General features: G+C 44.9%; 1 protein-coding gene across 1 annotated transcript; it reads right to left on the reverse strand.

The window, feature by feature from the left end:
* Nucleotides 1–14418: 14418 nt before the first annotated feature.
* On the reverse strand, nt 14419–120362 carry LOC148474628 (putative deoxyribonuclease tatdn3-A). Its single transcript, XM_088458317.1, has 10 exons — nt 120281–120362; nt 118352–118384; nt 118182–118255; nt 104329–104410; nt 102859–102921; nt 102105–102214; nt 95971–96026; nt 91505–91617; nt 16344–16424; nt 14419–14989 (listed from the first exon to the last, which is right to left on the reverse strand). The coding sequence occupies exons 1-10, from the start codon at nt 120338–120340 to the stop codon at nt 14846–14848; spliced, it is 816 nt and encodes a 271-aa protein (XP_088314443.1). The 5' UTR covers nt 120341–120362; the 3' UTR covers nt 14419–14845.
* Between the last annotated feature and the right edge of the window lie 6783 nt (nt 120363–127145).

Raw genomic sequence — 127145 nt, forward strand, 5'->3', positions numbered from 1 at the left:
ATCACATAATGCCACACAGTGCTCCCATAACATATAATGCCACACAGTGCTCCCATAACACATTACAATGCCACACAGTGCTCCCATAACACATTACAATGCCACACAGTGCTCCCATAACACATAACAATGCCACACAGTGCTCCCATAACACATAATGTCACACAGTGCTCCCATAACACATTACAATGCCACACAGTGCTCCCATAACACATAATAATGCCACACAGTGCTCCCATAACACATAATAATACCACACAGTGCTCCCATAACACATAATGCCACACAGTGCTCCCATAACACATAATGCCACACAGTGCTCCCATAACACATTATAATGCCACACAGTGCTCCCATATCACATAACAATGCCACACAGTGCTCCCATAACACATAATGCCACACAGTGCACCCATAACACATAATGCCACACAGTGCCCCCATATCACATAATAATGCCACACAGTGCTCCCATACCACATAATAATGCCACACAGTGCTCCCATACCACATAATAATGCCACACAGTGCTCCCATAACAAAAAACAATGCCACACAGTGTTCCACAACACATAACAATGCCACACAGTGCTCCACAACACATAACAATGCCACACAGTGCTCCCACAACACATAACAATGCCACACAGTGCTCCCATAACACATAACAATGCCACACAGTGCTCCCATAACACATAATGCCACACAGTGCTCCCATATCACATAACAATGCCACACAGTGCTCCCATAACACATAACAATGCCACACAGTGCTCACATAACACATAACAATGCCACACAGTGCCCTCATATCACATAACAATGCCACACAGTGCTCCCATATCACATAATAATGCAACACAGTGCTCCCATATCACATAATAATGCCACACAGTGCCCCCATATCACATAATAATGCCACACAGTGCTCCCATATCACATAATGCCACACAGTGCTCCCATAACACATAATGCCACACAGTGCTCCCATATCACATAATAATGCCACACAGTGCTCCCATATCACATAATAATGCCACACAGTGCTCCCATATCACATAATGCCACACAGTGCTCCCATAACACAATGCCACACAGTGCTCCCATAACACATAATGCCACACAGTGCCCCCATATCACATAATAATGCCACACAGTGCTCCCATATCACATAATAATGCCACACAGTGCTCCCATATCACATAATAATGCCACACAGTGCTCCCATATCACATAATGCCACACAGTGCCCCCATATCACATAATAATGCCACACAGTGCTCCCATATCACATAATAATGCCACACAGTGCTCCCATATCACATAATAATGCCACACAGTGCCCCCATATCACATAATAATGCCACACAGTGCTCCCATATCACATAATGCCACACAGTGCTCCCATAACATATAATGCCACACAGTGCTCCCATAACACATAATGCCACACAGTGCTCCATAACACATAATGCCACACAGTGCTCCCATAACACATTACAATGCCACACAGTGCTCCCATAACACATAACAATGCCACACAGTGCTCCCATAACACATAATGCCACACAGTGCTCCCATATCACATAATGCCACACAGTGCCCCCATATCACATAATAATGCCACACAGTGCTCCCATATCACATAATAATGCCACACAGTGCTCCCATATCACACAATAATGCCACACAGTGCCCCCATATCACATAATAATGCTACACAGTGCTCCCATATCACATAATGCCACACAGTGCTCCCATAACATATAATGCCACACAGTGCTCCCATAACACATAATGCCACACAGTGCTCCCATAACACATTACAATGCCACACAGTGCTCCCATAACACATAACAATGCCACACAGTGCCCTCATATCACATAACAATGCCACACAGTGCCCCCATATCACATAATAATGCCACACAGTGCCCCCATATCACATAATAATGCCACACAGTGCTCCCATATCACATAATGCCACACAGTGCTCCCATAACACATAATGCCACACAGTGCCCCCATATCACATAATAATGCCACACAGTGCTCCCATATCACATAATAATGCCACACAGTGCTCCCATATCACATAATAATGCCACACAGTGCCCCCATATCACATAATAATGCCACACAGTGCTCCCATATCACATAATGCCACAGTGCTCCCATAACACATAATGCCACACAGTGCTCCCATAACACATAATGCCACACAGTGCTCCATAACACATAATGCCACACAGTGCTCCCATAACACATTACAATGCCACACAGTGCTCCCATAACACATAACAATGCCACACAGTGCTCCCATAACACATAATGTCACACAGTGCTCCCATAACACATTACAATGCCACACAGTGCTCCCATAACACATAATAATGCCACACAGTGCTCCCATAACACATAATAATGCCACACAGTGCTCCCATAACACATAATGCCACACAGTGCTCCCATAACACATAATGCCACACAGTGCTCCCATAACACATTATAATGCCACACAGTGCTCCCATATCACATAACAATGCCACACAGTGCTCCCATAACACATAATGCCACACAGTGCCCCCATAACAAAAAACAATGCCACACAGTGCTCCACAACACATAACAATGCCACACAGTGCTCCCACAACACATAACAATGACACACAGTGCTCCCATAACACATAACAATGCCACACAGTGCTCCCATAACACATAATGCCACACAGTGCTCCCATATCACATAACAATGCCACACAGTGCTCCCATAACACATAACAATGCCACACAGTGCTCACATAACACATAACAATGCCACACAGTGCCCTCATATCACATAACAATGCCACACAGTGCTCCCATATCACATAATAATGCCACACAGTGCTCCCATATCACATAATAATGCCACACAGTGCCCACATATCACATAATAATGCCACACAGTGCTCCCATATCACATAATGCCACACAGTGCTCCCATAACACATAATGCCACACAGTGCTCCCATATCACATAATAATGCCACACAGTGCTCCCATATCACATAATGCCACACAGTGCTCCCATAACACATAATGCCACACAGTGCTCCCATAACACATAATGCCACACAGTGCCCCCATATCACATAATAATGCCACACAGTGCTCCCATATCACATAATAATGCCACACAGTGCTCCCATATCACATAATAATGCCACACAGTGCTCCCATATCACATAATAATGCCACACAGTGCTCCCATAACACATAATGCCACACAGTGCTCCCATAACACATAATGCCACACAGTGCTCCCATAACACATAATGCCACACAGTGCTCCCATATCACATAATAATGCCATATAGTGACCCCATATCACATAATAATGCCATACAGTGACCCCATATCACATAAAAATGCCACACAGTGCCCCCATATATAACATAATAATGCCACACTGTGACCCCATATATCAAATAATAATACCACACTGTGACCCCATATCACATAATAATACCACACTGTGACCCCATATCACATAATAATACCACACTGTGACCCATATATCACATAATAATACCACACTGTGACCCATATATCACATAATAATACCACACTGTGACCCCAAATCACATAATACCACATTGTGACCCCATATATCACATAATAATACCACATTGTGACCCCATATATCACATAATAATACCACACTGTGACCCATATATCACATAATAATACCACATTGTGACCCCATATATCACATAATAATACCACACTGTGACCCATATATCACATAATACCACATTGTGACCCCATATATCACATAACAATGCCACACAGTGCTCCCATAACACATAATGCCACACAGTCCTCCCATATCACATAACAATGCCACACAGTGCTCCCATAACACATAACAATGCCACACAGTGCTCACATAACACATAACAATGCCACACAGTGCCCTCATATCACATAACAATGCCACACAGTGCTCGCATATCACATAATAATGCCACACAGTGCTCCCATATCACATAATAATGCCACACAGTGCTCCCATACCACATAATAATGCCACACAGTGCTCCCATAACAAAAAACAATGCCACACAGTGCTCCACAACACATAACAATGCCACACAGTGCTCCACAACACATAACAATGCCACACAGTGCTCCCACAACACATAACAATGCCACACAGTGCTCCCATAACACATAACAATGCCACACGGTGCTCCCATAACACATAATGCCACACAGTGCTCCCATATCACATAACAATGCCACACAGTGCTCCCATAACACATAACAATGCCACACAGTGCTCACATAACACATAACAATGCCACACAGTGCCCTCATATCACATAACAATGCCACACAGTGCTCCCATATCACATAATAATGCCACACAGTGCTCCCATATCACATAATAATGCCACACAGTGCCCCCATATCACATAATAATGCCACAGAGTGCTCCCATATCACATAATGCCACACAGTGCTCCCATAACACATAATGCCACACAGTGCTCCCATATCACATAATAATGCCACACAGTGCTCCCATATCACATAATAATGCCACACAGTGCTCCCATATCACATAATGCCACACAGTGCTCCCATAACACATAATGCCACACAGTGCTCCCATAACACATAATGCCACACAGTGCCCCCATATCACATAATAATGCCACACAGTGCTCCCATATCACATAATAATGCCACACAGTGCTCCCATATCACATAATAATGCCACACAGTGCTCCCATATCACATAATAATGCCACACAGTGCTCCCATAACACATAATGCCACACAGTGCTCCCATAACACATAATGCCACACAGTGCTCCCATATCACATAATAATGCCATATAGTGACCCCATATCACATAATAATGCCATACAGTGACCCCATATCACATAAAAATGCCACACAGTGCCCCCATATATAACATAATAATGCCACACTGTGACCCCATATATCAAATAATAATACCACACTGTGACCCCATATCACATAATAATACCACACTGTGACCCCATATCACATAATAATACCACACTGTGACCCATATATCACATAATGATACCACACTGTGACCCATATATCACATAATAATACCACACTGTGACCCCAAATCACATAATAATACCACATTGTGACCCCATATATCACATAATAATACCACATTGTGACCCCATATATCACATAATAATACCACACTGTTACCCATATATCACATAATTATACCACATTGTGACCCCATATATCACATAATAATACCACACTGTGACCCATATATCACATAATACCACATTGTGACCCCATATATCACATAATAATACCACACTGTGACCCATATATCACATAATAATACCACACTGTGACCCCAAATCACATAATAATACCACATTGTGACCCCATATATCACATAATAATACCACATTGTGACCCCATATATCACATAATAATACCACACTGTGCTCCCATAACACATTATAATGCCACACAGTGCTCCCATATCACATAACAATGCCACACAGTGCTCCCATATCACATAACAATGCCACACAGTGCTCCCATAACACATAATGCCACACAGTGCTCCCATAACACATAATGCCACACAGTGCCCCCATATCACATAATAATGCCACACAGTGCTCCCATATCACATAATAATGCCACACAGTGCTCCCATACCACATAATAATGCCACACAGTGCTCCCATAACAAAAAACAATGCCACACAGTGCTCCCATAACACATAACAATGCCACACAGTGCTCACATAACACATAACAATGCCACACAGTGCCCTCATATCACATAACAATGCCACACAGTGCTCCCATATCACATAATAATGCCACACAGTGCTCCCATATCACATAATAATGCCACACAGTGCCCCCATATCACATAATAATGCCACAGAGTGCTCCCATATCACATAATGCCACACAGTGCTCCCATAACACATAATGCCACACAGTGCTCCCATATCACATAATAATGCCACACAGTGCTCCCATATCACATAATAATGCCACACAGTGCTCCCATATCACATAATGCCACACAGTGCTCCCATAACACATAATGCCACACAGTGCTCCCATAACACATAATGCCACACAGTGCCCCCATATCACATAATAATGCCACACAGTGCTCCCATATCACATAATAATGCCACACAGTGCTCCCATATCACATAATAATGCCACACAGTGCTCCCATATCACATAATAATGCCACACAGTGCTCCCATAACACATAATGCCACACAGTGCTCCCATAACACATAATGCCACACAGTGCTCCCATATCACATAATAATGCCATATAGTGACCCCATATCACATAATAATGCCATACAGTGACCCCATATCACATAAAAATGCCACACAGTGCCCCCATATATAACATAATAATGCCACACTGTGACCCCATATATCAAATAATAATACCACACTGTGACCCCATATCACATAATAATACCACACTGTGACCCCATATCACATAATAATACCACACTGTGACCCATATATCACATAATGATACCACACTGTGACCCATATATCACATAATAATACCACACTGTGACCCCAAATCACATAATAATACCACATTGTGACCCCATATATCACATAATAATACCACATTGTGACCCCATATATCACATAATAATACCACACTGTGACCCATATATCACATAATTATACCACATTGTGACCCCATATATCACATAATAATACCACACTGTGACCCATATATCACATAATACCACATTGTGACCCCATATATCACATAATAATACCACACTGTGACCCATATATCACATAATAATACCACACTGTGACCCCAAATCACATAATAATACCACATTGTGACCCCATATATCACATAATAATACCACATTGTGACCCCATATATCACATAATAATACCACACTGTGCTCCCATAACACATTATAATGCCACACAGTGCTCCCATATCACATAACAATGCCACACAGTGCTCCCATATCACATAACAATGCCACACAGTGCTCCCATAACACATAATGCCACACAGTGCTCCCATAACACATAATGCCACACAGTGCCCCCATATCACATAATAATGCCACACAGTGCTCCCATATCACATAATAATGCCACACAGTGCTCCCATACCACATAATAATGCCACACAGTGCTCCCATAACAAAAAACAATGCCACACAGTGCTCCACAACACATAACAATGCCACACAGTGCTCCACAACACATAACAATGCCACACAGTGCTCCCACAACACATAACAATGCCACACAGTGCTCCCATAACACATAACAATGCCACACAGTGCTCCCATAACACATAATGCCACACAGTGCTCCAATATCACATAACAATGCCACACAGTGCTCCCATAACACATAACAATGCCACACAGTGCTCACATAACACATAACAATGCCACACAGTGCCCTCATATCACATAACAATGCCACACAGTGCTCCCATATCACATAATAATGCCACACAGTGCTCCCATATCACATAATAATGCCACACAGTGCCCCCATATCACATAATAATGCCACACAGTGCTCCCATATCACATAATGCCACACAGTGCTCCCATAACACATAATGCCACACAGTGCCCCCATATCACATAATAATGCCACACAGTGCTCCCATATCACATAATAATGCCACACAGTGCTCCCATATCACATAATGCCACACAGTGCTCCCATAACACATAATGCCACACAGTGCTCCCATAACACATAATGCCACACAGTGCCCCCATATCACATAATAATGCCACACAGTGCTCCCATATCACATAATAATGCCACACAGTGCTCCCATATCACATAATAATGCCACACAGTGCTCCCATATCACATAATAATGCCACACAGTGCTCCCATAACACATAATGCCACACAGTGCTCCCATAACACATAATGCCACACAGTGCTCCCATATCACATAATAATGCCATATAGTGACCCCATATCACATAATAATGCCATACAGTGACCCCATATCACATAAAAATGCCACACAGTGCCCCCATATATAACATAATAATGCCACACTGTGACCCCATATATCAAATAATAATACCACACTGTGACCCCATATCACATAATAATACCACACTGTGACCCCATATCACATAATAATACCACACTGTGACCCATATATCACATAATAATACCACACTGTGACCCATATATCACATAATAATACCACACTGTGACCCATATATAACATAATACCACATTGTGACCCCATATATCACATAATAATACCACACTGTGACCCATATATCACATAATAATACCACACTGTGACCCCATATCACATAATAATACCACATTGTGACCCCATGTATCACATAATAATACCACATTGTGACCCCATATATCACATAATAATACCACACTGTGACCCATATATCACATAATAATACCACATTGTGACCCCATATATCACATAATAATACCACACTGTGACCCCATATATCACATAATAATACCACATTGTGACCCCATATATCACATAATAATACCACACTGTGACCCCATATATCAAATAATAATACCACACTGTGACCCCATATATCACATAATAATACCACATTGTGACCCCATATATCACATAATTATACCACATTGTGACCCCATATATCACATAATAATACCACACTGTGACCCATATATCACATAATAATACCACACTGTGACCCCATATCACATAATAATACCACATTGTGACCCCATATATCACATAATAATACCACATTATGACCCCATATATCACATAATAATACCACACTGTGACCCCATATATCACATAATAATACCACACTGTGACCCCATATATCACATAATAATACCACATTGTGACCCCATATATCACATAATAATACCACACTGTGACCCCATATATCACATAATACCACATTGTGACCCCATATATCACATAATAATACCACACTGTGACCCCATATATCAAATAATAATACCACACTGTGACCCCATATATCACATAATAATACCACACTGTGACCCCATATATCAAATAATAATACCACACTGTGACCCCATATATCACATAATAATACCACACTGTGACCCATATATCACATAATGCCACACTGTGACCCATATATCACATAATAATACCACACTGTGGGCCTGATTCAGAGCCGCTCGCTCGCTCCGAGCGATGTTCGCACATCTGCGCATGCGTATGGGTCGTAATGCGCATGCACCAACCAGTCAGTGTGGTCGGAAATCGTGTGCTCGCAAAATAGCGAGGGGCTTGTAATTTGAGTGACAGGATGAGGCGTTTGTGGGTGGTAACAGGGGAAGGTGCTTGAAAACGGGGAGTGGAGATCCGAACGCAGGCGCGCCAAACGGTCAAAACGGGAATTTTAAGGGTGTGCATAATTAACAAAGCAGCGTCATCGACCACGTCACTTGGTTGTCTTTTAGCCTGAACTGCTCGCATGATTGCGGTCGGAAAATGCTACCACAATAATAGCAAGCAGTTCATACGCCTTTCGATGTACTCGATTAATCTATTAAATAGCGGACATGACGTATGATGCGAGCGGCCAGGAGGCGTATTTACAAAATAGTGAACGCATGTTTCGGACGCTCACTCAGACATAGAGGCGTGAACAATTTAAATAGCCAGCCCCTTTTTCTGAACGAGCGAGCACAAATAGCGTCCGGCTCTGAATGAGGTCCTGTGACCCATATATCACATAATACCGAACTAATGTTCACACTATTTTCCAGAATGACTGCAAACCTGCACACTAATACTAAAGGTGCCCACACACTAGGCGATATTTCACACGATCAGCTACAGATCGTGTAAAATATGTCCTAATCGTGAGTGTCCACTCACAATTACGATGCCAATGGCGTGACCCCGCTGGTCGCACATCGCATCGTCAGATTTTGCCTGCTGCAGGCAAGATCTGAAAATCTCAGTTACGATGTACTGGAATTGTGTAGGATGCACGATAGATCGTGGGCCAATATGAATAGTGTTTAACACCAAAACGTGCCCACAACTGCTGGGGGAGAAATCGGACACGATATAGGATCGTGACCAGATCGCCTAGTGTGTGGGCACCTTAAGGCCGTGTGGTGGTCCTCAGTCCTGAAAACAGCTTAATGGACATTTTGATGTAATTTCCCAAAATAAAAGCAGCGGTAGCCCATATCTTTTGCAGTCTGTAAATTACCTTTATAGTTCTACCGGGATGTCGTTTAAATCCCGGCTGTCAGGATGCTGGCACTGGGATGCCGGCGGTAAGTAGTGTGGGTTAGGGGGGAGGGGTATGAGTTAGGGTCAGGCACTAGGGAGTGGGGGTTAGGTTTAGGCTGCGGGGGGGGGAGGTTAGGTTTAGGTGTTGGTATCCTAACCCTGATTGATTTGGGAGGGAGGAGGGGGGTTCCCTACAAAAATTTATATAAATATTTACATGTCATATTTATTTTTTCGCAGGCAGTGGCCATTTGGTGTAACCAGTAAGAAGTAACTATACAAGATACCAACTATGCGAGAAAGGACTATAGCAAATCATGGTCCTTATATAGTGTTATAGCAATCTCACGCAGAATAAATACCTTCATACAATTCTTTTTTACATTTGTTTTTCTTTATCCACTGACTAGTCTAACTCAGGGATGAGGCTCTGTGGACCAGATTCAAGGGCACATGTGCAGTCCGCACGCCATGGCAATATTCACGGAGTACATTATTAGCACCTGTGTATGTGTATAAATCTCTGAAAACTTCTACGGCACATGCGATGCCCTGAGTGTACACATGGGGGCGCTGACGGCACATGCGATGCCCTGAGTGTACACATGGGGGCGCTGATGGCACATGCGATGCCCTGAGTGTACACACGGGGGCGCTGATGGCACATGCGATGCCCTGAGTGTACACACGGGGGCGCTGACGGCACATGCGATGCCCTGAGTGTACACACGGGGGCGCTGACGGCACATGCGATGCCCTGAGTGTACACACAGAGGCGCTGACGGCACATGCGATGCCCTGAGTGTACAGGCACATGCGATGCCCTGAGTGTACACACGAGGGCGCTGACGGCACATGCGATGCCCTGAGTGTACACACGGAGGCGCTGATGGCACATGCGATGCCCTGAGTGTACACACGGGGGCGCTGATGGCACATGCGACGCCCTGAGTGTATACACGGGGGCGCTGATGGCACATGCGATGCCCTGAGTGTACACACGGGGGCGCTGATGGCACATGCGAAGCCCTGAGTGTACACACGGGGACGCCGACGGGACATGCGACGCCCTGAGTGTACACACGGGGGCGCCGATGGCACATGCGATGCCCTGATCGTACACACGGGGGCGCTGACGGCACATGCGATGCCCTGAGTGTACACACGGGGCGCTGACGGCACATGCGATGCCCTGAGTGTACACACGGGGGCGCTGACGGCACATGCGATGCCCTGAGTGTACACACGGGGGCGTTGACGGCACATGCGATGCCCTGAGTGTACACACGGGGGCGCTGACGGCACATGCGATGCCCTGAGTGTACACACGGAGGCGCTGACGGCACATGCGACGCCCTGAGTGTACACACGGGGACGCTGACGGCACATGCGACGCCCTGAGTGTACACACGGGGACGCTGACGGCACATGCGACGCCCTGAGTGTACACACGGGGGCGCTGATGGCACATGCGATGCCCTGAGTGTACACACGGGGGCGCTGATGGCACATGCGAAGCCCTGAGTGTACACACGGGGACGCCGACGGGACATGCGACGCCCTGAGTGTACACACGGGGGCGCCGATGGCACATGCGATGCCCTGATCGTACACACGGGGGCGCTGACGGCACATGCGATGCCCTGAGTGTACACACGGGGCGCTGACGGCACATGCGATGCCCTGAGTGTACACACGGGGGCGCTGACGGCACATGCGATGCCCTGAGTGTACACACGGGGACGCTGACGGCACATGCGACGCCCTGAGTGTACACCCGGGGGCGCTGATGGCACATGCGATGCCCTGAGTGTACACACAGGGGCGTTGACGGCACATGCGATGCCCTGAGTGTACACACGGAGGCGCTGACGGCACATGCGATGCCCTGAGTGTACACACGGGGGCGCTGACGGCACATGCGATGCCCTGAGTGTACACACGGGGCGCTGACGGCACATGCGATGCCCTGAGTGTACACACGGGGGCGCTGACGGCACATGCGATGCCCTGAGTGTACACACGGGGACGCTGACGGCACATGCGACGCCCTGAGTGTACACACGGGGGCGCTGATGGCACATACGATGCCCTGAGTGTACACACGGGGGCGCTGATGGCACATGCGAAGCCCTGAGTGTACACACGGGGACACTGACGGCACATGCGACGCCCTGAGTGTACACACGGGGGCGCCGATGGCACATGCGATGCCCTGATCGTACACACGGGGGCGCTGACGGCACATGCGATGCCCTGAGTGTACACTAGGAGGCGCTGACGGCACATGTGATGCCCTGAGCGTACACTAGGAGGCGCTGACGGCACATGCGAAGCCCTGAGCGTACACTAGGAGGCGCTGACGGCACATGCGATGCCCTGAGCGTACACTAGGAGGCGCTGACGGCACATGCGATGCCCTGAGCGTACGTGCAGATCTGCAAACAACGGAGACGCGCTTCCGTACATCTCTGAATTACAGTCGGCTCAAAGTCAAGTAATGTATCTGCATGGCCGCAACTTCATATAATACTGCAGCAGCGCTAATCATGTACGTCCAATCACCTGACGGGGTCAGTACGCATACAGCCAATCACAATATGTAGATACACGGGCAGATCTGCTCATGTGCCCATGTCTAATTGTGCTGTGATTTCCTGCCCCTCACTGCACCCAGTTATAGAATAGATTCAGAGCCAGTTTGCCCATCACGCAGCCGAGGCTCTCTCCTAGGGCACAACGGGCAGGGCCATAGAGAGCAATGACGGGCCCAGGTGATGGGGAGGCGTGGCCAAAACCTGGGGGCGTGTTTACACCTGCACGAAAAATAAATGAGAACTACTATGCATGCACAGAGGTGGGAAGCGTTCTTTCCCCTGCAAGGCGGGCTGCCCCTTTTAAACAATTAGTACCCACTCCCCTCTAAACACCCCTGACATCGGGCACTGAGGCGCGTGGATTACTGTAATACAAGCAAGATGGCGTAAGATTATTTCTGAGTTAGTAGAATCCTGGGGGGGAAGATTGAACATATTTCTGCCAGAGGAGATATCAGTATACACTGACTGCGAGGATGGCCGGCCACAATTACACTCACACTGCCTGGGCGGAACTAAGGGCCTGATGCAGACCCCGGTCGCTAGGATGCGATCGCACGCAGCCATCAGCAGCCAAAGTATGCACATCCCGCGATCACTAGCAAGAAATTAACACGCCCACTATTTCTTGCCGTGTGATCGCGGTGTGTATATAGACGCCCGCCAACCTGACACAAGACACCCACTTTCCCTTAGTAACACTCGTCATCTCCAGGAAGTGTATGAAACAATCGGTAACATCGGACCCATACGCAGCACTTGTGGCTGACCAGACCCTACCGCACGCACTGCGAGTGCTGCTGTGTGTAATTCAGCCATGTGACGTGTACGCTGTTGATGCGTCTTAATTATGCACGCCCCTGAAATGGCGTTCCAATGCACAGACACGCCTGCGTGCACACCACAGTTACCATCGGCCACCCCGTCACCACCCACAAACGGCACGATCTGTCACTCATGCTTGCGGAGCGTCTGTGTACAGGCTGCGAACGCTTCCCGATCGCATGGACTAGTTCACGCACACGCACTGCGTATTGTACGCATGCGCAGATTGCAAACATCGGCAGACTACGTGCGAATGCAGCCTTGCAAACAGGTCTGAATCAGGCCCTAAATGCGGATATTTGCCCATCCGCAGAGTCATCTTTCTGGCCGCATTGCGCCTTTCCAATCATTTGTTCAAGTAGCCGATGTCCTCGGCGGGCACTTGCGCCAATCCTATTCCCGGTGCAAGACATCTGTCTGATATCACAGGGACCTCCGTGTACATACAACTGAGCACAGCCCGCAATTCTATCTCTACACGCCCCCCGGAAATGCCATCACTAAACTCTACGCCTCCGTACAATCACCCCTTTGCCGCCCAGTTATGCCCATTCAACCGCCAACAGAGTTTAGCGCTGGCACACAAATCTGTGAGGCACATAGATACGTACACTCGGCTACAGATCAAGCGCAGTGGGAAGGACCGCAAGATTGGTCTAGAAAACGGTCTTCTGTTCAACTGTGCGTCACCGTTTTATCTGTTAAATGAATTGTGCAGAAATGACAGGTTCAAGTTTACACCCTGCAGACAGATTTTCATTTAAAAATTCATCAGAACAAGCAACATGGGTGTCCCAAACGTTTCCATGCGCAGGTATGGCGCGGGTATGGCGATTGGTTACAAGTTCCGCAATATTGTGTAATACCCTCAGTAAGAGAGGCGTGGTCAGTGGATGCAACGGCATTTAGGGTATTGATGGTTGGGTCCTTCTTGCTCCAGCACAGCAGCCCCGGTCCCACATTATAAAACGCCAACACTTCCGGCAGCCATTTTCTCAGAGCTGGAGAATTAGACAGAAAGAGAAATCTCATTATTCCTACGTTGGGGTCTGTGCTGTGGAAAACGTCAGATAATCCCCATTAAGGTCCTGGGAGGATTCTGATGAATATTTATTGGTTCAGCTTGTGACAAATTTTCCCAAATAGCCGGAGGGCGTTGTGTGTTGTCGCCTCGCAGACGGTCTCCGGTGACAGACCCTTTACATGGGCAATGTACTCACAGGGGATGTGAATGTTTGATGGTAGATTTCGTTCCTGGAATAAAAAAAAAAAAAAAGAAATGATGTGGAATTGCCATTTTCTTCAGTGATTAAACCAATGTCATTATAGTCTTGATACATTGTGCAGGTCACTGCTGGACAATAGAGACGTTTCAATGGAGGAACATTTAAAACCTGATTATTTAGATACCAACTGGGTAATTTACAAATATAGTTTAGGTTTGTACAGTGCAGTAACCCATAGCAACCGTTTGCATACTTTTGTTTTTTATCTACTGTGTACTAGACCAGCACTGAGTAACCGGTCATACCCCAAGGGCCGCCCTAAATCTGTCACAAGAACTGCACAATACACCTCATTTCACCATCACTTGCTTCAGTTGCCCCACATGCCACTCATATCCCCCACTTGTCACAAAATGCCCCCACAAGCACACAGACCACCACTTGCAATACAGTGCCCCCCACATGCTGCTCACATCCCGCACTTTCCATAATGTGCCCCCCAAGCACACAGACCACCACTTTCCATAATGTGCCCCCCAAGCACACAGACCACCACTTTCCATAATGTGCCCCCCAAGCACACAGACCACCACTTTCCATAATGTGGCCCCCAAGCACACAGACCACCACTTTCCATAATGTGCCCCCCAAGCACACAGACCACCACTTTCCATAATGTGCCCCCCAAGCACACAGACCACCACTTTCCATAATGTGCCCCCCAAGCACACAGACCACCACTTTCCATAATGTGCCCCCCAAGCACACAGACCACCACTTTCCATAATGTGCCCCCCAAGCACACAGACCACCACTTTCCATAATGTGCCCCCCAAGCACACAGACCACCACTTTCCATAATGTGCCCCCCCCCACATTGCCACCCATTACTCCCTACTGTACGTCTCAATGTTGCCCACTGCTCCATGACATGTGATATCTAGCTGTTGCTCTGGGTTACTGTGCTGGGCTCACTACAACTGGTGCTAGGTAATAACCTCCTGGGGGGAGATGTACTAAGCTCTGAAAAGTGATAAAGTGCAGAGTGATAAACCAGCAGCCACTCAGCTCCCAACTGCCATGTCACAGGCTGTGTTTGAAAAATGACAGTTGGGAGCTGAGTGGCTGCTGGTTTATCACTCTGCACTTTATCACTTTTCAGAGCTTAGTACATCTGGCCCCTGACCCTTTCTCTCGCTGCTGATGAACAGTGAGGGGGCAATAAGTACTTTGCTCCTTGTGCGCAGGGAATGGATACATTTAGTCTCCGGGTAATATACTCGTATTTGCCAGTTCGGCTGACATCTGTTTGCAATTATTTTGCCATGTTCTTCAGCACAAGCTGCCACCTTTATGCCTGTTACACATTACAATCACTATACCTGCGGGTTTGGTCCGAGCGCTGGGGAATCCGTCTCCAGACAGATGTTCTCCATTGGGATTTGTCTTATTAACTTTTCTCTCTGGAGTTCAGCAAAAACAATTAAGAATAAAATGAATTTAGCGTTTCAGGATCTTGTGTGATAAACTCTAAGGACCAGATTCAGCGGTGCACGGAGACGGGGGCCGCGCTTATACGCCAATGACACCACCGCCCACATGCAGCGCTGTACGCCTGTGAAAACCATCAAAACTTCAACCGCCCCTATGGTAGGTGCAAATTCCCCGACTGAACATGACGCCCTGTGTGAGCGGTTGTGTGTCTTTAGATGCAGCTGCTGTCAGCGTCACGCTCGCAACATGTTCGCGTCTGCCTAGCCCCCTCTTGTTACCTTCTAGGAACACCCGCTAAAAAACACGCTGCCCGCATCCAGTTTTGTTCTGCGTCTCGGTGCAGTAACAATCGGGATGCATGCGCAGTACCTAAAACATCGGCCATCTGCAGTCATATCGGCATAACGTGCGACTTTAAATCAGGTCCATTAACCCATCAGCTGCGCGCAATTCCGATGTTCCAGTAGCTGAGTGATCTTTTACTACTGCGCGTGTGCGACAAACCCTAAAAACTCCTAGGACGCATGCGCAGCACGGAATTTACGCACAAAGGCGCTGTTGTGATTGATACTCAGAATATAATGTCTCGGAAATGTACCGGGCGGTGACTGGGAGGGGACTAAGCAGACGAACGGAGATGGGAGTCTTATGGAACGCTGCGGGTGTGCTCATAAAAAACAGAGCTGAGTCTTTGTTTCTCCTGTGGTGTATTACATCACCAAACATCGAGAAATACACAATCGAGTTCCAAAACCATCACCGATGGAGTGAAAAAAAAAAAATCAAACAATCGTTTGCTGATGATCATCCCTACAAAATACAGAGACTGGCTATGGGACCTGAGAGGTAAGGAGACAATGCCAAAAGAGAAAAAGAGTGTCAGCTCTTGTGGCCATCTGTGTAAGACGTTGTCTGTAGGGCACATGTGCTGTAATCAGAAGATGGACTGTCAGAGAGACGGGTTTAGCATTTATCTCTGCTGCCGTTTTAAAACGATCAATCAAAGCCATCGATGATCGTCAGCTTTGACTCAATATATCCCTAGCTGTGATCGGTGAGTCGGTAAAGACTAAGGGCCTGATTCATTACTGATCGCAACTGCGATTACGCACGTAATTGTTGCATTCTTCGCATGCATCGCAGTGCGTGTGGGCGAACCGGCCACTGCAATCAAGACCGAATCGCAGATACCACGCAGACCCATCGCAGAGTGATAGGAAGTGCAGTTGTTTGGTGGTGACGGGGGGGGGGGGGGAGTGGGGTTGGTTGTCAAAACGCAGACGTGCCAGGGCATTAGAACGCTGATGCAGGGGCGTGCATAAATTGTCCACTGCGATGCCGTATGCAGCCTGAGGCCTCATAGCGTGTGATGAGGTTAGTAATTTCTATGTAAGTGTGTGTGAGGATGTGATGGTACTCCATGTTACTGATGGTGTCTCAGTCCTGTGTAATCACTGTGTGATGAGGTTAGTAATTCCTGAGTAAGGTCAGAGCCAGTGTAAGTGTGTGAGGATGTGATGGTACTCCATGTTACTGATGGTATCTCAGTCTTGTGTACTTACTGCGTGTGATGAGGTTAATAATTCCTGAGTAAGGTCAGAGCCTGTGTAAGTGTGTGTGAGGATGTGATGGTACTACATGTTACTGATGGTTTCTCAGTCTTGTGTAATCACTGCGTGTGATGAGGTTATTGATTCCTGAGTAAGGTCAGAGTCTGTGTAAGTGTGTGTGAGGCTGTGATGGTACTCCATGTTACCGATGGTGTCTCAGTCTTGTGTAATCACTGTGTGTGATGAGGTTAGTAATCCTGAGTAAGGTCAGAGCCTGTGTAAGTGTGTGTGAGGCTGTGATGGTACTCCATGTTACCGATGGTGTCTCAGTCTTGTGTAGTCACTGTGTGTGATGAGGTTAGTAATTCCTGAGTAAGGTCACAGCCTGTGTAAGTGTGTGTGAGGCTGTGATGGTACTCCATGTTACCGATGGTTTCTCAGTCTTGTGTAATCACTGTGTGTGATGAGGTTAGTACTTCCTGAGTAAGGTCAGAGCCTGTGTAAGTGTGTGTGAGGCTGTGATGGAACTCCATGTTACCGATGGTTTCTCCGTCTTGTGTAATCACTGTGTGTGATGAGGTTAGTAATTCCTGAGTAAGGTCAGAGCCTGTGTAAGTGTGTGTGAGGCTGTGATGGTACTCCATTTTACTGATGGTATCTCAGTCTTGTGTAATCACTGTGTGTGATGAGGTTAGTAATTCCTGAGTAAGGTCAGAGCCTGTGTAATTGTGTGTGAGGCTGTGATGGTACTCCATGTTACCGATGGTATCTCAGTCTTGTGTAATCACTGTGTGTGATGAGGTTAGTAATTCCTGAGTAAGGTCAGAGCTGTGTAAGTGTGTGTGAGGATGTGATGGTACTCCATGTTACCGATGGTATCTCAGTCTTGTGTAATCACTGTGTGTGATGAGGTTAGTAATTCCTGAGTAAGGTCAGAGCCTGTGTAAGTGTGTGTGAGGATGTGATGGTACTCCATGTTACTGATGGTATCTCAGTCTTGTGTAATCACTGTGTGTGATGAGGTTAGTAATTCCTGAGTAAGGTCAGAACCTGTGTAAGTGTGTGTGAGGCTGTGATGGTACTCCATGTTACCGATGGTTTCTCAGTCTTGTGTAATCACTGTGTGTGATGAGGTTAGTAATTCCTGAGTAAGGTCAGAGCCTGTGTAAGTGTGTGTGAGGCTGTGATGGTACTCCATGTTACCGATGGTATCTCAGTCTTGTGTAATCACTGTGTGTGATGAGGTTAGTAATTCCTGAGTAAGGTCAGAGCTGTGTAAGTGTGTGTGAGGATGTGATGGTACTCCTTGTTACTGATGGTATCTCAGTCTTGTGTAATCACTGTGTGTGATGAGGTTAGTAATTCCTGAGTAAGGTCAGAGCTGTGTAAGTGTGTGTGAGGATGTGATGGTACTCCATGTTACTGACGGTATCTCAGTCTTGTGTAATCACTGTGTGTGATGAGGTTAGTAATTCCTGAGTAAGGTCAGAGCCTGTGTAAGTCTGTGTGAGGCTGTGATGGTACTCCATGTTACCGATGGTATCTCAGTCTTGTGTAATCACTGTGTGTGATGAGGTTAGTAATTCCTGAGTAAGGTCAGAGCTGTGTAAGTGTGTGTGAGGATGTGATGGTACTCCATGTTACTGATGGAATCTCAGTCTTGTGTAATCACTGTGTGTGATGAGGTTAGTAATTCCTGAGTAAGGTCAGAACCTGTGTAAGTGTGTGTGAGGATGTGATGGTACTCCATGTTACTGATGGTATCTCAGTCTTGTGTAATCACTGTGTGTGATGAGGTTAGTAATTCCTGAGTAAGGTCAGAGCCTGTGTAAGTGGGTGTGAGGCTGTGATGGTACTCCATGTTACTGATGGTATCTCAGTCTTGTGTAATCACTGTGTGTGATTAGGTTAGTAATTCCTGAGTAAGGTCAGAGCCTGTGTAAGTGTGTGTGAGGATGTGATGGTACTCCATGTTACTGATGGTATCTCAGTCTTGTGTAATCACTGTGTGTGATGAGGTTAGTAATTCCTAAGTAAGGTCAGAGCATGTGTAAGTGTGCGTGAGGCTGTGATGGTACTCCATGTTACTGATGGTGTCTCAGTTTTGTATAATCACTGCGTGTGATGAGGTTAGTAATTCCTGAGTAAGGTCAGAGCCTGTGTAAGTGTGTGTGAGGCTGTGATGGTACTCCATGTTACTGATGGTGTCTCAGTCTTGTGTAATCACTGTGTGTGATGAGGTTAGTAATTCCTGAGTAAGGTCAGAGCCTGTGTAAGTGTGTGTGAGGCTGTGATGGTACTCCATGTTACTGATGGTATCTCAGTCTTGTGTAATCACTGTGTGTGATTAGGTTAGTAATTCCTGAGTAAGGTCAGAGCCTGTGTAAGTGTGTGTGAGGATGTGATGGTACTCCATGTTACTGATGGTATCTCAGTCTTGTGTAATCACTGTGTGTGATGAGGTTAGTAATTCCTGAGTAAGGTCAGAGCATGTGTAAGTGTGCGTGAGGCTGTGATGGTACTCCATGTTACTGATGGTGTCTCAGTCTTGTGTAGTCACTGTGTGTGATGAGGTTAGTAATTCCTGAGTAAGGTCAGAGCCTGTGTAAGTGTGTGTGAGGCTGTGATGGTACTCCATGTTACTGATGGTGTCTCAGTCTTGTGTAATCACTGCGTGTGATGAGGTTAGTAATTCCTGAGTAAGGTCAGAGCCTGTGTAAGTGTGTGTGAGGATGTGATGGTACTCCATGTTACTGATGGTATCTCAGTCTTGTGTAATCACTGTGTGTGATGAGGTTAGTAATTCCTGAGTAAGGTCAGAGCCTGTGTAAGTGTGTGTGAGGATGTGATGGTACTCCATGTTACTGATGGTATCTCAGTCTTGTGTAATCACTGCGTGTGATGAGGTTAGTAATTCCTGATTAAGGTCAGAGCCTGTGTAAGTGTGTGTGAGGCTGTGATGGTACTCCATGTTACTGATGGTGTCTCAGTCTTGTGTAGTCACTGTGTGTGATGAGGTTAGTAATTCCTGAGTAAGGTCAGAGCCTGTGTAAGTGTGTGTGAGGCTGTGATGGTACTCCATATTACTGATGGTGTCTCAGTCTTGTGTAATCACTGCGTGTGATGAGGTTAGTAATTCCTGAGTAAGGTCAGAGCCTGTGTAAGTGTGTGAGGATGTGATGGTACTCCATGTTACTGATGGTATCTCAGTCTTGTGTAATCACTGCGTGTGATGAGGTTAGTAAATCCTGAGTAAGGTCAGAGCCTGTGTAAGTGTGTGTGAGGCTGCGATGGTACTCCATGTTTCTGATGGTGTCTCAGTCTTGTGTAATCACTGTGTGTGATGAGGTCAGTAATTCCTGAGTAAGGTCAGAGCCTGTGTAAGTGTGTGTGAGGCTGTGATGGTACTCCATGTTACCGATGGTCTCTCAGTCTTGTGTAATCACTGCATGCGATGAGGTTAGTAAATCCTGAGTAAGGTCAGAGCCTGTGTAAGTGTGTGTGAGGCTGTGATGGTACTCCATGTTACTGATGGTATCTCAGTCCTGAGTAATCACTGTGTGTGATGAGGTTAGTAATTCCTGAGTAAGGTCAGAGCCTGTGTAAGTGTGTGTGAGGATGTGATGGTACTCCATGTTACTGATGATCTCTCAGTCTTGTGTAGTCACTGTGTGTGATGAGGTTAGTAATTCCTGAGTAAGGTCAGAGCATGTGTAAGTGTGCATGAGGCTGTGATGGTACTCCATGTTACTGATGGTGTCTCAGTCTTGTGTAGTCACTGTGTGTGATGAGGTTAGTAATTCCTGAGTAAGGTCAGAGCCTGTGTAAGTGTGTGTGAGGCTGTGATGGTACTCCATGTTACTGATGGTGTCTCAGTCTTGTGTAATCACTGCGTGTGATGAGGTTAGTAATTCCTGAGTAAGGTCAGAGCCTGTGTAAGTGTGTGTGAGGATGTGATGGTACTCCATGTTACTGATGGTATCTCAGTCTTGTGTAATCACTGTGTGTGATGAGGTTAGTAATTCCTGAGTAAGGTCAGAGCCTGTGTAAGTGTGTGTGAGGATGTGATGGTACTCCATGTTACTGATGGTATCTCAGTCTTGTGTAATCACTGCGTGTGATGAGGTTAGTAATTCCTGATTAAGGTCAGAGCCTGTGTAAGTGTGTGTGAGGCTGTGATGGTACTCCATGTTACTGATGGTGTCTCAGTCTTGTGTAGTCACTGTGTGTGATGAGGTTAGTAATTCCTGAGTAAGGTCAGAGCCTGTGTAAGTGTGTGTGAGGCTGTGATGGTACTCCATATTACTGATGGTGTCTCAGTCTTGTGTAATCACTGTGTGTGATGATGTTAGTAATTCCTGAGTAAGGTCAGAGCCTGTGTAAGTGTGTGAGGATGTGATGGTACTCCATGTTACTGATGGTATCTCAGTCTTGTGTAATCACTGCGTGTGATGAGGTTAGTAAATCCTGAGTAAGGTCAGAGCCTGTGTAAGTGTGTGTGAGGCTGCGATGGTACTCCATGTTTCTGATGGTATCTCAGTCTTGTGTAATCACTGTGTGTGATGAGGTCAGTAATTCCTGAGTAAGGTCAGAGCCTGTGTAAGTGTGTGTGAGGCTGTGATGGTACTCCATGTTACCGATGGTCTCTCAGTCTTGTGTAATCACTGCATGCGATGAGGTTAGTAAATCCTGAGTAAGGTCAGAGCCTGTGTAAGTGTGTGTGAGGCTGTGATGGTACTCCATGTTACCGATGGTGTCTCAGTCTTGTGTAGTCACTGTGTGTGATGAGGTTAGTAATTCCTGAGTAAGGTCACAGCCTGTGTAAGTGTGTGTGTGGCAGCGATGGTACTCCATGTTACTGATGGTATCTCAGTCTTGTGTAATCACTGTGTGTGATGAGGTTAGTAATTCCTGAGTAAGGTCAGAGCCTGTGTAAGTGTGTGTGAGGCTGTGATGGTACTCCATGTTACTGATGGTATCTCAGTCTTGTGTAATCACTGTGTGTGATGAGGTTAGTAATTCCTGAGTAAGGTCAGAGCCTGTGTAAGTGTGTGTGAGGATGTGATGGTACTCCATGTTACTGATGATCTCTCAGTCTTGTGTAGTCACTGTGTGTGATGAGGTTAGTAATTCCTGAGTAAGGTCAGAGCCTGTGTAAGTGTGTGAGGATGTGATGGTACTCCATGTTACTGATGGTTTCTCAGTCTTGTGTAATCACTGCGTGTGATGAGGTTATTGATTCCTGAGTAAGGTCAGAGCCTGTGTAAGTGTGTGTGAGGATGTGATGGTACTCCATGTTACTGATGGTGTCTCCGTCTTGTGCAGTCACTGTGTGTGATGAGGCTAGTAATTGCTGAGTAAGGTCAGAGCCTGTGTAAGTGTGTGTGAGGCTGTGATGGTACTCCATGTTACTGATGGTCTCTCAGTCTTGTGTAATCACTGTGTGTGATGAGGTTAGTAATTCCTGAGTACGGTCAGAGCCTGTGTAAGTGTGTGTGAGGCTGTGATGGTACTCCATGTTACTGATGGTTTCTCAGTCTTGTGTAATCACTGTGTGTGATGAGGTTAGTAATTCCTGAGTAAGGTCAGAGCCTGTGTAGGTGTGTGTGAGGCTGTGATGGTACTCCATGTTACCGATGGTATCTCAGTCTTGTGTAATCACTGTGTGTGATGGGTAGTAATTCCTGAGTAAGGTCAGAGCCGGTGTAAGTGTGTGAGGATGTGATGGTACTCCATGTTACTGATGGTTTCTCAGTCTTGTGTAATCACTGCGTGTGATGAGGTTATTGATTCCTGAGTAAGGTCAGAGCCTGTGTAAGTGTGTGTGAGGATATGATGGTACTCCATGTTACTGATGGTATCTCAGTCTTGTGTAATCACTGCGTGTGATGAGGTTAGTAATTGCTGAGTAAGGTCAGAGCCTGTGTAAGTGTGTGTGAGGATGTGATGGTACTCCATGTTACTGATGGTTTCTCAGTCTTGTGTAATCACTGTGTGTGATGAGGTTAATAATTCCTGAGTAAGGTCAGAGCCTGAGCAAGTGTGTGTGAGGCTGTGATGGTACTCCATGTTACCGATGGTGTCTCAGTCTTGTGTAGTCACTGTGTGTGATTAGGTTAGTAATTTCTGAGTAAGGTCACAGCCTGTGTAAGTGTGTGTGAGGCTGTGATGGTACTCCATGTTACCGATGGTATCTCAGTCTTGTGTAATCACTGTGTGTGATGAGGTTAGTAATTCCTGAGTAAGGTCAGAGCCTGTGTAATTGTGTGTGAGGCTGTGATGGTACTCCATGTTACCGATGGTATCTCAGTCTTGTGTAATCACTGTGTGTGATGAGGTTAGTAATTCCTGAGTAAGGTCAGAGCCTGTGTAAGTGTGTGTGAGGATGTGATGGTACTCCATGTTACTGATGGTATCTCAGTCTTGTGTAATCACTGTGTGTGATGAGGTTAGTAATTCCTGAGTAAGGTCAGAGCCTGTGTAATTGTGTGTGAGGCTGTGATGGTACTCCATGTTACCGATGGTTTCTCAGTCTTGTGTAATCACTGTGTGTGATGAGGTTAGTAATTCCTGAGTAAGGTCAGAACCTGTGAAAGTGTGTGTGAGGCTGTGATGGTACTCCATGTTACTGATGGTATATCAGTCTTGTGTAATCACTGTGTGTGATGAGGTTAGTAATTCCTGAGTAAGGTCAGAGCCTGTGCAATTGTGCGTGAGGCTGTGATGGTACTCCATGTTACCGATGGTATCTCAGTCTTGTGTAATCACTGTGTGTGATCAGGTTAGTAATTCCTGAGTAAGGTCAGAGCCTGTGTAAGTGTGCGTGAGGATGTGATGGTACTCCATGTTACCGATGGTATCTCAGTCTTGTGTAATCACTCTGTGTGATGAGGTTAGTAATTCCTGAGTAAGGTCAGAGCCTGTGTAATTGTGTGTGAGGCTGTGATGGTACTCCATGTTACCGATGGTTTCTCAGTCTTGTGTAATCACTGTGTGTGATGAGGTTAGTAATTCCTGAGTAAGGTCAGAGCCTGTGTAAGTGTGTGTGAGGCTGTGATGGTACTCCATGTTACTGATGGTATCTCAGTCTTGTGTACTCACTGTGTGTGATGAGGTTAGTAATTCCTGAGTAAGGTCAGAGCCTGTGTAAGTGTGTGTGAGGCTGTGATGGTACTCCACGTTACTGATGGTGTCTCAGTCTTGTGTAATCACTGCGTTTGATGAGGTTAGTAATTCCTGAGTAAGGTCAGAGCCTGTGTAAGTGTGTGTGAGGATGTGATGGTACTCCATGTTACTGATGGTATCTCAGTCTTGTGTAATCACTGTGTGTGATTAGGTTAGTAATTCCTGAGTAAGGTCAGAGCCTGTGTAAGTGTGTGTGAGGATGTGATGGTACTCCATGTTACTGATGGTGTCTCAGTCTTGTGTAATCACTGCGTGTGATGAGGTTAGTAATTCCTGAGTAAGGTCAGAGCCTGTGTAAGTGTGTGTGAGGCTGTGATGGTACTCCATGTTACTGATGGTGTCTCAGTCTTGTGTAGTCACTGTGTGTGATGAGGTTAGTAATTCCTGAGTAAGGTCAGAGCCTGTGTAAGTGTGTGTGAGGCTGTGATGGTACTCCATGTTACTGATGGTATCTCAGTCTTGTGTAATCACTGTGTGTGATGAGGTTAGTAATTCCTGAGTAAGGTCAGAACCTGTGTAAGTGTGTGTGAGGCTGTGATGGTACTCCATGTTACTGATGGTATCTCAGTCTTGTGTAATCACTGTGTGTGATGAGGTTAGTAATTCCTGAGTAAGGTCAGAGCTGTGTAAGTGTGTGTGAGGATGTGATGGTACTCCATGTTACTGATGGTATCTCAGTCTTGTGTAATCACTGTGTGTGATGAGGTTAGTAATTCCTGAGTAAGGTCAGAACCTGTGTAAGTGTGTGTGAGGATGTGATGGTACTCCATGTTACTGATGGTATCTCAGTCTTGTGTAATCACTGTGTGTGATGGTTAGTAATTCCTGAGTAAGGTCAGAGCCTGTGTAAGTGTGTGTGAGGCTGTGATGGTACTCCATGTTACTGATGGTGTCTCAGTCTTGTGTAGTCACTGTGTGTGATGAGGTTAGTAATTCCAGAGTAAGGTCAGAGCCTGTGTAAGTGTGTGTGAGGCTGTGATGGTACTCCATGTTACTGATGGTCTCTCAGTCTTGTGTAATCACTGCGTGTGATGAGGTTAGTACTTCCAGAGTAAGGTCAGAGCCTGTGTAAGTGTGTGTGAGGCTGTGATGGTACTCCATGTTACCGATGGTTTCTCAGTCTTGTGTAATCACTGCGTGTGATGAGGTTAGTAATTCCTAAGTAAGGTCAGAGCCTGTGTAAGTGTGTGTGAGGCTGTGATGGCACTCCATGTTACTGATGGTCTCTCAGTCTTGTGTAATCACTGTGTTTGATGAGATTAGTAATTCCTGAGTAAGGTCAGAGCCTGTGTAAGTGTGTGTGAGGATGTGATGGTACTCCATGTTACTGATGGTGTCTCAGTCTTGTGTAATCACTGTGTGTGATGAGGTTAGTAATTCCTGAGTAAGGTCAGAGCCTGTGTAAGTGTGTGTGAGGCTGTGATGGTACTCCATGTTACTGATGGTTTCTCAGTCTTGTGTAATCACTGCGTGTGATGAGGTTAGTAATTCCTGAGTAAGGTCAGAGCCTGTGTAAGTGTGTGTGAGGCTGTGATGGTACTCCATGTTACTGATGGTGTCTCAGTCTTGTGTAGTCACTGCGTGTGATGAGGTTAGAAATTCCTGAGTAAGGTCAGAGCCTGTGTAATTGTGTGTGAGGATGTGATGGTACTCCATGTTACTGATGGTCTCTCAGTCTTGTGTAATCACTGTGTGTGATGAGGTTAGTATTCCTGAGTAAGGTCAGAGCCTGTGTAAGTGTGTGAGGATTTGATGGTACTCCATGTTACTGATGGTGTCTCAGTCTTGTGTAATCACTGTGTGTGATGAGGTCAGTAATTCCTGAGTAAGGTCAGAGCCGGTGTAAGTGTGTGTGAGGAAGTGATGGTACTCCTTGTTACTGATGGTATCTCAGTCTTGTGTAATCACTGTGTGTGATGAGGTTAGTAATTCCTGAGTAAGGTCAGAGCCTGTGTAAGTGTGTGTGAGGATGTGATGGTACTCCATGTTACTGATGGTATCTCAGTCTTGTGTAGTCACTGTGTGTGATGAGGTTAGTAATTCCTGAGTAAGGTCAGAGCCTGTGTAAGTGTGTGTGAGGCTGTGATGGTACTCCATGTTACTGATGGTATCTCAGTCTTGTGTAGTCACTGTGTGTGATGAGGTTAGTAATTCCTGAGTAAGGTCAGAGCCTGTGTAAGTGTGTGTGAGGCTGTGATGGTAATCCATGTTACCGATGGTATCTCAGTCTTGTGTAATCACTGTGTGTGATGAGGTTAGTAATTCCTGAGTAAGGTCAGAGCCTGTGTAGGTGTGTGTGAGGCTGTGATGGTACTCCATCTTACCGATGGTATCTCAGTCTTGTGTAATCACTGTGTGTGACGGTTAGTAATTCCTGAGTAAGGTCAGAGCCTCTGTAAGTGTGTTTGAAGCTGTGATGGTACTCCATGTTACTGATGGTGTCTCAGTCTTGTGTAGTCACTGTGTGTGATGAGGTTAGTAATTTTTGAGTAAGGTCAGAGCCTGTGTAAGTGTGTGTGAGGCTGTGATGGTACTCCATGTTACTGATGGTCTCTCAGTCTTGTGTAATCACTGTGTGTGATGAGGTTAGTAATTCCTGAGTACGGTCAGAGCCTGTGTAAGTGTGTGTGAGGCTGTGATAGTACTCCATGTTACTGATGGTTTCTCAGTCTTGTGTAATCACTGTGTGTGATGAGGTTAGTAATTCCTGAGTAAGGTCAGAGCCTGTGTAGGTGTGTGTGAGGCTGTGATGGTACTCCATGTTACCGATGGTATCTCAGTCTTGTGTAATCACTGTGTGTGATGGTTAGTAATTCCTGAGTAAGGTCAGAGCCAGTGTAAGTGTGTGAGGCTGTGATGGTACTCCATGTTACTGATGGTGTCTCAGTCTTGTGTAGTCACTGTGTGTGATGAGGTTAGTAATTCCTGAGTAAGGTCAGAGCCTGTGTAAGTGTGTGTGAGGCTGTGATGGTACTCCATGTTACTGATGGTCTCTCAGTCTTGTGTAATCACTGCGTGTGATGAGGTTAGTAATTCCTGAGTAAGGTCAGAGCCTGTGTAAGTGTGTGTGAGGCTGTGATGGTACTCCATGTTACTGATGGTGTCTCAGTCTTGTGTAATCACTGTGTGTGATGAGGTTAGTAATTCCTGAGTAAAGTCAGAGCCTGTGTAAGTGTGTGTGAGGATGTGATGGTACTCCATGTTACTGATGGTGTCTCAGTCTTGTGTAATCACTGTGTGTGATGAGGTTAGTAATTCCTGAGTAAGGTCAGAGCCTGTGTAAGTGTGTGTGAGGCTGTGATGGTACTCCATGTTACTGATGGTATCTCAGTCTTGTGTAATCACTGTGTGTGATGAGGTTAGTAATTCCTGAGTAAGGTCAGAACCTGTGTAAGTGTGTGTGAGGATGTGATGGTACTCCATGTTACTGATGGTATCTCAGTCTTGTGTAATCACTGTGTGTGATGGTTAGTAATTCCTGAGTAAGGTCAGAGCCTGTGTAAGTGTGTGTGAGGCTGTGATGGTACTCCATGTTACTGATGGTGTCTCAGTCTTGTGTAGTCACTGTGTGTGATGAGGTTAGTAATTCCAGAGTAAGGTCAGAGCCTGTGTAAGTGTGTGTGAGGCTGTGATGGTACTCCATGTTACTGATGGTCTCTCAGTCTTGTGTAATCACTGCGTGTGATGAGGTTAGTACTTCCAGAGTAAGGTCAGAGCCTGTGTAAGTGTGTGTGAGGCTGTGATTGTACTCCATGTTACTGATGGTATCTCAGTCTTGTGTAATCACTGTGTGTGATGGTTATTAATTCCTGAGTAAGGTCAGAGCCTGTGTAAGTGTGTGTGTGAGGCTGTGATGGTACTCCATGTTACTGATGGTGTCTCAGTCTTGTGTAATCACTGTGTGTGATGAGGTTAGTAATTCCTGAGTAAGGTCAGAGCCTGTGTAAGTGTGTGTGAGGCTGTGATGGTACTCCATGTTACTGATGGTGTCTCAGTCTTGTGTAGTCACTGTGTGTGATGAGGTTAGTAATTCCTGAGTAAGGTCAGAGCCTGTGTAAGTGTGTGTGAGGCTGTGATGGTACTCCATGTTACTGATGGTATCTCAGTCTTGTGTAATCACTGTGTGTGATGAGGTTAGTAATTCCTGAGTAAGGTCAGAACCTGTGTAAGTGTGTGTGAGGCTGTGATGGTACTCCATGTTACTGATGGTATCTCAGTCTTGTGTAATCACTGTGTGTGATGAGGTTAGTAATTCCTGAGTAAGGTCAGAGCTGTGTAAGTGTGTGTGAGGATGTGATGGTACTCCATGTTACTGATGGTATCTCAGTCTTGTGTAATCACTGTGTGTGATGAGGTTAGTAATTCCTGAGTAAGGTCAGAACCTGTGTAAGTGTGTGTGAGGATGTGATGGTACTCCATGTTACTGATGGTATCTCAGTCTTGTGTAATCACTGTGTGTGATGGTTAGTAATTCCTGAGTAAGGTCAGAGCCTGTGTAAGTGTGTGTGAGGCTGTGATGGTACTCCATGTTACTGATGGTGTCTCAGTCTTGTGTAGTCACTGTGTGTGATGAGGTTAGTAATTCCAGAGTAAGGTCAGAGCCTGTGTAAGTGTGTGTGAGGCTGTGATGGTAGTCCATGTTACTGATGGTCTCTCAGTCTTGTGTAATCACTGCGTGTGATGAGGTTAGTACTTCCAGAGTAAGGTCAGAGCCTGTGTAAGTGTGTGTGAGGCTGTGATGGTACTCCATGTTACTGATGGTTTCTCAGTCTTGCGTAATCACTGTGTGTGATGAGGTTAGTAATTCCTGAGTAAGGTCAGAGCCTGTGTAAGTGTGTGTGAGGCTGTGATGGTACTGCATGTTACTGATGGTATCTCAGTCTTGTGTAATCACTGTGTGTGATGAGGTTAGTAATTCCTGATTAAGGTCAGAGCCTGTGTAATTGTGTGTGAGGATGTGATGGTACTCCATGTTACTGATGGTTTCTCAGTCTTGTGTAGTCACTGTGTGTGATGAGGTTAGTAATTACTGAGTAAGGTCAGAGCTTGTGTAAGTGTGTGTGAGGCTGTGATTGTACTCCATGTTACTGATGGTATCTCAGTCTTGTGTAATCACTGTGGGTGATGGTTAGTAATTCCTGAGTAAGGTCAGAGCCTGTGTAAGTGTGTGTGTGAGGCTGTGATGGTACTCCATGTTACTGATGGTGTCTCAGTCTTGTGTAGTCACTGTGTGTGATGAGGTTAGTAATTCCTGAGTAAGGTCAGAGACTGTGTAAGTGTGTGTGAGGCTGTGATGGTACTCCATGTTACCGATGGTTTCTCAGTCTTGTGTAATCACTGCGTGTGATGAGGTTAGTAATTCCTAAGTAAGGTCAGAGCCTGTGTAAGTGTGTGTGAGGCTGTGATGGCACTCCATGTTACTGATGGTCTCTCAGTCTTGTGTAATCACTGTGTTTGATGAGATTAGTAATTCCTGAGTAAGGTCAGAGCCTGTGTAAGTGTGTGTGAGGATGTGATGGTACTCCATGTTACTGATGGTGTCTCAGTCTTGTGTAATCACTGTGTGTGATGAGGTTAGTAATTCCTGAGTAAGGTCAGAGCCTGTGTAAGTGTGTGTGAGGCTGTGATGGTACTCCATGTTACTGATGGTGTCTCAGTCTTGTATAATCACTGTGTGTGATGAGGTTAGTAATTCCTGAGTAAGGTCAGAGAATGTGTAAGTGTGTGTGAGGATGTGATGGTACTCCATGTTACTGATGGTTTCTCAGTCTTGTGTAATCACTGCGTGTGATGAGGTTAGTAATTCCTGAGTAAGGTCAGAGCCTGTGTAAGTGTGTGTGAGGCTGTGATGGTACTCCATGTTACTGATGGTGTCTCAGTCTTGTGTAGTCACTGCGTGTGATGAGGTTAGAAATTCCTGAGTAAGGTCAGAGCCTGTGTAATTGTGTGTGAGGATGTGATGGTACTCCATGTTACTGATGGTCTCTCAGTCTTGTGTAATCACTGTGTGTGATGAGGTTAGTATTCCTGAGTAAGGTCAGAGCCTGTGTAAGTGTGTGAGGATTTGATGGTACTCCATGTTACTGATGGTGTCTCAGTCTTGTGTAATCACTGTGTGTGATGAGGTCAGTAATTCCTGAGTAAGGTCAGAGCCGGTGTAAGTGTGTGTGAGGAAGTGATGGTACTCCATGTTACTGATGGTATCTCAGTCTTGTGTAGTCACTGTGTGTGATGAGGTTAGTAATTCCTGAGTAAGGTCAGAGCCTGTGTAAGTGTGTGTGAGGCTGTGATGGTAATCCATGTTACCGATGGTATCTCAGTCTTGTGTAATCACTGTGTGTGATGAGGTTAGTAATTCCTGAGTAAGGTCAGAGAATGTGTAGGTGTGTGTGAGGCTGTGATGGTACTCCATCTTACCGATGGTATCTCAGTCTTGTGTAATCACTGTGTGTGACGGTTAGTAATTCCTGAGTAAGGTCAGAGCCTCTGTAAGTGTGTTTGAAGCTGTGATGGTACTCCATGTTACTGATGGTGTCTCAGTCTTGTGTAGTCACTGTGTGTGATGAGGTTAGTAATTCTTGAGTAAGGTCAGAGCCTGTGTAAGTGTGTGTGAGGCTGTGATGGTACTCCATGTTACTGATGGTCTCTCAGTCTTGTGTAATCACTGTGTGTGATGAGGTTAGTAATTCCTGAGTACGGTCAGAGCCTGTGTAAGTGTGTGTGAGGCTGTGATAGTACTCCATGTTACTGATGGTTTCTCAGTCTTGTGTAATCACTGTGTGTGATGAGGTTAGTAATTCCTGAGTAAGGTCAGAGCCTGTGTAGGTGTGTGTGAGGCTGTGATGGTACTCCATGTTACCGATGGTATCTCAGTCTTGTGTAATCACTGTGTGTGATGGTTAGTAATTCCTGAGTAAGGTCAGAGCCAGTGTAAGTGTGTGTGAGGCTGTGATGGTACTCCATGTTACTGATGGTCTCTCAGTCTTGTGTAGTCACTGTGTGTGATGAGGTTAGTAATTCCTGAGTAAGGTCAGAGCCTGTGTAAGTGTGTGTGAGGCTGTGATGGTACTCCATGTTACTGATGGTCTCTCAGTCTTGTGTAATCACTGCGTGTGATGAGGTTAGTAATTCCTGAGTAAGGTCAGAGCCTGTGTAAGTGTGTGTGGGCTGTGAAGGTACTCCATGTTACTGATGGTGTCTCAGTCTTGTGTAATCACTGTGTGTGATGAGGTTAGTAATTCCTGAGTAAAGTCAGAGCCTGTGTAAGTGTGTGTGAGGATGTGATTGTACTCCATGTTACTGATGGTATCTCAGTCTTGTGTAGTCACTGTGTGTGATGAGGTTAGTAATTCCTGAGTAAGGTCAGAGCCTGTGTAAGTGTGTGTGAGGCTGTGATGGTACTCCATGTTACTGATGGTGTCTCAGTCTTGTGTAGTCACTGCGTGTGATGAGGTTAGTAATTCCTGAGTAAGGTCAGAGCCTGTGTAATTTTGTGTGAGGATGTGATGGTACTCCATGTTACTGATGGTCTCTCAGTCTTGTGTAATCACTGCGTGTGATGAGGTTAGTACTTCCAGAGTAAGGTCAGAGCCTGTGTAAGTGTGTGTGAGGCTGTGATGGTACTCCATGTTACTGATGGTTTCTCAGTCTTGCGTAATCACTGTGTGTGATGAGGTTAGTAATTCCTGAGTAAGGTCAGAGCCTGTGTAAGTGTGTGTGAGGCTGTGATGGTACTGCATGTTACTGATGGTATCTCAGTCTTGTGTAATCACTGTGTGTGATGAGGTTAGTAATTCCTGAGTAAGGTCAGAGCCTGTGTAATTGTGTGTGAGGATGTGATGGTACTCCATGTTACTGATGGTTTCTCAGTCTTGTGTAGTCACTGTGTGTGATGAGGTTAGTAATTACTGAGTAAGGTCAGAGCCTTTGTAAGTGTGTGTGAGGCTGTGATTGTACTCCATGTTACTGATGGTATCTCAGTCTTGTGTAATCACTGTGTGTGATGGTTATTAATTCCTGAGTAAGGTCAGAGCCTGTGTAAGTGTGTGTGTGAGGCTGTGATGGTACTCCATGTTACTGATGGTGTCTCAGTCTTGTGTAATCACTGTGTGTGATGAGGTTAGTAATTCCTGAGTAAGGTCAGAGCCTGTGTAAGTGTGTGTGAGGCTGTGATGGTAATCCATGTTACCGATGGTATCTCAGTCTTGTGTAATCACTGTGTGTGATGAGGTTAGTAATTCCTGAGTAAGGTCAGAGCCTGTGTAGGTGTGTGTGAGGCTGTGATGGTACTCCATCTTACCGATGGTATCTCAGTCTTGTGTAATCACTGTGTGTGATGGTTAGTAATTCCTGAGTAAGGTCAGAGCCTCTGTAAGTGTGTTTGAAGCTGTGATGGTACTCCATGTTACTGATGGTGTCTCAGTCTTGTGTAGTCACTGTGTGTGATGAGGTTAGTAATTCTTGAGTAAGGTCAGAGCCTGTGTAAGTGTGTGTGAGGCTGTGATGGTACTCCATGTTACTGATGGTCTCTCAGTCTTGTGTAATCACTGTGTGTGATGAGGTTAGTAATTCCTGAGTACGGTCAGAGCCTGTGTAAGTGTGTGTGAGGCTGTGATGGTACTCCATGTTACTGATGGTTTCTCAGTCTTGTGTAATCACTGTGTGTGATGAGGTTAGTAATTCCTGAGTAAGGTCAGAGCCTGTGTAGGTGTGTGTGAGGCTGTGATGGTACTCCATGTTACCGATGGTATCTCAGTCTTGTGTAATCACTGTGTGTGATGGTTAGTAATTCCTGAGTAAGGTCAGAGCCAGTGTAAGTGTGTGTGAGGCTGTGATGGTACTCCATGTTACTGATGGTGTCTCAGTCTTGTGTAGTCACTGTGTGTGATGAGGTTAGTAATTCCTGAGTAAGGTCAGAGCCTGTGTAAGTGTGTGTGAGGCTGTGATGGTACTCCATGTTACTGATGGTCTCTCAGTCTTGTGTAATCACTGCGTGTGATGAGGTTAGTAATTCCTGAGTAAGGTCAGAGCCTGTGTAAGTGTGTGTGAGGCTGTGATGGTACTCCATGTTACTGATGGTGTCTCAGTCTTGTGTAATCACTGTGTGTGATGAGGTTAGTAATTCCTGAGTAAGGTCAGAGCCTCTGTAAGTGTGTTTGAAGCTGTGATGGTACTCCATGTTACTGATGGTGTCTCAGTCTTGTGTAGTCACTGTGTGTGATGAGGTTAGTAATTCTTGAGTAAGGTCAGAGCCTGTGTAAGTGTGTGTGAGGCTCTGATGGTACTCCATGTTACTGATGGTCTCTCAGTCTTGTGTAATCACTGTGTGTGATGAGGTTAGTAATTCCTGAGTACGGTCAGAGCCTGTGTAAGTGTGTGTGAGGCTGTGATGGTACTCCATGTTACTGATGGTTTCTCAGTTTTGTGTAATCACTGTGTGTGATGAGGTTAGTAATTCCTGAGTAAGGTCAGAGCCTGTGTAGGTGTGTGTGAGGCTGTGATGGTACTCCATGTTACCGATGGTATCTCAGTCTTGTGTAATCACTGTGTGTGATGGTTAGTAATTCCTGAGTAAGGTCAGAGCCAGTGTAAGTGTGTGTGAGGCTGTGATGGTACTCCATGTTACTGATGGTGTCTCAGTCTTGTGTAGTCACTGTGTGTGATGAGGTTAGTAATTCCTGAGTAAGGTCAGAGCCTGTGTAAGTGTGTGTGAGGCTGTGATGGTACTCCATGTTACTGATGGTCTCTCAGTCTTGTGTAATCACTGCGTGTGATGAGGTTAGTAATTCCTGAGTAAGGTCAGAGCCTGTGTAAGTGTGTGTGAGGCTGTGATGGTACTCCATGTTACTGATGGTGTCTCAGTCTTGTGTAATCACTGTGTGTGATGAGGTTAGTAATTCCTGAGTAAGGTCAGAGCCTGTGTTAGTGTGTGTGAGGATGTGATGGTACTCCATGTTACTGATGGTGTCTCAGTCTTGTGTAATCACTGTGTGTGATGAGGTTAGTAATTCCTGAGTAAGGTCAGAGCCTGTGTAAGTGTGTGTGAGGCTGTGATGGTACTCCATGTTACTGATGGTTTCTCAGTCTTGTGTAATCACTGCGTGTGATGAGGTTAGTAATTCCTGAGTAAGGTCAGAGCCTGTGTAAGTGTGTGTGAGGCTGTGATGGTACTCCATGTTACTGATGGTTTCTCAGTCTTGTGTAATCACTGCGTGTGATGAGGTTAGTAATTCCTGAGTAAGGTCAGAGCCTGTGTAAGTGTGTGTGAGGCTGTGATGGTACTCCATGTTACTGATGGTGTCTCAGTCTTGTGTAGTCACTGCGTGTGATGAGGTTAGTAATTCCTGAGTAAGGTCAGAGCCTGTGTAATTTTGTGTGAGGATGTGATGGTACTCCATGTTACTGATGGTCTCTCAGTCTTGTGTAATCACTGTGTGTGATGAGGTTAGTATTCCTGAGTAAGGTCAGAGCCTGTGTAAGTGTGTGAGGATTTGATGGTACTCCATGTTACTGATGGTGTCTCAGTCTTGTGTAATCACTGTGTGTGATGAGGTTAGTAATTCCTGAGTAAGGTCAGAGCCGGTGTAAGTGTGTGTGAGGATGTGATGGTACTCCTTGTTACTGATGGTATCTCAGTCTTGTGTAATCACTGTGTGTGATGAGGTTAGTAATTCCTGAGTAAGGTCAGAACCTGTGTAAGTGTGTGTGAGGATGTGATGGTACTCCATGTTACTGATGGTATCTCAGTCTTGTGTAATCACTGTGTGTGATGGTTAGTAATTCCTGAGTAAGGTCAGAGCCTGTGTAAGTGTGTGTGAGGCTGTGATGGTACTCCATGTTACTGATGGTGTCTCAGTCTTGTGTAGTCACTGTGTGTGATGAGGTTAGTAATTCCAGAGTAAGGTCAGAGCCTGTGTAAGTGTGTGTGAGGCTGTGATGGTACTCCATGTTACTGATGGTCTCTCAGTCTTGTGTAATCACTGCGTGTGATGAGGTTAGTACTTCCAGAGTAAGGTCAGAGCCTGTGTAAGTGTGTGTGAGGCTGTGATTGTACTCCATGTTACTGATGGTATCTCAGTCTTGTGTAATCACTGTGTGTGATGGTTATTAATTCCTGAGTAAGGTCAGAGCCTGTGTAAGTGTGTGTGTGAGGCTGTGATGGTACTCCATGTTACTGATGGTGTCTCAGTCTTGTGTAATCACTGTGTGTGATGAGGTTAGTAATTCCTGAGTAAGGTCAGAGCCTGTGTAAGTGTGTGTGAGGCTGTGATGGTACTCCATGTTACTGATGGTGTCTCAGTCTTGTGTAGTCACTGTGTGTGATGAGGTTAGTAATTCCTGAGTAAGGTCAGAGCCTGTGTAAGTGTGTGTGAGGCTGTGATGGTACTCCATGTTACTGATGGTATCTCAGTCTTGTGTAATCACTGTGTGTGATGAGGTTAGTAATTCCTGAGTAAGGTCAGAACCTGTGTAAGTGTGTGTGAGGCTGTGATGGTACTCCATGTTACTGATGGTATCTCAGTCTTGTGTAATCACTGTGTGTGATGAGGTTAGTAATTCCTGAGTAAGGTCAGAGCTGTGTAAGTGTGTGTGAGGATGTGATGGTACTCCATGTTACTGATGGTATCTCAGTCTTGTGTAATCACTGTGTGTGATGAGGTTAGTAATTCCTGAGTAAGGTCAGAACCTGTGTAAGTGTGTGTGAGGATGTGATGGTACTCCATGTTACTGATGGTATCTCAGTCTTGTGTAATCACTGTGTGTGATGGTTAGTAATTCCTGAGTAAGGTCAGAGCCTGTGTAAGTGTGTGTGAGGCTGTGATGGTACTCCATGTTACTGATGGTGTCTCAGTCTTGTGTAGTCACTGTGTGTGATGAGGTTAGTAATTCCAGAGTAAGGTCAGAGCCTGTGTAAGTGTGTGTGAGGCTGTGATGGTAGTCCATGTTACTGATGGTCTCTCAGTCTTGTGTAATCACTGCGTGTGATGAGGTTAGTACTTCCAGAGTAAGGTCAGAGCCTGTGTAAGTGTGTGTGAGGCTGTGATGGTACTCCATGTTACTGATGGTTTCTCAGTCTTGCGTAATCACTGTGTGTGATGAGGTTAGTAATTCCTGAGTAAGGTCAGAGCCTGTGTAAGTGTGTGTGAGGCTGTGATGGTACTGCATGTTACTGATGGTATCTCAGTCTTGTGTAATCACTGTGTGTGATGAGGTTAGTAATTCCTGATTAAGGTCAGAGCCTGTGTAATTGTGTGTGAGGATGTGATGGTACTCCATGTTACTGATGGTTTCTCAGTCTTGTGTAGTCACTGTGTGTGATGAGGTTAGTAATTACTGAGTAAGGTCAGAGCTTGTGTAAGTGTGTGTGAGGCTGTGATTGTACTCCATGTTACTGATGGTATCTCAGTCTTGTGTAATCACTGTGGGTGATGGTTAGTAATTCCTGAGTAAGGTCAGAGCCTGTGTAAGTGTGTGTGTGAGGCTGTGATGGTACTCCATGTTACTGATGGTGTCTCAGTCTTGTGTAGTCACTGTGTGTGATGAGGTTAGTAATTCCTGAGTAAGGTCAGAGACTGTGTAAGTGTGTGTGAGGCTGTGATGGTACTCCATGTTACCGATGGTTTCTCAGTCTTGTGTAATCACTGCGTGTGATGAGGTTAGTAATTCCTAAGTAAGGTCAGAGCCTGTGTAAGTGTGTGTGAGGCTGTGATGGCACTCCATGTTACTGATGGTCTCTCAGTCTTGTGTAATCACTGTGTTTGATGAGATTAGTAATTCCTGAGTAAGGTCAGAGCCTGTGTAAGTGTGTGTGAGGATGTGATGGTACTCCATGTTACTGATGGTGTCTCAGTCTTGTGTAATCACTGTGTGTGATGAGGTTAGTAATTCCTGAGTAAGGTCAGAGCCTGTGTAAGTGTGTGTGAGGCTGTGATGGTACTCCATGTTACTGATGGTGTCTCAGTCTTGTATAATCACTGTGTGTGATGAGGTTAGTAATTCCTGAGTAAGGTCAGAGAATGTGTAAGTGTGTGTGAGGATGTGATGGTACTCCATGTTACTGATGGTTTCTCAGTCTTGTGTAATCACTGCGTGTGATGAGGTTAGTAATTCCTGAGTAAGGTCAGAGCCTGTGTAAGTGTGTGTGAGGCTGTGATGGTACTCCATGTTACTGATGGTGTCTCAGTCTTGTGTAGTCACTGCGTGTGATGAGGTTAGAAATTCCTGAGTAAGGTCAGAGCCTGTGTAATTGTGTGTGAGGATGTGATGGTACTCCATGTTACTGATGGTCTCTCAGTCTTGTGTAATCACTGTGTGTGATGAGGTTAGTATTCCTGAGTAAGGTCAGAGCCTGTGTAAGTGTGTGAGGATTTGATGGTACTCCATGTTACTGATGGTGTCTCAGTCTTGTGTAATCACTGTGTGTGATGAGGTCAGTAATTCCTGAGTAAGGTCAGAGCCGGTGTAAGTGTGTGTGAGGAAGTGATGGTACTCCTTGTTACTGATGGTATCGCAGTCTTGTGTAATCACTGTGTGTGATGAGGTTAGTAATTCCTGAGTAAGGTCAGAGCCTGTGTAAGTGTGTGTGAGGATGTGATGGTACTCCATGTTACTGATGGTATCTCAGTCTTGTGTAGTCACTGTGTGTGATGAGGTTAGTAATTCCTGAGTAAGGTCAGAGCCTGTGTAAGTGTGTGTGAGGCTGTGATGGTACTCCATGTTACTGATGGTATCTCAGTCTTGTGTAGTCACTGTGTGTGATGAGGTTAGTAATTCCTGAGTAAGGTCAGAGCCTGTGTAAGTGTGTGTGAGGCTGTGATGGTAATCCATGTTACCGATGGTATCTCAGTCTTGTGTAATCACTGTGTGTGATGAGGTTAGTAATTCCTGAGTAAGGTCAGAGAATGTGTAGGTGTGTGTGAGGCTGTGATGGTACTCCATCTTACCGATGGTATCTCAGTCTTGTGTAATCACTGTGTGTGACGGTTAGTAATTCCTGAGTAAGGTCAGAGCCTCTGTAAGTGTGTTTGAAGCTGTGATGGTACTCCATGTTACTGATGGTGTCTCAGTCTTGTGTAATCACTGTGTGTGATGAGGTTAGTAATTCCTGAGTACGGTCAGAGCCTGTGTAAGTGTGTGTGAGGCTGTGATAGTACTCCATGTTACTGATGGTTTCTCAGTCTTGTGTAATCACTGTGTGTGATGAGGTTAGTAATTCCTGAGTAAGGTCAGAGCCTGTGTAGGTGTGTGTGAGGCTGTGATGGTACTCCATGTTACCGATGGTATCTCAGTCTTGTGTAATCACTGTGTGTGATGGTTAGTAATTCCTGAGTAAGGTCAGAGCCAGTGTAAGTGTGTGTGAGGCTGTGATGGTACTCCATGTTACTGATGGTCTCTCAGTCTTGTGTAGTCACTGTGTGTGATGAGGTTAGTAATTCCTGAGTAAGGTCAGAGCCTGTGTAAGTGTGTGTGAGGCTGTGATGGTACTCCATGTTACTGATGGTCTCTCAGTCTTGTGTAATCACTGCGTGTGATGAGGTTAGTAATTCCTGAGTAAGGTCAGAGCCTGTGTAAGTGTGTGTGGGCTGTGAAGGTACTCCATGTTACTGATGGTGTCTCAGTCTTGTGTAATCACTGTGTGTGATGAGGTTAGTAATTCCTGAGTAAAGTCAGAGCCTGTGTAAGTGTGTGTGAGGATGTGATTGTACTCCATGTTACTGATGGTATCTCAGTCTTGTGTAGTCACTGTGTGTGATGAGGTTAGTAATTCCTGAGTAAGGTCAGAGCCTGTGTAAGTGTGTGTGAGGCTGTGATGGTACTCCATGTTACTGATGGTGTCTCAGTCTTGTGTAGTCACTGCGTGTGATGAGGTTAGTAATTCCTGAGTAAGGTCAGAGCCTGTGTAATTTTGTGTGAGGATGTGATGGTACTCCATGTTACTGATGGTCTCTCAGTCTTGTGTAATCACTGCGTGTGATGAGGTTAGTACTTCCAGAGTAAGGTCAGAGCCTGTGTAAGTGTGTGTGAGGCTGTGATGGTACTCCATGTTACTGATGGTTTCTCAGTCTTGCGTAATCACTGTGTGTGATGAGGTTAGTAATTCCTGAGTAAGGTCAGAGCCTGTGTAAGTGTGTGTGAGGCTGTGATGGTACTGCATGTTACTGATGGTATCTCAGTCTTGTGTAATCACTGTGTGTGATGAGGTTAGTAATTCCTGAGTAAGGTCAGAGCCTGTGTAATTGTGTGTGAGGATGTGATGGTACTCCATGTTACTGATGGTTTCTCAGTCTTGTGTAGTCACTGTGTGTGATGAGGTTAGTAATTACTGAGTAAGGTCAGAGCCTTTGTAAGTGTGTGTGAGGCTGTGATTGTACTCCATGTTACTGATGGTATCTCAGTCTTGTGTAATCACTGTGTGTGATGGTTATTAATTCCTGAGTAAGGTCAGAGCCTGTGTAAGTGTGTGTGTGAGGCTGTGATGGTACTCCATGTTACTGATGGTGTCTCAGTCTTGTGTAATCACTGTGTGTGATGAGGTTAGTAATTCCTGAGTAAGGTCAGAGCCTGTGTAAGTGTGTGTGAGGCTGTGATGGTAATCCATGTTACCGATGGTATCTCAGTCTTGTGTAATCACTGTGTGTGATGAGGTTAGTAATTCCTGAGTAAGGTCAGAGCCTGTGTAGGTGTGTGTGAGGCTGTGATGGTACTCCATCTTACCGATGGTATCTCAGTCTTGTGTAATCACTGTGTGTGATGGTTAGTAATTCCTGAGTAAGGTCAGAGCCTCTGTAAGTGTGTTTGAAGCTGTGATGGTACTCCATGTTACTGATGGTGTCTCAGTCTTGTGTAGTCACTGTGTGTGATGAGGTTAGTAATTCTTGAGTAAGGTCAGAGCCTGTGTAAGTGTGTGTGAGGCTGTGATGGTACTCCATGTTACTGATGGTCTCTCAGTCTTGTGTAATCACTGTGTGTGATGAGGTTAGTAATTCCTGAGTACGGTCAGAGCCTGTGTAAGTGTGTGTGAGGCTGTGATGGTACTCCATGTTACTGATGGTTTCTCAGTCTTGTGTAATCACTGTGTGTGATGAGGTTAGTAATTCCTGAGTAAGGTCAGAGCCTGTGTAGGTGTGTGTGAGGCTGTGATGGTACTCCATGTTACCGATGGTATCTCAGTCTTGTGTAATCACTGTGTGTGATGGTTAGTAATTCCTGAGTAAGGTCAGAGCCAGTGTAAGTGTGTGTGAGGCTGTGATGGTACTCCATGTTACTGATGGTGTCTCAGTCTTGTGTAGTCACTGTGTGTGATGAGGTTAGTAATTCCTGAGTAAGGTCAGAGCCTGTGTAAGTGTGTGTGAGGCTGTGATGGTACTCCATGTTACTGATGGTCTCTCAGTCTTGTGTAATCACTGCGTGTGATGAGGTTAGTAATTCCTGAGTAAGGTCAGAGCCTGTGTAAGTGTGTGTGAGGCTGTGATGGTACTCCATGTTACTGATGGTGTCTCAGTCTTGTGTAATCACTGTGTGTGATGAGGTTAGTAATTCCTGAGTAAGGTCAGAGCCTCTGTAAGTGTGTTTGAAGCTGTGATGGTACTCCATGTTACTGATGGTGTCTCAGTCTTGTGTAGTCACTGTGTGTGATGAGGTTAGTAATTCTTGAGTAAGGTCAGAGCCTGTGTAAGTGTGTGTGAGGCTGTGATGGTACTCCATGTTACTGATGGTCTCTCAGTCTTGTGTAATCACTGTGTGTGATGAGGTTAGTAATTCCTGAGTACGGTCAGAGCCTGTGTAAGTGTGTGTGAGGCTGTGATGGTACTCCATGTTACTGATGGTTTCTCAGTTTTGTGTAATCACTGTGTGTGATGAGGTTAGTAATTCCTGAGTAAGGTCAGAGCCTGTGTAGGTGTGTGTGAGGCTGTGATGGTACTCCATGTTACCGATGGTATCTCAGTCTTGTGTAATCACTGTGTGTGATGGTTAGTAATTCCTGAGTAAGGTCAGAGCCAGTGTAAGTGTGTGTGAGGCTGTGATGGTACTCCATGTTACTGATGGTGTCTCAGTCTTGTGTAGTCACTGTGTGTGATGAGGTTAGTAATTCCTGAGTAAGGTCAGAGCCTGTGTAAGTGTGTGTGAGGCTGTGATGGTACTCCATGTTACTGATGGTCTCTCAGTCTTGTGTAATCACTGCGTGTGATGAGGTTAGTAATTCCTGAGTAAGGTCAGAGCCTGTGTAAGTGTGTGTGAGGCTGTGATGGTACTCCATGTTACTGATGGTGTCTCAGTCTTGTGTAATCACTGTGTGTGATGAGGTTAGTAATTCCTGAGTAAGGTCAGAGCCTGTGTTAGTGTGTGTGAGGATGTGATGGTACTCCATGTTACTGATGGTGTCTCAGTCTTGTGTAATCACTGTGTGTGATGAGGTTAGTAATTCCTGAGTAAGGTCAGAGCCTGTGTAAGTGTGTGTGAGGCTGTGATGGTACTCCATGTTACTGATGGTTTCTCAGTCTTGTGTAATCACTGCGTGTGATGAGGTTAGTAATTCCTGAGTAAGGTCAGAGCCTGTGTAAGTGTGTGTGAGGCTGTGATGGTACTCCATGTTACTGATGGTGTCTCAGTCTTGTGTAGTCACTGCGTGTGATGAGGTTAGTAATTCCTGAGTAAGGTCAGAGCCTGTGTAATTTTGTGTGAGGATGTGATGGTACTCCATGTTACTGATGGTCTCTCAGTCTTGTGTAATCACTGTGTGTGATGAGGTTAGTATTCCTGAGTAAGGTCAGAGCCTGTGTAAGTGTGTGAGGATTTGATGGTACTCCATGTTACTGATGGTGTCTCAGTCTTGTGTAATCACTGTGTGTGATGAGGTTAGTAATTCCTGAGTAAGGTCAGAGCCGGTGTAAGTGTGTGTGAGGATGTGATGGTACTCCTTGTTACTGATGGTATCTCAGTCTTGTGTAATCACTGTGTGTGATGGTTAGTAATTCCTGAGTAAGGTCAGAGCCTGTGTAAGTGTGTGTGAGGCTGTGATGGTACTCCATGTTACTGATGGTGTCTCAGTCTTGTGTAGTCACTGTGTGTGATGAGGTTAGTAATTCCAGAGTAAGGTCAGAGCCTGTGTAAGTGTGTGTGAGGCTGTGATGGTACTCCATGTTACCGATGGTATCTCAGTCTTGTGTAATCACTGCGTGTGATGAGGTTAGTATTCCTGAGTAAGGTCAGAGCCTGTGTAAGTGTGTGTGAGGCTGTGATGGTAATCCATGTTACCGATGGTATCTCAGTCTTGTGTAATCACTGTGTGTGATGAGGTTAGTAATTCCTGAGTAAGGTCAGAGCCTGTGTAGGTGTGTGTGAGGCTGTGATGGTACTCCATGTTACCGATGGTATCTCAGTCTTGTGTAATCACTGTGTGTGATGGTTAGTAATTCCTGAGTAAGGTCAGAGCCTCTGTAAGTGTGTGTGAAGCTGTGATGGTACTCCATGTTACTGATGGTGTCTCAGTCTTGTGTAGTCACTGTGTGTGATGAGGTTAGTAATTCTTGAGTAAGGTCAGAGCCTGTGTAAGTGTGTGTGAGGCTGTGGTGGTACTCCATGTTACTGATGGTCTCTCAGTCTTGTGTAATCACTGTGTGTGATGAGGTTAGTAATTCCTGAGTACGGTCAGAGCCTGTGTAAGTGTGTGTGAGGCTGTGATGGTACTCCATGTTACTGAAGGTTTCTCAGTCTTGTGTAATCACTGTGTGTGATGAGGTTAGTAATTCCTGAGTAAGGTCAGAGCCTGTGTAGGTGTGTGTGAGGCTGTGATGGTACTCCATGTTACTGAAGGTTTCTCAGTCTTGTGTAATCACTGTGTGTGATGAGGTTAGTAATTCCTGAGTAAGGTCAGAGCCTGTGTAGGTGTGTGTGAGGCTGTGATGGTACTCCATGTTACCGATGGTATCTCAGTCTTGTGTAATCACTGTGTGTGATGGTTAGTAATTCCTGAGTAAGGTCAGAGCCAGTGTAAGTGTGTGTGAGGCTGTGATGGTACTCCATGTTACTGATGGTGTCTCAGTCTTGTGTAGTCACTGTGTGTGATGAGGTTAGTAATTCCTGAGTAAGGTCAGAGCCTGTGTAAGTGTGTGTGAGGCTGTGATGGTACTCCATGTTACTGATGGTCTCTCAGTCTTGTGTAATCACTGTGTGTGATGAGGTTAGTAATTCCTGAGTACGGTCAGAGCCTGTGTAAGTGTGTGTGAGGCTGTGATGGTACTCCATGTTACTGAAGGTTTCTCAGTCTTGTGTAATCACTGTGTGTGATGAGGTTAGTAATTCCTGAGTAAGGTCAGAGCCTGTGTAGGTGTGTGTGAGGCTGTGATGGTACTCCATGTTACTGAAGGTTTCTCAGTCTTGTGTAATCACTGTGTGTGATGAGGTTAGTAATTCCTGAGTAAGGTCAGAGCCTGTGTAGGTGTGTGTGAGGCTGTGATGGTACTCCATGTTACCGATGGTATCTCAGTCTTGTGTAATCACTGTGTGTGATGGTTAGTAATTCCTGAGTAAGGTCAGAGCCAGTGTAAGTGTGTGTGAGGCTGTGATGGTACTCCATGTTACTGATGGTGTCTCAGTCTTGTGTAGTCACTGTGTGTGATGAGGTTAGTAATTCCTGAGTAAGGTCAGAGCCTGTGTAAGTGTGTGTGAGGCTGTGATGGTACTCCATGTTACTGATGGTCTCTCAGTCTTGTGTAATCACTGCGTGTGATGAGGTTAGTAATTCCTGAGTAAGGTCAGAGCCTGTGTAAGTGTGTGTGAGGCTGTGATGGTACTCCATGTTACTGATGGTGTCTCAGTCTTGTGTAATCACTGCGTGTGATGAGGTTAGTAATTCCTGAGTAAGGTCAGAGCCTGTGTAAGTGTGTGTGAGGATGTGATGGTACTCCATGTTACTGATGGTGTCTCAGTCTTGTGTAATCACTGTGTGTGATGAGGTTAGTAATTCCTGAGTAAGGTCAGAGCCTGTGTAAGTGTGTGTGAGGCTGTGATGGTACTCCATGTTACTGATGGTTTCTCAGTCTTGTGTAATCACTGCGTGTGATGAGGTTAGTAATTCCTGAGTAAGGTCAGAGCCTGTGTAAGTGTGTGTGAGGCTGTGATGGTACTCCATGTTACTGATGGTGTCTCAGTCTTGTGTAGTCACTGCGTGTGATGAGGTTAGTAATTCCTGAGTAAGGTCAGAGCCTGTGTAATTTTGTGTGAGGATGTGATGGTACTCCATGTTACTGATGGTCTCTCAGTCTTGTGTAATCACTGTGTGTGATGAGGTTAGTATTTCTGAGTAAGGTCAGAGCCTGTGTAAGTGTGTGAGGATTTGATGGTACTCCATGTTACTGATGGTGTCTCAGTCTTGTGTAATCACTGTGTGTGATGAGGTTAGTAATTCCTGAGTAAGGTCAGAGCCTGTGTAAGTGTGTGTGAGGATGTGATGGTACTCCATGTTACTGATGGTATCTCAGTCTTGTGTAGTCACTGTGTGTGATGAGGTTAGTAATTCCTGAGTAAGGTCAGAGCCTGTGTAAGTGTGTGTGAGGCTGTGATGGTACTCCATGTTACTGATGGTATCTCAGTCTTGTGTAGTCACTGTGTGTGATGAGTTTAGTAATTCCTGAGTAAGGTCAGAGCCTGTGTAAGTGTGTGTGATGCTGTGATGGTAATCCATGTTACCGATGGTATCTCAGTCTTGTGTAATCACTGTGTGTGATGAGGTTAGTAATTCCTGAGTAAGGTCAGAGCCTGTGTAGGTGTGTGTGAGGCTGTGATGGTACTCCATGTTACCGATGGTATCTCAGTCTTGTTTAATCACTGTGTGTGATGGTTAGTAATTCCTAAGTAAGGTCAGAGCCTGTGTAAGTGTGTGTGAGGCTGTGATGGTACTCCATGTTACTGATGGTGTCTCAGTCTTGTGTAGTCACTGTGTGTGATGAGGTTAGTAATTCTTGAGTAAGGTCAGAGCCTGTGTAAGTGTGTGTGAGGCTGTGATGGTACTCCATGTTACTGATGGTCTCTCAGTCTTGTGTAATCACTGCGTGTGATGAGGTTAGTAATTCCTGAGTAAGGTCAGAGCCTGTGTAAGTGTGTGTGAGGCTGTGATGGTACTCCATGTTACTGATGGTGTCTCAGTCTTGTGTAATCACTGCGTGTGATGAGGTTAGTAATTCCTGAGTAAGGTCAGAGCCTGTGTAAGTGTGTGTGAGGATGTGATGGTACTCCATGTTACTGATGGTGTCTCAGTCTTGTGTAATCACTGTGTGTGATGAGGTTAGTAATTCCTGAGTAAGGTCAGAGCCTGTGTAAGTGTGTGTGAGGCTGTGATGGTACTCCATGTTACTGATGGTTTCTCAGTCTTGTGTAATCACTGCGTGTGATGAGGTTAGTAATTCCTGAGTAAGGTCAGAGCCTGTGTAAGTGTGTGTGAGGCTGTGATGGTACTCCATGTTACTGATGGTGTCTCAGTCTTGTGTAGTCACTGCGTGTGATGAGGTTAGTAATTCCTGAGTAAGGTCAGAGCCTGTGTAATTTTGTGTGAGGATGTGATGGTACTCCATGTTACTGATGGTCTCTCAGTCTTGTGTAATCACTGTGTGTGATGAGGTTAGTATTTCTGAGTAAGGTCAGAGCCTGTGTAAGTGTGTGAGGATTTGATGGTACTCCATGTTACTGATGGTGTCTCAGTCTTGTGTAATCACTGTGTGTGATGAGGTTAGTAATTCCTGAGTAAGGTCAGAGCCGGTGTAAGTGTGTGTGAGGATGTGATGGTACTCCTTGTTACTGATGGTATCTCAGTCTTGTGTAATCACTGTGTGTGATGAGGTTAGTAATTCCTGAGTAAGGTCAGAGCCTGTGTAAGTGTGTGTGAGGATGTGATGGTACTCCATGTTACTGATGGTATCTCAGTCTTGTGTAGTCACTGTGTGTGATGAGGTTAGTAATTCCTGAGTAAGGTCAGAGCCTGTGTAAGTGTGTGTGAGGCTGTGATGGTACTCCATGTTACTGATGGTATCTCAGTCTTGTGTAGTCACTGTGTGTGATGAGTTTAGTAATTCCTGAGTAAGGTCAGAGCCTGTGTAAGTGTGTGTGATGCTGTGATGGTAATCCATGTTACCGATGGTATCTCAGTCTTGTGTAATCACTGTGTGTGATGAGGTTAGTAATTCCTGAGTAAGGTCAGAGCCTGTGTAGGTGTGTGTGAGGCTGTGATGGTACTCCATGTTACCGATGGTATCTCAGTCTTGTGTAATCACTGTGTGTGATGGTTAGTAATTCCTAAGTAAGGTCAGAGCCTGTGTAAGTGTGTGTGAGGCTGTGATGGTACTCCATGTTACTGATGGTGTCTCAGTCTTGTGTAGTCACTGTGTGTGATGAGGTTAGTAATTCTTGAGTAAGGTCAGAGCCTGTGTAAGTGTGTGTGAGGCTGTGATAGTACTCCATGTTACTGATGGTCTCTCAGTCTTGTGTAATCACTGCGTGTGATGAGGTTAGTAATTCCTGTGTAAGGTCAGAGCCTGTGTAAGTGTGTGTGAGGCTGTGATGGTACTCCATGTTACTGATGGTTTCTCAGTCTTGTGTAATCACTGTGTGTGATGAGGTTAGTAATTCCTGAGTAAGGTCAGAGCCTGTGTAAGTGTGTGTGAGGCTGTGATGGTACTGCATATGTTACTGATGGTATCTCAGTCTTGTGTAATCACTGTGTGTGATGAGGTTAGTAATTCCTGAGTAAGGTCAGAGCCTGTGTAATTGTGTGTGAGGATGTGATGGTACTCCATGTTACTGATGGTGTCTCAGTCTTGTGTAATCACTGTGTGTGATGAGGTTAGTAATTCCTGAGTAAGGTCAGAGCCTGTGTAAGTGTGTGTGAGGCTGTGATGGTACTCCATGTTACTGATGGTGTCTCAGTCTTGTGTAATCACTGTGTGTGATGGTTAGTAATTCCTGAGTAAGGTCAGAGCCTGTGTAAGTGTGTGAGGCTGTGATGGTACTCCATGTTACCGATGGTGTCTCAGTCTTGTGTAGTCACTGTGTGTGATGAGGTTAGTAATTCCTGAGTAAGGTCAGAGCCTGTGTAAGTGTGTGTGAGGCTGTGATAGTACTCCATGTTACTGATGGTCTCTCAGTCTTGTGTAATCACTGTGTGTGATGAGGTTAGTAATTCCTGAGTAAGGTCAGAGCCTGTGTAATTGTGTGTGAGGATGTGATGGTACTCCATGTTACTGATGGTTTATCAGTCTTGTGTAGTCACTGTGTGTGATGAGGTTAGTAATTCCTGAGTAAGGTCAGAGCCTGTGTAAGTGTGTGTGAGGATGTGATGGTACTCCATGTTACTGATGATCTCTCAGTCTTGTGTAGTCACTGTGTGTGATGAGGTTAGTAATTCCTGAGTAAGATCAGAGCCTGTGTAAGTGTGTGTGAGGATGTGATAGTACTCCATGTTACTGATGGTATCTCAGTCTTGTGTAATCACTGCGTGTGATGAGGTTAGTAATTCCTGAGTAAGGTCAGAGCCTGTGTAAGTGTGTGTGAGGATGTGATGGTACTCCATGTTACTGATGGTATCTCAGTCTTCTGTAATCACTGTGTGTGATGGGGTTAGTAATTCCTGAGTAAGGTCAGAGCCTGTGTAAGTGTGTGTGAGGCTGTGATGGTACTCCATGTTACTGAGGGTTTCTCAGTCTTGTGTAATCACTGCGTGTGATGAGGTTAGTAATTCCTGAGTAAGGTCAGAGCCTGTGTAAGTGTGTGTGAGGATGTGATGGTACTCCATGTTACTGATGGTCTCTCAGTCTTGTGTAATCACTGTGTGTGATGAGGTTAGTAATTCCTGAGTAAGGTCAGAGCCTGTGTAAGTGTGTGTGAGGCTGTGATGGTACTCCATGTTACTGATGGTGTCTCAGTCTTGTGTAGTCACTGTGTGTGATGAGGTTAGTAATTCCTGAGTAAGGTCAGAGCCTGTGTAAGTGTGTGTGAGGCTGTGATGGTACTCCATGTTACTGATGGTATCTCAGTCTTGTGTAGTCACTGTGTGTGATGAGGTTAGTAATTCCTGAGTAAGGTCAGAGCCTGTGTAAGTGTGTGTGAGGCTGTGATGGTAATCCATGTTACCGATGGTATCTCAGTCTTGTGTAATCACTGTGTGTGATGAGGTTAGTAATTCCTGAGTAAGGTCAGAGCCTGTGTAGGTGTGTGTGAAGCTGTGATGGTACTCCATCTTACCGATGGTATCTCAGTCTTGTGTAATCACTGTGTGTGATGGTTAGTAATTCCTGAGTAAGGTCAGAGCCTCTGTAAGTGTGTGTGAAGCTGTGATGGTACTCCATGTTACTGATGGTGTCTCAGTCTTGTGTAGTCACTGTGTGTGATGAGGTTAGTAATTCCTGAGTAAGGTCAGAGCCTGTGTAAGTGTGTGTGAGGCTGTGATGGTACTCCATGTTACTGATGGTCTCTCAGTCTTGTGTAATCACTGTGTGTGATGAGGTTAGTAATTCCTGAGTACGGTCAGAGCCTGTGTAAGTGTGTGTGAGGCTGTGATGGTACTCCATGTTACTGATGGTTTCTCAGTCTTGTGTAATCACTGTGTGTGATGAGGTTAGTAATTCCTGAGTAAGGTCAGAGCCTGTGTAGGTGTGTGTGAGGCTGTGATGGTACTCCATGTTACCGATGGTGTCTCAGTCTTGTGTAATCACTGTGTGTGATGGTTAGTAATTCCTGAGTAAGGTCAGAGCCAGTGTAAGTGTGTGTGAGGCTGTGATGGTACTCCATGTTACTGATGGTGTCTCAGTCTTGTGTAGTCACTGTGTGTGATGAGGTTAGTAATTCCTGAGTAAGGTCAGAGCCTGTGTAAGTGTGTGTGAGGCTGTGATGGTACTCCATGTTACTGATGGTCTCTCAGTCTTGTGTAATCACTGCGTGTGATGAGGTTAGTAATTCCTGAGTAAGGTCAGAGCCTGTGTAAGTGTGTGTGAGGCTGTGATGGTACTCCATGTTACTGATGGTGTCTCAGTCTTGTGTAATCACTGTGTGTGATGAGGTTAGTAATTCCTGAGTAAGGTCAGAGCCTGTGTAAGTGTGTGTGAGGATGTGATGGTACTCCATGTTACTGATGGTGTCTCAGTCTTGTGTAATCACTGTGTGTGATGAGGTTAGTAATTCCTGAGTAAGGTCAGAGCCTGTGTAAGTGTGTGTGAGGCTGTGATGGTACTCCATGTTACTGATGGTTTCTCAGTCTTGTGTAATCACTGCGTGTGAAGAGGTTAGTAATTCTTGAGTAAGGTCAGAGCCTGTGTAAGTGTGTGTGAGGCTGTGATGGTACTCCATGTTACTGATGGTGTCTCAGTCTTGTGTAGTCACTGCGTGTGATGAGGTTAGTAATTCCTGAGTAAGGTCAGAGCCTGTGTAATTTTGTGTGAGGATGTGATGGTACTCCATGTTACTGATGGTCTCTCAGTCTTGTGTAATCATTGTGTGTGATGAGGTTAGTATTCCTGAGTAAGGTCAGAGCCTGTGTAAGTGTGTGAGGATTTGATGGTACTCCATGTTACTGATGGTATCTCAGTCTTGTGTAATCACTGTGTGTGATGGTTAGTAATTCCTGAGTAAGGTCAGAGCCTGTGTAAGTGTGTGTGAGGCTGTGATGGTACTCCATGTTACTGATGGTGTCTCAGTCTTGTGTAGTCACTGTGTGTGATGAGGTTAGTAATTCCAGAGTAAGGTCAGAGCCTGTGTAAGTGTGTGTGAGGCTGTGATGGTACTCCATGTTACTGATGGTCTCTCAGTCTTGTGTAATCACTGCGTGTGATGAGGTTAGTACTTCCAGAGTAAGGTCAGAGCCTGTGTAAGTGTGTGTGAGGTTGTGATGGTACTCCATGTTACTGATGGTTTCTCAGTCTTGCGTAATCACTGTGTGTGATGAGGTTAGTAATTCCTGAGTAAGGTCAGAGCCTGTGTAAGTGTGTGTGAGGCTGTGATGGTACTGCATGTTACTGATGGTATCTCAGTCTTGTGTAATCACTGTGTGTGATGAGATTAGTAATTCCTGAGTAAGGTCAGAGCCTGTGTAATTGTGTGTGAGGATGTGATGGTACTCCATGTTACTGATGGTTTCTCAGTCTTGTGTAGTCACTGTGTGTGATGAGGTTAGTAATTACTGAGTAAGGTCAGAGCCTTTGTAAGTGTGTGTGAGGCTGTGATTGTACTCCATGTTACTGATGGTATCTCAGTCTTGTGTAATCACTGTGTGTGATGGTTAGTAATTCCTGAGTAAGGTCAGAGCCTGTGTAAGTGTGTGTGTGAGGCTGTGATGGTACTCCATGTTACTGATGGTGTCTCAGTCTTGTGTAGTCACTGTGTGTGATGAGGTTAGTAATTCCTGAGTAAGGTCAGAGACTGTGTAAGTGTGTGTGAGGCTGTGATGGTACTCCATGTTACCGATGGTTTCTCAGTCTTGTGTAATCACTGCGTGTGATGAGGTTAGTAATTCCTAAGTAAGGTCAGAGTCTGTGTAAGTGTGTGTGAGGCTGTGATGGCACTCCATGTTACTGATGGTCTCTCAGTCTTGTGTAATCACTGTGTTTGATGAGGTTAGTAATTCCTGAGTAAGGTCAGAGCCTGAGTAAGTGTGTGTGAGGATGTGAAGGTACTCCATGTTACTGATGGTGTCTCAGTCTTGTGTAATCACTGTGTGTGATGAGGTTAGTAATTCCTGAGTAAGGTCAGAGCCTGTGTAAGTGTGTGTGAGGCTGTGATGGTACTCCTTGTTACTGATGGTTTCTCAGTCTTGTGTAATCACTGCGTGTGATGAGGTTAGTAATTCCTGAGTAAGGTCAGAGCCTGTGTAAGTGTGTGTGAGGCTGTGATGGTACTCCATGTTACTGATGGTGTCTCAGTCTTGTGTAGTCACTGCGTGTGATGAGGTTAGAAATTCCTGAGTAAGGTCAGAGCCTGTGTAATTGTGTGTGAGGATGTGATGGTACTCCATGTTACTGATGGTCTCTCAGTCTTGTGTAATCACTGTGTGTGATGAGGTTAGTATTCCTGAGTAAGGTCAGAGCCTGTGTAAGTGTGTGAGGATTTGATGGTACTCCATGTTACTGTTGGTGTCTCAGTCTTGTGAAATCACTGTGTGTGATGAGGTTAGTAATTCCTGAGTAAGGTCAGAGCCGGTGTAAGTGTGTGTGAGGAAGTGATGGTACTCCATGTTACTGATGGTATCTCAATCTTGTGTAATCACTGTGTGTGATGGGGTTAGTAATTCCTGAGTAAGGTCAGAGCCTGTGTAAGTGTGTGTGAGGATGTGATGGTACTCCATGTTACTGATGGTATCTCAGTCTTGGGTAGTCACTGTGTGTGATGAGGTTAGTAATTCCTGAGTAAGGTCAGAGCCTGTGTAAGTGTGTGTGAGGCTGTGATGGTACTCCATGTTACTGATGGTATCTCAGTCTTGTGTAGTCACTGTGTGTGATGAGGTTAGTAATTCCTGAGTAAGGTCAGAGCCTGTGTAAGTGTGTGTGAGGCTGTGATGGTAATCCATGTTACCGATGGTATCTCAGTCTTGTGTAATCACTGTGTGTGATGAGGTTAGTAATTCCTGAGTAAGGTCAGAGCCTGTGTAAGTGTGTGTGAGGATGTGATGGTACTCCATGTTACTGATGGTGTCTCAGTCTTGTGTAATCACTGTGTGTGATGAGGTTAGTAATTCCTGAGTAAGGTCAGAGCCTGTGTAAGTGTGTGTGAGGCTGTGATGGTACTCCATGTTACTGATGGTTTCTCAGTCTTGTGTAATCACTGCGTGTGATGAGGTTAGTAATTCCTGAGTAAGGTCAGAGCCTGTGTAAGTGTGTGTGAGGCTGTGATGGTACTCCATGTTACTGATGGTGTCTCAGTCTTGTGTAGTCACTGCGTGTGATGAGGTTAGTAATTCCTGAGTAAGGTCAGAGCCTGTGTAATTTTGTGTGAGGATGTGATGGTACTCCATGTTACTGATGGTCTCTCAGTCTTGTGTAATCACTGTGTGTGATGAGGTTAGTATTTCTGAGTAAGGTCAGAGCCTGTGTAAGTGTGTGAGGATTTGATGGTACTCCATGTTACTGATGGTGTCTCAGTCTTGTGTAATCACTGTGTGTGATGAGGTTAGTAATTCCTGAGTAAGGTCAGAGCCGGTGTAAGTGTGTGTGAGGATGTGATGGTACTCCTTGTTACTGATGGTATCTCAGTCTTGTGTAATCACTGCGTGTGATGAGGTTAGTAATTCCTGAGTAAGGTCAGAGCCTGTGTAAGTGTGTGTGAGGATGTGATGGTACTCCATGTTACTGATGGTATCTCAGTCTTCTGTAATCACTGTGTGTGATGGGGTTAGTAATTCCTGAGTAAGGTCAGAGCCTGTGTAAGTGTGTGTGAGGCTGTGATGGTACTCCATGTTACTGAGGGTTTCTCAGTCTTGTGTAATCACTGCGTGTGATGAGGTTAGTAATTCCTGAGTAAGGTCAGAGCCTGTGTAAGTGTGTGTGAGGATGTGATGGTACTCCATGTTACTGATGGTCTCTCAGTCTTGTGTAATCACTGTGTGTGATGAGGTTAGTAATTCCTGAGTAAGGTCAGAGCCTGTGTAAGTGTGTGTGAGGCTGTGATGGTACTCCATGTTACTGATGGTGTCTCAGTCTTGTGTAGTCACTGTGTGTGATGAGGTTAGTAATTCCTGAGTAAGGTCAGAGCCTGTGTAAGTGTGTGTGAGGCTGTGATGGTACTCCATGTTACTGATGGTATCTCAGTCTTGTGTAGTCACTGTGTGTGATGAGGTTAGTAATTCCTGAGTAAGGTCAGAGCCTGTGTAAGTGTGTGTGAGGCTGTGATGGTAATCCATGTTACCGATGGTATCTCAGTCTTGTGTAATCACTGTGTGTGATGAGGTTAGTAATTCCTGAGTAAGGTCAGAGCCTGTGTAGGTGTGTGTGAGGCTGTGATGGTACTCCATCTTACCGATGGTATCTCAGTCTTGTGTAATCACTGTGTGTGATGGTTAGTAATTCCTGAGTAAGGTCAGAGCCTCTGTAAGTGTGTGTGAAGCTGTGATGGTACTCCATGTTACTGATGGTGTCTCAGTCTTGTGTAGTCACTGTGTGTGATGAGGTTAGTAATTCCTGAGCAAGGTCAGAGCCTGTGTAAGTGTGTGTGAGGCTGTGATGGTACTCCATGTTACTGATGGTTTCTCAGTCTTGTGTAATCACTGCGTGTGAAGAGGTTAGTAATTCCTGAGTAAGGTCAGAGCCTGTGTAAGTGTGTGTGAGGCTGTGATGGTACTCCATGTTACTGATGGTGTCTCAGTCTTGTGTAGTCACTGCGTGTGATGAGGTTAGTAATTCCTGAGTAAGGTCAGAGCCTGTGTAATTTTGTGTGAGGATGTGATGGTACTCCATGTTACTGATGGTCTCTCAGTCTTGTGTAATCACTGTGTGTGATGAGGTTAGTATTCCTGAGTAAGGTCAGAGCCTGTGTAAGTGTGTGAGGATTTGATGGTACTCTATGTTACTGATGGTATCTCAGTCTTGTGTAATCACTGTGTGTGATGGTTAGTAATTCCTGAGTAAGGTCAGAGCCTGTGTAAGTGTGTGTGAGGCTGTGATGGTACTCCATGTTACTGATGGTGTCTCAGTCTTGTGTAGTCACTGTGTGTGATGAGGTTAGTAATTCCAGAGTAAGGTCAGAGCCTGTGTAAGTGTGTGTGAGGCTGTGATGGTACTCCATGTTACTGATGGTCTCTCAGTCTTGTGTAATCACTGCGTGTGATGAGGTTAGTACTTCCAGAGTAAGGTCAGAGCCTGTGTAAGTGTGTGTGAGGCTGTGATGGTACTCCATGTTACTGATGGTTTCTCAGTCTTGCGTAATCACTGTGTGTGATGAGGTTAGTAATTCCTGAGTAAGATCAGAGCCTGTGTAAGTGTGTGTGAGGCTGTGATGGTACTGCATGTTACTGATGGTATCTCAGTCTTGTGTAATCACTGTGTGTGATGAGATTAGTAATTCCTGAGTAAGGTCAGAGCCTGTGTAATTGTGTGTGAGGATGTGATGGTACTCCATGTTACTGATGGTTTCTCAGTCTTGTGTAGTCACTGTGTGTGATGAGGTTAGTAATTACTGAGTAAGGTCAGAGCCTTTGTAAGTGTGTGTGAGGCTGTGATGGTACTCCATGTTACTGATGGTTTCTCAGTCTTGCGTAATCACTGTGTGTGATGAGGTTAGTAATTCCTGAGTAAGGTCAGAGCCTGTGTAAGTGTGTGTGAGGCTGTGATGGTACTGCATGTTACTGATGGTATCTCAGTCTTGTGTAATCACTGTGTGTGATGAGATTAGTAATTCCTGAGTAAGGTCAGAGCCTGTGTAATTGTGTGTGAGGATGTGATGGTACTCCATGTTACTGATGGTTTCTCAGTCTTGTGTAGTCACTGTGTGTGATGAGGTTAGTAATTACTGAGTAAGGTCAGAGCCTTTGTAAGTGTGTGTGAGGCTGTGATTGTACTCCATGTTACTGATGGTATCTCAGTCTTGTGTAATCACTGTGTGTGATGGTTAGTAATTCCTGAGTAAGGTCAGAGCCTGTGTAAGTGTGTGTGTGAGGCTGTGATGGTACTCCATGTTACTGATGGTGTCTCAGTCTTGTGTAGTCACTGTGTGTGATGAGGTTAGTAATTCCTGAGTAAGGTCAGAGACTGTGTAAGTGTGTGTGAGGCTGTGATGGTACTCCATGTTACCGATGGTTTCTCAGTCTTGTGTAATCACTGCGCGTGATGAGGTTAGTAATTCCTAAGTAAGGTCAGAGCCTGTGTAAGTGTGTGTGAGGCTGTGATGGCACTCCATGTTACTGATGGTCTCTCAGTCTTGTGTAATCACTGTGTTTGATGAGGTTAGTATTCCTGAGTAAGGTCAGAGCCTGTGTAAGTGTGTGAGGATTTGATGGTACTCCATGTTACTGTTGGTGTCTCAGTCTTGTGTAATCACTGTGTGTGATGAGGTTAGTAATTCCTGAGTAAGGTCAGAGCCGGTGTAAGTGTGTGTGAGGAAGTGATGGTACTCCATGTTACTGATGGTATCTCAATCTTGTGTAATCACTGTGTGTGATGAGGTTAGTAATTCCTGAGTAAGGTCAGAGCCTGTGTAAGTGTGTGTGAGGATGTAATGGTACTCCATGTTACTGATGGTATCTCAGTCTTGGGTAGTCACTGTGTGTGATGAGGTTAGTAATTCCTGAGTAAGGTCAGAGCCTGTGTAAGTGTGTGTGAGGCTGTGATGGTACTCCATGTTACTGATGGTATCTCAGTCTTGTGTAGTCACTGTGTGTGATGAGGTTAGTAATTCCTGAGTAAGGTCAGAGCCTGTGTAAGTGTGTGTGAGGCTGTGATGGTAATCCATGTTACCGATGGTATCTCAGTCTTGTGTAATCACTGTGTGTGATGAGGTTAGTAATTCCTGAGTAAGGTCAGAGCCTGTGTAAGTGTGTGTGAGGATGTGATGGTACTCCATGTTACTGATGGTGTCTCAGTCTTGTGTAATCACTGTGTGTGATGAGGTTAGTAATTCCTGAGTAAGGTCAGAGCCTGTGTAAGTGTGTGTGAGGCTGTGATGGTACTCCATGTTACTGATGGTTTCTCAGTCTTGTGTAATCACTGCGTGTGATGAGGTTAGTAATTCCTGAGTAAGGTCAGAGCCTGTGTAAGTGTGTGTGAGGCTGTGATGGTACTCCATGTTACTGATGGTGTCTCAGTCTTGTGTAGTCACTGCGTGTGATGAGGTTAGTAATTCCTGAGTAAGGTCAGAGCCTGTGTAATTTTGTGTGAGGATGTGATGGTACTCCATGTTACTGATGGTCTCTCAGACTTGTGTAATCACTGTGTGTGATGAGGTTAGTATTTCTGAGTAAGGTCAGAGCCTGTGTAAGTGTGTGAGGATTTGATGGTACTCCATGTTACTGATGGTGTCTCAGTCTTGTGTAATCACTGTGTGTGATGAGGTTAGTAATTCCTGAGTAAGGTCAGAGCCGGTGTAAGTGTGTGTGAGGATGTGATGGTACTCCACGTTACTGATGGTATCTCAGTCTTGTGTAATCACTGTGTGTGATGAGGTTAGTAATTCCTGAGTAAGGTCAGAGCCTGTGTAAGTGTGTGTGAGGATGTGATGGTACTCCATGTTACTGATGGTATCTCAGTCTTGTGTAGTCACTGTGTGTGATGAGGTTAGTAATTCCTGAGTAAGGTCAGAGCCTGTGTAAGTGTGTGTGAGGCTGTGATGGTACTCCATGTTACTGATGGTATCTCAGTCTTGTGTAGTCACTGTGTGTGATGAGGTTAGTAATTCCTGAGTAAGGTCAGAGCCTGTGTAAGTGTGTGTGAGGCTGTGATGGTAATCCATGTTACCGATGGTATCTCAGTCTTGTGTAATCACTGTGTGTGATGAGGTTAGTAATTCCTGAGTAAGGTCAGAGCCTGTGTAGGTGTGTGTGAGGCTGTGATGGTACTCCATGTTACCGATGGTATCTCAGTCTTGTGTAATCACTGTGTGTGATGGTTAGTAATTCCTAAGTAAGGTCAGAGCCTGTGTAAGTGTGTGTGAGGCTGTGATGGTACTCCATGTTACTGATGGTGTCTCAGTCTTGTGTAGTCACTGTGTGTGATGAGGTTAGTAATTCTTGAGTAAGGTCAGAGCCTGTGTAAGTGTGTGTGAGGCTGTGATGGTACTCCATGTTACTGATGGTCTCTCAGTCTTGTGTAATCACTGCGTGCGATGAGGTTAGTAATTCCTGAGTAAGGTCAGAGCCTGTGTAAGTGTGTGTGAGGCTGTGATGGTACTCCATGTTACTGATGGTTTCTCAGTCTTGTGTAATCACTGTGTGTGATGAGGTTAGTAATTCCTGAGTAAGGTCAGAGCCTGTGTAAGTGTGTGTGAGGCTGTGATGGTACTGCATGTTACTGATGGTATCTCAGTCTTGTGTAATCACTGTGTGTGATGAGGTTAGTAATTCCTGAGTAAGGTCAGAGCCTGTGTAATTGTGTGTGAGGATGTGATGGTACTCCATGTTACTGATGGTGTCTCAGTCTTGTGTAATCACTGTGTGTGATGAGGTTAGTAATTCCTGAGTAAGGTCAGAGCCTGTGTAAGTGTGTTTGAGGATGTGATGGTACTCCATGTTACTGATGGTGTCTCAGTCTTGTGTAATCACTGTGTGTGATGGTTAGTAATTCCTGAGTAAGGTCAGAGCCTGTGTAAGTGTGTGTGAGGCTGTGATGGTACTCCATGTTACTGATGGTGTCTCAGTCTTGTGTAGTCACTGTGTGTGATGAGGTTAGTAATTCCTGAGTAAGGTCAGAGCCTGTGTAAGTGTGTGTGAGGCTGTGATGGTACTCCATGTTACTGATGGTCTCTCAGTCTTGTGTAATCACTGCGTGTGATGAGGTTAGTAATTCCTGAGTAAGGTCAGAGCCTGTGTAAGTGTGTGTGAGGCTGTGATGGTACTCCATGTTACTGATGGTGTCTCAGTCTTGTGTAATCACTGTGTGTGATGAGGTTAGTAATTCCTGAGTAAGGTCAGAGCCTGTGTAAGTGTGTGTGAGGATGTGATGGTACTCCATGTTACTGATGGTGTCTCAGTCTTGTGTAATCACTGTGTGTGATGAGGTTAGTAATTCCTGAGCAAGGTCAGAGCCTGTGTAAGTGTGTGTGAGGCTGTGATGGTACTCCATGTTACTGATGGTTTCTCAGTCTTGTGTAATCACTGCGTGTGAAGAGGTTAGTAATTCCTGAGTAAGGTCAGAGCCTGTGTAAGTGTGTGTGAGGCTGTGATGGTACTCCATGTTACTGATGGTGTCTCAGTCTTGTGTAGTCACTGCGTGTGATGAGGTTAGTAATTCCTGAGTAAGGTCAGAGCCTGTGTAATTTTGTGTGAGGATGTGATGGTACTCCATGTTACTGATGGTCTCTCAGTCTTGTGTAATCACTGTGTGTGATGAGGTTAGTATTCCTGAGTAAGGTCAGAGCCTGTGTAAGTGTGTGAGGATTTGATGGTACTCCATGTTACTGATGGTATCTCAGTCTTGTGTAATCACTGTGTGTGATGGTTAGTAATTCCTGAGTAAGGTCAGAGCCTGTGTAAGTGTGTGTGAGGCTGTGATGGTACTCCATGTTACTGATGGTCTCTCAGTCTTGTGTAATCACTGCGTGTGATGAGGTTAGTACTTCCAGAGTAAGGTCAGAGCCTGTGTAAGTGTGTGTGAGGCTGTGATGGTACTCCATGTTACTGATGGTTTCTCAGTCTTGCGTAATCACTGTGTGTGATGAGGTTAGAAATTCCTGAGTAAGGTCAGAGCCTGTGTAAGTGTGTGTGAGGCTGTGATGGTACTGCATGTTACTGATGGTATCTCAGTCTTGTGTAATCACTGTGTGTGATGAGATTAGTAATTCCTGAGTAAGGTCAGAGCCTGTGTAATTGTGTGTGAGGATGTGATGGTACTCCATGTTACTGATGGTTTCTCAGTCTTGTGTAGTCACTGTGTGTGATGAGGTTAGTAATTACTGAGTAAGGTCAGAGCCTTTGTAAGTGTGTGTGAGGCTGTGATTGTACTCCATGTTACTGATGGTATCTCAGTCTTGTGTAATCACTGTGTTTGATGGTTAGTAATTCCTGAGTAAGGTCAGAGCCTGTGTAAGTGTGTGTGTGAGGCTGTGATGGTACTCCATGTTACTGATGGTGTCTCAGTCTTGTGTAGTCACTGTGTGTGATGAGGTTAGTAATTCCTGAGTAAGGTCAGAGACTGTGTAAGTGTGTGTGAGGCTGTGATGGTACTCCATGTTACCGATGGTTTCTCAGTCTTGTGTAATCACTGCATGTGATGAGGTTAGTAATTCCTAAATAAGGTCAGAGCCTGTGTAAGTGTGTGTGAGGCTGTGATGGCACTCCATGTTACTGATGGTCTCTCAGTCTTGTGTAATCACTGTGTTTGATGAGGTTAGTAATTCCTGAGTAAGGTCAGAGCCTGTGTAAGTGTGTGTGAGGATGTGAAGGTACTCCATGTTACTGATGGTGTCTCAGTCTTGTGTAATCACTGTGTGTGATGAGGTTAGTAATTCCTGAGTAAGGTCAGAGCCTGTGTAAGTGTGTGTGAGGCTGTGATGGTACTCCTTGTTACTGATGGTTTCTCAGTCTTGTGTAATCACTGCGTGTGATGAGGTTAGTAATTCCTGAGTAAGGTCAGAGCCTGTGTAAGTGTGTGTGAGGCTGTGATGGTACTCCATGTTACTGATGGTGTCTCAGTCTTGTGTAGTCACTGCGTGTGATGAGGTTAGAAATTCCTGAGTAAGGTCAGAGCCTGTGTAATTGTGTGTGAGGATGTGATGGTACTCCATGTTACTGATGGTCTCTCAGTCTTGTGTAATCACTGAGTGTGATGAGGTTAGTATTCCTGAGTAAGGTCAGAGCCTGTGTAAGTGTGTGAGGATTTGATGGTACTCCATGTTACTGTTGGTGTCTCAGTCTTGTGTAATCACTGTGTGTGATGAGGTTAGTAATTCCTGAGTAAGGTCAGAGCCGGTGTAAGTGTGTGTGAGGAAGTGATGGTACTCCATGTTACTGATGGTATCTCAATCTTGTGTAATCACTGTGTGTGATGAGGTTAGTAATTCCTGAGTAAGGTCAGAGCCTGTGTAAGTGTGTGTGAGGATGTAATGGTACTCCATGTTACTGATGGTATCTCAGTCTTGGGTAGTCACTGTGTGTGATGAGGTTAGTAATTCCTGAGTAAGGTCAGAGCCTGTGTAAGTGTGTGTGAGGCTGTGATGGTACTCCATGTTACTGATGGTATCTCAGTCTTGTGTAGTCACTGTGTGTGATGAGGTTAGTAATTCCTGAGTAAGGTCAGAGCCTGTGTAAGTGTGTGTGAGGCTGTGATGGTAATCCATGTTACCGATGGTATCTCAGTCTTGTGTAATCACTGTGTGTGATGAGGTTAGTAATTCCTGAGTAAGGTCAGAGCCTGTGTAAGTGTGTGTGAGGATGTGATGGTACTCCATGTTACTGATGGTGTCTCAGTCTTGTGTAATCACTGTGTGTGATGAGGTTAGTAATTCCTGAGTAAGGTCAGAGCCTGTGTAAGTGTGTGTGAGGCTGTGATGGTACTCCATGTTACTGATGGTTTCTCAGTCTTGTGTAATCACTGCGTGTGATGAGGTTAGTAATTCCTGAGTAAGGTCAGAGCCTGTGTAAGTGTGTGTGAGGCTGTGATGGTACTCCATGTTACTGATGGTGTCTCAGTCTTGTGTAGTCACTGCGTGTGATGAGGTTAGTAATTCCTGAGTAAGGTCAGAGCCTGTGTAATTTTGTGTGAGGATGTGATGGTACTCCATGTTACTGATGGTCTCTCAGACTTGTGTAATCACTGTGTGTGATGAGGTTAGTATTTCTGAGTAAGGTCAGAGCCTGTGTAAGTGTGTGAGGATTTGATGGTACTCCATGTTACTGATGGTGTCTCAGTCTTGTGTAATCACTGTGTGTGATGAGGTTAGTAATTCCTGAGTAAGGTCAGAGCCTGTGTAAGTGTGTGTGAGGCTGTGATGGTACTGCATGTTACTGATGGTATCTCAGTCTTGTGTAATCACTGTGTGTGATGAGGTTAGTAATTCCTGAGTAAGGTCAGAGCCTGTGTAATTGTGTGTGAGGATGTGATGGTACTCCATGTTACTGATGGTGTCTCAGTCTTGTGTAATCACTGTGTGTGATGAGGTTAGTAATTCCTGAGTAAGGTCAGAGCCTGTGTAAGTGTGTTTGAGGATGTGATGGTACTCCATGTTACTGATGGTGTCTCAGTCTTGTGTAATCACTGTGTGTGATGGTTAGTAATTCCTGAGTAAGGTCAGAGCCTGTGTAAGTGTGTGTGAGGCTGTGATGGTACTCCATGTTACTGATGGTGTCTCAGTCTTGTGTAGTCACTGTGTGTGATGAGGTTAGTAATTCCTGAGTAAGGTCAGAGCCTGTGTAATTGTGTGTGAGGATGTGATGGTACTCCATGTTACTGATGGTTTATCAGTCTTGTGTAGTCACTGTGTGTGATGAGGTTAGTAATTCCTGAGTAAGGTCAGAGCCTGTGTAAGTGTGTGTGAGGATGTGATGGTACTCCATGTTACTGATGATCTCTCAGTCTTGTGTAGTCACTGTGTGTGATGAGGTTAGTAATTCCTGAGTAAGATCAGAGCCTGTGTAAGTGTGTGTGAGGATGTGATAGTACTCCATGTTACTGATGGTTTCTCAGTCTTGCGTAATCACTGCGTGTGATGAGGTTAGTAATTCCTGAGTAAGGTCAGAGCTGTGTAAGTGTGTGTGAGGATGTGATGGTACTCCATGTTACTGATGGTATCTCAGTCTTGTGTAATCACTGCGTGTGATGAGGTTAGTAATTCCTGAGTAAGGTCAGAGCCTGTGTAAGTGTGTGTGAGGATGTGATGGTACTCCATGTTACTGATGGTATCTCAGTCTTCTGTAATCACTGTGTGTGATGGGGTTAGTAATTCCTGAGTAAGGTCAGAGCCTGTGTAAGTGTGTGTGAGGCTGTGATGGTACTCCATGTTACTGAGGGTTTCTCAGTCTTGTGTAATCACTGCGTGTGATGAGGTTAGTAATTCCTGAGTAAGGTCAGAGCCTGTGTAAGTGTGTGTGAGGATGTGATGGTACTCCATGTTACTGATGGTCTCTCAGTCTTGTGTAATCACTGTGTGTGATGAGGTTAGTAATTCCTGAGTAAGGTCAGAGCCTGTGTAAGTGTGTGTGAGGCTGTGATGGTACTCCATGTTACTGATGGTGTCTCAATCTTGTGTAGTCACTGTGTGTGATGAGGTTAGTAATTCCTGAGTAAGGTCAGAGCCTGTGTAAGTGTGTGTGAGGCTGTGATGGTACTCCATGTTACTGATGGTATCTCAGTCTTGTGTAGTCACTGTGTGTGATGAGGTTAGTAATTCCTGAGTAAGGTCAGAGCCTGTGTAAGTGTGTGTGAGGATGTGATGGTACTCCATGTTACTGATGGTGTCTCAGCCTTGTGTAGTCACTGCGTGTGATGAGGTTAGTAATTCCTGAGTAAGGTCAGAGCCTGTGTAAGTGTGTGTGAGGCTGTGATGGTACTCCATGTTACTGATGGTTTCTCAGTCTTGTGTAATCACTGTGTGTGATGAGTTTAGTAATTCCTGAGTAAGGTCAGAGCCTGTGTAAGTGTGTGTGAGGATGTGATGGTACTCCATGTTACTGATGGTGTCTCAGTCTTGTGTAATCACTGTGTGTGATGAGGTTAGTAATTCCTGAGTAAGGTCAGAGCCTGTGTAAGTGTGTGTGAGGCTGTGATGGTACTCCATGTTACTGATGGTCTCTCAGTCTTGTGTAATCACTGCGTGTGATGAGGTTAGTAATTCCTGAGTAAGGTCAGAGCCTGTGTAAGTGTGTGTGAGGCTGTGATGGTACTCCATGTTACCGATGGTTTCTCAGTCTTGTGTAATCACTGCGTGTGATTAGGTTAGTAATTCCTGAGTAAGGTCAGAGCCTGTGTAATTGTGTGTGAGGCTGTGATGGTACTCCATGTTACCGATGGTATCTCAGTCTTGTGTAATCACTGTGTGTGATGGTTAGTAATTCCTGAGTAAGGTCAGAGCCTGTGTAATTGTGTGTGAGGATGTGATGGTACTCCATGTTACTGATGGTGTCTCAGTCTTGTGTAGTCACTGTGTGTGATGAGGTTAGTAATTCTTGAGTAAGGTCAGAGCCTGTGTAAGTGTGTGTGAGGCTGTGATGGTACTCCATGTTACTGATGGTCTCTCAGTCTTGTGTAATCACTGCGTGTGATGAGGTTAGTAATTCCTGAGTAAGGTCAGAGCCTGTGTAAGTGTGTGTGAGGCTGTGATGGTACTCCATGTTACTGATGGTTTCTCAGTCTTGTGTAATCACTGTGTGTGATGAGGTTAGTAATTCCTGAGTAAGGTCAGAGCCTGTGTAAGTGTGTGTGAGGCTGTGATGGTACTGCATGTTACTGATGGTATCTCAGTCTTGTGTAATCACTGTGTGTGATGAGGTTAGTAATTCCTGAGTAAGGTCAGAGCCTGTGTAATTGTGTGTGAGGATGTGATGGTACTCCATGTTACTGATGGTGTCTCAGTCTTGTGTAATCACTGTGTGTGATGAGGTTAGTAATTCCTGAGTAAGGTCAGAGCCTGTGTAAGTGTGTTTGAGGATGTGATGGTACTCCATGTTACTGATGGTGTCTCAGTCTTGTGTAATCACTGTGTGTGATGGTTAGTAATTCCTGAGTAAGGTCAGAGCCTGTGTAAGTGTGTGTGAGGCTGTGATGGTACTCCATGTTACTGATGGTGTCTCAGTCTTGTGTAGTCACTGTGTGTGATGAGGTTAGTAATTCCTGAGTAAGGTCAGAGCCTGTGTAAGTGTGTGTGAGGCTGTGATGGTACTCCATGTTACCGATGGTGTCTCAGTCTTGTGTAGTCACTGTGTGTGATGAGGTTAGTAATTCCTGAGTAAGGTCAGAGCCTGTGTAAGTGTGTGTGAGGCTGTGATAGTACTCCATGTTACTGATGGTCTCTCAGTCTTGTGTAATCACTGTGTGTGATGAGGTTAGTAATTCCTGAGTAAGGTCAGAGCCTGTGTAATTGTGTGTGAGGATGTGATGGTACTCCATGTTACTGATGGTTTATCAGTCTTGTGTAGTCACTGTGTGTGATGAGGTTAGTAATTCCTGAGTAAGGTCAGAGCCTGTGTAAGTGTGTGTGAGGATGTGATGGTACTCCATGTTACTGATGATCTCTCAGTCTTGTGTAGTCACTGTGTGTGATGAGGTTAGTAATTCCTGAGTAAGATCAGAGCCTGTGTAAGTGTGTGTGAGGATGTGATAGTACTCCATGTTACTGATGGTTTCTCAGTCTTGTGTAATCACTGCGTGTGATGAGGTTAGTAATTCCTGAGTAAGGTCAGAGCTGTGTAAGTGTGTGTGAGGATGTGATGGTACTCCATGTTACTGATGGTATCTCAGTCTTGTGTAATCACTGCGTGTGATGAGGTTAGTAATTCCTGAGTAAGGTCAGAGCCTGTGTAAGTGTGTGTGAGGATGTGATGGTACTCCATGTTACTGATGGTATCTCAGTCTTCTGTAATCACTGTGTGTGATGGGGTTAGTAATTCCTGAGTAAGGTCAGAGCCTGTGTAAGTGTGTGTGAGGCTGTGATGGTACTCCATGTTACTGAGGGTTTCTCAGTCTTGTGTAATCACTGCGTGTGATGAGGTTAGTAATTCCTGAGTAAGGTCAGAGCCCGTGTAAGTGTGTGTGAGGATGTGATGGTACTCCATGTTACTGATGGTCTCTCAGTCTTGTGTAATCACTGTGTGTGATGAGGTTAGTAATTCCTGAGTAAGGTCAGAGCCTGTGTAAGTGTGTGTGAGGCTGTGATGGTACTCCATGTTACTGATGGTGTCTCAATCTTGTGTAGTCACTGTGTGTGATGAGGTTAGTAATTCCTGAGTAAGGTCAGAGCCTGTGTAAGTGTGTGTGAGGCTGTGATGGTACTCCATGTTACTGATGGTATCTCAGTCTTGTGTAGTCACTGTGTGTGATGAGGTTAGAAATTCCTGAGTAAGGTCAGAGCCTGTGTAAGTGTGTGTGAGGATGTGATGGTACTCCATGTTACTGATGGTGTCTCAGCCTTGTGTAGTCACTGCGTGTGATGAGGTTAGTAATTCCTGAGTAAGGTCAGAGCCTGTGTAAGTGTGTGTGAGGCTGTGATGGTACTCCATGTTACTGATGGTTTCTCAGTCTTGTGTAATCACTGTGTGTGATGAGTTTAGTAATTCCTGAGTAAGGTCAGAGCCTGTGTAAGTGTGTGTGAGGATGTGATGGTACTCCATGTTACTGATGGTGTCTCAGTCTTGTGTAATCACTGTGTGTGATGAGGTTAGTAATTCCTGAGTAAGGTCAGAGCCTGTGTAAGTGTGTGTGAGGCTGTGATGGTACTCCATGTTACTGATGGTATCTCAGTCTTGTGTAATCACTGTGTGTGATGAGGTTAGTAATTCCTGAGTAAGGTCAGAGCCTGTGTCAGTGTGTGTGAGGCTGTGATGGTACTCCATGTTACCGATGGTATCTCAGTCTTGTGTAATCACTGTGTGTGATGGTTAATAATTCCTGAGTAAGGTCAGAGCCTGTGTAAGTGTGTGTGAGGCTGTGATGGTACTCCATGTTACTGATGGTCTCTCAGTCTTGTGTAATCACTGCGTGTGATGAGGTTAGTAATTCCTGAGTAAGGTCAGAGCCTGTGTAAGTGTGTGTGAGGCTGTGATGGTACTCCATGTTACCGATGGTTTCTCAGTCTTGTGTAATCACTGCGTGTGATTAGGTTAGTAATTCCTGAGTAAGGTCAGAGCCTGTGTAATTGTGTGTGAGGCTGTGATGGTACTCCATGTTACCGATGGTATCTCAGTCTTGTGTAATCACTGTGTGTGATGGTTAGTAATTCCTGAGTAAGGTCAGAGCCTGTGTAATTGTGTGTGAGGATGTGATGGTACTCCATGTTACTGATGGTTTCTCAGTCTTGTGTAATCACTGCGTGTGATGAGGTTAGTAATTCCTGAGTAAGGTCAGAGCCTGTGTAAGTGTGTGTGAGGATGTGATGGTACTCCATGTTACTGATGGTGTCTCAGTCTTGCGTAGTCACTGTGTGTGATGAGGTTAGTAATTCCTGAGTAAGGTCAGAGCCTGTGTAAGTGTGTGTGAGGCTGTGATGGTACTCCATGTTACCGATGGTTTCTCAGTCTTGTGTAATCACTGTGTGTGATGAGGTTAGTAATTCCTGAGTAAGGTCAGAGCCTGTGTAAGTGTGTGTGAGGCTGTGATGGTACTCCATGTTACTGATGGTATCTCAGTCTTGTGTAGTCACTGTGTGTGATGAGGTTAGTAATTCCTGAGTAAGGTCAGAGCCTGTGTAAGTGTGTGAGGATGTGATGGTACTCCATGTTACTGATGGTGTCTCAGCCTTGTGTAGTCACTGCGTGTGATGAGGTTAGTAATTCCTGAGTAAGGTCAGAGCCTGTGTAAGTGTGTGTGAGGCTGTGATGGTACTCCATGTTACAGATGGTATCTTAGTCTTGTGTAGTCACTGTGTGTGATGAGGTTAGTAATTCCTGAGTAAGGTCAGAGCCTGTGTAAGTGTGTGTGAGGCTGTGATTGTATTCCATGTTACTGATGGTATCTCAGTCTTGTGTAATCACTGTGTGTGATGGTTAGTAATTACTGAGTAAGGTCAGAGCCTGTGTAAGTGTGTGTGAGGCTGTGATGGTACTCCATGTTACTGATGGTGTCTCAGTCTTGTGTAGTCACTGTGTGTGATGAGGTTAGTAATTCCTGAGTAAGGTCAGAGACTGTGTAAGTGTGTGTGAGGCTGTGATGGTACTCCATGTTACCGATGGTTTCTCAGTCTTGTGTAATCACTGCGTGTGATGAGGTTAGTAATTCCTAAGTAAGGTCAGAACCTGTGTAAGTGTGTGTGAGGCTGTGATGGCACTCCATGTTACCGATGGTTTCTCAGTCTTGTGTAATCACTGCGTGTAATGAGGTTAGTAATTCCTGAGTAAGGTCAGAACCTGTGTAAGTGTGTGTGAGGCTGTGATGGTACTCCATGTTACCGATGGTGTCTCAGTCTTGTGTAATCACTGTGTGTGATGAGGTTAGTAATTCCTGAGTAAGGTCAGAGCCTGTGTAAGTGTGTGTGAGGATGTGATGGTACTCCATGTTACTGATGGTGTCTCAGTCTTGTGTAATCACTGTGTGTGATGAGGTTAGTAATTCCTGAGTAAGGTCAGAGCCTGTGTAGGTGTGTGTGAGGCTGTGATGGTACTCCATGTTACCGATGGTATCTCAGTCTTGTGTAATCACTGTGTGTGATGGTTAGTAATTCCTAAGTAAGGTCAGAGCCTGTGTAAGTGTGTGTGAGGCTGTGATGGTACTCCATGTTACTGATGGTGTCTCAGTCTTGTGTAGTCACTGTGTGTGATGAGGTTAGTAATTCTTGAGTAAGGTCAGAGCCTGTGTAAGTGTGTGTGAGGCTGTGATGGTACTCCATGTTACTGATGGTCTCTCAGTCTTGTGTAATCACTGCGTGTGATGAGGTTAGTAATTCCTGAGTAAGGTCAGAGCCTGTGTAAGTGTGTGTGAGGCTGTGATGGTACTCCATGTTACTGATGGTTTCTCAGTCTTGTGTAATCACTGTGTGTGATGAGGTTAGTAATTCCTGAGTAAGGTCAGAGCCTGTGTAAGTGTGTGTGAGGCTGTGATGGTACTGCATGTTACTGATGGTATCTCAGTCTTGTGTAATCACTGTGTGTGATGAGGTTAGTAATTCCTGAGTAAGGTCAGAGCCTGTGTAATTGTGTGTGAGGATGTGATGGTACTCCATGTTACTGATGGTGTCTCAGTCTTGTGTAATCACTGTGTGTGATGAGGTTAGTAATTCCTGAGTAAGGTCAGAGCCTGTGTAAGTGTGTTTGAGGATGTGATGGTACTCCATGTTACTGATGGTGTCTCAGTCTTGTGTAATCACTGTGTGTGATGGTTAGTAATTCCTGAGTAAGGTCAGAGCCTGTGTAAGTGTGTGTGAGGCTGTGATGGTACTCCATGTTACTGATGGTGTCTCAGTCTTGTGTAGTCACTGTGTGTGATGAGGTTAGTAATTCCTGAGTAAGGTCAGAGCCTGTGTAAGTGTGTGTGAGGCTGTGATGGTACTCCATGTTACTGATGGTCTCTCAGTCTTGTGTAATCACTGCGTGTGATGAGGTTAGTAATTCCTGAGTAAGGTCAGAGCCTGTGTAAGTGTGTGTGAGGCTGTGATGGTACTCCATGTTACTGATGGTGTCTCAGTCTTGTGTAATCACTGTGTGTGATGAGGTTAGTAATTCCTGAGTAAGGTCAGAGCCTGTGTAAGTGTGTGTGAGGATGTGATGGTACTCCATGTTACTGATGGTGTCTCAGTCTTGTGTAATCACTGTGTGTGATGAGGTTAGTAATTCCTGAGCAAGGTCAGAGCCTGTGTAAGTGTGTGTGAGGCTGTGATGGTACTCCATGTTACTGATGGTTTCTCAGTCTTGTGTAATCACTGCGTGTGAAGAGGTTAGTAATTCCTGAGTAAGGTCAGAGCCTGTGTAAGTGTGTGTGAGGCTGTGATGGTACTCCATGTTACTGATGGTGTCTCAGTCTTGTGTAGTCACTGCGTGTGATGAGGTTAGTAATTCCTGAGTAAGGTCAGAGCCTGTGTAATTTTGTGTGAGGATGTGATGGTACTCCATGTTACTGATGGTCTCTCAGTCTTGTGTAATCACTGTGTGTGATGAGGTTAGTATTCCTGAGTAAGGTCAGAGCCTGTGTAAGTGTGTGAGGATTTGATGGTACTCCATGTTACTGATGGTATCTCAGTCTTGTGTAATCACTGTGTGTGATGGTTAGTAATTCCTGAGTAAGGTCAGAGCCTGTGTAAGTGTGTGTGAGGCTGTGATGGTACTCCATGTTACTGATGGTGTCTCAGTCTTGTGTAGTCACTGTGTGTGATGAGGTTAGTAATTCCAGAGTAAGGTCAGAGCCTGTGTAAGTGTGTGTGAGGCTGTGATGGTACTCCATGTTACTGATGGTCTCTCAGTCTTGTGTAATCACTGCGTGTGATGAGGTTAGTACTTCCAGAGTAAGGTCAGAGCCTGTGTAAGTGTGTGTGAGGCTGTGATGGTACTCCATGTTACTGATGGTTTCTCAGTCTTGCGTAATCACTGTGTGTGATGAGGTTAGTAATTCCTGAGTAAGGTCAGAGCCTGTGTAAGTGTGTGTGAGGCTGTGATGGTACTGCATGTTACTGATGGTATCTCAGTCTTGTGTAATCACTGTGTGTGATGAGATTAGTAATTCCTGAGTAAGGTCAGAGCCTGTGTAATTGTGTGTGAGGATGTGATGGTACTCCATGTTACTGATGGTTTCTCAGTCTTGTGTAGTCACTGTGTGTGATGAGGTTAGTAATTACTGAGTAAGGTCAGAGCCTTTGTAAGTGTGTGTGAGGCTGTGATTGTACTCCATGTTACTGATGGTATCTCAGTCTTGTGTAATCACTGTGTGTGATGGTTAGTAATTCCTGAGTAAGGTCAGAGCCTGTGTAAGTGTGTGTGTGAGGCTGTGATGGTACTCCATGTTACTGATGGTGTCTCAGTCTTGTGTAGTCACTGTGTGTGATGAGGTTAGTAATTCCTGAGTAAGGTCAGAGACTGTGTAAGTGTGTGTGAGGCTGTGATGGTACTCCATGTTACCGATGGTTTCTCAGTCTTGTGTAATCACTGCGTGTGATGAGGTTAATAATTCCTAAATAAGGTCAGAGCCTGTGTAAGTGTGTGTGAGGCTGTGATGGCACTCCATGTTACTGATGGTCTCTCAGTCTTGTGTAATCACTGTGTTTGATGAGGTTAGTAATTCCTGAGTAAGGTCAGAGCCTGTGTAAGTGTGTGTGAGGATGTGAAGGTACTCCATGTTACTGATGGTGTCTCAGTCTTGTGTAATCACTGTGTGTGATGAGGTTAGTAATTCCTGAGTAAGGTCAGAGCCTGTGTAAGTGTGTGTGAGGCTGTGATGGTACTCCATGTTACTGATGGTGTCTCAGTCTTGTGTAGTCACTGCGTGTGATGAGGTTAGAAATTCCTGAGTAAGGTCAGAGCCTGTGTAATTGTGTGTGAGGATGTGATGGTACTCCATGTTACTGATGGTCTCTCAGTCTTGTGTAATCACTGAGTGTGATGAGGTTAGTATTCCTGAGTAAGGTCAGAGCCTGTGTAAGTGTGTGAGGATTTGATGGTACTCCATGTTACTGTTGGTGTCTCAGTCTTGTGTAATCACTGTGTGTGATGAGGTTAGTAATTCCTGAGTAAGGTCAGAGCCGGTGTAAGTGTGTGTGAGGAAGTGATGGTACTCCATGTTACTGATGGTATCTCAATCTTGTGTAATCACTGTGTGTGATGAGGTTAGTAATTCCTGAGTAAGGTCAGAGCCTGTGTAAGTGTGTGTGAGGATGTAATGGTACTCCATGTTACTGATGGTATCTCAGTCTTGGGTAGTCACTGTGTGTGATGAGGTTAGTAATTCCTGAGTAAGGTCAGAGCCTGTGTAAGTGTGTGTGAGGCTGTGATGGTACTCCATGTTACTGATGGTATCTCAGTCTTGTGTAGTCACTGTGTGTGATGAGGTTAGTAATTCCTGAGTAAGGTCAGAGCCTGTGTAAGTGTGTGTGAGGCTGTGATGGTAATCCATGTTACCGATGGTATCTCAGTCTTGTGTAATCACTGTGTGTGATGAGGTTAGTAATTCCTGAGTAAGGTCAGAGCCTGTGTAAGTGTGTGTGAGGATGTGATGGTACTCCATGTTACTGATGGTGTCTCAGTCTTGTGTAATCACTGTGTGTGATGAGGTTAGTAATTCCTGAGTAAGGTCAGAGCCTGTGTAAGTGTGTGTGAGGCTGTGATGGTACTCCATGTTACTGATGGTTTCTCAGTCTTGTGTAATCACTGCGTGTGATGAGGTTAGTAATTCCTGAGTAAGGTCAGAGCCTGTGTAAGTGTGTGTGAGGCTGTGATGGTACTCCATGTTACTGATGGTGTCTCAGTCTTGTGTAGTCACTGCGTGTGATGAGGTTAGTAATTCCTGAGTAAGGTCAGAGCCTGTGTAATTTTGTGTGAGGATGTGATGGTACTCCATGTTACTGATGGTCTCTCAGACTTGTGTAATCACTGTGTGTGATGAGGTTAGTATTTCTGAGTAAGGTCAGAGCCTGTGTAAGTGTGTGAGGATTTGATGGTACTCCATGTTACTGATGGTGTCTCAGTCTTGTGTAATCACTGTGTGTGATGAGGTTAGTAATTCCTGAGTAAGGTCAGAGCCGGTGTAAGTGTGTGTGAGGATGTGATGGTACTCCTTGTTACTGATGGTATCTCAGTCTTGTGTAATCACAGTGTGTGATGAGGTTAGTAATTCCTGAGTAAGGTCAGAGCCTGTGTAAGTGTGTGTGAGGATGTGATGGTACTCCATGTTACTGATGGTATCTCAGTCTTGTGTAGTCACTGTGTGTGATGAGGTTAGTAATTCCTGAGTAAGGTCAGAGCCTGTGTAAGTGTGTGTGAGGCTGTGATGGTACTCCATGTTACTGATGGTATCTCAGTCTTGTGTAGTCACTGTGTGTGATGAGGTTAGTAATTCCTGAGTAAGGTCAGAGCCTGTGTAAGTGTGTGTGAGGCTGTGATGGTAATCCATGTTACCGATGGTATCTCAGTCTTGTGTAATCACTGTGTGTGATGAGGTTAGTAATTCCTGAGTAAGGTCAGAGCCTGTGTAGGTGTGTGTGAGGCTGTGATGGTACTCCATGTTACCGATGGTATCTCAGTCTTGTGTAATCACTGTGTGTGATGGTTAGTAATTCCTAAGTAAGGTCAGAGCCTGTGTAAGTGTGTGTGAGGCTGTGATGGTACTCCATGTTACTGATGGTGTCTCAGTCTTGTGTAGTCACTGTGTGTGATGAGGTTAGTAATTCTTGAGTAAGGTCAGAGCCTGTGTAAGTGTGTGTGAGGCTGTGATGGTACTCCATGTTACTGATGGTCTCTCAGTCTTGTGTAATCACTGCGTGTGATGAGGTTAGTAATTCCTGAGTAAGGTCAGAGCCTGTGTAAGTGTGTGTGAGGCTGTGATGGTACTCCATGTTACTGATGGTTTCTCAGTCTTGTGTAATCACTGTGTGTGATGAGGTTAGTAATTCCTGAGTAAGGTCAGAGCCTGTGTAAGTGTGTGTGAGGCTGTGATGGTACTGCATGTTACTGATGGTATCTCAGTCTTGTGTAATCACTGTGTGTGATGAGGTTAGTAATTCCTGAGTAAGGTCAGAGCCTGTGTAATTGTGTGTGAGGATGTGATGGTACTCCATGTTACTGATGGTGTCTCAGTCTTGTGTAATCACTGTGTGTGATGAGGTTAGTAATTCCTGAGTAAGGTCAGAGCCTGTGTAAGTGTGTTTGAGGATGTGATGGTACTCCATGTTACTGATGGTGTCTCAGTCTTGTGTAATCACTGTGTGTGATGGTTAGTAATTCCTGAGTAAGGTCAGAGCCTGTGTAAGTGTGTGTGAGGCTGTGACGGTACTCCATGTTACTGATGGTGTCTCAGTCTTGTGTAGTCACTGTGTGTGATGAGGTTAGTAATTCCTGAGTAAGGTCAGAGCCTGTGTAAGTGTGTGTGAGGCTGTGATGGTACTCCATGTTACCGATGGTGTCTCAGTCTTGTGTAGTCACTGTGTGTGATGAGGTTAGTAATTCCTGAGTAAGGTCAGAGCCTGTGTAAGTGTGTGTGAGGCTGTGATAGTACTCCATGTTACTGATGGTCTCTCAGTCTTGTGTAATCACTGTGTGTGATGAGGTTAGTAATTCCTGAGTAAGGTCAGAGCCTGTGTAATTGTGTGTGAGGATGTGATGGTACTCCATGTTACTGATGGTTTATCAGTCTTGTGTAGTCACTGTGTGTGATGAGGTTAGTAATTCCTGAGTAAGGTCAGAGCCTGTGTAAGTGTGTGTGAGGATGTGATGGTACTCCATGTTACTGATGATCTCTCAGTCTTGTGTAGTCACTGTGTGTGATGAGGTTAGTAATTCCTGAGTAAGATCAGAGCCTGTGTAAGTGTGTGTGAGGATGTGATAGTACTCCATGTTACTGATGGTTTCTCAGTCTTGTGTAATCACTGCGTGTGATGAGGTTAGTAATTCCTGAGTAAGGTCAGAGCCTGTGTAAGTGTGTGTGAGGCTGTGATGGTACTCCATGTTACTGATGGTGTCTCAGTCTTGTGTAGTCACTGCGTGTGATGAGGTTAGTAATTCCTGAGTAAGGTCAGAGCCTGTGTAATTTTGTGTGAGGATGTGATGGTACTCCATGTTACTGATGGTCTCTCAGACTTGTGTAATCACTGTGTGTGATGAGGTTAGTATTTCTGAGTAAGGTCAGAGCCTGTGTAAGTGTGTGAGGATTTGATGGTACTCCATGTTACTGATGGTGTCTCAGTCTTGTGTAATCACTGTGTGTGATGAGGTTAGTAATTCCTGAGTAAGGTCAGAGCCGGTGTAAGTGTGTGTGAGGATGTGATGGTACTCCTTGTTACTGATGGTATCTCAGTCTTGTGTAATCACTGTGTGTGATGAGGTTAGTAATTCCTGAGTAAGGTCAGAGCCTGTGTAAGTGTGTGTGAGGATGTGATGGTACTCCATGTTACTGATGGTATCTCAGTCTTGTGTAGTCACTGTGTGTGATGAGGTTAGTAATTCCTGAGTAAGGTCAGAGCCTGTGTAAGTGTGTGTGAGGCTGTGATGGTACTCCATGTTACTGATGGTATCTCAGTCTTGTGTAGTCACTGTGTGTGATGAGGTTAGTAATTCCTGAGTAAGGTCAGAGCCTGTGTAAGTGTGTGTGAGGCTGTGATGGTAATCCATGTTACCGATGGTATCTCAGTCTTGTGTAATCACTGTGTGTGATGAGGTTAGTAATTCCTGAGTAAGGTCAGAGCCTGTGTAGGTGTGTGTGAGGCTGTGATGGTACTCCATGTTACCGATGGTATCTCAGTCTTGTGTAATCACTGTGTGTGATGGTTAGTAATTCCTAAGTAAGGTCAGAGCCTGTGTAAGTGTGTGTGAGGCTGTGATGGTACTCCATGTTACTGATGGTGTCTCAGTCTTGTGTAGTCACTGTGTGTGATGAGGTTAGTAATTCTTGAGTAAGGTCAGAGCCTGTGTAAGTGTGTGTGAGGCTGTGATGGTACTCCATGTTACTGATGGTCTCTCAGTCTTGTGTAATCACTGCGTGTGATGAGGTTAGTAATTCCTGAGTAAGGTCAGAGCCTGTGTAAGTGTGTGTGAGGCTGTGATGGTACTCCATGTTACTGATGGTTTCTCAGTCTTGTGTAATCACTGTGTGTGATGAGGTTAGTAATTCCTGAGTAAGGTCAGAGCCTGTGTAAGTGTGTGTGAGGCTGTGATGGTACTGCATGTTACTGATGGTATCTCAGTCTTGTGTAATCACTGTGTGTGATGAGGTTAGTAATTCCTGAGTAAGGTCAGAGCCTGTGTAATTGTGTGTGAGGATGTGATGGTACTCCATGTTACTGATGGTGTCTCAGTCTTGTGTAATCACTGTGTGTGATGAGGTTAGTAATTCCTGAGTAAGGTCAGAGCCTGTGTAAGTGTGTTTGAGGATGTGATGGTACTCCATGTTACTGATGGTGTCTCAGTCTTGTGTAATCACTGTGTGTGATGGTTAGTAATTCCTGAGTAAGGTCAGAGCCTGTGTAAGTGTGTGTGAGGCTGTGACGGTACTCCATGTTACTGATGGTGTCTCAGTCTTGTGTAGTCACTGTGTGTGATGAGGTTAGTAATTCCTGAGTAAGGTCAGAGCCTGTGTAAGTGTGTGTGAGGCTGTGATGGTACTCCATGTTACCGATGGTGTCTCAGTCTTGTGTAGTCACTGTGTGTGATGAGGTTAGTAATTCCTGAGTAAGGTCAGAGCCTGTGTAAGTGTGTGTGAGGCTGTGATAGTACTCCATGTTACTGATGGTCTCTCAGTCTTGTGTAATCACTGTGTGTGATGAGGTTAGTAATTCCTGAGTAAGGTCAGAGCCTGTGTAATTGTGTGTGAGGATGTGATGGTACTCCATGTTACTGATGGTTTATCAGTCTTGTGTAGTCACTGTGTGTGATGAGGTTAGTAATTCCTGAGTAAGGTCAGAGCCTGTGTAAGTGTGTGTGAGGATGTGATGGTACTCCATGTTACTGATGATCTCTCAGTCTTGTGTAGTCACTGTGTGTGATGAGGTTAGTAATTCCTGAGTAAGATCAGAGCCTGTGTAAGTGTGTGTGAGGATGTGATAGTACTCCATGTTACTGATGGTTTCTCAGTCTTGTGTAATCACTGCGTGTGATGAGGTTAGTAATTCCTGAGTAAGGTCAGAGCTGTGTAAGTGTGTGTGAGGATGTGATGGTACTCCATGTTACTGATGGTATCTCAGTCTTGTGTAATCACTGCGTGTGATGAGGTTAGTAATTCCTGAGTAAGGTCAGAGCCTGTGTAAGTGTGTGTGAGGATGTGATGGTACTCCATGTTACTGATGGTATCTCAGTCTTCTGTAATCACTGTGTGTGATGGGGTTAGTAATTCCTGAGTAAGGTCAGAGCCTGTGTAAGTGTGTGTGAGGCTGTGATGGTACTCCATGTTACTGAGGGTTTCTCAGTCTTGTGTAATCACTGCGTGTGATGAGGTTAGTAATTCCTGAGTAAGGTCAGAGCCTGTGTAAGTGTGTGTGAGGATGTGATGGTACTCCATGTTACTGATGGTCTCTCAGTCTTGTGTAATCACTGTGTGTGATGAGGTTAGTAATTCCTGAGTAAGGTCAGAGCCTGTGTAAGTGTGTGTGAGGCTGTGATGGTACTCCATGTTACTGATGGTGTCTCAATCTTGTGTAGTCACTGTGTGTGATGAGGTTAGTAATTCCTGAGTAAGGTCAGAGCCTGTGTAAGTGTGTGTGAGGCTGTGATGGTACTCCATGTTACTGATGGTATCTCAGTCTTGTGTAGTCACTGTGTGTGATGAGGTTAGTAATTCCTGAATAAGGTCAGAGCCTGTGTAAGTGTGTGTGAGGCTGTGATGGTACTCCATGTTACTGATGGTATCTCAGTCTTGTGTAATCACTGTGTGTGATGAGGTTAGTAATTCCTGAGTAAGGTCAGAGCCTGTGTAAGTGTGTGTGAGGATGTGATGGTACTCCATGTTACTGATGGTGTCTCAGCCTTGTGTAGTCACTGCGTGTGATGAGGTTAGTAATTCCTGAGTAAGGTCAGAGCCTGTGTAAGTGTGTGTGAGGCTGTGATGGTACTCCATGTTACTGATGGTTTCTCAGTCTTGTGTAATCACTGTGTGTGATGAGTTTAGTAATTCCTGAGTAAGGTCAGAGCCTGTGTAAGTGTGTGTGAGGATGTGATGGTACTCCATGTTACTGATGGTGTCTCAGTCTTGTGTAATCACTGTGTGTGATGAGGTTAGTAATTCCTGAGTAAGGTCAGAGCCTGTGTAAGTGTGTGTGAGGCTGTGATGGTACTCCATGTTACTGATGGTATCTCAGTCTTGTGTAATCACTGTGTGTGATGAGGTTAGTAATTCCTGAGTAAGGTCAGAGCCTGTGTCAGTGTGTGTGAGGCTGTGATGGTACTCCATGTTACCGATGGTATCTCAGTCTTGTGTAATCACTGTGTGTGATGGTTAATAATTCCTGAGTAAGGTCAGAGCCTGTGTAAGTGTGTGTGAGGCTGTGATGGTACTCCATGTTACTGATGGTCTCTCAGTCTTGTGTAATCACTGCGTGTGATGAGGTTAGTAATTCCTGAGTAAGGTCAGAGCCTGTGTAAGTGTGTGTGAGGCTGTGATGGTACTCCATGTTACCGATGGTTTCTCAGTCTTGTGTAATCACTGCGTGTGATTAGGTTAGTAATTCCTGAGTAAGGTCAGAGCCTGTGTAATTGTGTGTGAGGCTGTGATGGTACTCCATGTTACCGATGGTATCTCAGTCTTGTGTAATCACTGTGTGTGATGGTTAGTAATTCCTGAGTAAGGTCAGAGCCTGTGTAATTGTGTGTGAGGATGTGATGGTACTCCATGTTACTGATGGTGTCTCAGTCTTGTGTAGTCACTGTGTGTGATGAGGTTAGTAATTCTTGAGTAAGGTCAGAGCCTGTGTAAGTGTGTGTGAGGCTGTGATGGTACTCCATGTTACTGATGGTCTCTCAGTCTTGTGTAATCACTGCGTGTGATGAGGTTAGTAATTCCTGAGTAAGGTCAGAGCCTGTGTAAGTGTGTGTGAGGCTGTGATGGTACTCCATGTTACTGATGGTTTCTCAGTCTTGTGTAATCACTGTGTGTGATGAGGTTAGTAATTCCTGAGTAAGGTCAGAGCCTGTGTAAGTGTGTGTGAGGCTGTGATGGTACTGCATGTTACTGATGGTATCTCAGTCTTGTGTAATCACTGTGTGTGATGAGGTTAGTAATTCCTGAGTAAGGTCAGAGCCTGTGTAATTGTGTGTGAGGATGTGATGGTACTCCATGTTACTGATGGTGTCTCAGTCTTGTGTAATCACTGTGTGTGATGAGGTTAGTAATTCCTGAGTAAGGTCAGAGCCTGTGTAAGTGTGTTTGAGGATGTGATGGTACTCCATGTTACTGATGGTGTCTCAGTCTTGTGTAATCACTGTGTGTGATGGTTAGTAATTCCTGAGTAAGGTCAGAGCCTGTGTAAGTGTGTGTGAGGCTGTGATGGTACTCCATGTTACTGATGGTGTCTCAGTCTTGTGTAGTCACTGTGTGTGATGAGGTTAGTAATTCCTGAGTAAGGTCAGAGCCTGTGTAAGTGTGTGTGAGGCTGTGATGGTACTCCATGTTACCGATGGTGTCTCAGTCTTGTGTAGTCACTGTGTGTGATGAGGTTAGTAATTCCTGAGTAAGGTCAGAGCCTGTGTAAGTGTGTGTGAGGCTGTGATAGTACTCCATGTTACTGATGGTCTCTCAGTCTTGTGTAATCACTGTGTGTGATGAGGTTAGTAATTCCTGAGTAAGGTCAGAGCCTGTGTAATTGTGTGTGAGGATGTGATGGTACTCCATGCTACTGATGGTTTATCAGTCTTGTGTAGTCACTGTGTGTGATGAGGTTAGTAATTCCTGAGTAAGGTCAGAGCCTGTGTAAGTGTGTGTGAGGATGTGATGGTACTCCATGTTACAGATGATCTCTCAGTCTTGTGTAGTCACTGTGTGTGATGAGGTTAGTAATTCCTGAGTAAGATCAGAGCCTGTGTAAGTGTGTGTGAGGATGTGATAGTACTCCATGTTACTGATGGTTTCTCAGTCTTGTGTAATCACTGCGTGTGATGAGGTTAGTAATTCCTGAGTAAGGTCAGAGCTGTGTAAGTGTGTGTGAGGATGTGATGGTACTCCATGTTACTGATGGTATCTCAGTCTTGTGTAATCACTGCGTGTGATGAGGTTAGTAATTCCTGAGTAAGGTCAGAGCCTGTGTAAGTGTGTGTGAGGATGTGATGGTACTCCATGTTACTGATGGTATCTCAGTCTTCTGTAATCACTGTGTGTGATGGGGTTAGTAATTCCTGAGTAAGGTCAGAGCCTGTGTAAGTGTGTGTGAGGCTGTGATGGTACTCCATGTTACTGAGGGTTTCTCAGTCTTGTGTAATCACTGCGTGTGATGAGGTTAGTAATTCCTGAGTAAGGTCAGAGCCTGTGTAAGTGTGTGTGAGGATGTGATGGTACTCCATGTTACTGATGGTCTCTCAGTCTTGTGTAATCACTGTGTGTGATGAGGTTAGTAATTCCTGAGTAAGGTCAGAGCCTGTGTAAGTGTGTGTGAGGCTGTGATGGTACTCCATGTTACTGATGGTGTCTCAATCTTGTGTAGTCACTGTGTGTGATGAGGTTAGTAATTCCTGAGTAAGGTCAGAGCCTGTGTAAGTGTGTGTGAGGCTGTGATGGTACTCCATGTTACTGATGGTATCTCAGTCTTGTGTAGTCACTGTGTGTGATGAGGTTAGTAATTCCTGAGTAAGGTCAGAGCCTGTGTAAGTGTGTGTGAGGATGTGATGGTACTCCATGTTACTGATGGTGTCTCAGCCTTGTGTAGTCACTGCGTGTGATGAGGTTAGTAATTCCTGAGTAAGGTCAGAGCCTGTGTAAGTGTGTGTGAGGCTGTGATGGTACTCCATGTTACTGATGGTTTCTCAGTCTTGTGTAATCACTGTGTGTGATGAGTTTAGTAATTCCTGAGTAAGGTCAGAGCCTGTGTAAGTGTGTGTGAGGATGTGATGGTACTCCATGTTACTGATGGTGTCTCAGTCTTGTGTAATCACTGTGTGTGATGAGGTTAGTAATTCCTGAGTAAGGTCAGAGCCTGTGTAAGTGTGTGTGAGGCTGTGATGGTACTCCATGTTACTGATGGTATCTCAGTCTTGTGTAATCACTGTGTGTGATGAGGTTAGTAATTCCTGAGTAAGGTCAGAGCCTGTGTCAGTGTGTGTGAGGCTGTGATGGTACTCCATGTTACCGATGGTATCTCAGTCTTGTGTAATCACTGTGTGTGATGGTTAATAATTCCTGAGTAAGGTCAGAGCCTGTGTAAGTGTGTGTGAGGCTGTGATGGTACTCCATGTTACTGATGGTCTCTCAGTCTTGTGTAATCACTGCGTGTGATGAGGTTAGTAATTCCTGAGTAAGGTCAGAGCCTGTGTAATTGTGTGTGAGGCTGTGATGGTACTCCATGTTACCGATGGTATCTCAGTCTTGTGTAATCACTGTGTGTGATGGTTAGTAATTCCTGAGTAAGGTCAGAGCCTGTGTAATTGTGTGTGAGGATGTGATGGTACTCCATGTTACTGATGGTTTCTCAGTCTTGTGTAATCACTGCGTGTGATGAGGTTAGTAATTCCTGAGTAAGGTCAGAGCCTGTGTAAGTGTGTGTGAGGATGTGATGGTACTCCATGTTACTGATGGTGTCTCAGTCTTGCGTAGTCACTGTGTGTGATGAGGTTAGTAATTCCTGAGTAAGGTCAGAGCCTGTGTAAGTGTGTGTGAGGCTGTGATGGTACTCCATGTTACCGATGGTTTCTCAGTCTTGTGTAATCACTGTGTGTGATGAGGTTAGTAATTCCTGAGTAAGGTCAGAGCCTGTGTAAGTGTGTGTGAGGCTGTGATGGTACTCCATGTTACTGATGGTATCTCAGTCTTGTGTAGTCACTGTGTGTGATGAGGTTAGTAATTCCTGAGTAAGGTCAGAGCCTGTGTAAGTGTGTGAGGATGTGATGGTACTCCATGTTACTGATGGTGTCTCAGCCTTGTGTAGTCACTGCGTGTGATGAGGTTAGTAATTCCTGAGTAAGGTCAGAGCCTGTGTAAGTGTGTGTGAGGCTGTGATGGTACTCCATGTTACAGATGGTATCTTAGTCTTGTGTAGTCACTGTGTGTGATGAGGTTAGTAATTCCTGAGTAAGGTCAGAGCCTGTGTAAGTGTGTGTGAGGCTGTGATTGTATTCCATGTTACTGATGGTATCTCAGTCTTGTGTAATCACTGTGTGTGATGGTTAGTAATTACTGAGTAAGGTCAGAGCCTGTGTAAGTGTGTGTGAGGCTGTGATGGTACTCCATGTTACTGATGGTGTCTCAGTCTTGTGTAGTCACTGTGTGTGATGAGGTTAGTAATTCCTGAGTAAGGTCAGAGACTGTGTAAGTGTGTGTGAGGCTGTGATGGTACTCCATGTTACCGATGGTTTCTCAGTCTTGTGTAATCACTGCGTGTGATGAGGTTAGTAATTCCTAAGTAAGGTCAGAACCTGTGTAAGTGTGTGTGAGGCTGTGATGGCACTCCATGTTACCGATGGTTTCTCAGTCTTGTGTAATCACTGCGTGTAATGAGGTTAGTAATTCCTGAGTAAGGTCAGAACCTGTGTAAGTGTGTGTGAGGCTGTGATGGTACTCCATGTTACCGATGGTGTCTCAGTCTTGTGTAATCACTGTGTGTGATGAGGTTAGTAATTCCTGAGTAAGGTCAGAGCCTGTGTAAGTGTGTGTGAGGATGTGATGGTACTCCATGTTACTGATGGTGTCTCAGTCTTGTGTAATCACTGTGTGTGATGAGGTTAGTAATTCCTGAGTAAGGTCAGAGCCTGTGTAAGTGTGTGTGAGGCTGTGATGGTACTCCATGTTACTGATGGTATCTCAGTCTTGTGTAGTCACTGTGTGTGATGAGGTTAGTCATTCCTGAGTAAGGTCAGAGCCTGTGTAAGTGTGTGTGAGGCTGTGATGGTACTCCATGTTACTGATGGTATCTCAGTCTTGTGTAGTCACTGTGTGTGATGAGGTTAGTAATTCCTGAGTAAGGTCAGAGCCTGTGTAAGTGTGTGTGAGGCTGTGATGGTACTCCATGTTACCGATGGTATCTCAGTCTTGTGTAATCACTGTGTGTGATGAGGTTAGTAATTCCTGAGTAAGGTCAGAGCCTGTGTAGGTGTGTGTGAGGCTGTGATGGTACTCCATGTTACCGATGGTATCTCAGTCTTGTGTAATCACTGTGTGTGATGAGGTTAGTAATTCCTGAGTAAGGTCAGAGCCTGTGTAGGTGTGTGTGAGGCTGTGATGGTACTCCATGTTACCGATGGTATCTCAGTCTTGTGTAATCACTGTGTGTGATGGTTAGTAATTCCTGAGTAAGGTCAGAGCCTGTGTAAGTGTGTGTGAGGCTGTGATGGTACTCCATGTTACTGATGGTGTCTCAGTCTTGTGTAGTCACTGTGTGTGATGAGGTTAGTAATTCCTGAGTAAGGTCAGAGCCTGTGTAAGTGTGTGTGAGGCTGTGATGGTACTCCATGTTACTGATGGTCTCTCAGTCTTGTTTAATCACTGTGTGTGATGAGGTTAGTAATTCCTGAGTAAGGTCAGAGCCGGTGTAAGTGTGTGTGAGGAAGTGATGGTACTCCTTGTTACTGATGGTATCTCAGTCTTGTGTAATCACTGTGTGTGATGAGGTTAGTAATTCCTGAGTAAGGTCAGAGCCTGTGTAAGTGTGTGTGAGGATGTGATGGTACTCCATGTTACTGATGGTATCTCAGTCTTGTGTAGTCACTGCGTGTGATGAGGTTAGTAATTCCTGAGTAAGGTCAGAGCCTGTGTAAGTGTGTGTGAGGCTGTGATGGTACTCCATGTTACTGATGGTATCTCAGTCTTGTGTAGTCACTGCGTGTGATGAGGTTAGTAATTCCTGAGTAAGGTCAGAGCCTGTGTAAGTGTGTGTGAGGCTGTGATGGTACTCCATGTTACTGATGGTGTCTCAGTCTTGTGTAGTCACTGTGTGTGATGAGGTTAGTAATTCTTGAGTAAGGTCAGAGCCTGTGTAAGTGTGTGTGAGGCTGTGATGGTACTCCATGTTACTGATGGTCTCTCAGTCTTGTGTAATCACTGCGTGTGATGAGGTTAGTAATTCCTGAGTACGGTCAGAGCCTGTGTAAGTGTGTGTGAGGCTGTGATGGTACTCCATGTTACTGATGGTTTCTCAGTCTTGTGTAATCACTGTGTGTGATGAGGTTAGTAATTCCTGAGTAAGGTCAGAGCCTGTGTAGGTGTGTGTGAGGCTGTGATGGTACTCCATGTTACCGATGGTATCTCAGTCTTGTGTAATCACTGTGTGTGATGGTTAGTAATTCCTGAGTAAGGTCAGAGCCTGTGTAAGTGTGTGTGAGGCTGTGATGGTACTCCATGTTACTGATGGTGTCTCAGTCTTGTGTAGTCACTGTGTGTGATGAGGTTAGTAATTCCTGAGTAAGGTCAGAGCCTGTGTAAGTGTGTGTGAGGCTGTGATGGTACTCCATGTTACTGATGGTCTCTCAGTCTTGTGTAATCACTGCGTGTGATGAGGTTAGTAATTCCTGAGTACGGTCAGAGCCTGTGTAAGTGTGTGTGAGGCTGTGATGGTACTCCATGTTACTGATGGTTTCTCAGTCTTGTGTAATCACTGTGTGTGATGAGACTAGTAATTCCTGAGAAAGGTCAGAGCCTGTGTAGGTGTGTGTGAGGCTGTGATGGTACTCCATGTTACCGATGGTATCTCAGTCTTGTGTAATCACTGTGTGTGATGGTTAGTAATTCCTGAGTAAGGTCAGAGCCTGTGTAAGTGTATGTGAGGCTGTGGTGGTACTCCATGTTACTGATGGTCTCTCAGTCTTGTGTAATCACTGCGTGTGATGAGGTTAGTAATTCCTGAGTAAGGTCAGAGCCTGTGTAAGTGTGTGTGAGGCTGTGATGGTACTCCATGTTACTGATGGTTTCTCAGTCTTGTGTAATCACTGTGTGTGATGAGGTTAGTAATTCCTGAGTAAGGTCAGAGCCTGTGTAAGTGTGTGTGAGGCTGTGATGGTACTCCATGTTACTGATGGTGTCTCAGTCTTGTGTAGTCACTGTGTGTGATGAGGTTAGTAATTCCTGAGTAAGGTCAGAGACTGTGTAAGTGTGTGTGAGGCTGTGATGGTACTCCATGTTACCGATGTTTTCTCAGTCTTGTGTAATCACTGCGTGTGATGAGGTTAGTAATTCCTAAGTAAGGTCAGAGCCTGTGTAGGTGTGTGTGAGGCTGTGATGGCACTCCATGTTACTGATGGTCTCTCAGTCTTGTGTAATCACTGCGTGTGATGAGGTTAGTAATTCCTGAGTAAGGTCAGAGCCTGTGTAAGTGTGTGTGAGGCTGTGATGGTACTCCATGTTACTGATGGTGTCTCAGTCTTGTGTAATCACTGTGTGTGATGAGGTTAGTAATTCCTGAGTAAGGTCAGAGCCTGTGTAAGTGTGTGTGAGGATGTGATGGTACTCCATGTTACTGATGGTGTCTCATTCTTGTGTAATCACTGTGTGTGATGAGGTTAGTAATTCCTGAGTAAGGTCAGAGCCTGTGTAAGTGTGTGTGAGGCTGTGATGGTACTCCATGTTACTGATGGTTTCTCAGTCTTGTGTAATCACTGCGTGTGATGAGGTTAGTAATTCCTGAGTAAGGTCAGAGCCTGTGTAAGTGTGTGTGAGGCTGTGATGGTACTCCATGTTACTGATGGTGTCTCAGTCTTGTGTAGTCACTGCGTGTGATGAGGTTAGTAATTCCTGAGTAAGGTCAGAGCCTGTGTAATTGTGTGTGAGGATGTGATGGTACTCCATGTTACTGATGGTCTCTCAGTCTTGTGTAATCACTGTGTGTGATGAGGTTAGTATTCCTGAGTAAGGTCAGAGCCTTTGTAAGTGTGTGAGGATTTGATGGTACTCCATGTTACTGATGGTGTCTCAGTCTTGTTTAATCACTGTGTGTGATGAGGTTAGTAATTCCTGAGTAAGGTCAGAGCCGGTGTAAGTGTGTGTGAGGAAGTGATGGTACTCCTTGTTACTGATGGTATCTCAGTCTTGTGTAATCACTGTGTGTGATGAGGTTAGTAATTCCTGAGTAAGGTCAGAGCCTGTGTAAGTGTGTGTGAGGATGTGATGGTACTCCATGTTACTGATGGTATCTCAGTCTTGTGTAGTCACTGCGTGTGATGAGGTTAGTAATTCCTGAGTAAGGTCAGAGCCTGTGTAAGTGTGTGTGAGGCTGTGATGGTACTCCATGTTACTGATGGTATCTCAGTCTTGTGTAGTCACTGTGTGTGATGAGGTTAGTAATTCCTGAGTAAGGTCAGAGCCTGTGTAAGTGTGTGTGAGGCTGTGATGGTACTCCATGTTACTGATGGTGTCTCAGTCTTGTGTAGTCACTGTGTGTGATGAGGTTAGTAATTCTTGAGTAAGGTCAGAGCCTGTGTAAGTGTGTGTGAGGCTGTGATGGTACTCCATGTTACTGATGGTCTCTCAGTCTTGTGTAATCACTGCGTGTGATGAGGTTAGTAATTCCTGAGTACGGTCAGAGCCTGTGTAAGTGTGTGTGAGGCTGTGATGGTACTCCATGTTACTGATGGTTTCTCAGTCTTGTGTAATCACTGTGTGTGATGAGGTTAGTAATTCCTGAGTAAGGTCAGAGCCTGTGTAGGTGTGTGTGAGGCTGTGATGGTACTCCATGTTATCGATGGTATCTCAGTCTTGTGTAATCACTGTGTGTGATGGTTAGTAATTCCTGAGTAAGGTCAGAGCCTGTGTAAGTGTGTGTGAGGCTGTGATGGTACTCCATGTTACTGATGGTGTCTCAGTCTTGTGTAGTCACTGTGTGTGATGAGGTTAGTAATTCCTGATTAAGGTCAGAGCCTGTGTAAGTGTGTGTGAGGCTGTGATGGTACTCCATGTTACTGATGGTCTCTCAGTCTTGTGTAATCACTGCGTGTGATGAGGTTAGTAATTCCTGAGTACGGTCAGAGCCTGTGTAAGTGTGTGTGAGGCTGTGATGGTACTCCATGTTACTGATGGTTTCTCAGTCTTGTGTAATCACTGTGTGTGATGAGGTTAGTAATTCCTGAGTAAGGTCAGAGCCTGTGTAGGTGTGTGTGAGGCTGTGATGGTACTCCATGTTACCGATGGTATCTCAGTCTTGTGTAATCACTGTGTGTGATGGTTAGTAATTCCTGAGTAAGGTCAGAGCCTGTGTAAGTGTGTGTGAGGCTGTGGTGGTACTCCATGTTACTGATGGTCTCTCAGTCTTGTGTAATCACTGCGTGTGATGAGGTTAGTAATTCCTGAGTAAGGTCAGAGCCTGTGTAAGTGTGTGTGAGGCTGTGATGGTACTCCATGTTACTGATGGTTTCTCAGTCTTGTGTAATCACTGTGTGTGATGAGGTTAGTAATTCCTGAGTAAGGTCAGAGCCTGTGTAAGTGTGTGTGAGGCTGTGATGGTACTGCATGTTACTGATGGTATCTCAGTCTTGTGTAATCACTGTGTGTGATGAGGTTAGTAATTCCTGAGTAAGGTCAGAGCCTGTGTAATTGTGTGTGAGGATGTGATGGTACTCCATGTTACTGATGGTTTCTCAGTCTTGTGTAGTCACTGTGTGTGATGAGGTTAGTAATTCCTGAGTAAGGTCATAGCCTGTGTAAGTGTGTGTGAGGATGTGATTGTACTCCATGTTACTGATGGTATCTCAGTCTTGTGTAATCACTGTGTGTGATGGTTAATAATTCCTGAGTAAGGTCAGAGCCTGTGTAAGTGTGTGTGAGGCTGTGATGGTACTCCATGTTACTGATGGTGTCTCAGTCTTGTGTAGTCACTGTGTGTGATGAGGTTAGTAATTCACGAGTAAGGTCAGAGCCTGTGTAATTGTGTGTGAGGATGTGATGGTACTCCATGTTACTGATGGTCTCTCAGTCTTGTGTAATCACTGCGTGTGATGAGGTTAGTAATTCCTGAGTAAGGTCAGAGCCTGTGTAATTGAGTGTGAGGATGTGATGGTTCTCCATGTTACTGATGGTCTCTCAGTCTTGTGTAATCACTGTGTGTGATGAGGTTAGTATTCCTGAGTAAGGTCAGAGCCTGTGTAAGTGTGTGAGGATTTGATGGTACTCCATGTTACTGATGGTGTCTCAGTCTTGTGTAATCACTGTGTGTGATGAGGTTAGTAATTCCTGAGTAAGGTCAGAGCCGGTGTAAGTGTGTTTGAGGATGTGATGGTACTCCTTGTTACTGATGGTGTCTCAGTCTTGTGTAATCACTGTGTGTGATGGTTAGTAATTCCTGAGTAAGGTCAGAGCCTGTGTAAGTGTGTGTGAGGCTGTGATGGTACTCCATGTTACTGATGGTGTCTCAGTCTTGTGTAGTCACTGTGTGTGATGAGGTTAGTAATTCCTGAGTAAGGTCAGAGACTGTGTAAGTGTGTGTGAGGCTGTGATGGTACTCCATGTTACCGATGGTTTCTCAGTCTTGTGTAATCACTGCGTGTGATGAGGTTAGTAATTCCTAAGTAAGGTCAGAGCCTTTGTAAGTGTGTGTGAGGCTGTGATGGTACTCCATGTTACTGATGGTCTCTCAGTCTTGTGTAATCACTGCGTGTGATGAGGTTAGTAATTCCTGAGTAAGGTCAGAGCCTGTGTAAGTGTGTGTGAGGCTGTGATGGTACTCCATGTTACTGATGGTTTCTCAGTCTTGTGTAATCACTGTGTGTGATGAGGTTAGTAATTCCTGAGTAAGGTCAGAGCCTGTGTAATTGTGTGTGAGGATGTGATGGTACTCCATGTTACTGATGGTTTCTCAGTCTTGTGTAGTCACTGTGTGTGATGAGGTTAGTAATTCCTGAGTAAGGTCAGAGCCTGTGTAAGTGTGTGTGAGGATGTGATGGTACTCCATGTTATTGATGGTGTCTCAGCCTTGTGTAGTCACTGCGTGTGATGAGGTTAGTAATTCCTGAGTAAGGTCAGAGCCTGTCTAAGTGTGTGTGAGGCTGTGATGGTACTCCATGTTACTGATGGTTTCTCAGTCTTGTGTAATCACTGTGTGTGATGAGGTTAGTAATTCCTGAGTAAGGTCAGAGCCTGTGTAAGTGTGTGTGAGGATGTGATGGTACTCCATGTTACTGATGGTGTCTCAGTCTTGTGTAATCACTGTGTGTGATGAGGTTAGTAATTCCTGAGTAAGGTCAGAGCCCGTGTAAGTGTGTGTGAGGCTGTGATGGTACTCCATGTTACTGATGGTTTCTCAGTCTTGTGTAATCACTGCGTGTGATGAGGTTAGTAATTCCTGAGTAAGGTCAGAGCCTGTGTAATTTTGTGTGAGGATGTGATGGTACTCCATGTTACTGATGGTCTCTCAGTCTTGTGTAATCACTGTGTGTGATGAGGTTAGTAATTCCTGAGTAAGGTCAGAGCCTGTGTAATTGTGTGTGAGGATGTGATGGTACTCCATGTTACTGATGGTCTCTCAGTCTTGTGTAATCACTGTGTGTGATGAGGTTAGTAATTCCTGAGTAAGGTCAGAGCCTGTGTAAGTGTGTGTGTGAGGATGTGATGGTACTCCATGTTACTGATGGTATCTTAGTCTTGTGTAATCACTGTGTGTGATGAGGTTAGTCATTCCTGAGTAAAGTCAGAGCCTGTGTAAGTGTGTGTGAGGATGTGATGGTACTCCATGTTACTGATGGTATCTCAGTCTTGTGTAGTCACTGTGTGTGATGAGGTTAGTAATTCCTGAGTAAGGTCAGAGCCTGTGTAAGTGTGTGTGAGGCTGTGATGGTACTCCATGTTACCGATGGTTTCTCAGTCTTGTGTAATCACTGTGTGTGATGAGGTTAGTAATTCCTGAGTAAGGTCAGAGCCTGTGTAAGTGTGTGTGAGGCTGTGATGGTACTCCATGTTACCGATGGTATCTCAGTCTTGTGTAGTCACTGTGTGTGATGAGGTTAGTAATTCCTGAGTAAGGTCAGAGCCTGTGTAAGTGTGTGTGAGGATGTGATGGTACTCCGTGTTACTGGTGGTCTCTCAGTCTTGTGTAATCACTGTGTGTGATGAGGTTAGTAATTCCTGAGTAAGGTCAGAGCTGTGTAAGTGTGTGTGAGGATGTGATGATACTCCATGTTACTGATGGTATCTCAGTCTTGTGTAATCACTGCGTGTGATGAGGTTAGTAATTCCTGAGTAAGGTCAGAGCCTGTGTAAGTGTGTGTGAGACTGTGATGGTACTCCAAGTTACTGATGGTGTCTCAGTCTTGTGTAATCACTGTGTGTGATGAGGTTAGTAATTCCTGAGTAAGGTCAGAGCCTGTGTAATTGTGTGTGAGGATGTGATGGTACTCCATGTTACTGATGGTTTCTCAGTCTTGTGTAGTCACTGTGTGTGATGAGGTTAGTAATTCCTGAGTAAGGTCAGAGCCTGTGTAAGTGTGTGTGAGGATGTGATGGTACTCCATGTTATTGATGGTGTCTCAGCCTTGTGTAGTCACTGCGTGTGATGAGGTTAGTAATTCCTGAGTAAGGTCAGAGCCTGTCTAAGTGTGTGTGAGGCTGTAATGGTACTCCATGTTACTGATGGTTTCTCAGTCTTGTGTAATCACTGTGTGTGATGAGGTTAGTAATTCCTGAGTAAGGTCAGAGCCTGTGTAAGTGTGTGTGAGGATGTGATGGTACTCCATGTTACTGATGGTGTCTCAGTCTTGTGTAATCACTGTGTGTGATGAGGTTAGTAATTCCTGAGTAAGGTCAGAGCCCGTGTAAGTGTGTGTGAGGCTGTGATGGTACTCCATGTTACTGATGGTTTCTCAGTCTTGTGTAATCACTGCGTGTGATGAGGTTAGTAATTCCTGAGTAAGGTCAGAGCCTGTGTAATTTTGTGTGAGGATGTGATGGTACTCCATGTTACTGATGGTCTCTCAGTCTTGTGTAATCACTGTGTGTGATGAGGTTAGTAATTCCTGAGTAAGGTCAGAGCCTGTGTAATTGTGTGTGAGGATGTGATGGTACTCCATGTTACTGATGGTCTCTCAGTCTTGTGTAATCACTGTGTGTGATGAGGTTAGTAATTCCTGAGTAAGGTCAGAGCCTGTGTAAGTGTGTGTGTGAGGATGTGATGGTACTCCATGTTACTGATGGTATCTTAGTCTTGTGTAATCACTGTGTGTGATGAGGTTAGTAATTCCTGAGTAAGGTCAGAGCCTGTGTAAGTGTGTGTGAGGATGTGATGGTACTCCATGTTACTGATGGTCTCTCAGTCTTGTGTAGTCACTGTGTGTGATGAGGTTAGTAATTCCTGAGTAAGGTCAGAGCCTGTGTAAGTGTGTGTGAGGCTGTGATGGTACTCCATGTTACCGATGGTATCTCAGTCTTGTGTAGTCACTGTGTGTGATGAGGTTAGTAATTCCTGAGTAAGGTCAGAGCCTGTGTAAGTGTGTGTGAGGATGTGATGGTACTCCGTGTTACTGGTGGTCTCTCAGTCTTGTGTAATCACTGTGTGTGATGAGGTTAGTAATTCCTGAGTAAGGTCAGAGCTGTGTAAGTGTGTGTGAGGATGTGATGATACTCCATGTTACTGATGGTATCTCAGTCTTGTGTAATCACTGCGTGTGATGAGGTTAGTAATTCCTGAGTAAGGTCAGAGCCTGTGTAAGTGTGTGTGAGACTGTGATGGTACTCCAAGTTACTGATGGTGTCTCAGTCTTGTGTAATCACTGTGTGTGATGAGGTTAGTAATTCCTGAGTAAGGTCAGAGCCTGTGTAAGTGTGTGTGAGGATGTGATGGTACTCCATGTTACTGATGGTTTCTCAGTCTTGTGTAATCACTGTGTGTGATGAGGTTAGTAATTCCTGAGTAAGGTCAGAGCCTGTGTAAGTGTGTGTGAGGATGTGATGGTACTCCATGTTACTGATGGTTTCTCAGTCTTGTGTAATCACTGTGTGTGATGAGGTTAGTAATTCCTGAGTAAGGTCAGAGCCTGTGTAAGTGTGTGTGAGGCTGTGATGGTACTCCATGTTACAGATGGTTTCTCAGAGTTGCTAATGATTACGGTTGTGTGTAAGGTAAAGTGGGCGTCCTTATGTAGTGCTGTGACGGCATAGCGATCGCAGTGGATTAGGATACTATCGCAGTAAGATTGCATGCGTAATCGCTATTGCAAGCCGTAATGAATCAGACACTCAATCATACAAGCGGATCACATACAGCTGTGATTAGCGGGTCAGGAGCCCCATCACTATCAGCGATCCTGTTTGGTATCTTACCTGATTATTTTTTGCCACCGCGGGGGGAAAGGAGAAGAAGTACCCGGCCTGCGCACCATCCAGGGCTGCTGATGGGCGGCCGGCAAAATTATGCAGCAAAACTTTCTCTGCACCTGAGAGGCAAACGCTCTTATGTACTTATCAATCAATGTAATACACATACAGAAACGCACTGATGTACTTATCAATCAATGTAATACACATATATCACAATGACCCTCATTCAGACCCACTCGTGAGCGGCTGTCCGCTCGCAAGTGGGTCGATGGTCCCCACTGCGCATGCGCAAGACCCGACGAGCGAAGGACATTCCTTCGCTCGGAGTGTCTCATCAAAGGGGGCGTGCTGTCGATGGTGACTGACAGCACGCCCCCTTTAGTGGGCGTGCCTGTCAGACGGAGGCGTTCCCAAGGGAACGCCTACCGTCTGAAGCCGGCCCCAATGACATCACTAGTGATGTTAGTGGGAGTGATTTTGGCTCTGATAGAGCCAAAATCACTCCTGGCCTTGCGGTTGAAAAACCCAACCGCAGGCTTTTGCTCGCAGTTTCGATGGTCGCGATGGTCAAGACCATCGCGACCATCATCCTGCACGCTCGTATATGCTGTGGGTGGTGACCCACAGCTATACGAGCGTCCAGGAGGACGCTCCATATTAATGGAGGTGGGCCCTGATTCAGAGCGAGCGCTCTGGTCAGAGCGTCCGGCTCTGAATCAGGGCCAATACGTGCTGCCTGATTTTTATACTATATTTTTATGAAAGTGTAACAACATTTATATTGATGTTTCCTAGTTTAAATAACACCTGAAATGATTGTGGATTATAATGTCGATATGTTCAGAATGACGACAATCCGAATGTCAACAATCAAACACCCTAATGGTGCATAAACACGGTCCAACTTGCTCGATCATCGATATCGTTGAACGATTTTTTTTCTACTTTAAAAATGAACGATATCATCAACGATTATGAACGATGAATGATATCTGACAGTATTTAAATGATGATATCGACCAAGTTGGCCTGCATGTACGGTCAACCTCACGTATCGTTATCGTCCATACGGCCACGCGCATCGTTGGTCGTTCAATATAAAAAAGTTAACGATATAACGATAAACGATATCGTTCATATCGTCCTGCAAAGTTGGACCGTGTGTGTGCACCATTAGCACACGTGACACATAACAGCACACGTGACACATAACAGCACACGTGACACATAACAGCACACGTGTCACATAACAGCATACGTGACACATAACAGCACACGTGACACATAACAGCATACGTGACACATAACAGCACACGTGACACATAGCAGCATACGTGACACATAACAGCACACGTGACACATAACAGCACACGTGAGACATAAAGAGACTGCAACATTGTGTGACCTGCAGGGAACAATAGTAACTAACAACAGGGAGGAGAGATACATGAGGAGAGGGATAAGGAGACAATAAAATAAATGTGTGTGTGGGGGGGGGGGTATATATGTGGACGAGTTTCTTATTATTAGATAGATAAAGTGACTGTATGAGGAATCTATAGGGGATCATTGTGACGCAGGCGCCCGGCCCATGTCAGATGCAGTGGAGCTAATTTTTTATCCTTTGCGCATGCGTTAAAGTCGCACTCCTCCTGCGCGCACAGGGCCTGATTCAGCAAGGATCGCAACTGCGATTACGCACACAGTCGGCTGTTTGTTGAGTACTGTGCTTCCGTATTCATTGCAGTGCGCGAACACTTCACTGCGATCGGGACAACGATCGCAGTGACCATGCAGACCCATCGCAAAGTGATTGACAGGAAGAGCTGTTTGTGGGTGGTGACCGGGGAGGGGGGTGGGGTCGGCCGAACGCAGGCGTGCTGGTGCGTTTCACCGCTGTTACAGGGGCGTGCATAAATTATCCACTGCAAAGCTATACGCAGCCTGAGGTCTCGTAGCTGAGTAAGGTCAGGGCTTGTGCAAGTGTGCGTATGGGTCCGAGGGTACTCGATTGTACCGATGGTTTCGCTATTCTGCTATTCCCCCATAGTTCCTTATAGTATGGATGTGTGTCATGTAAAGTGGGCGTCCTTATGTAGCGCTGAGTTTGCATTGTGATCGCAATGGAGTAGCGCGCTATCGCAGTTGAACTGTGGGCCTGATTCAGACCCGAACGCTAAGCCGCGATCGCTCGCCATGGGCGATTGTCGCCCGTCTGCACATGCGTATACATCGCAGTGCGCGAGCCAGTCACTGCGATTGGGAATCGTGCGCTCGTAGCACAAAGACTAAGCACTACCTTGAGCGACAGATAGCGCCGTTTGTGGGTGGTAACAGGGGAAGGTGCTTGTAAATGGGGGAGTGGAGGTGCAAACGCAGGTGTATCTGACCGTCAAAACAGCGTTTAAAGGGCGTGCATAATTAGCATGGAGGCGTCATACACGTCACCTGGTTGTATTTCAGCCTGCAGTGATCACAGTGCTTGTGGCGGGGTAGGGTCTACCTCAAGCGCTGCGTGCAGCTCCGATGGCTCTCGATGTTACCGATTAATCACACACTTTCTGGAGATGACATATGCTAAGAGAGAAAGGTGGGCAGCTTTATACACCTGTGTGCGCTCCATGCTGTTGCTCTCTAAAACATAGAGGGCGTCCTTGCGCCACACAGTGCGACGATCGCGGAATTTGCATACCCGGTCCCTTTTGGCAGCGAGCGATCGCAGCTTAACGTCCGGGTCTGAATCAGGCCCTGTGTGTGTACGCAACATTGTGATCCGTAGTGAATCAGGCCCTTTATCTCCATCCAAGGCTTAGTAAATAGACATCAAAGTACCAGCCACTCAGCTCCTAACTGTTATTTTTCAAACCCAGGGCCTGATTCAGAGCCGGACGTGGTCAAGATCATCGCGACCATCGGGCTTGCGACGAGACCCTGCTTCCGCAAGCCCGGAGTGCTTTTGGCTCTATCAGAGCCAAAATCACTCCCACTGACATCACTAGTGATGTCAGTGGGGCCGGACCCAGACGGTAGGCGTTCCCATGGGAACGCCTCCGTCTGGGCAGCCACGCCATCGACAGCACGCCCCCTTTGGTGCGAGACCCCGAGCGACGGCTTCCCCGTTGCTCGCCGGGTCTCGCGCATGCGCACGACGGAGCTCCCTCCGTCGGGCGCATGCGCATTTGGGTACCATCGACCCGCTTGCGAGTGTCCTGCGCTCGCGAGCGGGTCTGAATGAGACCCACACCCTGTAACATGACAGACGTTGATTGGTTGGTACTTTTTCTATCTCCCCCATAGTTCCTTATAGTTAAGTAAAATAACAGGCAGATAGAATGACATATTGGCCCTCATTCAGAGCCGCTCGTTAGCGGCAGTACGCTCGTTCCGAGCGATGTTTGCACATCTGCGCATGCGTACGGTTTTTAGTACGCATGCGCGAACCAGTCAGTGCGGCCGAAAATCGTTGGTACGCAATATAGCGAGTGCCTGCTATTTTGAATGACAGAATGAGGCGTATGTGGGTGGTAACAGGGGAAAGTGCTTGAAAATGGGGAGTGGAGATCCGAACGCAGGCGTGCTTAAAGGTCAAAACGGGCGTTTTATGGGTGTGTATATTTAAAACAGCAGCGTCATTGTTCACGTCACTGGGTTATTTTATAGCCAGAACTGCTCGCAAATTTGTGGTAGCAAACACCAACCACAAGAATAGCGAGCAGTTCATACGCTGGTCGATGTACTCGATTAATCTAATAAATAGCGGACATGACGTAGGATGCGAGCGGCCAGGGGGCGTTTTTAAGAAATAAACGAGCGTATGTTTTGCTCGCTCGTTCAGACTTAGAGGTGTGAACAGACTGCGATGTGCGTACGGATCATTTGAATAGCCACCCCTTGTTTTTAAACGAACGACCGCAAATAGCGAACGGCTCTGAATGAGGGCCATTGTGCCAAATGCCACCTGGTAATTAGCTGGTGTGCCATGGTAAGCCCTCAGCAACTGGTCACTGCCATGTCGCCCTTACTGCATCACCGTCACCATCCTGGAGCTGCGGATGTTACGGATTTACAGTAAATGGGAGCCGGCGTTCTCATGGATAAAGTAAAGTAGAGCAAAGTCTGCATTCTCCAGGGCAGGATACAATACATTTATGTTACTATGATACCACCTGATCATCTGTATTTCAGCAGTCAGCCCCAATCAGGACATTTGTGACCCCCCTACCCCCCCCCGTCCCCATCCTCACATGCGCCACCGATGTTACAAATAAAAACACTAATAATATCTAAAATGTATTACAGATAAAAAATAGAAAAGTATTATACAGAGGCCAAATAACAAACCAGTCAAATACCGGCAATTACCTACAGCTAATATGCGATTCGCAGCCTTCTCCTCTGTAGTAGATGCTGTAATTGTACCACATGAACAACTGCGAACAATAATTAGATTGTAATTACAAAGCTCATACCTTGTTCCTTAAGGAAAGCTATAGTCTGTCTTCCAGCTGAACGGGAATGGACATTTCTGCCAATGTAAAGACATAAATCTCAGAAATCACAAGAGCCATATACATAACAGGAGAGGTTTAAAAGCAGAAGTGCTGCCGAGTAACCAGTCTCATATAATGCTGCACGTTGGCAGATTTATAGTCTAACATATAACATTCTACCCACTGCAACTAACACACATCATTCTCCCCACAGCAACTAACACACATCATTCTCCCCACTGCAACTAACACACGTCATTCTCCCCACTGCAACTAACACACATCATTCTCCCCACTGCAACTAACACACATCATTCTCCCCACTGCAACTAACACACATCATTCTCCCCACTGCAACTAACACATAATATACTCCCCACTGCAACATACACACATCATTCTCCCCACTGCAACATACACACATCATTCTCCCCACTGCAACTAACACACAACATTCTCCCCACTGCAACTAACACACATCATTCTCCCTACTGCAACTAAAACACATCATTCTCCCCACTGCAACTAACACACATCATTCTCCCCACTGCAATTAACACACAACATTCTCCCCACTGCAACTAACACATATCATTCTCCCTACTGCAACTAACACACATCATTCTCCCCACTGCAACTAACACACATCATTCTCCCCACTGCAACTAACACATAATATACTCCCCACTGCAACATACACACATCATTCTCCCCACTGCAACTAACACATATCATTTTGCCCACTGCAACTAATGCACATCATTCTCCCCACGGCAACTAACACACAACATTCTCCCCACTGCAACTAACACACATCATTCTCCCTACTGCAACTAACACACATCATTCTCCCCACTGCAACTAACACACATCATTCTTCCCACTGCAACTAACACACAACATTCTCCCCACTGCAACTAACACACATCATTCTCCCTACTGCAACTAACACACATCATTCTCCCCACTGCAACTAACACACATCATTCTCCCTACTGCAACTAACACACATCATTCTCCCCACTGCAACTAACACACATCATTCTCCCCACTGCAACTAACGCACATCATTCTCCCCACTGCAACTAACACACATCATTCTCCCCACTGCAACTAACACACAACATTCTCCCCACTGCAACAAACACACATCATTCTCCCCACTGCAACTAACACACATCATTCTCCCCACTGCAACTAACACACATCATTCTCCCCACTGCAACTAACACACATCATTCTCCCCACTGCAACTAACACATAATATACTCCCCACTGCAACACACACACATCATTCTCCCCAATGCAACTAACACACATCATTTTGCCCACTGCAACGAACGCACATCATTCTCCCCACGGCAACTAACACACATCAATCTCCCCACTGCAACTAACACACATCATTCTCCCCACTGCAACTAACACACATCATTCTCCCCACTGCAACTAACACACATCATTCTCCCCACTGCAACGAACACACATCATTCTCCCCACTGCAACTAAAACACATCATTCTCCCCACTGCAACTAACGCACATCATTCTCCCCACTGCAACTAACACATATCATTCTTCCCACTGCAACTAACGCACATCATTCTGCCCACTGCAACTAACACACATCATTCTCCCCATTGCAACTAACACACATCATTCTCCCCATTGCAACTAACATACATCATTCTCCCCACTGCAACTAACATTCATCTTTCGCAGCACTGCAACTAACACACATCATTCTCCCCACTGCAACTAACACACATCATTCTCCCCACAGCAACTAACACACATCATTCTCCCCACTGCAACTAACACACATCATTCTCCCCACTACAACTAACACATATCATTCTCCCCACTGCAACTAACATACATCTTTCGCCGCACTGCAACTAACATAAATCATTCTCCCCACTGCAACTAACATACATCATTCTCCCCACTGCAACTAAAACACATCATTCTCCCCACTGCAAATAACACACATCATTCTCCCCACTGCAATTAACACACATCATTCTCCCCACTGCAACTAACGCATATCATTCTCCCCACTGCAACTAACACACATCATTCTCCCCACTGCAACTAACGCACATAGGGCCTGATTCAGACCCACTCGCAAGCGGCTGTCCGCTCGCAAGTGGGTCGATGATGTGCACTGCGCATGCGCACGACGGCGGGAGCTCCGTCGTGCGCATGCGCCAGATGCGACGAGCGAAGGACTTTCCTTCGCTCGTTGTGTCTGATCAAAGGGGGCATGCTGTCGATGTTGATTGACAGCACGCCCCCTTTGGTGGGCGTGCCTCCCAGACGGGGGCGTTCCCAAGGGAACGCCTACCGTCAGAAGCCGGCCCACTGACATCACTAGTGATGTCAGTGGGAGTGATTTTGGCTCTGATGTCAGTGGGAGTGATTTTGAGAAACTCAACCGCAGGCCCCGGCTCGCAGTGGCGATGGTCGCGATGGTCAAGACCATCGCGGCCATCAATCTGCACGCTCGTATAGGCTGTGGGTGGTGACCCACAGCTATACGAGCGTATAGGAGGACGCTCCATAATTATGGAGGACGGCCCTCATTCAGAGCGTGCGCTCTGCTCAGAGCGTCCGGCTCTGAATGAGGGCCATAATTCTCCCCACTGCAACTAACATACATCTTTCACCGCACTGCAACTAACATACATCTTTCACCGCACTGCAACTAACACACATCATTCTCACCACTGCAACTAACGCACATCATTCTCCCCACTACAACTAACATACATCTTTCACCGCACTGCAACTAACATACATCATTCTCCCCACTGCAACTAACATACATCATTCTCCCCACTGCAACTAACGCACATCACTCTCCCCACTGCAACTAACACATTATCCCCACTGCAACTAACGCATATCATTCTCCCCACTGCAACTAACACATTCTCCCCACTGCAACTAACGCATATCATCCTCCCCACTGCAACTAACATACATCATTCTCCCCACTACAACTAACACATTCTCCCCACTGCAACTAATGCATGTCATTCTCCCCTATGCAACTAACACACGTCATTCTCCCCACTGCAACTAACACACGTCATTCTCCCCACTGCAACTAACACACAACATTCTCCCCACTGCAACTAACACACATCATTCTCCCTACTGCAACTAACACACATCATTCTCCCCACTGCAACTAACACACAACATTCTCCCCACTGCAACTAACACACATCATTCTCCCTACTGCAACTAACACACATCATTTTGCCCACTGCAACTAACGCACATCATTCTCCCCACGGCAACTAACACACATCATTCTCCCCACTGCAACTAACACACATCATTCTCCCTACTGCAACTAACACACATCATTTTGCCCACTGCAACTAACGCACATCATTCTCCCCACTGCAACTAACACACATCATTCTCCCTACTGCAACTAACACACATCATTCTCCCTACTGCAACTAACACACATCATTCTCCCTACTGCAACTAACGCATATCATCCTCCCCACTGCAAATAACACACATCATTCTCCCCACTGCAACTAACAAACATCATTCTCCCCACTGCAACTAACACACATCATTCTCCCCACTGCAACTAACACATATCATCCTCCTCACTGCAACTAACATACATAATTCTCCCCACTGCAACTAACACACATCATTCTCCCCACTGCAACTAACATACATCATTCTCCCCACTGCGACTAACGTATATCATCCTCCCCACTGCAACTAACACACATCATTCTCCCCACTGCAACTAACATACATCATTCTCCCCACTGCGACTAACGCATATCATCCTCCCCACTGCAGCTAACATACATCATTCTCCCCACTGCAACTAACATACATCATTCTCCCCACTGCAACTAACGCATATCATCCTCCCCACTGCAACTAACATACATCCTTCTCCCCACTGCAACTAACACATATCATTCTCCCCACTGCAACTAACATACATCATTCTCCCCACTGCAACTAACATACATCATTCTCCCCACTGCAACTAACATACATCATTCTCCCCACTTCAACTAACACATATCATTCTCCCCACTTCAACTAACATACATCATTCTCCCCACTGCAACTAACACACATCATTCTCCCCACTGCAACTAACACACATCATTCTCCCCACTGCAACTAACATACATCATTCTCCCCACTGCAACTAACATACATCATTCTCCCCACTGCGACTAACGCATATCATCCTCCCCACTGCAACTAACACACATCATTCTCCCCACTGCAACTAACATACATCATTCTCCCCACTGCAACTAACATACATCATTCTCCCCACTGCAACTAACATACATCATTCTCCCCACTGCAACTAACATACATCATTCTCCCCACTGCAACTAACGTACATCATTCTCCCCACTGCAACTAACGTACATCATTCTCCCCACTGCAACTAATGCATATCATCCTCCCCACTGCAACTAACACATATCATTCTCCCCACTGCAACTAGCACACATCATTCTCCCCACTGCAACTAACACACATCATTCTCCCCACTGCAACTAACTTACATCAACCGGTTGGATTCTATGAAAAGTACATGTTTTCCCTAACTCTAAATCGGTCACAAAGCCGATGTTCATAAAGGTAGTTGCATGCATTGCAATTGCGTTTCGTACACTGCAGCAAAAGATGCTGAATCAGTCCCGTTATGTTCTGGGTATTGATGCATCCTCAGGGGACGTACGGGTCATTAGGTAGAACTCATATCTTTGTATGATGGGATTTGCCTAGAACTGAGAGAAGTTACGACACCGCTTGTCATCTCTACACTTTTATTACTCCATCAGAATGTTATAAGGCATAGGAGCATGACAGCATCCCATATCATTTAATTGCTGCAATTATGTTTATTCATTTATTGTCTGTTCATCTGGATAAAGGATGTCATTATGCATTTATTGAGGTTGGTCAGGTGACTGATCACATGATGCTTGCGTGGAACCCCGGGTCACCCTCTGGGGCTGCTACCGACCAATCACATTATTGCTGTGCTGCTGGGGGTCGGGGTTTCTGATTAACACTAGTCCGTGCGCACTTAGAGATGGAGTGCAGAAACACGCTGTCATGGTAAACGGTGTAAATGTTCTGTTGTTTTGTATACGTGAGATGGCGAATAGTAAATGAGTTTTTGGACTAAGTGGTTTACAGTACAGCATGGGTGCAAGTGGGACGGAAGTGTCTGTGACGTGTGCCTGGTGTAAACCAGACATATGTGCTACCGTCGCTGCTGGAAGGCATCCCGCGTATGGGTGTGAATGCACAATTATTACAGGTGCATCAGCCCATAATGTGCCTCTGTCTCCTGTATATTGGGAACTTTGTGGATTGCACAATTGCTGTTATCGCTGATCTCATACCCTCGTACTCTTCACTTATACGGCATTCTGGACTTCATTCAGAGTCGGTCGTTGCGGCCGCACGGTCGTACTGGAAAAGGGGCCGGATATGCAAATGATGCACTCGTATGTTGCGTCCCTAAGGTCGGATCGTTAGCTGGCCGACCAAGGGGTGGAAGCAGTCGTTACGCAAAAAAAACGCCCCCTTCTCGTATGCATTACACGTCATCTCCGGCCGTATAAGGATTAATCGCAACCATCGGTAACCATCGGAACTGGTCGTAGAGCTTAAGGTTGACCATACCCTCTCTTAAGCTCTACGATCAGGTCAGTGTAAAACCTCCCATGTCACATGTGCCATGACGCTACTTTGTTAATTATGCACTCCCATAATCCGTATGCACTCCCATAAAACGCCGTTCGCATAATTAGGCACGTCTGCATTCGGATCTCCACTCCCCCGTTTTCAAAGACCTTCCCCTGTTACCACCCACAACGCCTCCATCTGTCACTCAAACTACCGACCTGGCTGTGTTCAAGGAGAGAGAAATTTCTGATTGTAGCGGCTAGTTTGTGCACGCGCACTGCGAACTTTACGCATGCGCAGTTTAGCGAACATCGGTGGCGTACGACCGTGCGGCCGCAACGACCGACTCTGAATGAGGTCCTCTGTCCCTGTGTATTTGTATTTTACAAGCTGTATACTGACACAGGCAGGTCCAAACGTTTCGCGATGTCCAGTTGTATCTGGAAGACCTTCAGTTGCTCCTCTCTATCTGTAGAGGTGGGGGTAAGCCAGGGGGTGAAGTCCAACCCAACCTGAATGAGGTGAGGACAGAAATGAAACAAAGGAAGAGTATATGGCAGTGACAGATATAATACGAAGGATGTCACAGTAAATACAGAGCTCAGAGGGGCGTTCCAAAGCCTCGCTTCTTACTACATCATGTGCCATGTGACTGTGGTTGCCATGGAAGTCTCATTGCTGTTTTAAGCACTCGTTATTGAGGTTATCAGCATCACATAAGTAGATAGGAATAAGGATACATTTGATTAATAAGTTTGGTATGGTGTATTGGTGTGGATGGTGAGGGGTTGGCGGGGGGGGTGAGTGAGTGGGTTTTGGTATTACTTCTTCCCATCTGAGTGATTCAGTTTGGCTCCTGTATGAGATCGCACAATTGGGTAAGGACTGAGTTGTTTGGCAGTGTATAGGCAGCTGACGTGGCCTCTACATGGTACACAGTAAAACGCAGCATTAAATTCTAATACAAACGGCAATATGTTTGCTGATTTTATCAGAATAAAGATAATAAAAGAGTGAAAATGTATTAAGTGAGGAGCACGGACATAACGGTCACGTGTCCCCGTGTAGAATTACTTGTTAGTACACTGGTAGCTGCTATTGACGTAAAACACACATTTCCCTGGGCATTCACGTTGCCAGGCGATCTCAGCCTCACCTCCCCTATAGCGACGAGGTGGTCTCTGTACTTGTCAAACTGTGAGAGGGCCGGTTCCAAATCCTACAAAACAAATGGAGTCAGTTAAAAAATGTAACACGAGCAAAATTTAATAAATGCACAAATACTAAACAGAACACTAACCTCAGAGGCACAATAACCTCACTCATTAATGCCAATATACCTGAGGCCGGTATACAAGGAACACATACAGTAGGGTATCTACAGTGCCTGGCAATGTCTTGTTATCTCTTTATGCAGGATATAAAATATACCCGGGGGCTGTCTGTCTCCCCTCTTCCTGCTGTACATTATATACTAGCCCTAGTCACATCCCCAGTAATGTCACACTATACACAATAACCCCATCCCCACACCTGAGACCACGGTACCAAACCAGTGCATTATGGGTGGGTATAACACGTTAATAATAGTGAAATTAAAATAGAAAAATAGTAGCATTAGCCCCCACTGACCCCCCTCCCCGCTGTGCAGCCTTGCACAGGATAAGCAAACGCAGTGATTACGTGTGAACCACAATATGGCATCCCACCCTATACACACGACTTAGACCAGAATAGTCTCAGAGAACAGAACAAACCTGTTCAAGAAAATGATCAGAACTGAAGATATTTCCTTATTATCAACAACTTTCCCAACCACTAAACCTATAGGGGCTTATTTACCACCAAACGCATATAAAATGGGGTTCTGGAAGGAAAATTTCACCCCAGGTCACAATGATGTCATGAAAATGAAAATGTTTGTTTGCATTTATTAAAGCAGGAGCACCGGGAGGAGGAGGGGCGAGGGGGGGGGGCAGAGCTTCCGAAAGCCCCCTGTCTGGGCGAATGGCTAGAAGCAAAGTGATGGCTCCCAGGCTCGGAGTCAGCGCATGTGTCAGTGGGGGGCAATGAGCAGGCATCCGGGAAAGAACGGGAGAGAGTTGCCCATAGGCTACAAGGGGTTAATGCCATTTTCAGATGGCGTTAGCTGCCAGGGCCAAGTTTGGCGAATATGACAGTTACACGTATGGGGGCTGCATTTGTGGTCTGACATGGAGGGACAGCGGCAGCTATCGGAGGTATCCGCTACAGTCCGTCCTAGCTACACCCTGGGGATACTGATTTTGTGGCTATTTTCAGAGGATTTCCCGCAAAATAACTTTAATAAATATGTCCTGCTGGTCCGCGGCCCCCGCGTTACCATCTCTCGCGCAGCCGTATCTGCGTCAGAATCCCTACGCCGGCATCCTGACAGGGTTAGGATAGCGACACCTGTCGGTAAGTACCCTAACCCTACCCCTCTCCCCACAATGCCTGAACCTAACCTGTCGAGATTCCGGTGCCAGCATTCTAAACCCCGGAATCCCATGTGCCGGGATATTGAACGCATCCCTTGCGAAACACATGTGCATTTTATACCACATTCTGTAACTATATTATCAGAGTATATTTTGTAAATGCCGACCTTCATCGTAACACTGTGCCAACCTTCTGTTTTCCTCTGAATGGGATGTACTCCGAAGCATGGCATGAGATATCTGGGGTATCTACAAAAAAAAGGAAGTGATTAAAATGTATATACTAGATACTTAATTTGCTATACACTCCCATATATAAACCTACTGACTATACACTATGATATGGTACAACCTAAGCAGTAATAGTTCACATTTTGTATGTCCTGGGGTCTTCTTTCTAATTTCTAGGGGTGGTCCCCAATGCCAAAATTTGACCCAGACATTAAAAAAAAAAAAAAAAAATGCTTTTATGCTGTATACATGAAGTCTCATTGTATATAAATCCCTTTACAAATAAACTTATCGGGTCTTATGTAATAGGTTCCGATTTCACGGAACTGTCTGTTTTTCTGTGAGATTGCGGCTATTTTTAAAGAAGCAATCAGTTATAAAGTTGAACTAGCCTCTTAACTGATTGCTTCTTTAAATGTAGCTGCGATCTCACAGAAAAACCGACGGTTCAGAGAAATCAGAACCTATTCCATGACCCCCCATCATGTACAGTATGCAGTGCTCCAGCCACAATTTATTTAGTGTTCCGTCTATCAGATTGACCTGATTGCATGTATTGTCCCTCAGCATTGATAGATCTGGCAAGGAATCCAGTGACTTAACCTTGTCTTACTGTATTACAGCGGCTGTCATGACCTGGTACGACCTAGTACTGTCACTGCCCCCAATGTATGCTGTCTGTGCCCAGAAAATATCTTATTCCATTAAGTAGGCTACTGGGTCACTTTAATGGCTTATTTTAAACTTGTATACTTGTATTGCCTTCTGAATTTTGTTTGTTACGGAGAAAGGAGAAAAGAAGACTCTTTGTTGGGGGCACTCTAACAGAAAATCTAAGATTGTGTACAATTAAAACTTAACATTTATTCCTATATATTAAAATAGATATTAGGTAATATACTACATGTAACATACAGACATACAAAAAAAACACATTAGTCAGTAAATACTGACCTTGAGATCACTCACCATGAGTGAGAATAAGCTTATCTATGCAGATTCCTCCACAATAATTCTAGAAATAATAATATGTCACTCACCAAGAGTGAAAGAGAGCTTCTAATTGTGCAGATTGCACCAGGATAATTCTAGAGGTAGTGGCTTAATCCGTTGTTGTTAGTCCTGGCGAATATTTATAAAACTTGCAATAGCCCCAAAAGGATATGTACCACAAAAAGAGAGGGTTAATATAAATTCACATGAGATAAATTCACAATTATCAGCAAATATCCTCCTGATTCCACAGGTATGATAGCTGGGCCCAGCTATATGTAAACCAACCGACACCTAGATTTTTAGATATTATATGGCTAGTAGATAAACTCTGTACATATAATAAATGAATAAGGTAATATCAGTTCTCCATTCCTGTATAAGACATTCCCACCTAAAAGGGGATTGAGATAAACTTAGGCATTCTGAGCATATCAATAAATTGATGCAACATTGTTTGAGCCAGATTGAAACAAAATTGAAACAATAGTAACTGAAAAAGGAAATAAATTGACCTTTAAAGCTAATTTGAAAATCACTAAATTGTTAGTGTCACAGTGTCACCTAAAACGAGGGAGAGAAGTTCTTACTGTGTATTAGATTAATAGTTTAATTACCACAGGGTAATGAACCCAGTGAGAGTAAAAATCAATTAAAGCAATAAGAAAAATAGAGTGTAATAGAGCATGGATGTAAAAGGTGCCCAGATATTGTCCCCCCTCGTTTCTGCTGTCTCCACGTCATGTATCACACAGAGGACATGGGATGAGAGAACGGGGTTGGCGGCTGGTGGGAAGGAAGACAGAAAGCACTTCTGCTGTCAGTATGCATAAGGCCACGTCTATACTGTTGTCATTGACATTGCAGGACAAATGTGGTCAGCAAAGCTGATGAGATAGTGCAGAAAGATACCTGTAGCAAACTGATTCCGTAACAGTTCTACTCCGTGCCAGTTAGCCGAGATGTCAAAGCCTCTGGACGGGTGTAGCGGCAGTGTCTGGAGCGGCAATTTGCCGTAAGTTGTGGAAAACAAGTCTGTTTGTTGGTAATACAGACGGCTATACAGCCAGGACGGAGGGCGTCTTGCAAGGTGAATCAGTGAAGCGGGCGGCAAGGGACTAACCACGCATCTTTATTCGGCAGTCATCGAGTGGATACCTGGTTGCTGGAATCACATGACAGCATGTCGGGGGAGCGAACAGTGATGAACTGCACCAGGCGTCTCTATGGTAGTCGGCGGGATGGTGCCCGGCCGGCCGAATCACATAGCACAAAATTAGGTGCGGGTGATGACGTACGTTTCACCTCTAGACAAGGCTTGTTCACATCGTTGAAGTGTAACATGGAGGACCGAATATATACCTGCCCTCAATAGGTCTAATTTAAATAATTAATTGACAAAGAAGGATTATAATTAGCAAATAATTATTATATGTATATCTCTCTCACCAAATCTCCCAAAGAGATCTTAGAAATAAGGAAAAAAAGATTAATACAGGTTGAGTCTACCATATCCAAATATTCCGAAATACGGAATATTCCGAAATACGGAATATTTTTAGCATGGCTGATATAGTGAAACTTTTGATTTTTGATGGTTCAATGTACACAAACTTTATTAAGGCATACAATTATTAAAAATAAAGTATAAAATGACCTATAGGCTGTGTGTATAAGGTGTATATGAAACATAAATGAATTTCATGTATGTACACAAACTTTGTTTGAGCCACAAAATTATTGAAAATATTGTATAAAATTACCTGCAGATTGTGTGTATAAGGTGTATATGATTCATAAATGCATTCTGTGTTTAGATTTGGGCCCTATTCCCAAGACATTTCAATATGGTATACAATTATTCCAAAATACGGAATATTCCGATATCCAAAATACCCCTGGTCCCAAGCATTTTGGATATGGGAGACTCAACCTGTACATTCATTCTCAGAATGAATCAGTCAGATTAACAATGATTAGGCTCACAGAAATATACACCGATAAGAGAAATTTATAAGGACATAATTTCATTATTGGTATCCTTAATTATCACAATTTTAATTTCAATATTGTGTACATGATATACAGCTGCAATAAGGTTATACATTAATACATATAATATGCAGTATAATACCAATAATCTTTATCTAGTAATGATATATCTGAAAAATAAAAAATAAAATTAATATTAAAGTAACAATACATAGTCGTATATATAATCAGCAAAATAGATGCTCCTAATGACAATACAAATTAGATTAATTAAATACAATACAAGGAAAGGAGTAGGTCAATACATAGTCTCTGGTAATGTACAGAAACAAAATTATTTATATTAATGATCTTATAATTGATGTGATTAATATTAAGTAAAAATAGCTGAGAATTAATAATATAAAGGACAAGCAGCATGTTGAAAAATGACCAAGACCGAATAGATAACCCATGCGCTGATCATATCAAAGTGCCATCAGATAGTACCAAAATATGACATAAATGGTTTGACAGATAACAGTAATGGTATACTATTAATAATGCAAGAGCATGAGGCAAAAGACTAGAAACAAGGGATTAAACGCTAATATAATTAGTGCTAATACTGAAATTAATCATGACAGTTAAGACAAACAAGATTAAATATAAGATGGAGAAGACATTTAAAAGTAAATAAAAATAAAATTAGAACTAGGACGTGGGATAGTTGACCCTTAATTTGGGAAAAATTATATAATAGAAGACTATGAATAATATGGAGGTCATAGGAAAGGGCTATAATTAATATATTCATTGAGGCCATTAGGTGTGAGGGTCCCCAAGTTAAAGGTCCATTGGCTTTCTCTTTTGAGTAATTCTCTAGTCAGGTCGCCTCCTCTTATGCCCAGTTTTACTTCTTCCAATCCAAAGGCTTTAAAGTTCTTCAAATCGCCCTTGTGCTTATAGTAGAAATGTCTTGCCACGGATGTCAGTTGTTTCATTTTATTTATATCCGAGGGGGCATTTCTTACTGTGCCGAGGTGTTCCAAAATCCTCTCTTTAAGCATCCTAGTGGTCATACCAACATACCTTGCACCACAATCACACGTGATGCAATAAACTACTCCTTTAGTCCTACAGTTAATGTAGTTTTTAATAGGGATAGATGTACCATATCTGTTGGTGACCTCCTTTTTCTTCATCATGTGAGGACAGGCTTTGCACGATCTGCAAGGGTAAGAGCCTTTAGTCGATAGTGGTCGAGAAATAGCTCGTCTATAATGGCTCTGAGTGAGGTTATCGCGCAAATTGGGGGACCGTCTCCAACTCATAGCTACCCGTTCACCCAAAATAGTTGACAGATCATCATCTAGGAGGAGAATGTGCCAATGTTTTTGGATAATATTCCTGATGGTACTCCACTCTTGGCAAAAGTCCCCCACAAATCTAATAGTCTCCAATGTGTTTTTCTTCTTTTTTTTGTCAAAAAATGAGTTCATCCCTATTTAGTGCATTGGTAGTTCTTACAGTTTTTTTAATAGAACTATTACTATACCCTCTTTTTTTTAATCTACAAGAAAGTATTTGGCTTTGTTGTTTAAACACCACCTTGTCAGAGCAGTTTCTACGAAGGCGAAGGAATATTTTCCAACGTAGGTGGGAAGTGAGAGCTAGTTTGATGGAGAACACTATTAGTGGCTGTCTTTTTTCTTAAATGATCAGTTTCTAGGGCACCCTCCAAATTTTTGTAGATCCTAAGATCCAGAAAGGTGATCACAGTGTTGCTAATCTCATGTGTTAGTCTCAGATTAAGGGTATTATGATTCAAAATCTGAATGAATTCAAGCAGAAGTTTCTCATCACCGTCCCATATGACAAGGATGTCATCTATATAGCGATGCCAGGCTATAATGTGGTGGGTATAAAGGTCATTGGTTTCATTAAACACGTATTCTCGCTCCCACCATCCCAAGTAAATATTTGCATAGGTTGGTGCGCATGCCGCGCCCATCGCCGTGCCCCTAGTCTGCAAAAAAAATTGATCATCGAAAGTGAAAAAATTATAATGTAATACAAAATGTAATAACTCCAAGATGAAGTCTTGGAAGTCACTATGATCCTCCATGGCTTGAAAATACTGTACTGCCTTGATTCCAAGTGAATGGTTAATACTTGTGTAGACTGGCTAGTATCTGGTTGTCCTCCAATTTTATATCATGTAGCTTTTTCAGGATATCCGATGTATCCCTAGTATAGGAGGGGAGTTATAAAACGAAATGCCGAAGATGTAGATCTAAAAACATACTGGCTTTTTCGGACAAACTCCCAATACCAGATACTATTGGTCTGCCAGGTGGAGTCAAGCTGTTCTTATGCACCTTGGGAAGAAGATAAAAGGTCGCCAATCTAGGGTGTTCTACATACAAGTATGAATGTTCAGATTTGGTGATAATCCCATTCCCAAAGGCTCTATTGATCATATTGGAATATATGCTTTTAAACGTTTCAGTTGGATTCAGAAGTATCTGTTGATAACAGTCCTCGTCCAATAGCTGTCGATATGCCTCTTTCATGTATTCGATTTTAGACCAGATTACGATGTTGCCCCCTTTATCTGAGGGTTTGATTACAACGTCGGACCACCCCTTTATGGTTTGTAAGGCCTCCCTCTCATCTCCACTTAGATTAGATTTTTTTCTGTGGAGGTGTCTGTTGCTTTGTAATTGGTCTAAGTCCTGTGATATCAGATTCATAAAAACATTGACCTCTGGGCAGATGGTTTCAGAAGGAAAAAAAGAGGGATTTATTCTTACATTTCGGTCTCTGTTGTTGTAATGATATTGATGAGTCTGCTTCCTCCTGTAAATCTGCACAATTAGAAGCTTTCTTTCACTCTTGGTGAGTGACATATTATTATTTCTAGAATTATTGTGGAGGAATCTGCATAGATAAGCTTATTCTCACTCATGGTGAGTGATCTCAAGGTCAGTATTTACTGACTAATGTGGGTTTTTTTGTATGTCTGTATGTTACATGTAGTATATTACCTAATATCTATTTTAATATATAGGAATAAATGTTAAGTTTTTTTTACCAATTATATTTTTATTAGATACCGTAAATAAATTGAAATATTATAATAATCTCAACAATAACATATACAAAAAAATAAAATAAAATAATATTTAAAAACACAATAAAATAAAAGGAGGGGGACAAAAGAAAAAGAGTAAATAGCTAAATTTTTGATACTACACACTCAGAAAATACATACAAATATCACATTTTCAAAACGGTATTGTATAACCCAGTTCTATATCGACAAAACAATACACTTTTGGAACTCAAGAGACAATGTAATTGGAAGGAGAAGGAGAATGTAGTATTCCAATATCAGTTGGGCCAGGTCTCAAGGGATTTCCTCCCAGACTATCCCTATATTCTTTCCATTTAAACCACAGCATATGGGGCGAAGAGACCGCAGTAGAATAGTTACTGTCCGCTGTCTCAAAATCACAATGGCAATTTACTTTATTTATTATATGACCTAAGCTGGGCACACAGTCTGTTCTCCACAATTGAGCAATAGCAGCTTTTGCAGAAATCAGAATGTGCCCCAATATATATCTATCTCCCTTTGATAAGTTCCCCGGGAAAAAATGAAACAGAGCAATAACCGGGTCCAGTGGTATCCCCACTCCCGCAATGTCCCCAATCAAGGTGAACACTTCGACCCAAATAGGTCTCAGTAGAGGGCATGACCAAAATACATGGAAGATACTGCCCACTTCTCCACACTTTCTCCAGCAAAATTTAGAAATGGATGGCCAAATCTTATGTTGTTTGTCAGGGGTGAAATATGATCTATGGAGCAATTTTAAGAACATTTCTGAGTGATTCATACAACGGGACATCTTATAGCAGGTTCGAAAAACCATTTCCCAATCTTCCTTTTCCAATGTTCTTGACCAATCCTTCTCCCATTTTTGTAATGATGTGAATTTGTTTGGTCTATTCTCCGTTATTAGCTGTTGATACCACCATGTAATGCCACCTTTTTGAGTAGAGGACTGGAATTGTTTTAGTATATACCCAGGTAAGGAACTGTGTTGGAGATTGAGGGAGGGTAGGCTCTGAACCCAATGCCGCATCTGCAAGTATTTAAAAAAATCCTGTTTCGGGAGACTGAACTTACTCTGAAGCTCAGAAAAGGAGATAACTTTTCCACCCGACATCATATCCCCCAATGAATTAATTCCTGCAGCATTCCAAGACTCCACCTGTAGGTTTCCAATTAGTCTAGCTATACAAGATAATGAGAGAGCAGTTGTCGGTAAGGAAACATCTTCACGCTTAATAACGAATCTATTCCATGCCTGTATTGTGGCACCAACTGAACCAGAGTGCCTGGAACTTGGGGGCTCTGCGGCGACCGGAAGCCATAACAAATCTGGGAGAGCTAGGGGTTTAACGGCCTCCGATTCCCACGCAACCCAAGGTTTAATGTTATCCTCCATAAACCAATCTCTCGCCTGATTTATCAAACAAGCATACTGGTATTTCTCTATATCTGGGAATGCAACTCCTCCTTCAAGTTTAGGTAAAGAGAGAGTTGCTCTTGCTATTTTCGGCCTACCCCCTTTCCAGATGTATCGGCCTATGGCTTTGTTAAATTTATTGCACATAGGTTTAGGAAGAACTCTGGGAATAGTACGAAACAGATACAGCAGTTTTGGCAGTAGCACCATTTTAAAGGCAGCTATTCTGCCCAGCCAGGATACTTCATGTAGCATCCAGTCTTTCAAGGCCACTTCAAAATTGGCCAGTAGAGGGGCATAATTGCATTCAATTATATCTTTGGTTCTAGTCAGGCGCACTCCTAAATATTTCAGGGAACATGATACCCATGAATAGTTAAAGGATGATTTTAAAAATTCTAATGTGTCCGTGGGGATATTTATTGGGAGGGCTTCGGATTTATTAGAATTAAGCTTATATAATGAGACCCTTGAATAAGCATCCAGCAGATGGTGTAGAGCAGGGAGGGAGTCTCGGGGATTATACAGACTAATCAAAACATCATCCGCAAATAGACAAATTTTGTGGCTAGTATTCCCCAGCTTAGGGCCCTGAATTTCATGTGACCCTCTGATTTTTTCAGCCAGAGGCTCAATTGCTAGCGCGAAAATTAATGGGGAGAGAGGACACCCCTGACGGGTGCCATTAGAGATGTTAAAATTAGAGGAAAGGCAACCGTTTACATATACCCTAGCTGAGGGGACCGTGTACAATGCCAGAATGGAATCTACAATTAATCCCTGAAACCCAAATTTCGTAAAAACCTCCCGGAGGTAGCCCCAGTGTAGTCTGTCGAAGGCCTTTTCCGCGTCTAATGATAAGAGTAGTAGTTGTTTTTGAGCCTTCTCACAATGTTCTATAATATTAAAGGCTCGTCTAGTGTTATCAGGTGATTGGCGACCCATAACAAAACCCACCTGGTCTGCATTAATTAAAGATGGTAGCAGTGGGTTGAGTCTTAAAGCTATTAATTTGGCGAAGAGCTTAATATCAGCATTTAGTAGAGCAATGGGCCTATAATTCTGAACCTCAGTGGTGGGTTTGCCTGGTTTATGAATGGCTATAATCTGGGCTTCTAGCATTTCTTTGGGAAATATTCCTGACTTGGTAGCTTCATTAAACACTAGTAAAAGTACCGGCGCCAAATCCGCCTTGTAAACCTTATAAAAATTAGAGGGATATCCATCAGGACCAGGGGCTTTATCTAAGGGCATGAGATCTATAGCTTTCTCAACCTCTTCTATGGTCCACGGAGCATTAAGAGTTTCACATGTGGCCGAGTCTAGGACAGGGAGATCTACATCCCTGAGGAACTCTTTAATTCCCTCTAAGCTTGGTTGAGGAGTTAAAGGATCCTCCCGTAGATTATATAATTTAGCATAATACTCAGCAAAGGAGTTTGCTATTTTAAACGGATCGATCACCCTACCCCCTTTCGATTTATTAATCGAATATATCTTTTCTCTAGCCCGCTTTCCTCTTAACTTACGGGCAAGTAATCTCGATGCACGGTTTCCAAATACATAAAACTTCTGATTCAAACGGGCAAGGTTCCTATGCACCTCCTGTAGTAAAAAGACATTAAGTTGCTTGCGTGCCCCAGCTAACTCTTTATATATGGTTTTATTTGCTGGGTCCGCTTTATGAGCTGTTTCTAGTGAGTTAACAACCTCTTCTAAGTTTGCCCATTTTAATCTATATTCTCATTTAAACTTGGCGGCAATTTGTATTGCAGAGCCCCGAACAACAGCCTTCAAGGTGCACCAAAAATTAAAGACAGAGGTCTCATCTGGTTTGTTATTGATTAAGTATTCCGATAAGGACTTCTGAATATGTTGTTGAGCCTCTGGCTGAGCAAACATATGTTTACCTAATCTCCACGGGCCAGGGATATGTTGTCTATGTGCAATGTCCCATGAAAAGAAAATAGGGGAATGATCAGACCATGCCATAGGCATAATATCTATTTTTTTAATAGAAGATAGCGTAAATTTATCAGCTAGTACTAAGTCTATTCTTGAGTACGAGCCATGAACATGTGAGAAAAATGAGAAATCTCTATCTGCTGGATGTTTAATTCTCCAAATGTCATATAGCTCATACTCTGCAAGGAGCTGTCGGAATCCTCTAGAACACTCGGTAGACTGCCGATTCCTGGGCAAACTTTTACTGGACCTATCTAACAAGGGGTCGGGCACAAGGTTAAAGTCTCCCATAATAATAATGGCACCTTTACTGTATTTCTGGAGAAAAGCACAAAATTTCCTACAAAAATTCAATTGACGTGTATTGGGGGCATATAGGGACGCTATGGTAACCTCCTTACCCTCTAATTGACCCACCAGCACTAAATATCTCCCTCCCGGGTCAGAATATTGTTTGTTCAGTACAAATGAACAATGTTTTGAGATAAGGATTGCTACTCCAGCTTTCTTAGATGGACCGCTAGCCATATAGCAAAGGGGAAATCTATCATTATTAAACGCTGGTGGAGAGGAGACGCAAAAATGTGTCTCCTGAACTGCTACAATTTGAGCCTTTAATTTATGGAAATGATTTAAAGCGAGCCTTCTCTTATGCGGTGAATTAAGCCCTTTGGCATTAATTGATATCAGATTAACCATAATAAAGTATTATGAGATAGTTGAAAACCAGTGGGAATTTGTAACCCCTGAGCTGTGTATAGCGACAATTTGAATCAGTACATCTTGGCCTACTACAATCAAATAATAAAAAAACAAAAGGGGGAAGAAAAAATAAATGAATAAATAAAAAACAGAAAAATAAAAACACAATGATAAAAATTAAATAACAACAAAAAGATAAACTAACTGAAATGCCCTCACTTGAGGTCAGAGACGGTTGCCTAACCATGGCAACACGATTGGGGTACATGGGAAATTAAACACATGTCATACACCACCTTAAACAACATTAGGAATACAAGGTCATAACTATAACCTAGATCAGCGGAACTTCTAGACCTGAGATAAGATAACTTGAATTTCTCCCCAGCCTACAAAGGAACCCATTTAGACACTATGACCAACATAATAACAAAGAATCTAACTCAATATTACAGTCTTACGGTTCTTGAGACTAATCAACTCTACCATATAGGCATGGGGAAAAAACAAAAAACAAAGTTATTCGAAATCATTACGATTCAGCAGTCGACCAGTCCTTCTGAATATGGCGAAGAGGAGAGCATCTAGAAGAGGACACTTCTACCTTCATCTCTGAAAGAAATTTCTCACCCTCTTCAATAGAGGAAATGGTGGTCAAGGAGCCATTGCGTGAGATGAGGAGTTTAGTAGGAAAGCCCCATCTGTAAAGAATATCAGCTTTTCGAAGGGCAGAAGTGATAGGTTGAAGTGAACGTCTCTTTAGTAGAGTAGCCTGCGATAGATCTCCATATAATTGCAACTGGCCCATAACAGCGGCCGTTTCCTCCGATGGACGAGAAGCTTTCAACAGAGCCTCTTTAATATGGAAGAAGTGCATACACATGAGGACATCTCTTGATGCGTTCTCTGGTGCCCTTTTGGCTTTGGGGAGCCTATGAATACGGTCGATCAAAAGATCAGTAGATTTCGCAGAAGGAAGAAGCTTTTGAAACAGAGACATTGTGTAATCGTGGAGGCTGCTATTGGATATATTCTCAGGAACGCCTCGTAGCTTTAGATTATTTCGGCGTGAACGGTCCTCCAAGTCACACACTTTATCTTTGAGTGATGCTATTTCATTCTGCATTGCTTCATGCATTGTGATGAGATCGTTATGTGACCCCACCACTTCACCCATTTTCGTCTCCAAATCATCCGTACGACCTCCAAGATCATCTATGGAGTGTTGACAAGACTGAAGAGTAGCCCGAAATTCAGCTGCAACTTCATTTTTAAATTGTGAGAGGAGTTTTTTCATTGTACCCACTGTAAGAACTTCTCCATCCTCTGAAGTATCCTGAGAGGGGCCCGGAGGTGTCGCCCCTTCGCTTTGTGCAGGTTGAGATATAGCGGACCCCTTTCGTGCTGCAGACTCATCAACAGCCTTTGATTTAGGAGATTGAGATGAGGCTTTGAAGAAAGAAATTTGAGAGACAGGTTTCTCGACTCTCGGCTTCTTAGGCGCCATGTATGATATTAAGATTGTTGCAGAATAGAAATATGAATTAGCACAGACACACCAACATGTAATGACTTCAATATGCTGAACTGATCTCAGGTCTTACTATAGGCGGTATTGAACATGTGTTAAAGTGAAGTAGCGACTACATCTCACTGAGTTCAGAATATACTTGCAGAGTAATTACTGATAGATTTGCTCAAATAAAATAAAATTGGCTGTGCTTAAGCAGAAGAGTCAGCCTGAATACTTTCCAAAATGGCCACCGGACCTTTATAGAGATCTCATTTCAGGCCTGGCTGTGCTGGGGAAAATCTGCCCCTGACTCTTGGATGTCAGGACTGGGGGAAAGGCAGGAGGGGAGCAATCTCAAGCCAGTTTATATCAGGCAGCCTAAGCCACCTACTCACACCAGCAGGACAGCGCAGATGACAGATGCAGGCTGAGTGCAGGACGCCCAGCTACAAATACAGCCGACTCCTGGGGCCTGTTAATCCTCCTTCTAGAGGGTAAGGTGAGCACCAGCAGTCCCTCAAAGAGATCTCCGGATAATGCGGGGCAGGAGAAAGAGGCTACCTTAAGGCGCGAGTTGCGCGTTACCGCGGGGCGCTCCGGCGGGTCCCACTCCAAATCCAGTCCCCGGCTTCACAGGTCTGACAGGCCTCAGTGCGTCGCTATGCGCCGGTGGTCGGCTGACACTTTCCCCGGACTTCTGACACAGCCGCAGGTGTCCCAGCAGACTCCCGAGAGGCCCCGCAAAGCGCTTCAGACCTTTGGGGTCCGGGAGAGGGTCTCATTAACCCCTTTTGTAGGGGATTCAGCAGGAGCCCACAGGGATTGTGTCCACTCGCGTCTGCAGTCAGGCCACGCCCCCATAAATGTTAAGTTTTAATTGTACACAATCTTAGATTTTCTGTTAGAGTGCCCCCAACAAAGAGTCTTCTTTTCTCCTTTCTCCGTAATACTGTAATTCTCTGACTCAGGGGAGCACCGCCAACGTTTTGATCCCGTTTGACACATAACTGTGCATTTAAATATCCCTTTAGTTGTTTTTTTTCTCTAAATATATTTTCTTACCCTCCTATTTATGCTATAACGGTGTTTTCCTTTTTCTGGTTTTCATCCTGTGCGGGCTCCAAATACCATTTTTTCTACTGAATTTTGTTTGTTAGTCAGCTACTATAGTATAAAAGGCCTAGTTGTGGAATTTACGTTTAGCAGCCCCTTTCCCAAAGAACTTTATATGTATGCTGGCACTCAGTTGCCCCCAGGTCTGACTACACACAACTTTTAGTCACTAACCAGAATGGTTAGAGCTAGTGAGTAACACAAGACGGCAGTAGCCAGGCAAGCAGGGTGAGCTACAAACCGTATAAAACAGCACAAAACAGAGGCCAAAAACAATAAAAGAGCAAAAGGTCAGGGCAGGAAGCAAAAAAACAATGTTAGGGGGCAAGGTTCAGCAATCATATATCTAGATAAACAATAATACCCATTTTGTAAAACAGATCCTCTTAATGGCACCTAAGCCAGGCCTGCGGCTCTCCAGCTGTTGTGAAACTACAAGTCCCAGCATACCCTCCTACCGATCAGCTGGTAAAGCATGCTGGGACTTGTGGTTTCACAGCAGTTGGAGAGCCACAGATTAGCAAGGCCTGGACTCACATATAAGCACGGAGTGCCAGTTGAGTGGCAGGTTGCATCAGAGCACAATTACGCATGCCCGCACACACATTGCGCAGTGACACAACTAGGACAGCGGTATATGAAGCAACCAGTCAGACACGTGTAGACCTAAGGCGACGGCACCCAGGTACAAGTTCCCGGATGATGATTTAGTCCCCGTGTATTTGGGTATGAACATTTTGAACAGTCAAAAACTTGTTTATCTGTCCCATCTGAATGTGAAAGAATTAAATACATTGGATAGTGCTGAGCGAATGGAGGCCTAATGTATCAGTCCAATCTGGTCACACACAAAGGTGTCCAAGTTGGGGAGAGAATAGAATCATCCTGTGTATGGGCAGCTTTAGAGTATTGCTATGAAAGCCTCATACCTCAGCCTCATACCTCAGTAACCAACTGCACACTCCTCATTGCACCTCTGCGTGATACATACCTTTCCGATAGCTGAATAAGCCTCTCAAACTCCCCTGTGTTTTCTGTTACAGAAACAAGGGCCTGGACCCCTTCCTACAGAATAAAACAATATATTTCCTAAGCAATTAATAACATTTTCTTTTTAAAATGCAATTTCTGTAAGAAAAACAAAACACTATTTTCACCTACTTTCCTTGATCTCTCCAGAATTTCCTCTGTATCCTGGAAATGCAAATATTATGTTATCTCACAAGTACAAAGACACAGCAGGAACGGCGGTATCTGGGAAAGCATCTGAGTGACTACCATTGGGATCAATGCACAGGAAGCATTTAGCTATATGAGACATCCCGGCCCAGTGTACACCGCTCATAAGGGGAATATAGACAGTGGGCAAAATTTACTAAGCGCCGGTTTGACGGCGGTTTCTATTCTATTCTGAACCCCGGCGGTTTAGTGGCGGGTTCTATTCTGTTCTAAACCCCGGGGGTTTGGTGGCGGTTTGATGGCGGGTTCTATTCTGTTCTAAACCTCAGGGGTTTGGTGGCGGTTTTGCAGCGGTTTCTAAATGACAGCCCTGTTCTATTCTATTCTAAAATGTGTTTTGATGGCAGTTTTGCAGCAGTTTTGGCCTTAGTAAATCTGCAGATAGCAAAACCGCCGCCAACCCACAGTCAAAACACATTTTAGAATAGAATAGAACAGGGCTGTCATTTAGAAACCGCTGCAAAACCGCCACCAAACCCCCGGGGTTTAGAACAGAATAGAACCCGCCACCAAACCGCCGGGGTTTAGAATAGAATAGAAACCGCCGTCAAACCGCCGCTTAGTAAATTTTGCCCAATGCATCAAAGATGAACTCATTGTTTTTTTTATATTTCCAGATTGTTCCTAGGGAAGTAGAATGTGCAGACAGGTCATCTTCACAGCCATTGTCCCAACTTCTGTTATTCTGGACACATATACTATTACCTGAGCTTAACCTCCACTGACCGGAGCACTTTATGCTGACACAACACATTGAAGTCCTCAAATTTGGTAGAAAATTATCCTTATAATATTGTCCCTTCATATTATATGGTGTTGCCACATACTGACGTTACACAGAAGTGAATGATTATCCCACTTTATGCAGCTAAAGCTGATTATCCTGCCTCTCTGCATATGTAAGGTATTAGATTGCCAGCTCAAATGAGCAATGCCTCCCCCCTCCAGTCCTCACCGACCTCGTTCACTGACACATCCATGGAATATGCAGAATAATATTTAAGAACATTTATTTTGTAGTCTTACATGTTTAACCTCACCCCTGACCCTGGGTGTCTGCAGGCACCGCCCGGAAACCCTGGACTTAGCGCCATCTGCCCCACTGCGAAGACACCTGCCAACCCTGGTCATTTCTGCCCCTACTTATATACCTCAGGGGCAGATTTATCAAACTTCCTAAAGAATTTAGTTTTTTCCCATAGAAACCAATCAGGTTGTAGCTGTCATTTATCTACTAGTCTATAAAATGACATCTACAATCTGATTGGATGCTATGGGCAACACCTCCAATTAATCCATCTCCCACTTGTTTTCCAATTTAATCCATTATGTAATTGTGCCGATACGACATTAACAATAATTATATATTTAAGCACAGGTTACTTCAATTAGACACCCAGGAGCAGAATAGTATCATACTGGAGATGGCTCAGGCTGTCATGGAGGGTCACTGGCACCTCCATGATACAGCAGGATGCAGACTCATATATATGATATATAAGTGGCAGTGGATGGTCTGTGACTGTGAGAAGATTTACAGATAGTTTATAGTAGACTAGAAATGTTACTGATCACCACACAACAAGCAATATAGACAGGATAGTAATACTGCAACAGAAAACAAAAAAAAAAAAAACTTTTCTGTCTCAGTTATAGGAGACATTTTGTTGAAGCCGCCTGACTCCACTTCTATATATTTTGGTCTCCTAGAAAATGGCCGCCGCCGCCTTTAAAGAACTACAGCTCTGTAAACTGGTGCTCATAAACATCATTAGCGCTGTGTGATAGTGAGGGCGGCCCAGTTGCCATGGTCCCCCTGCCACAGCATACACCGTGATAACTGATAGTTACCTGGATGAACTCCTCAGCTGTCATGTGACAGTGACAGTCAACATACCCCGCTGCAGCCATTCCCACACCTGGGCGGGGAATTAGTGTATTACCGCCCTCAGTAATGGCTGCAGGTGGGCGGGGCTTATAGTCACTGATTGACAGCCTGGTGCTGGCTGGGTGGGATTTGTGTCTTCTAATAATTCATAGGTGGGATAAATAAATAGTTGGTCAGCAAAGCCCACTGGTATATTGCAGCAGATATTACACTTGTTGTGCAGGATTGTGAACCAGTAAAGATGTTTCCTGCGCTCTATATACCAGTGGTTGCTGCTGTTTCCTATGTGGCTAAAGGACCTCTGTGACGTATCCACCACGTGACCGCTGCAGGAGGCTGGACCGCTCCTGCGTTACCATCCACTAGGGCATAGAGGGGGAATAAATATCCGTGGCGAGCGCAGCGTGCCACCGTGCCTGAAGCGTGGCGAGCCCGCGAGGGGACACTTTTGGTCCCCCGTTAGCATCCCCGCCCCTCCCTTTTTTAGGCCAGGTCACGTGGGCGTGACGTCACAGGTCAGCCCTCTATAGTCTAGACCTAACCATATACCAGTGCCCTGACCTACCTCTGCAATGTATTGTGGATTTCCTTTATTGCAGAGTTTGTATGTAACTAGGTCATTCTGATCATTGTGCAAAATAAAACTTCACATTTTTAAATTTAGCCTGCAGTGTTTTATTGATATATAGATATATGTAGTTATATAAATGTCCTCACGTTGGAAAGTAATGAGCTGGTGGGAACTCTGACCCCTCCCACCGATGTCAGTGATGTCACTTCCAGAGAGGTTCAGCATTAACCAGAAAAAAAAATAGGTGCGCTCAAACTCAGCTGCTGATTTAAAATATATTTACTTAAATTCATATAATATAAAAACACATGAATATCAGATGAAATATAAAAAATAAATGCATGTAAACATGATATATTAGCACCAACAGACAATATTGCACATTAATAATAAATATGTAACACTAGTGTGAAATGATAAGTCAGCAAACAGTGATATGTCAGCAAGAGCACGGAGGACACTCGTTCAAAATTCCGTCCGTTAGTCTCTTATAACAGCACATGCATGTATGAAGCCAATGGCGTAAGTTCATCCCAGACGCCCGGAGGCAAGTTATAATTTGGTGCCCCTCCGTCACAGCCGCTGACACTGTAATGTAGAAATACGTATGCAGACAGGATATAGATAGAAGGCAGCAGCTAATGGTCTCACATGGAGCTCTCCACTAGTGTATGGTGGCTTCTCAGGTGCTGGGAAGGGGTGCCATGTATTGGGCGGCCGTGACGGTACACTCCGGGTACATAGTTACAGCCCTAAGTGGGAAGAATATGTTTTGGGCAGTGGAGGTGCCCCTTCAGTGCTGGAGCCCGGCGGCAGGCGTCTCCATTGCCTCCCATAGTTCTGCCCCTGTATGAAGCGTATATTAGTAGACCAGCTGGTATTGAATGTAAATAATGAGAGTCTGTGTACCCTATGCACCAGTCCACAGTGTGATGGCAAAACTTAGATATACAATAGCAATTTACAGAATAGTCAATTCCTCCACCTTTAATCCAGGGAGGATGATGGAATTAATGTACAATACTCCTTACCTCTACCCTCGTAACGGGGAGGAAAACAAAGTGACTTTGTGTCACTGACAAACCGCGCTGTGCGCTATTAGCCTCTCACTCTAGCTGCTCACCCGGCAACTGGTGGCGCCGAGTTCCAGCGCAGAAGGACCTCCACTCCAGATTAACGGTCTTTCCAATGGTCCTGGGCGTGGGCAAGAGGGTGGGTGTCTGCCACTGTGTGGGTGCTTGCAGCCACCGAAGCCCTACGCAGTGAGACTGACGCCCGGCATACCGAATGAAGGTAAGGGGGTAGCAGGTGCGGACAACAGTGGGGGGGGGGGAGGGTTAGGTTAGGGGCTCCCGTGGGGTTAGGGATAGATTACTTACCCTGTCAAGATCTGGTCCTTTTCTAGCTTTCGGTGTCAGTATTACATCCGCCGAGCTAACGTCCGGCGGGATGGAATACTGATTCCTTAACTCTATGCAGAAAACAGACGTATGCAAAAGTGTAGACAGCGCTAATAGACAAGACAATTTATTGAAGTATGACTAGCACCGCTGGTATGTTGAGTCTAGTCTGAAAACCAGGGGCCTGATTCAGAACAGATCGCAGATGCGATCGCAATAGCTCACGCAGCTCTGCCACAAAAATATGCTAGTGACTGCGATCACAATGCCGACGCAGCATAATATAGACGCCCACTTCCCATCTCACATCCGTAATACCTCGCAAGTCTGAGAAACCATCGGTAACATCGGAGCCTCATTCACACTAGCACAAGGTCAGACATTACTCAGAAATTGCTAAACTTCCTGCACGCAGCGAGAGCTCAGGCTGCGTATGCCATCGCTGTGGCTAAATTATGCACGCCCCTATAACGGCGTCCAAACGCACTGGCACGTCTGCGTTTTGCCGAACACCCCCCCTACGCTCACTTCCTGTCAATCACACTGCGATGGGTCTGCGTGGTGTCTGTGATCACAGTGTTGCCTTCGGAATGGGACTGGAGGGTTGAACCGGGCTGGCACCGGTGATAGCAGTAACAGAACCAGAATGGGACCGGTGATAGTAGCAACAGAATCAGAATGGGACCGGTGATAGCAGCAACAGAACCAGAATGGGACCGGTGATAGCAGTAACAGAACCAGGCTGGAACCGGTGATAGCAATAACAGAACCAGAATGGGATCAGTGATAGCAGTAACAGAACCAGAATGGGACCGGTGACAGTAATAACAGAACCAGAATGGGACCGGTTATAGTAGCAACAGAACCGGAATGGAACCGTAGACTAGAACCGGTGATAGCAATAACAGAACCAGAATGGGACCGGTGATAGTAATAACAGAACCAGAATGGGACCGGTGATAGTAATAACAGAACCAGAATGGGACCGGATATAGTAGCAACAGAACCGGAATGGAACCGTAGACTAGAACCGGTGATAGCAATAACAGAACCAGAATGGGACCGGTGATAGTAGCAACAGAACCGGAATGGAACCGTAGACTAGAACCGGTGATAGCAGTAACAGAACCAGAATGGGACCGCTGATAGTAATAACAGAACCAGAATGGGACCGGTTATAGTAGCAACAGAACCGGAATGGAACCGTAGACTAGAACCGGTGATAGCAATAACAGAACCAGAATGGGACCGGTGATAGCAATAACAGAACCAGAATGGGACCGGTGATAGTAATAACAGAACCAGAATGGGACCGGTGATAGCAATAACAGAACCAGAATGGGACCGGTGATAGTAATAACAGAACCAGAATGGGACCGGTGATAGCAGCAACAGAACCAGAATGGGACCGGTGATAGCAGTAACAGAACCAGGCTGGGACCGGTTATAGTAGCAACAGAACCAGAATGGGACCGGTGATAGCAGCAACAGAACCAGAATGGGACCGGTGATAGCAGTAACAGAACCGGAATGGGATCAGTGATAGCAGTAACAGAACCAGAATGGGACCGGTGATAGCAACAGAACCAGAATGGGACCGGTGGTAGCAGTAACAGAACCAGGCTGGGACCGGTGATAGTAGCAACAGAACCGGAATGGAACCGTAGACTAGAACCGGTGATAGCAATAACAGAACTGGAATGGGACCGGAGCAGTGGCGTATCTACAATGGGTTCAGTGTGTGAGGGGCACACGGGCCCCTGGGGGCCCCGCACCGCACACACTGCACCTATATTTTTTTTACACCTACCTGTCCGAGGTCCCGCGCCAAGTATCACTGCTGCTCAGAACACCGGAAAAATGGCAGCCGCGGCCATTTTCCGGTGTTCTGCGCATGCGCAGTAGACTCCGGGCACACTCTAGTGCCCGGAGTCTACTAATTCTCCGGTGGCTGGCAACCGCGTCAGTCGGCTGCCAGCCACCAGGGAGAGAGGAGGGGGCCCCGCACGAGGAGTGCACACGGGCCCCCTCCTCTCTTAAAACGCCCCTGGACCGGAGGCTAGAATCGGGTTGGGACTGGTGATAACAGCAGATTGAACACAGGCTGGTGAGGTGCAGACTGGAGTCTGGTCACATCGCTGCACTGCAGAGTAGAGGTTTACAAAAACCCAGCAGCACAGGTTCAGGCAGCGGATCGGAGGCAGCACATACACACTGGTGAGTGAGCACACAGAGAAGTAATGGACCACACTGTTCTGACAATGTGGTAGAGGCAGGTGCAGTGTTAAATATGGAGGCTCTTGTCAGGGATAGGATGAGGCAGTCATGTGACTGCAGAAGACAGGGAGATACTAGCGCTCACCTGATCAGAGTCAACATGGCTGCACCCATCGCCCTCAGGAATGTAGTGACGGTGCTGTGGGAAGGAGTGAGCCACCTTGGTAAAGCACCACCGCACAGGATAAGTGTGACTAAGTCCCGGCTTTGTGACAGTAATGTAGAAAACGTCCTAACAGTAACATAGACCAAAGTACAGTAAAGGCGTGCTCACGTAATTGTGACTGTGGAAGACCTACATGGGGGCGCACATCACCCTGCCTGGGGCGTCGCTCATGGCTGGTGCAACAAGAAGTAAAGACAACGATGTCACCACTAGAAGCTTCTGATTGGATGATTGTTGTGTGACCTCCCCAGCCGATCGCACTTAGGGCCTGATTCAGAGCCGCTCGGAAGCGGCCGCTCGTTCGCTATGAGCGATGTTCGCACAACTGCGCATGCATATGGGTCGTAATGCGCATGTGCAAACCAGTCATTAGTGCGCTCGCAAAACAGCGAGGGGCTGCTAATTTGAGTGACAGAATGAGGCGTTTGTGGGTGGTAACAGGGAAGGAGCTTGAAAACAAGGAGTGGAGATCTGAACGCAGGCGTGCCTAATGGTCAAAACGGCGTTTAATGGGAGTGCATAATTAACAAAGCAGCGTCATCGACCACGTCACTTGGTTGTCTTTTATCCTGAACTGCTCGCAGTGATTGCGGGAAGTAATTCCTACCACAAGCACTGCGAGCAGTTCAGATGCCTTTCGATGTTCCCGATTAATCTAATAAATACCGGAGATGACATGTGATGCGAACAGCAAAGGGGCGTCTTTACAAAATAGCGAGCGCATTTTTCGTTCGCTCGCTCAGACAGAGGCGTCAACACACCGCAAAGAGCGAGCGCTCAATTTAAATAGCCAGCCCCTTTTTAAGAACGAGCGTCCGCAAATAGCGTCCGGCTCTGAATCAGGCCCTTAATTCATTGCATCACTCCATCGGTATTTCCATCGGGACTGCGGCAGGCAAGGAATTTTAAAAGGGAACAATAACAAATGTTTGTATGTAATTTCATTTTACTTTATTGAAATTGTGTATTTATTTTACTCTGTAAATGTCATTTTCATATTTGTTACTTACACTGTGCAGACACGGTTGTCTCTAGTATAGATATTTAATGACAATATTATATTGTGTACGATTAATGTAATGTGAGTCATTTACATGTAACACTGTCCAGCTGCATCCCTACGCTACGTTTGTTGCTCCAGACATAAACCTTGTGCGTATGAAACCCGTCGTCAATGTCAGGCGTTTTTCTCTGGTGAACTTGTCGTCGGTTTTAAAACTAGAACAAATAGAAGATAATAATCAACAATAAAATAACAGGAATAAATAGCGTGTGTCATTCCCATGAGATTCCAAATAATCAGCACCGGTCTGAGCAAGCCGGGGGAACAAAGTGTGGGGTCCCCCTGCCATAACATTAACCAGCCCCACAAGTTGGAATTCCTCAGACAGTATAAATCCCAAAAATAAAATGGGGTCCCGGCTTCTGCGGAACAACCAGCCCCGGGGCTATTCCACATACCCCAAGTGGCAATGGGTACAGGATCAATAGTTAAATAATAGCTAATATTGGCCCTCATTCAGAGCCGTACGCTCTGAGCAGAGCGCACGCTCTGAATGAGGGCCGGGCTCCATTTTCATGGAGCGTCCTCCTGGACGCTCGTATAGCTGTGGGTCACCACCCACAGGCTATACGAGCGTGCATTGTGAAGGCCGCGATGGTCGAGACCATCGCGACCATCGAAATTGCGAGTCGGAGCCTGCGGTTGAGGTTTTCAACCGCAAGCTCCGGAGTGATTTTGGCTCTATCAGAGCCAAAATCACTCCCACTGACATCACTAGTGATGTCAGTGGGCCGGCTTCTGACGGGAGGCATTCCCGTGGGAACGCCCCCGTCAGGGAGGCACGCCCCCGGCACACCCACCAAAGGGGGCGTGCTGTCAATCAACATTGACAGCACGCCCCCTTTGATCGGACACAACGAGCGAAGGACTTTCCTTCGCTCGTCGCGTCTGGCGCATGCGCACGACGGAGCTCCATCCGTCGTGCGCATGCTCAGTCCATAACATCGACCCACTTGCGAGCGGACAGCCGCTCGCGAGTGGGTCTGAATCAGGCCCATTGTTTCTTCCCCAATTTTCCAATACCGGCCCAGGCTGAGAGGTCCGGGGCTGGTTATGGATTTGGGGGGGGAAGATGGGGGGTGCCACACATTTTTTTTTCAATCTTAACTTTCTCAACTTTTGAATCCAACAAAGCCTGCACAGATCTGTGCAGTATTTCTCCCAAACTCACCCGTCTTAGGGGGCATCCATGGGGTATTCCCGCTACATGCGACACCGTGGAATGAGGAATATTGAATATCCGCACACCTTCGCCAATGGAATGTCACATCCAACGGGCACCCACACAATCATGCCTCACGTTGCCCCCCTATGAGCAGCCTAGCCAGTGTTCATTCTGACTCAGTACATG

Source organism: Taudactylus pleione, unplaced genomic scaffold (genome assembly GCF_031769625.1).
Source record: "Taudactylus pleione unplaced genomic scaffold, aTauple2 ptg000825l, whole genome shotgun sequence".
Taxonomy (NCBI): Eukaryota; Metazoa; Chordata; class Amphibia; order Anura; family Myobatrachidae; genus Taudactylus; species Taudactylus pleione.

What these genes read in the sequence shown, in the direction of transcription:
- LOC148474628 (XM_088458317.1), bottom strand. Translation starts at nt 120,340, where the DNA reads ATGGCTGCAGCGGGGTATGTTGACTGTCACTGTCACATGACAGCTGAG. An exon ending in TTCTGGAGAGATCAAGGAAA is followed by an intron (nt 118,256 to 118,351) that starts GTAGGTGAAAAT and finishes TTTATTCTGTAG; the next exon opens with GAAGGGGTCCAGGCCCTTGT. An exon ending in AAACGTTTGGACCTGCCTGT is followed by an intron (nt 96,027 to 102,104) that starts GTCAGTATACAG and finishes TTACATTGGCAG; the next exon opens with AAATGTCCATTCCCGTTCAG.